This window comes from Magnolia sinica, chromosome 2, assembly GCF_029962835.1.
Source record: "Magnolia sinica isolate HGM2019 chromosome 2, MsV1, whole genome shotgun sequence".
NCBI classification, from domain to species: domain Eukaryota; kingdom Viridiplantae; phylum Streptophyta; class Magnoliopsida; order Magnoliales; family Magnoliaceae; genus Magnolia; species Magnolia sinica.
The window spans coordinates 73,183,480-73,327,658 of NC_080574.1; the positions used below are offsets into that span (position 1 = coordinate 73,183,480).

At 39.5% G+C, this 144,179-nt stretch overlaps 1 protein-coding gene and 1 non-coding gene across 2 annotated transcripts; both read right to left on the reverse strand.

Annotated features, from left to right (window-relative positions):
* Positions 1 to 28,576: 28,576 nt before the first annotated feature.
* Positions 28,577 to 111,570, reverse strand: LOC131237194 (uncharacterized). Its single transcript, XM_058234863.1, has 8 exons — positions 111,380 to 111,570; positions 97,250 to 97,279; positions 92,351 to 92,449; positions 91,826 to 91,940; positions 71,641 to 71,944; positions 71,404 to 71,458; positions 56,075 to 56,357; positions 28,577 to 28,884 (listed from the first exon to the last, which is right to left on the reverse strand). Exons 1-7 carry the CDS (start codon positions 111,500 to 111,502, stop codon positions 56,211 to 56,213), a joined length of 873 nt encoding a protein of 290 aa, XP_058090846.1. The 5' UTR covers positions 111,503 to 111,570; the 3' UTR covers positions 28,577 to 28,884; positions 56,075 to 56,210.
* Positions 111,571 to 140,700: 29,130 nt separating this feature from the next.
* LOC131238413 (small nucleolar RNA R71) lies at positions 140,701 to 140,806 on the reverse strand. The gene has a single exon (XR_009167823.1). It is a non-coding gene; the product is annotated as a small nucleolar RNA R71 (small nucleolar RNA).
* Positions 140,807 to 144,179: the final 3,373 nt, after the last annotated feature.

The window sequence follows — 144,179 nt, forward strand, 5'->3', positions numbered from 1 at the left end:
AAATTTACAAATCATAGATGTGAAATTTCAAATGAGAAGAGAAGTGTGATATTAAATGGTCGTAGGACTTCTGAGAATTGCTCCATTATTAATGACTCATGCTCTTCCAACTTTTCATGTTACATGGTCCACACAGACGAAATAGAATTATGGCATAAACATCTTGGACATGTTAACTTTAGAGATCTTTAAAGATTAAGCAAGAGAGATCATATTTGTGGCTTACCCAAATTAAAAAAGGTAGAAAAATTTTGTGGCGCATGACAGATTAGCAAGAAAATTAGTAGTCACAAGAAAGTGAACTCCTTAGCCACAACCAAACCTCTTGAACTACTACATATGGACTTAGTAGGACCAACGAGAGCTGAGAGTAGAGGTGGAAAGAAGTATTTTCTGGATATTGTTGATGATTTTACCGGATATACTTGGGTAGCCTTCTTGAGAGAGAAATCAGAGACTCTTGATGAAGTCAGAAAGATTCTAAAATGAATTTAGATTGAAAAGGAAATACATGTGATCAAAATCAGAAGTGATCATGGTACTGAGTTTGAAAATAGCAATTTTGAGAAGTATTGTATAGACCATGGTATATCACATGAGTTCTCTGCTCCTAAAACACCTCAACAGAATGAGGTTGTTGAAAGAAAGAACAGAGTGTTACAGGAAATGGCCAATGTAATGCTAAATAGCATGAACTTACCAAAAAAATTATGGGATTAAGTTGTTAATACTACTTGCTACATTAGAAATCATGTGTATGTTAGAAAAACCAAAGATAAAATGGCTTGTGAGTTATGGTTCAATAAGAAGCCAACAGTCAAATACTTTCAAACTGTTGAAAGTAAATGTTACATTTTACGTGATTGGAAAATTTTGGGAAAGTTTAAAGCCAAGAGTGATGAGGGAATATTCTTGGGTTATGCTCTGAATAGTCAAGCATATCATGTTCTTAACAAAAGAACAGGAGTGATTCAGGAATCTATTAATGTTATAATTGACGATCACATGATCACACCCATACCAAGTCAAGATGATGATGAAGTCAAGATTATCGATAAACCTGACTCTTCATCTAAATCAGATAATACTAGATTAAAATCAGTCAAAGACTATCCGACTGATCAGATATTGGGTGATCCTCGTACTAGTGTTCAGACAAGAAAACAGTTAGAAAATATCTGTAATTACGTCTGCTTCACTTCTCAAATTGAACTGGCTAATGTAAAAGAAGCACTTGCCGATGAAAGTTGGATATTGGCTATGTAAGAAGAGTTAAATCAATTCATCATAAATGATGTTTGGAATTTGGTTCCTAGACCTTCTAATAAACATATGCACCCACCACACACCCACGCATGCCGTAGTGGGATTTCACCACCTATGGGTTTCGAACCCAAGACCTCCTGTTAAAACTCCTCAGAGTCTACCACTCGGGCAAGGACTGGAACCCCATTTGGATGATGATGATGGCTCACTATTCATCACAGCAGTTGGTTGTTCATCGCTGGCGGAAACAAGGGAAGGAGAGAGAAACTCTCCCTTTTCAATTTTTTCTTTGGGTCAATGCCACTTTGATCGACTTCTGGTTCTGGTGAGCTGCAAGAGTGTACACATTCTGTGTACACTCACCACATGTGTGGGGCCCATGATGATGGTTAATGAAATCCATACCATATATTATATTTTATGGGTCCCACTAGGTTATGTGACCAAGGATGGTGTAAATTCAAAACTCAGGTGGGCCATGTTAACGGAGTTCACTTTAGTTTGAATTACGGGTAGTTGAATGGTAGATTTGACTAATTGGGTCCTAAGTTTAAGACCATGGCCTACCATGGTCCACATGGGATGATTTCGATGGTTGACTCAACGGTCAAATGTTCTATATTTCCATTTAAGAATCAAAACTTCATTTGCTCGATGATCGTCCTAGTAATCCACGATAGATTGTTTCTAAAGCACACTTTAGATGCCTCACGGGATTTTCTCAGAAAATGAGAGTGTAGATGTATGGATGATCCAAAAAGGTATGAGGCTTATGATCTAAGGATCAGATTAATTGATGATCGGTCCTGAAGGCCTAGATTGCATCTAAAGTTGATTTATTGTGAATGTTGTGGGTGATCTTGGAAGTCAATGGTTGGATGGCTTGATCTATGACTAGACATTATTCCCGATGGTCATATTCGTGTTGGAGATTAGATGTAAAGTTAGGATAGTTAGATTGGTATCGTTCACATGTACATAATAAGTTAAATTTTATAGTAACACTTGAGAACTTTCAATACTTGGGTATTGAAAAGTTTGGGTTATTACAATTGTAGAGTCCATTCTGCAGCAGGGTTAGTTTCGAACAAACCCTAAGTTGATCCACATAAAGATGAACTCACATGAGGGCACAAACCCAGTCTCCGTTGGACTGAACGTGGAAGAAAAATATGGAAATGGAAGCCCTTTCGGTTTGCCTCGATGATAGTCTACATCAGCCATTGGATAAAAACCATCCCAGCCATTTGACCTATGCCAGAGGGAGATCCGGCCGCAGCCAAGATTGTCAGAAAACTCAGGGAGACCATGATTCCAGAAATAGAAACTCCTTCCACAACATGTTTCTAGTGGGAAACCAGTTACGTCACGAGGCTTCCCATGACCGAAACTAGGATCTGGCTCAAATCTGAGCCGGCCAAAATGAAGAGGAGGGATTTCCAATTCTCTCCACGATACCTAAAAGAGAGGAAAGGAAATGAAAGTTTTGACGTTCGCCGATTTCTCGCGCGGGATAGCCGCATCTCGCGGAAGGAACATCTTGCAGACTCCACTTTCGGATGACCAAATCACCAATTTGGTGGGCTAGGGAACTTTGGAAGATGATCCCAAGATGTCCGGAAGAACCCCTTCGAACCCAAGATTGCTAAAAAATGATCTACCATTAAAGCATGCTTCTCCATCCCAACCAATCGCTAGATATTGGCGATCATCCTAACGCCCGAAAGACAATCACGACCATCCATCTATTAGCCCTCCCAAGCCATCTCAACTTCCTAAATAGGGTGGAGAAAATATTCCACACAGAGCAAGCTAAATAGAACTGAAACCACCCACCTTATGCATTACCTTAACATTACGTAAGAAACGTTGTCACCTTGCGCACCCCTCTAAACCTTATGCAAGAACATTTTGGCGACTCCAGGATTGTAAAAAGATCTCATGGCCAACGCTAGAGAGCACACTAGCTAGAAAGAGAGAAAGAAAGATAGGAAGAGAGAGAGAGAGAGAGAGAAGGGAGAGAGAGCAGCCATTCCGAGAGAGAAGGAGAGAAACTGCCTGCCAGCTAGTATTGTGAAGGGTCACGCATGGGTCTAGATCCTATAATTGTTAAGTAAGATCATCTAAATCCCTAACTACTCATGAAGATCAAAGGTATTGATCTTAAAATTTTATATTAACTTAGAGAAGGATTGATTAAAATAAAGCTTGATTGGTTGTGAATAGTGTGAATCGAAATATATCCACGCCTATCCTGATTTAATCAAATATCCACTCCGATCCTAGCCTAAACCACAACCTAACCATATATTTCTAAACAGTACAATAACCTAATTAGATGAATCATATTAACTCTACAAGATATGGAGCATGAGGACACAAATCTAACAACATTAGGGAGAGACTGAGATCAAAAGGTGAGGGATTTCTTTAAGCTTACAGTAATTTAAGTTGTTATGTCCTATCTTGCCTTTTACATGTTTTCATTATGATTATCTCATTGCAGTTGTTAATTTACCACCAATAATTATTTATCCTTTGGGAATTATGGTATGATGCTAATTACGAGTGATGTTCATTATGTTATATGGGGCAGTGGATACAAGCCTTGCCCTTGCCTTTACCAATTTTGTTGAGTTAGCCCTTGCTACTCTCCTCTTTGTTGAGTTGGCTATGCCACTCTCCTCCTTATTGAGTTAGCTATTCTTACTCTCCTCTTTGTTGAGTTAGCCATTGCCTCTCTACTCTTTGTTGAGTTAGCCATTGTTACTCTTCTCCTTTATTATATTAGCCTTGTGCTACCTCCCTTTAAGGCTTGGGCATGTGTCTAGGAATTTCCAAACTTCCATGATTTAATTTATTTTCCTCTTTATTACAATTGATGTGTTAAAGGTATCACAACTAGTGATTCAAATATTTTATCATGGACGTAATGCACTCTGGGTAGAGGCCTTCTTGGTCAACACGTAATTCCATGGGTTTTGGGCAGTGGTGCATAAATCGATATAAGTAATTCGCAATGCATGTTACATCACTTCCAAGATTGGATGTCACAAATAGTTACTCCATGAACAAATCGTGTTACATAATTCATCTGACTCATGTGTTGTGTCACCTCGAGGTGTTCACGTAAATCCATGGTAGCATTAGACATGCTGACAAATCTCCATAGTGTGAGAATGCGGTGCTAACTGGGGTTTTCTATGAACTGTATTCCACATTGTGATGATCACTACGTATGATGAGCCACACACACTTTGCTAGGCATGCATTCATATATATTGATTGCGCATACTGATATCCCTTGTAGTAGTTAAGTACGAGACGTAACAGAACCATTACATTACTTTTATGAATCACTTAAATTATTGTTAATCTTAAAGGATAACCATCACTATGAGCAGGGCATTGACCCTCTCCAACTGTACAAATGATGCAAGTGATGTATAGATCGAAGACTTAAAGGACCATCTCCCTATGAAAGATTTTACTGAATAAATAAGAAGATAGTTTCATGATTTAGTTTTATATTTCCGTTGTGAACTCGATAATGTAATAAACTCTCATTGAGAGGGCATTTGATAATTTGTTGAATTCTTTTACTCTGATGAAATAATAAATATAGTTAATTTTTTTATTGTGAATGGTTACCTTCATAAATGTAACTGGATGTGATCTAAATAAAAAAAAGGTGTGATTTTTAAAGCATCCAATTTATACATTATTAACATCCAGTTTTGCTTAGACACGATTATAAACTCTAGCCATGAAAATTCATGATGTTACATGGTGGGCCATTAGCAGAGATGTTCATTAGTCGTAATCAGTCCAGACCATCCCTTGAGGCCCCTAGACCTTGGACCGGTTTTCTTTATCGGAGGAACTTTAGCGATCCCAAGCTAGACCTTTAGTGAGCCACAAAGATCTCCACATCAGCTATGAAAAGAAGATCCAAGGAGTCAGTGAGTCCGTAGTTCTTTCTTTCCATGGCAAATCATGCTTTTCTAAGGTGGAGATGCATGTCCATGAAACCCACATCAAGAATCCCGAAGGATCCAGAAGCCTAGCAAGGGACTTTTATCACCTCGTGAAAACTATAAAAGGAGCATCCGAAGAAGAGCTCGAGGCCCCATGCCAAACACACACACATATATGTTTACTTTACTTTCATGTCTATTTCACTTTCCTAACTTAGTTGGCTACTGCCTAGTGGCTCCCACTGCAATATGCTTTTCTTAGGAGTTGTAACGCCCTGAAATTCGGGGGTCGAGCATAACTCAGCTCCCGAGTTCCAAAACATCACTTATGCAACATATTTAATGATGGATGTATGTTGTCTATATTAGTGCATAAAACATGGAATAGATTAAGCCAAATAGCAAATATAATTCAGGGATAAGTGAAGAAAGCAAGTGGAAGACTTAAAGAAATATATGTGTACATGTGCAAATCCCTGAAATACATATACATACCAGGTCGTACTGACAAGTGTTACTATCAAAATTACAAGTATCAAATTACATCATTTAATTCCCAAGAGAAATCCCAGCATCCCGCGCATCAGAACAAGGCTCACTAGAACCCGTCTGAAAACTGCATAAAAGAGAAAGCAGCCTCATCATCATCGATCTCCCGCTCTGCCTCAGAAGTCTCATCAACATCTGCAGCTAAGACAGAGTCTGGTGGGTGTTTAACACCGCCCCAGAACGTGGGAGTGAGTGATCAACTCAATGGAACAATAAAGCAAAGGCTAACATGTTATCAGTTCAAACAATGATAAAGCAGAACAATCAAACATGTCCTAAGTACTCTTGTTAATGCAAGGATGTATGAAGAATGATGCGTGCCCTCACGCGTACACCCTCAGCGTCTTTATCTTACGTTATGCATGACATCGCCTCAAAGTGCGCCACATCTACAAAGCACATGCAAATGCGATGTATGAACATGATTACCAAGTTGTTATTAGTCCTTTTCATACAGCAAGATTGGGAAGCTAAGGTACCTTCCTCATATCACCATCCAAACAGTAATCCATTCTAGGGTCGTCAGTCCTAAACAATCTCATACGATCATATGTTTTCAGGTCATTGCAAAGGGCTCGTCACCAATCAATGCACGCCTATCACACCTTCGTTACTACACTAAGGCTCGTCACCTCAATGCGGTATCCAGGTATGCTCGAGGTCACTACAAAGGGCTCGTCACCAATCAATGTAGGCCGACAGCACGAATATAGTGTCCCAAACCACCATAATCGGCTCACGAGTTTGGTTGCTCACTGGTCACTACGGGGAGGCTCGTCACCCCAGCGTAGGCCGATAGCTCGACCACGGTGTCCCATACCACCATGTCCGGCTCATGAGTCTTAGCGGATCAAGGTACCATGGTTAATAGAATTTCATCGGTAAGTTTGGTACCTTAGATTCAAACAGTAGCGTCCATACATGGTGAACATACATCGGACAATCGGGTTACTTGACGAACTCGACTAGCACGAGCGCACGTTGGGTTGAACGACATAGAGTGCACAAACACTCCGCGTGGCCAAACCACTGCTGACAACTCTAATACGACTCGGGTTCGTCTAATCACGTCCTACGTGGCGAAAGCAACCTCAGCCACGAACTTAAGGCCGATTACCAATTTCTTGGACTAATGCATAGTCCCACACACATTCCACTACAACAGATATTCATATCTACAATTTAGAATAGTAATGGAACAACAACTCAAATCATGTAGTACGTAAGCATTTGAAGAATATCAACTTAACATGGATTTAAGCATAAGTAAGACTTGAAATTAAACAACAAGGAATGTAACTTGCATGAAGGAAATCATACACACTAGTGGGAGAGTTGAGAATCGATTCTCAACGCCCATACTAGGTTGATATATCACACTTTAGATCATTCAGACATTTCTACAAACACTTAGAATACATGTTCAACATACATGACGTATGTTGAAATACACACATTCAGACAATTACTTTTACCAAGGAGTTGTCGCACATCCAATTAGCATAAGTACACGATGAATAATCATGGCAAACACATGTTCATATTTTATACGCATACGGTACTTTATACATACACATAGAATACATAAATCTCAATGTAACACATGCATATCAGGAACGCAAAATAAACATAACATTTGGCATGTGAAAACTCATCCATAGCAAGAATAAACCATTCACTGGCATTGAAAGCCTTGAAAACCATAACCTATACGTTTAAAGTCCGCACCTTAAACCAGAAAAGAACACCGAACTGATTTCAGACGATATGTCTTCGTTAATGGCGACAGGATAACCTATAGCAAGAATAGAAATGAGCTACAACACACATAAACTATTCTAAGCTCTAAAATAGATTGGGGTTAGGTTAACTTACCCAAGGATGAACTCAGAATTGCCGGAATAATGATTCAAAAGTGAAGGTTTAAGGATGAAGAAGAACAGGAAAGAATCTAAGATGATTCACCAACTTCTCTCTCACTTTCTCTCTCTTTTCCTCTCTCTTTCTTAAATAGGGTTAGGAAATTCGTATGGCAAAGAGAGCTAGGATTTTAAGGTCTATAAATAGGCCTAACATTGATGAAAATAACCCCAGGGCCAAGGTATACTTAGGGTATAACCAAAACAAGCCTCTCTCGATCCAACGGAGCACTTTCGGTGGGCTTATTACCACGAAAGGTCGGACTTAAGCTCACTGACCATAGATCTAGGTCAAGCTGAGTTTTCGTACCGACCGGATCTTCAGATCAGCCGTGGCGGACCACACTTAATACAACGGTCACCGAATCTCGATCAGGTCCACAAGCACAAGGACATGCCTGGGCCACCTTCCCTGATCAGAGGGTGAAATTGGGTCAAAATCCAACGGTTAGATTGCTTAAAATCGTCGCGCAAGCGACATGACTCAGATTTCATAAAATCTTAATTAATTTCCAACCGTTCTCACACTCTTCAATCCGGACTCAATCAAATCGACCCAGAACATCACATGGACTTGATTTTTGAGGTGATGGCCAAGTCCAACATGGTGACCGCAACAGCCTAAGATCATCACTATCGGACTTTCGACGCGCGGTCCAGGTCCGATCCAGAACTTCCAAAAATTCCCAAGAGCAACTGGCTTTAGCGATGAATCCCAGATTTCAGAGTAACATAGCGCTAACTATTCTACAGATTTGGAGTCATGCAGATCAAATTTAAAGTGATTGATGTAAATTTCACAAGCAATCGAGTTAAGCGCTAATTACCCCTAAAAGCTTCTAAGGAAAACAGAGGTAGTACTCGGGTCTTGGCACAAAATTTTTCGGGTCATTACAGGAGTAGATTAAATATCTACAACCTTAAGTTGTCAAATCCCTATGTCCATCTGAGTTTTGATTTAGTTGTTCATACCTTTATTATATCTTGCTGACCAATCGCCTCGATCGCATATTTCAATAGGTGCATAAGGTATTTATCTTTCTTTTTACTTTCGTTGTAATATTAAGAGTGCGAAGTACAATGATTATAATAGGGTTAGTATATTAATAAAGATCAAACATGTTTATGCTAGTCTTTATTCAATTATGTGTGAATCTTTTACTTTTATTCAGAATTCCACATTAAAGCACTGGTAAGATAAAAAGTCCTTAAACCGGCCGATTTCGTAATCGCCAGTATAAGGAAAAAAGAACCCATTCGATAGGGTTAACCCCTTCCCTTGCTCAAATCTGCTGAGTATATCGTGCACTTCTAAATCAGTCGGTGATCGAGAGGACTCTGGGTTCCGATACAGTCTACAATCTGTCCTTCTCAATGCAAGGGCACTAACCAATTCAGTCAATACCTTTGAGTCGAGTAGACTCTAGCACGCCTATGAAATCATACATGCACACATACTTCCGATCCAGGCCCTCAGCCACACAAGTCACCTTGACTGGCTAAATTTGGGGTAACAAGTCCTTTTCGACACACCTTGTGGACCCAACGACATGAGTATTTCTCAATCAAGATAAGATGCCGCCAAAATCTAAAAAGCCTAGCTTTATGGCCGATGCTGCAGAGGAATAACAAGACGCGACTCAGCATTATGAGTCTGTAGTCAATGTTGATGCAGGAACATCCTCCTAGCACATCCCATGTGACATTCCTCGAACAAATGACAGAGTGCATGCAACAAATTGCTAGGGATACTGAGTTACAAGAAGAAAGAAGTAAAATAAACACCAAGAGTCACCTTCGGAGACTCGAAGCACTATAAACATGTTCTCCCTTTCTCCATCCTGGTGGACATGAGGTAAAACCACCAGCCGAGTTCTCAAATAGAGCCTACCAAAATGAGCCACAAGGCCAACCTCTACCACCCTCATTGGCGATAGAGGAAGAGAAAAATGACCACGTCCTGAACCACCCAGAAAGCGTCGGTCAATGATTGATCCAAAAGGATGACAACCCCAAGTGTAGGGCTGTAATATAGTTTTACCTCGGTGAGACCGAGATCAATACATGGGAAATTGGGTTAAGAACACAATTAGAACTAAGGAAAAGGTTTTGGATTACTTTAGTGATGTAGAAGGATTAAACCAATAATAATAAAATTCTAAGAATACATGAATCCACTGATAGCAATTAAGATATCTAATTCCTTAATTCAACTTTTATAACTCAATTGGAATCGAAGTTCTATCTTATCCAATCGAAAAATAATTCTACCAAACCAATTCTAATCATAAATGCCAACAAAACATCAATTCGATTAAATGATCCTCTTATGAAGCACTCAGATCTCAATTGTAGGGAACTCGGCCATCTACTGTACCCAATGTCTACAATGGATTAAGGAATTGTATAGATTGATTCCTTCTCCAATCAAGCTAAGCAATAGCTCAATCAAAACATCCAATGTAATCAGAGTTCACATTGAATCAAAGAAATAAATAACTCAATGAATTTTATAAAGTATATTCAAACCAATTCAATTGAATATCATCAATCAAATCATTGTTGTTGAATCAAATAAAATAAATAATGAAATTAACTACAAGCTTCATCCCTTAGCCTTAGCTAAGAGATTAGGCTAGCATGGATAACATCCTGGAACAAAAGAAAAACATTAAAAAAAAAAAAACAAATTAGAATTGAAGGTTGAAGAAGAAGAATGGCTCCGTAGAATCTTTGCATAACTTGGTCTCTCACCCAAGCCCTAATTCGTCCTTAGAATGGCCTAAAACACCCCTTTAATATAAGAAAATCCCGCACCGAGTTTTAACCAACTTCAAAATTAAGCACTTTTGTTATGCTTCGGTCACACCGACGAGCACCTTCGGTTAGACTAAATCCAACCAAAGATCTCTTCGATTAGAGCTTGAAAAAGGTGAGCTAACAGTCCTAGAGGGGGGTAAATAGGACTATGTCAAATAAAAACTTAAAGTATTAAAATAATAAATAAATCAGAAATCTCAATAACATTAGTATTGAAAAATTGATTCAAACTTAGTTCGTAGGACAACCTTACACTAAGAACAAAGTTTTAGGTAGGACAACCTGATTTCACGAACGTTTATAATGATCAAGATCTCAAACTAAGGAAGATATAAGAGAGCTATCTATTATAAGCATTCCTCACATTTGCATAAATAAATTACAATCATTCACCACATATGCAAAACTAAACATCCACCACAAACACTAGGAGTTATAGTGGTTAGGTGTGTCCACCAACTGTTCTCAAATAGCCACACCTACTCCACTCCCAATAATCACAACCCACGTGATATTGGTGTTCACTAAAAACAAGGTTTTCATAGGTTCACCTTAAAACCTTACACATTTGTGATTTTAGAAGGGCTATCACAAACAGAAACCCCACGCTGAGATTTTCTGGCTATCTCAGTCAAAACCAATACATGAGATTTTCTGCCTATCTCAAAGAAATAAAAAAATATAGAATATAGAAATGTACTTATCTTCTTCTTGAATACGAATCTCTTAAAGTAGCTTGTAGAACTACATTTCTTGAAGTAGAACGTTCAATGTCCAGTAACACAAACAAAGGTTGTAGATTCTAGATTGATTTTAAATTAATTCAAACCAAGGCTACTTATTTGAATTCCTTAAGATCTCAAAGAAGAGTGATTACTCTCTTTTAAAAAATAAGATTCATGAAAAGAGATCAAGGAATAAAAATAAAAGCTATATAAACAAAATATTAAAATACTGTGAAATAGCTTGAAGATAGTGGGGACTTCTCTCTTTCAAAATGAAGGCTTTTCTTAGCTTGGATGAGTAATTTCAGATTAAGAGAAGGCCTCTATTTATAGGCTAAAAAGTGTTACTTCGACTCATCTAAGGTCTCCTTTCACTCGTCTAAGATCTAACCAAATTTCAAATTTTGGGTACGATCGAATAAAACTGTTCTTCGACTGGTCGAAGGCCCTGCTCGACTGGTCTAGGGTGCCAAATTTAAGTTGCTGGACTTCGAGTCAAGCAATGTCAACTGGTCGAAGGTCCCTCTTCGACTGGTCAAGCAGTCTGCTCGACTGGTCGAGAAACCACCAAAAATATCCGTTTTTAGATTTCAAACTCGGACTGGTCGAAGACTATCTTAGACTGGTTGAGCCACAGCTTCGACTATTCGAACCAAGGCTCAAACTGGTCGAACTAAAGCTTAACCAAAGTATAAAAACTCATATAAGTTTATCATTTGAAATCACCTAAGTCTAAGGTCTTTCTAGGGTCAATTATACCTGAGAAAACTAGACATTGAAGATTAACGCTTGTTCTTCTTCTTAAATCTTCAATAGAGCATAGTAGAACTTCAACTTGAAGTATATTGAAGGTGGAGCTTGATTTTCTACTTGAAGTGTAGTAGAACATGAACTCATTCTATCTTAAACTTCATCTTGAACTTTCTAACTTCATAACTTATACTTAAGCTTGGTCTCCATAATAGATGCTGAACTTGAATGACAGAAGACTTGAACTTTCCATCTTGATCCACATTAGATGGACTATAACTCAAGCTACTTTGTCTAAACGAAATTTGACAAACCACAATGTGCTTTATACAATATAGCACTTATAGAACTAAATTTCTTCAAAAAGTCTCTAAACTATGTCTCCTTTCAATTGGGCCGAACCACCTTCGATCACACCGAACACAACTTCGGTCGAACCGAATAGCCCTCCAGTCGAGGGGAATTAGTCTTAAAATCGACTGTTTATTACTCAACTATTTTTAGCACTTTCAGTCGGACCGAACCTGAATTCAGTCGGACTAAACAATTTGTTATTTGACTACTTGATTTTTTAAACTTTTCTCCATCTTTGGTACTTGGTTTTGTTAGATCTTTGCCATTTGAAATCTTCATCCTAGAGTCCTCAATTCTTCAATTCTTCACACTTCATAAGTTTGGGCTTTAAATTGTAAGTTTAAGCATGTCATGCCCCAAACTCAGAAACCAGGCTCACAGAATTTCTGATAGCCGAATCCAGCGCCGACAACCTCCGTAGTGCCCCATTCTCGGCTCCTGGCACCCATATGCCAGATTCTGATCTTGGGACCCTACAAGGAGGATTTTCAATATGTTTTTTTTTGTAATGAAGCATAACCACAAGCATAACCAAGTCACAAAACAACATCACCACATATCCACTATATCAAAAACTTTGAGTACAATACGGAAAGAAAAATACAAGATGATCAAAAAGCTCTAAAATAATCTGCCACATGCTCCTGCCTTAGCGTTGTTACAATCTGACGCCACCTACATGCAATGGTCGTGCATAAGCATACGAAAAGCTTAAAGGGTGGTGTAAGTGTGTGTGCAAGGCAAGTGCCAAGTATGCAATATCAGAGTAATGCAAAAATATGCTGGTAAGTCCATGAATACTATACGTCGTACCAAGGCTATGCGATGCAAGGCATGAATGTTATCGGCTATACCAAGGCCATGCGATGCGAGGCCTACATAGCCAAATATCATATGCGAGACGCAACGCAAGCATACTAGTCCTCATCAAGTACATATATCAGTACAGTTCCCCTCTGGGATATCATCGGGGTCTAGTATACTCCACAATGACTGCCACCTCCCTAGTCGCACAGCCCTGTGAGTGAAAGAGAGCACACTATCCGCCTGACCAGTAGTCTGCCAATACCTACCCGACTCGTCGATAGCGGACCCATTTGCGAGCTGATCAAACTCAGCCTACCTTACAACCCCCTCACTTGGGTGGATAAGGCCACACCCCCTTCCAACTGACCATGACACAGTGGGAGACACGGCCTATTGGTATTCGGCACTCGCGCACTCATGTATCCACTCGTTCTAAATGTTGGAGTGTCTCCTGGTACCAAAAGGTTCTGAGACTTTCACCCAAGGACATCTTATGTGCCCACAGTGCTAGAACCAAGTATTTTCGGTATCCAATCCGGCCATCCATGATGTGCCTGTGGAGGCCATGGCCCTGATGTTGCTAGGGCATTTAGTGATCTTGTCACACAAATGTGAGATGCATGAGTCATACCATCCAGTCATGCATCAGTCCTGCATGTACCACGCGATCATGTGAGGCACTCCATCTCATAAGGAGTCCCATAAATGTGTTAGCCCAACCGCGTAGGCTATGATCAAACACTCCTCATAACAGGCATACAAATGATGCGTATGGGCATGTAGCGTGATGTTATACTAAGCATATTCTCAATGTGTCCTACTAGACTAAGTACACTAGCATGATTATCAGATATAGTAGGCGATGATCGGCCTTAACTGGTATGTTACTTACAAGAGTAAGGGCTGAACAATGCGCCCCGCTAGACGTATAGAAGTCTATATGGAATGGTCCATGTTAGACTATCGTAACTTATTCAAGGTACTGGCATATCATATATCCTAAGGTAAAAGTATCATCATCAATGGGGGCCCAACGGTTTGGGTTAGCCCAATGGGTATTACTGATATAAGTGGGGACCTAACGGTTTGGGTGTTGAGGCATAAAAAATGAATGAAGAAAAGATAGAGGAATGAAGATATAAAAGATCAAAAGACAAGGAAATACAAAAAGAAGAAAAAGAGATAGCGCAGAGTTGTAGTGGTTGCGCAGGATTGCGCAAACCATATTGGTTACGCGGGACCGCGAAATCCATATTGGTTATGCAGGACCGTGTAAACGATGATATTTGTTGTGCGGGTTCGCGCCATGAATTTCAAAAGGGTTGTTCATGAGTTATGGAATCTTATGAAAAGTGGGGCCCATGGCACATAGATCGAGGGTTCGCACTATGAAGGCCTATATATACCCCCTCTCCCTCTCATTTGGGGGTAATTGAAGAGCAGAGCACAAGAGAAGACTAAAGGTAGGAGTGGAAGGAAGATAGGGTTTGCCCGAGTTTGCACAATCCATATTGGTTGCACAGGTCCGCACAACCAAACTGTCATATAAACAGTAATGATAAAGGGGCCGAGATGCTGTCCAATCATTCAAGTTCCAGTTTTCCTTCTGTACAAGCATAAAAAAGGGAAATCGAACGATTGAATCCGCACAATATTTCTCTTAAAGAGATGACCGAAACACAAGCAGAAATGCTGTTGGATTTGATATTCCGATCAATTATTTAAATTTTATCAATTTGTCGTACTTTAAATAATCTATCTCGGAATCAAGGGATATCAGAGGATGTAAATGAACTCAATATTAATAATACGATGATTGTTCTTGATACACTCTCTCGGTTATGTTTGAATAAGATAATCTCCCAAATCGAAATGCATTTGTTTCTTGTTCGAAACAAAATGACGACTCTGCTGGGGAATTTATTATCTTATTTAATATTAACATTGAGAAGGTTACAAGACTTTTGTCGCAGTTTGGCGTCTTTCTGATGCCAAAATAGCGACTCTCAATGGGAAGATCCTCCCCTTCATCTCTCAGATAGAATATCAGATCATTTGAACACAAATTAAAGCTTCATATTTTATCTTGAAGGCAAGAAGGCGATAAGATTGCAATTCATAATCAATGGCAAGCTCAATGAAGAAAGTGAACTTTTACTTCACTGCAACTGGATTCGTAGTGGAATACGCAACAAGTACGTTGTTGGATCGCAAAGACCGATCTCCTACAAGAAAGAATGATAAACCTTCAGTAATGGCTGAAGTCATATCTGCTTCGCCTACGACATAGGGTGACGATCAAGATTGGACTGTTGTTATGTCTCAAAAGACAAGAGCTCGAAATGCAGTAGTAGCCAGAAAAAACTCACCTGTACGAAGAATCAGGGACCAGTAACGCAAAATGCAGCTAAGAAAAATCCTGAATTAGCTCCTCCCGCATTATACCCAGCGAAGTCCATCATTCCCTCACAGCATATGATTTTCTGGCTCTGTCTATTGTAGAGGCTCGACAGATAAGAGAGCAGAAGGGCAAGATGCTACTTATATGCTCACCGGCTTCGGTATCGCTCCGATCTCCCGATTACTATGGAAGGAGCGAGAAGTCTAATGAAACCCCTCTTTCCGTAAGTCCCATCAACTCAATATATTCATACTCTACCCTAACTATAGCTTCATCCAGAAGTGGAGAAGTAGCCCTACATATGGCTGGGATAAGTCAGGGACCTCCCTCGACTGCTGAGGATCGCATGACTGAGATGGCGCAAGCGCAAAGAACACTAATGGAAGAATGCAGAAATCTTCGAGAAGCTTTAGCAACCCTCACGCATAATGTGGCCCAGATAATAACACCTCCAATGATGGGCAATGTGAATGGACAAGAACCACGTCCCGAAGGCTCGCAACCCCCAGGACCAGGATCACTCAGGTCTGCTCCTGTAGCAAGGGTGATAATGCAAGAAGAGATGCGGCAAGTCGTGGAAGAAGCTATCAGAACAGAGAGAGAATGTGAGAATGTCAGTAAGTTCAGATTTCGGACGCCTTACCTGAGAGAGGTAGAAGTCGTTCCTTTCCCCGTGAATTTCAAACAGCCAAATTTTCAGAAATTTAACGGAGATGGATTGCCAGAAGAGCATTTGATGCACTTCATCACCAGTATGGGGAATTTCTCCACATTACCCCAATATTACCTCCGATTGTTCGGCTCATCCTTGACGCACAAAGCATTCTGTTAGTATTCTAATTTGGCTCCAAGATTGATGCACACTTGGGAGCAAATGCAGGATGCTTTTATGTCAAAATTCTTTCCGTCTGACCGCGACGTCAATATTACAGAATTTTCTTCAGTACGGCAGAGAGAAGGAGAGCTTGTAGAAAAATTCATAGACAAGTGGAAGACATTGGGGGCCTCTTGTAGACAGTTGCCGAAAGAAAAAGAACAGGTCAAGATGTGCCTGAACTCCATAAAAACAAGAATCACGTTTGTTTTCACCAATGCAGATATTAAAACTTTTCGCGACTTAGCAACTAAAGCCCATGCTTTAGAATTGATGACTCAGAAAATGCCAACATTCAATCAGGAGGCCACAAGGAGAGGACCCAGTAGAATGATCGTGAATACAGTGGAGCAAGAGAAAAGAAGCCAAAGTACAAGAGAAAGAGAGAGGGAGAGAGAGAGAGAGAGAGAGGTAGGGGAGAAAAGGAAGGGGCGAAAAGAAGAATCGAACCATCCTAGAAACTGATTTGAATCAAGGTTTGATGTGAAAAAGTTCAGATCACTTAGCTCCCATGACAGATTCGCGTTCGATAAAGAAGATGTGGTTCCCATGATGAACTAGCTACTAAAGGCCAGTACGATAGAGCTGCCTCCATCCAAATGCCCTGAAGATGCAGCAAGGACTAAAGAAAGGGATTTTTGCTAATATGATCGTCTGGTGGGGCACCCAACGGAAAATTGTTACACAATAAAGAAATAATACAAAGGATGATAAATAAAGGTGAAATAGTGATTGGGAAAGAAAAGGAAAGAAATACAAAGGCTACAGTAAATGTATTGGCAACCTAAGAAAATACTTATGAAAGAACAAGGAAAGAAAAGTATGAAATGACAAGCAAGGCTGCAATGATCACACTACGATCAGGGAGAAGAATGGCAAGTCCCCCAAAGCAGAAAGTTGATGCCATAAGAAAAGAAGTCATTAAAGATAAGCGCGATGATGACAAAAGGGAAGAGAAGAATGAGGCAATGAAAGTGACTTACGATGTAATAAGTCATTTAAAAGGTATACCGGCCCGGTTAAGTGTTTATGACGCACTAAAGCTGTCCGAAGATTTTCGGCAAAGGCTGATTCAAGCACTATCCGTCACGATGTCAGAGAAATGTTGATCATTGAGATGGAAAATGAAGAGCGCAGAAAACGGCAGGATTGTATGCTAGTGGTTTCCTTCTCTAATGATGATCTGACCTGCAATAGAGGGCATAATAAGCCACTGATGATAGTAGGCCATATTTGTGACAAATAAGCAAAACGGATTATACTCGACAACGGGTCTGCGGTAAATCTGCTATCGCTGACAATGTTGAAAAAATTGGGGTATCGTTGTTCTGATCTGCGCCCTAGTGGAATGATGATATAGGGCTTCAATCAAGATGGGCAACGCGCACTCGACAAAATTATAGTAACCTTGGAAATAAGAGAATTGGTTACTGATGTTGTCTGTCATGTCATTAATGCAATGACGACCTATAATCTTCTCTTAGGAAGGCCATGGATGCATCAATATGGAATTATCTCCTCTACCTTACACCAGTGTTTTATATACTATAAGGACGGAGTACAGCACAAGGTAATCGCCGATGTAAGACCGTATACAGAGGCCAAAGCTTTCTTCACAGACGCCAGTTATTACGTGGATTTGCCAGAGGAAAAGAGAAAACAAATGATGAGAACAAAGCCCTGAAAAATACTCATGCGAAAGTGATAAAAGGGGAATCCAAAAAGGTAGGGTCGTCTGGAATTTCATAAACAAAGAAGAAATTCTATTTTGTGCCGAAACATCTAAGACAGCCAGGACGGCCGCGATTAACATTACTATCGCCTGAACAGTTGAAAATCTTATAGTCAAATTATACAGTACCATTGCCATATGCTAAAAGAAACAAATCGTTCCCGGCTGTTCTGAAAAGTTTCATGTTGAAGCCAGTGCAAAATATCCGGAGCCGATTCCATTGACGCCTCTTTGGAAGTAAAGATAGAAGAAAGAGCTGAGAATAATGTATATCACGAAAAGCTGACGTCACGTGATCTCAAGAAACACAGTCCAAAAAGTAGAAGAATGATGAAAAGGATGTGTTTTGATGATGAAGAACCAACCAGTTTAAATCATGGAAAAGGAATTTAGATCCCTATCGGAGTCAGAAGAGACGGGGAAAATTTCAAGGATTGGGGGCAGAAGAGTCTTCAGTGAATATGGTCACAATCGATCAGCTATCAGAGACAGATCTTGAAATAGACAAACATCCTCAGACAGCTCCAAAGTAGATGGAGGATGGAGGGCAACCGACAATCGATAGTTTGTGAGAAGTAAATTTGGGCACAAAAAAAGAACTAAGAAATACATTCATAAGCGATTGTCTTCTTGAGCAAAAGCTAAAGAATATGTCCGACTGCTGAAATAAAATAAAGATGTCTTCGCCTGAACATATGCGGAAATGCCGGGTTTGGAACCCTCAGTGGCCATGCATTGATTAAATATTTCTAAGGACAAAAGGCCGATTAAACAAGCACAAAGGCTATTTCACCCGAACTTGGTTCCTTTAATAGAAGAAGAACTGAGCAAGCTGATAAAAGTCGGGTTTATCAGAGAGGTCAAGTATGCTAAGTGGATATCGAACATTGTCCCCTTAAAGAAGAAAAATGGACAAATTAGGGTGTGCGTAGATTTCAGGGACCTGAATGAGGCTTGCCCAAGGGACAACTTTCCTCTCCCGATAACGGAACTGCTGATTAACAGTACGACACAACATGCTGTCATGTCTTTCATGGATGGCTATGCTGGTTATAATCAAATTAGGATGGCTCTTGAAGATGAAGAAGTAACAATGTTCAGAACCTCGTTAGGGATTTACTGCTACAAGGTCATGACGTTCGGTCTCAAGAAGGCTGGGGCAACATACCAAAGGGTAATGCAAAATATCTTTCAAGATATGATGCACAAACATGTTGAATGTTATGTAGATGACCTGATGGTTAGGTTAGGTAATCATCAGGAACATCGTGAGCATTTGGCGTCAGTCTTTCGACAGCTCAGAAAGAAACAACTAAAGATGAATCCAGCTAAATGTGCTTTTGGAGTGTTGTCGGGAAAATTTCTCAGCTTTGTCATCAGGCACAGGGGTATTGAGATTGACCCAGGGAAAGTCAAGGCCATCCAAGATATGCCGCCTCTAAAAGCATTGAAGGAATTAAAGAGCTTGCAAGGAAAACTGGCATAAATTCGTCATTTTATTTCAAATCTAGCAAGGAGATGTCAGCCATTTTCTCATTTGATGAAGAAAGGAACAGAGTTCGTATGGGATAAGGCCCGTCAGAACGCGTTTGATTCAATAAAGGAACTACTGAGACAGCCTCCAGTATTGACAACTCCTATAAAGGGTAAGCCACTTATCTTGTACATATTTGCAGCCGAAAATTCGCTGGGAGCCTTGTTAGCACAGGTGAATGAAGATGGAAAAGAAACAACTCTTTACTATCTGAGTCAAACTCTGATAGGTGCATAATGCAATTACTCCCTAATCGAGAAAGAATGTATGGCGCTGATATTTACAGTAGAGAAATTGAGACATTATTGCCTTTCTCATGATATAATTTTGATCATAAGGGCAGATCCGTTAAAGTTTCTAAAGACGAGGCCGATGTTATATGGAAGGTTGGCCAAATGGATGTTGTTACTTTCGAAATATACAATTACTTATGAGCCGGCAAAAGCAGTGAAGGGACAAGCAGTGGTAGATTTCTTATTAGCGCATCCCGTAACGAAAAGTGAGACCATTAGCAATAATTTTCCCGATGAGCAGGTAATGATGATCAAGTCACAAGATCTATGGCGGATGTATTTCAATGGCGCTTCTCGAGCATCAGGAGCGGAGGCAGGAGTTATATTCATCACTCCTCAGGGTGATTTATTGCCCTATTCTTTCACATTGGGTACCGCGTGCACGAACAATGAAGCTGAATATCGAGCCCTCATCATCAGAATGGAAATTGCCTAAGAAATGAAGATAAAAACGCTGTAGATTTACGGAGATTCCAAGTTGATTATAAATTAACTAACGACTGAGTTTGAAATAAGAAAGCAAGAACTCTTACTGTACTATTGAAAAGCACAACAGTTACTAGAGCAATTCTGCTACGTCGAAATCAAGCATGTGCCACAATCTGAAAATGCAAAGGCGGACGCTCTGGCTAGTCTAGCAGCAGCCCTGTCCTGCCCAAACTGAAGTCCACTCCAAGTAACTATAGAAGAAAGGAGATTCTTACCCTTTTAAGAAGTTATCGATGAAGTTATAGAGGCGCTCCCTATATCATGCTTGGAAGTGACAGCAAATGATTTACGCTAATCTTTCGTAGATTATCTCAAATATGATATCTTGCCAGAAAATTCAGCATAAAGACAGCAAATCAAGCAGAGAGCAATCAGATTTATCATATGTAGCAAGGTGTTATATAGGAAATCTTACAATGGGATGCTGTTGCATTGTCTTGATGAACAAGAAGCAGGTCGAAATTTATTCCATCGAATACATCGAATGGGGTATCAATGGCCAACAATGTTCAAAGATGCAATAGGTCATGCGAAGCGATGCCCTGAGTGTCAGATTTACGGAGATGTAATGCATGTACCTCCTGAAGAGCTCCATCAAACAGTCATGTCTTGGCCTTTTTCCGCCTGGGGACTCGATGTTATTGGGCCTATAAATCCGCTTTCGTCCAAAGGAAAACAATACATTCTGGCAGTAACAGATTATTTTTCGAAATGGGTAGAAGCAATCGCATTACGCAATGTAAAGGAAAAGGATGTAGTCAATTTTATCCAACATGCGATAATATATCGACATGGCATCCGGAAGAAGATCATTACAGACAATGACACTCCTTTTAAGAATAAAAGCATGGAAAAGCTGTGTCAAAAGTTTGGTATTCACCATTCATTTTCGACACCTTACTATCCACCGGTTAATGGATTAGCAGAGACATTCAACAAGACGATTGTGAAAATACTGAAAAATAAGGTGACAAGAAATAAGCGTGATTGGGATGAAAGGTTGCAAGAAGCATTATGGGCATATACGACTACCCATCAAACAGCAACAAGAGCAACACTGTATTCATTGGTTTACGACGTAGAAGCAGTCATCCTGATTGAAACACAGGTTGCATCGCTCAGAGTGGTAGTGCACCAGTCAATGACAGATGATGAAAATGCAAAAATAAGGCTGAAAGAACTAGACCTACTTGATGAAAAACGCCTGATAGCTTAGCAGCGCTTATAACTATATCAGGCAAGAATATCAGCTGCCTTTGATAAATGAGTCAAATACCACTCTTTCAAGAAAGGAGATATGGTGTTAATGCTGAAAAGACTGGTAGTGGTCACCCGCAAGACAAGGGGCAAGTTTGAGCCTAAATGGGATGGGTCATACACCATAAAAGAAGTATATGCCAATGGAGCATACAGGGTCGTGGACCAAGATGGACAAGGTATCAATATACCCGTCAATGACCGTTTTATTGAGAAATATCATCCCTGATGATAGTCACAATTTTGATCTAGAAGATTATCAAGAATAATGCTTCTATATCAAAAGGGGGCAAGAGCAAGTCATGTTTTCTTCTTCAGACAATTGAATAAGAGAAAGAATTCCAAGCATGCATACCAAGATTACAATGTCAGTGATTATAAAAAGAGTAGCCATCGCTGTCATCATCACCAAGCTGATATATTATTATGAAATAGTGTAAATATCGTTAAAGACATTATCAGCATTATCATGATATATCAATCAATGCATATATCAAGACAGTGATGGCCACTTATCATCATCAAATAAGGCAGCCTAGCCAAGCCATAAAAAATGGCCAACTACGCATAAGACCTATCAAAATCGCTATTCGGGCAGCAGTGAAAAGACAGTGGCCCTAAAAAGCCCATGAAGGCTATCATATGCATATCCATGCGGGCAACGGACGGACCCAATGACTAAAAGCCCTAAAAAGCCAAACAGTCCTAAGAAAATGATCAGTCACGCGTAACACCAATGCCGTCTGTATAGCTTTCCGACAACGTCATGGGGAATGGATGAAACTGCCCTCTTGTGAATGGGTCTGACCTTACAGACGAAGAAAACATGGGCCGCAGTGTGAGCTCTTTAGCCATGTCCATAGATAGGCCAACCATACATAAGACCCCTAAGATCTCTGGTTTGATTTCAGTACTAACTCATGAGGAAGGGCTTAAACGTACTCATTGATAAATTGGCGGCCTTAGATTTGGTACCCTAAAGGTAGACTTGTGAGCCCTGTGAATTCTAGAGAGTTACTGCAGCCAACCTCGTACGTAAATCCAACCAAGTTCACGACCCCGGTAGCTTCACTGGACCTCTCTGATGGATCGCGGTTTTTGGACTCAATAGATGCTGTGAGAAGTCCAGCGAACTCTAGAGAATTACAAAGACCATCACGTGAGACCCGACTCCAATAAGCTTATGAGTCTAAAAAAACGGTGCCACTCTAATAAACTCAAGAGCTTAAACTATGTCGCTCCACTACTCAAGAGCTTAAACTGTGTGTGGCCATCTAACTAAATTGAAATTTAGCTCCGACAATCAAAACAGAATCATATAGAAACCCCATACTAACAAGCATAATGAACTGTTATTTTATTTTATTTTATGTTTATTTTATTTTTAACTCTATTTCAAAAGTATAATGGACGATTGCATCAATAAGTATGCTTAGAATAAACTATGATTCTAAAAGTTGTAGACAATGAGATCTCTCAACATATCATGATATCTTCATTAAACATATGTTGAAAATCACAAGAAATATGATACATCCATATATTTTGCAATTTAAAAGAGTACATACGATAAAAGGAAAATAAAACAAAGTCTTTGCAACTCTTCGGTCATGCCTAGTGCTGCTAAATATCTTTGTAGATTTTCCTTGAGATAAGTTTGAGTTGCAACATGTTCTGATTTAGCTTCAAAAATAACTTTGGTATGATTCGGGAAATCAGCCAACTTTCTCTCCAAAGAGGCAACTAATTCTTCACTCCTAGCTAACTCAGATCACTCGACATTGACAAAATGCAGACTAGACCCTATCTTCTCTTGAATATTCTTCATATGCAGCTTTGCTTCCAAGTCTTGCACTTCCAACCGAGAAATTTCTTATTTCAGAAGAGCAATACGATTCTAAATAGTTATCCTATTATCAGTAGTGATCGACAATTGCTTCCGAAGAAATAATTGTTCCTGTTCATATTGGGAAATAGTAGATGCTATAAGGTATGCTTTCTCCTTGGAAGATGTCAACTGTCTTCCATACTCTAAGATTTTCGGCAAAATAAGCATGGTCTCAACTGACTTCAGAGCAATTATGGAATTATGAAATCTTAGGAGAGCATCGCGTATAGGAGAAATATTGATCTTGGAATTCTCGCAGCTCCATCCAAGACGTCTACAGCAGCATTTAAATTCAACCATTGTTTGGGATCTTTAAACATTTCAACCGTTGTAGACATGGAATTCCTCATCAATGATAGCTTGTATGCGGGGATCTTCTCGAAAGATAGTATGTCTGATACTGTAGCCACAGAGCTAGAACTAGTTGTGCCACTTTGAGGAAGATTTCCTGTTATGTAATAAAAGAAAGCAGTCATAACAAGAAACACGAAAGCAGTCAACGTGAGGATATAAATGAAGAAAAGGGAGACTATACCTTCCACCGGAATTAAACATTAGGAAATTGCATCTCCGTGACAGAAGAAGGGATAGACCTTATCATTTCAGTGAAAGAAGGGGCTTTAGCTTCAGTACTCGAATTTATGGTTGTTGGTGTAGGTAAATCAGCTGGTTCCTCAGAAAAAATCATTTCATGAGCCACCACTGTTGGTGCCACTAAAGGAGTGAAAGAAACCCTTAGCGAGACCATTGGTGCAGTAGAGGGAAGATCGGCAGGAGAAATATTATTTGTTCTAGTAGCAGCAATGCAAGCTACCTGAAATAAGACCGCATATATCATAATAACAATGAGATAATTACTGCAAAGTATATGTGTACATATATATGAGACCGTAAAAGCTCCTTACTTGGCGAATATCCATATTCTCCATAATCTAGAGGCTCCTCCTCTTCATCCTCTCTGACAACCGAAGTCCTCGTAGGGATGATAATCTTCTCTTGAGCTTCAGAAGCTGGTAAAGGATGTTCTTCACCAGTAGAAATGCCTTCTGCATTAACATCTTCCTCACCATCGATGTCAACATTTCCATCTTCATAATCATCATCTTCATCTTCACTCGCAGTATCATATTCAGCAGAAGCAGTACCTTCAGATGAAGAAGTCTAGGAACTCTCTTTTTCTAATTCCCATTCTTCTACTTCTTCAATCATAATTTCTTTCCCCTTCGAAGAAGGAATTCTGCTACTTTCAGGTTGAGAATCTTTATTAACCGGGGGTGAAGGAACAGTGACAGTGACCCCTTCCTGAGGTGAAGGGGGGGAAGCTTGAGAGCGCGACCGAGATCTTGTCATTAGCGAGGATGGAATAGGATGAAAGGTTTTAGGGACAGGAGAAGGGGCCGGTTGATCTTGAGCTTCACGGAATAGGCGGGAATGACCGTGATATGCATGGAAATCACAGTCATTCCCGCCTATTCCGTGTTGATTCACAGTCATTTCGGCGCATTTCACGATCATGCCCCTTCACTTCACGATCATTTTCGCGCATTTCACGGTCCAATCACCTCACTTCAAGGTCATTTCCATGCATATCACGATCATTCCCGCTTATTCCGTGTTGATTCATGATCATTTCGGTGCATTTCAAGGTCATGCCCCTTCACTTCACGGTCATTTCCGCGCATTTCACGATCCAATCACTACACTTCACCGTGAAATGCGTCGAAATGACCATGAATCAACACGAAATAGGTGGGAATGACCATGAAATGCATGGAAATGACCGCAAAGTGAAGTGAATTGACCGTGAAATGCATGGAAATGACCGTGAAGTGAAGGGAATTGACCATGATATGCATGGAAATGACCGTGAATCAAAACGGAATCGCCGAGATTGACCGTGAAATGCATGAAAATGACTGTGAAGTAAATGAAATGAGTGAAATTGACCGTGAACCGATTGAAATTAACAGCAAAGTGAATGAAATGGATTTTCGACCATCGACCTGATGGAATCTTGGAAAATAACTAGGTTAGTTGGCTAAGTAGCTTCTCCTACCCCAAAATCATATAGGGTACATCAAGTAACTAATTTTGGTTTAGAAGATATTCTTGTTAAATGAATAAAGAAAGAAATGAAAAAAAAAAAGAGAAATTTTTTTTTTTATGCTTATATATAAATATGTATTAGAGAAAATTGTAGGTAGAATAAAGTTCTCCATGTAAAAAATTAAAAATTTAAAATTTAAAAAAAAAAAAATTTAAAAATTGCATAGACTTTTACGGACTGCAATTATGGATACGGCTATAATCCGTAGCTATATCGTCGATAATATCAAATACACTTCGATATGTATCGAAAATTGCAGGATTTTTTATGCAAAGTCGCTAGACAGTTCTGGACCTTTTTCGATTAATAGAAAGACCTTCGATACATAGCAAGGGCATATCGAAAAAGCATGGGCAGCGATTATGGCTATGGTTATAATCCGTGGCCATAGATTTCAGGCTTCTTCTTTTTGTCCCTGTTGTAATCCCCACCGCCTTTGTGGGTCCTTTTATGAGGTATGTGACATATCCAAACCGTCCATCTATTTGGCGAACTCGTAATAAGTCTTGAAAAGAAAAATAAGACATATTTAGCAATCAAGTGGACCACACTGTAAAAGGGGAGGATTGAACGTCTACCGTTGAAACCCTTTTAGGGGTCACGGAAGTGTTGGATCATTACGAAATTTGTTTTTCCTCTTCATCCAGGTCTTTGTGACCTTATGAATAGATTGGATGGAAAATAAATGTTATGGTGGGCCCTACAAAAGTTTCAACGGTGAAAATCAGTTTTCTGCTGCTCTTTGTGGTGTGGTCCAGTTGATCTTTGGATATGACTTTTTTTTTTTTTTGGATAATGCTCCGAAATTATCTCAAAATATGGATGAACGTTGTGGATATAATAAATACATAACTGCGGGGCCCATGTAACGTTGATCTCTTTTGAACCGTTCGTAAACTCGGAGTTCGAGGAGCGTCAGCGCTCGTCTTCGAGCAGCGGCCGATCTGCTTGAAGGAAAAAAGCAGGGGCATTTTCGACCTTTGGGAAGGCGTCCGAACAGATGGGGCTTACTCTTGCAAGGAAAAATGAGGTGGGCTTGGTCTCGTAAATGGGCCATAAATGGGTCGTACAGTCGTAAATTTCTCTATTTTTAAATGAGGCCTAATCTCATGCTGGAGGGTGCATGGAATTGTCCAACTTGCACATATGAGCATGTTGATCAGGACCGTCCATCTCTGTTGGGCCCTCATTGGGATGGGAAGCTAAATGAACATAATATTAATTGGATAATTTTATCGAAACTATTTGACAGCATCAAGGAGATGGGCAGTTCCACGCTAGAAAAGTGAGCTAGGATCACGCCATTGGTGTAACAAAAAAAATCGCTTGCATGACCACCAGTAGTTGGGGTGTATGACTTTTGACTTCACGTGGATGAGATCCACCCCGTCTGTCACGTGTGCCACCACTCCATGGTGGACTTTCATCTCGAACACCACACTTATCCAATACTTTAGTAGGCCCCACCATAAGAACAATATTGTCCAATGGCATAATTAATCCAGCGCTGACCCAAGAGGGCTGTACGCTTATGTGATGGCATAATCATATTATATTATATGCCATCTCACAACCTCCCAAACATTAATTTTTTGAAAAGAATAAAATGAAATATTATACAAAAATACTATTAAGTGTAGCACAATTGTTATATATATATATATATATATATATATATATATATAAAGAAATTTTATTCATGTCGTTTTCAAAGAAAATAAAGAGTAATGGAGTGAGAGAGTAAAAGAGCTAAGAAACTAAAGAGATCCAGAGATGGGATAATTAGAGTGAGAGAGAGAGAGAGAGAGAGAGAGAGTAATAGCGTTGTGAAAATAGGTGGATGGGATTGCCTATATATTGACAGAAAGTAAAATGAAGCAAAAAAGCAGAAAATAAAAATCCCAATGACTAGATATCTAATCATTAGGAGCTTATGATATCTCATACTGTGGATGCAATGGTACAACCATATAACTATTGCATACTTCTCTATGCGACTGCAAAAACCCCAACGGCGAAATAACTATATAAGCCACCATCACATGTGATTCACTGGTTCAAAATGGTACATGCAACCATATAATTGCTTATGCAGTTGCATATGACAACACTACATGAGAAACAAGAGTGTAAAATCTGCCTAAAACTTCTATATACATAATAACTTGATTTTGAAGAGAGCCTTCAGGCCCATTTGGCACCTGTTATTGTGTTATGTGCGCTTTTATCAGCACATGGAAATATTCCTCGTTTGATTGATTAAAGAGAGAAAAAAAAAATAGTGGCATCATAAAGGTAGTCGCTAGTTATGGGATTTAGGAAACCATCAAACTAGCTAGAATAGAAATCAATGCACTGAAAAATATAAACTGTGTGGGATCTTAGAAGGTAGTCACAGACGTTAATATCAACTATCTCCTTTCCATAAATCTTGTGTTTTTTAAAAGATAAAGAGGGCACCTGAAAGCAATTTTAATAAGAGGGACTTCAAAACATTCAATAAAGGAAGTTGATTATTGCAATTATACTGTACATGGCTCAATCTTTTGATGAACCAAATCCTCTGATATGCCCCGTCTTTTTCCATCAAAATGGGGGCAATTAGCTGCAGTGGTTCATTTGCAAACCATCAATCAGACAGCTAGGATCACTGACAGGCTAGATATCGGGACATGCCATCCAAGATGGGGCTCATCAGAAGAATGGATAGGATCACAAAAGCCGGGCCCAACTGTGCCATCACTTGATCACAAGGAAAATGACAGTCTTTCAGAAACAAAGGGAGATACACTGACAGTCCATGCCAATATCTAATAATACCAAGGGGGGAAAAATGAAAAAGATAACTTGAACTCAGAATACATTACATTGTGCATTGTTAAAATTTAACAATGAAAATGAAAACCCCAATTTCCATAAATAGATGCTAGCTCCACATATAATTCAACGAGCTTGAGCTTATATTGACGAAGAAATAGGGGAAACAAACAAAATTAAGAGATTAAATAAGAAATTGAATGATACCCCACTCTATGAATAAGCTCCACTGGAGAGGAAGAATGCCAAATTACACTGATGTGAGAGCATTGCATAAAGACTTGTATGCATTGACACAAAGTTTGAATTTCTCCTCTGCCATCACCTGTTTTTCAAATCATGTACAGCACATTCTTATCATGTATTTACTGAAATGAGAAACCAATAGGCAAAAACCAATCAAGAATTTCATTGGCTCAAGCAAAACCCCACCGAAACTCAAAACAAGTCCATTTTATACTAAACACTATTAACTAAGCTTAACTACTACTCTTACTAATACAACTTAAATGGGTGTCCTAAATGATCGCTCGACATGCCATGTGGAAAGTAAAAGCTTTTGGGACATCATTATAACATGCCCATGAGGGTGGACCATCCAGATTGATGGCTAGACATGCCATGTGGAATGTAAAAACTTTGGGACATTAGCACTTGTACATGTGTTTGTACACATAGAGATAATGTTCTGAGAATCGGTGATATTATTGATAATATCGCCAATATTGTGTCACTAGCTCGACAAGACCAATAACACTGATACTATCAGAAATTCCTGGTTTCGGCGATATATCATCAAGTATCGTCAAATTATCAATATCACTAATGTATTGCCGATGTTTTCGATTATGTAAATTTCAGGTGTCACTTGTATTGCCAATGTATCGGTGATATTTCAGTAATATTGCTAACATATTGGTATCACCACAATCTATTTATTCAAAAAATAAATCCATTTTAAAATATTTTTATGGGTGCATGGTTGTATGACGAAATGCGTGTTTGTATGTGTGTATATGTTTGCATGCACGGAGGGATGGATTGATGGATGGATGGACCAATGGTTGGATGGATTGATGGATGGTTGGATGGGCAGATGTATTTATGTGTGTGTGCGCGCGCGCGCAAGCATGGACGGATGGATTATGCATGTGTATATGTGTATGTGTCATTGCATGTATGCATGTGTGTATATGTGTGTGTCATTGCATGTATTGCATGTATGCATGCATGCATAGAAGGATGTATAATGCATGTGTGTTTGTACATATGGATGTGCATGCATGGATGGATGTGACAAAATAAGAATTGTAAAATGATTTCTTCTATATGTTTTTCTCTGTTTCAAAGGGTGTATAAATACAATGAAGATATAGGTTGTACAATGAATTTGGACATGGTCCAAAGATGGAATTTCATTATCCAGTATTACATTTTATCATAGTTGGAGATTCTCGTGCTATGAGCCGGCCATTCCTTCTTTTGGAGATGGTCTAATACCCTCCGGCAAATGGATGGAACGATCAGCTTGGTTCACAAGACTTGAAATTATGATGAAGATGATCCTTTGGGAAGATATCAACAATTTGATCTTGAGACTATATAATGAATGTCCAGATCTTTTCGTATGACTTTCTTATGAGTGAAATGGTAATCAACCACAATATGTTTTGTGTGGGAGTAAAAAATAGGGTTGGAGGCTAGTGAGATTGCACTAATATTGTCACGCCAGATGGTTGGGGGAGATGAAAGATAGACATGAAGATCTATAAGCAGTGTTCGAATCCAAAAAAGCTCAGAAGCTATATGAGCAAGGGACAATACTCAGATTCCGTCCTAGAGCATGCAACATTTGGTTGTTTCTTGGAACTCCAAGAAATGATGTTGGGTCCTAAATAAACATAGAAACCACTTGTTGATTTGCGGTCATTAGGGCTTCCAGCCTAGTCTACATTTGAGTAAACTTGCAATTTAAGATCAACGGAAGAAATTTAAAGACCATAAGTGAGAGTAGAGTGCATTTGATATATCGAAGAATACGCTTTATTACTGTCATATGGTCCTCGGTTGGTTGATGCATAAATTGGCAAACTTGGTTGACAACAAAATAGAGATGTGGTCGAGTTTAGGTGAGTTACCGGAGTGCTTCGACTATATGTTGATATTCAGTAACATCATGAAGAGGGATACATTTCCTTGCACAAGTTTCTGTATAGTGATGGGTGGAGAGGAGTATGGTTTTGATCCAAGCATCGATGTGTAAGTGAGGAGGTCTAGATCATACTTGCTTTATGAAAGGAGAATGCCATTCAAGTCCAAGAAAGTAATGGAGAGGGCCAACATCCTTCATAGAAAATAAATTGCCCAATGCGGAGATTAGGGATGTCATAGAAGATGAGTCACTGACTGTTATGATGATGTCATCAACATAGATCAATAAAACTATGATGTGTGATGTGTGAATTAGCCTGACAAATAAAGAGCGATGGATTAGCTTGGGACCCATGGAAGCCCAACTCCAGTAGGTAGGGTGAAGCTTTTAAACTAGGCTCTTGAGGCATGTTTGAGTTCATAGATGGATTTATGTAGTTGACACACATGGTTTGGAAATTAAGGATCCATGAAGCTAGGAAGTTGTTGCATGTAAACTTCTTCTTGGGGAATATACGTGTAAGACATATTTTGTACATTTAGTTGTTGGGTGGGCCATCCAAACCTAACAACAACTGTGAGAACAACCCTAATTGTTGGCCGGAAAGAATGGTGGTGTTGGGTTGATGGTGGATTTGGTGGTGCAAGAGATGGGTTTTGAGGCAGTGGCAGAGGGGTGGGCTACGATGGCAGTGGATCAGTGATTACAGTGCTAGAGAAGATGATTCCAGTGCTGGTTGTGGACGATTACAATGCTGGCTTAGAGAGTTGTGGTAATGGCAAACAGCGGCTGCGAGATGGTGGGTTTTGGTTAGACAGATGTTGCTGTTTTGGGTTTTGGATGGTGCAGCTGCAAGATGGTTTTCTTCCAGTGGTTTGACAGTCTGACAATTGGTGGTCATGGAGAAGGTGCCGCAGTGTCAGGTGGCGGTCATGGAAGAAGAGGTAGGTTTTGGGGCTGTGGGTTGCGGTTTGGGTGAGTTTTAGGTCGAGCTGAAAATCAGTTTCGAGTGCCAATGGGATTTGGTGTTGGGGTTGATAGGTGGTGAGGTGAGTTGGGGTTGGGGCTAATGATTGGTGGACGATAGTTGATGGTCATCTGCTAACAACGATGGACAGTTCAAATCAAGGAATTCGGAATCGGTTACATATCGGCCGATATGTAACGGTAACGGACTGTTACGCGATACGGGGTCGAAACGGGAACCCCCCCCTCAATTATGTCTGCGTAACGGTAGTTGTGGATGAGATTGGAGAGGAGAATGTAGTGCAGATTGTGACAGATAATGAAGCATCATATAAACTTGTAGGACATAAGTTGATGAATAAGAGACCACATCTTTTTTGGTCACCATGTGCTGCCCATTATATTGATCTTATATTGGAAGATATTGGGAAGAAGAAGAATGTTAAGGAAATGGTCGAAAGAGCGAGAGAAGTGACGACGTTTATTTACAACCATAATTAAGTAGCTACAATAATGAGGAAGTTCACGGAAGGACGAGAGTTACTGAGGCCTGAGACGACTAGATTCGCAACAAACTTTACAGCATTAGAGAGTTTATACCAACATAGCGGAAAGTTGAGTGAGATGTTCGTTTCCCGAGATTGGTTCAACACAAAATATGGGCAAAAGACATCAGGGACACCAGTTGAAGTTGCGAACACAATACGGGACAATAAATATTAGAAGAGGGTCAAGTCAATCCTAAAGGTGATGGAGCCACTAATGAAGGTACTCCGTCTTGTTGAAACCGACAAAGCACCTATCATGGGCTTCTTCTACGATGCCATGGATAAGGCAAAGTTGGCAATTCAATATGATTGTAGAAGCTGAGAGTCTTATTGGAGGATGATTGAGATGGACAAGACAACTCCATCACGATCTTCATGCAATAGGTTACTACTTAAATCGTAGGTACAGATATGCTCAATCATTTGTTGCAGATAATGAAGTTTGTGTCAGGCTAAAGAATGTGATAAAGATATTAGAGTCTGATTTAGATATGCAAATAAAAGCATTAAATGAATTAGATACATTTGGAAATCGCCTGGGTGGCTTTGGAGATACTCTTGCACAGCATGTAGTATCTAGGTTGCAACCAGCCGAGTGGTGGATGAATTTTGGAGAGAGTATGAAGGCTCTCCAAAAAATTGCAATAAAAGTTTTGAGCCAGACAACATCTTCTTCTAGCTGCGAAAAGAATTGTTGTTTTGCACTTATTCATTCAAAGAATAGAAACAAATTGCAGACTAGGATATTGGATAGACTTGTCTTCATGCACTACAATATGAAGCTAAGAATGCGATGACATTATACAAGTATTACAACCGCCGATGACACGGACTACTGTCCAGTAAACTTGGACAATATTTATGATGAGGATGACCTACTTCTACCTTGGCTGGAAACAGGGAAAAAGCAAATTGAAGTGGATAGTGAAGAAATAGAAATTGATGACCCACTAATACACACAGCGCAACAAGAGAGTTGTGCAGATGTGTTGGACCCAGTAAGAGGGGCAGCTTTTATGCCAAGTACGGCTCAAGATCAACAAAAGAGTACGAGCAGTGGTAGCGTGACCGTGTCGGATGATGGTGATGATGACGCCCCTGCCCCCTAGTGCTGGCACTCTGGTGTTGCTCAGCACACCATACAGCCGTCTACAAATCGTGATGCCAATGAACATCAACAAGGTAGTATATGAGGTCGGACTTATGAGTGTACTGAGTCACAATACAGCCAACAGTAGGAGGGTAGGTCTAGTGGTGCACCGGGTCCGGGAGGTCCGGAACATCAGCAGGCTCATGGTCCTGGTTATTAGATGGATATTCTTATGGCTAATTGGATTATGATTATAGTTATACTGAGCCTGTTCCATCACATTCATGTTGGAGTAGTCCTCCCGATCCATATCCATATGATTATAGATATCCAGATCCAAATCCAAGTTACTCATCACAGACACACTCTCAATCTCAAAATTCTCAACAGTCTGAGTACGGGCACCAATATGGCTATTCGATGGGCACTGGTGGAAATCCTTACTCGGGGTCAGAGTCGTTGCCTAGTCAGGATCAGTCATCCTCTGGTTTCGTTGATTTAGTATTTCCTTCTGGCACTGGATATTATGGATATGCAGCACCTCCACCTATTGGACAGCCTCAACCTGATGATGACGATGACGATAACGATAATGTGGAGGTCGAGCAACCACAAAAAGGCAAATTTTCATTTTGGTGGTTACTTGTGATTGTAAGTATATATTTGTATTAAGGTAAGTATTTGCAGCAGACAGCTCACAGCAGTATTATTGTAAGCAGTCAGGCACACACTTGACACTGCCGAACTTGTATTTAAAATAGCTCCCCTAACAACCAATCAAGTAATCCTTAATTAAGTTGCAGGAGAGTATATCAGACACTACTAATTATTTATTATTATTATTATTTTTTAATGGTAGCATATGATGTGTTAATCATAGTAGAACATGCTAATGTTCATTTTACAGATCGTTATTGTCATTTTATATTTATTTTTTTATGAATTATGAAAAAATAATTGCAAACACCTACACATGTAAGATATTTTCATATTACATTCATTCTAATATATCTATCATTGATAGTAGATAGTTAGAAAATTAAATATATGAGTTTTGCGGGCAAATCCAGGTTGTCTGGTTCATAAATTCATCAGATAGTCCGATACATCTTCTCACTAAAGAGTGGACCGTTACACCACCATAAACATGTTCCTGTCTGATACAACTTCTCACCAAAGAGTGGACTGTTACATCACCATAAACATATTCCAATTTATAAATGAATGCATATTTGGAATGCTTAGAATATTCTATATTTAATCCATATTTTTGCACTGTTATGGGCCGTTACGCTCCTGTATCGCCATTACACCCTCGTATCCTTATCGGTATCGGTGGTTACCGTAACGCCCACCGATACTGATACGGAATACCTTGGTTCAAATATCCCTGATCAGTGGCTCTGATACAATGACAAAATATGAATTGTAAAACGATTTCTTCTACATGTTTTTTTGTTGTATCAAAGGGTGCATAAATATAATGGAGGTATAGATTGTACAATGAATCTGGACATAGTCCCAAGATGGAGTTACATTATCTCTAGTATTACATTTTACCATAGCTGGAGATTCTCTTGTGCTATGAGCTGGACATTCATTCTTTAAGAGATGGTCTAATAGGATGGATGGATCCATCATTTTACCCAATGGTTCCCTGTGTCAACGATATATGCTTCTAGGCCCCTATTAAAAGGAAACTTATTATTTGATTCCTAAATATGCAAATATGCATCTTTTTCTCTATTATTTGATTCTTAAATTTGCAAATATGTCTATTTTATTATCTCCTAAAGTATCATTGAAAAATTCCACCATTTTCCCATGTTTCTCTAATGTTTCCCTAGGTCAGCGCTACATGCTTTTAGACCCCTCATTAAAGAGAAACTTATTATGTTTGCATCTTTTTTGCAATTATTTGATTCCTAAATATGGAAATATGTGTATTTTACCATCTCTTGAAGTTTTATTGAAAAATTCCACCATTTTCCCCATGTTTCCCCCAATGTTACCTTTTTTTCTTTTTTTTTCCTTTACACGCACACACTCATGCCGTAGTGGGATTTCACCACCTATGGATACTTGAACCCTTACCAGGTGTTGAAACTCCTGAGAGTCTACCACCCGAGCAAGAGTAAGGATCCAATGTTACCCTCAGTCAGCAATATATTTTTGGGTATTGGTGATAATAGTACCAATATCATTGCATGTTTTTGTATCCCTAGATACATGTAATGAAATCAATACTACGAACACTACATATACATAAATACAGTGTTCGAAATATCGGTATCGCGCTATGTATCGCACCCTTGGGATACAGATACGTATCGGTCATCGCACGGGATATATCGTTTGTATCACATAATGTATCGCACTTTTTGGGAAACATGGGGAAACATTGGGAAAATGGTTGAATTTTTCAATGAAACTTCATGGATTGTTAAAAAGGACCTTAATACACACTTTTAAATCATAACATCTCAAAAAAAAAGGTGCACATAATAAATTTTCTTTGTATAGGGTCCTAAGTTATGCGATGTTTAATTGAACTAATGCGGCTATATTTAAATTGAATGCATGACATTTATAAATGTATGGAAGACATGTATGAAAACACAACCAATTTATTGTAAAGCAAAAGAAATAAAAATGGATAAATATACATATAAATAATAAGGACTTTGTGGCCTATACCGTTTCATGCGCTAGAAACTTAGGTAGGGCCCACCATGATGTTTGTGAGAAATCCATCCTACCCATTCATTTTGTGAGCTCATTTTAGGACAAGGTACCAAAAATGAGCCGATCAAATACTCAAGTGGGCTAAAAACATGAAGATTGAACGTACACAATTGAAATATTCGTGGGGCCATAGAAGTTTTGAATCAAGTAATATTTGTCTTCTCAGTTCATCTCAGTAAGAATGACATTATAAACGGTATGGATGGCATTTAAACAACACCGTCGACCCAAGGAGGTTTTAACAGTAGAAATTTCCCTACCCACCTTTTCCTTTAGTGCAGCCCACTCGAGTCCTGGAACTTGCTCACTTTTGGTCCCAAGTCCTGAAATGAGCTCACAAAAAGGATGGACAGGGTAGATTTCTTACAAACATTATGGTGGGCCCACCTAGGTTTCCAGCGTGAATTTCCTGCCAAAGGCTTTCCCAGGAAATCCGCGGAAGTGGATCGGCTTGTGTACCACACATCACCTTGGTGTGTTGATGTCAACAAGTTTTGTGGGTCCCATCATGAGGTATATTTTATATCCAAACTGCCAATCCATTTGGCAAGCTAGTCGTAACACTTGAGCCGAAAAATAAGTTAGATCCAATTATCCAGTGGACCACACTGCAAAACATAGTGGAGGATTGAACGTCTACCATTGAAACCATTTTGGGGTAAGAAAAGTTTTGGATCAATATGATATTTTTTTTTCCTCTTCATCCAGGTATGTGTGGCCTTCTGAACAGATTGAATGGAAAATAAATGTTATGGTGGGTCCTACAAACATTTTAATGGTGAGAATCATTGTTCCCACAGCTATTTGTGGTGTGGTCCACTTGAGCTTTGGATATGACTTATTTTTAGGCTCATGATCTAAAATGATCTCGCCAAATAGATGAACGGAGTGGATATAATAATACATCATTATGTGCCCATGTAACTTTGATCTCATTTGAATCATTTGTATAACTCGGAGCGTCAGCACTCGTCTTCGCACCACACAACCTGTGTGGTATATCAGCCAGTCTCGTGGGGTCCACCTTGCTGTATATATATTTTATCCAGGCCGTCCATATATATTTTTCATATAATTTAAGAATATTATTCCAAAAATTAAGCAGATTTAAATCTTGGGTAGACCACACCAGAAAAATTAAGCAAATCCATATCATTTAATGGTAAGTGTTCATTAATCACTGTTTGATGTGGTGCGGTCCACCTGATATTTTAATGTGTTTGATTTTTGGGATGACATCATAAAATGGGTTATAAAAACGAACGGATGGAGTGGATCTACAACATATCATCAACGTGGTCCCTACAGTAAGCGTAACACCCAATAAGTTAGTTTCTCAGGTAGCACCAATCCACCAAGTGCATTTACGGGTGCATTTTATTTTATGCACTTAGTAAAAACCGTGGGATCCACCGTGATTTATATATTTTATCCACTCCTTCAATCCATTTTAGCAAATAATTTTTGGGCTTGATCCCAAAATTGAAGCACATTTAAAGCTCAAATGGACCGCACCACGGGAAACAGTGTCAATTGAACATATACCATTGAAAAATTCCCGAGGGTACTGAAGTTTTGGATCAAGCTTATATTTATGTTTTCCCTTCATCCTTATTTCTGTGATCTAATGAACAGGTTGGATGACAAATAAACATCACTGTGGGGCCTGGAAAGCTTTCAACGGTTGAAATCATTATTCCCACCGTTTCATATGGTGTGGTCCCCTTCAGCTTTGGATATGCTTCAAATTTGGGATCAACCCCTTAAATGAGCTGTAAAAACGGTTGGACGGCGTGGATAAACCACATACATTCACAGTGGGCCCCACGGATTTTCATTAGTATGTTAAAGCGTACGAGTAACTCAGTATGCAATCAGATTTCTAAAGGGATTTCAGCAGAGGAAGCCGCATTTCGAAATAGGGAAGAGGGTTCCGGAGATTTCGAACCCTAAAAATCTCATTTCTTGTCTTCAATACGCCCGATTTCTCGCCGAAATCTCAGTTGCAGAAATCCCTTTGCCGAAATCTCCGTTGCAATGCGAAATCTCCGTTGGATTCAAAGAAAAAATAAAGAGGGAAATCGAAATTACCACTGTTGATGGAGTGGCCCATCAAATTCAACCTCCGATCATGCAATCTGAGTCTACAGGTACTAAAATCCTCCCTCCAGCTTTTCCTCTCTTTAAAAAAAAAATAATAAATTCTTTTTATGATTTTTTGGTAATTACGAACCCCACAGATCCAATGATGAGTGATGGTATCGATGATATCCATGATATCGATCATAATGGGGTGATATCCTACGATATATCGCGCTATAAAATCATTTTTTCTCTTTTTTTAAACTTCCGGGTGGTTTCGTGCGGGTTTCGTGTAGCTGGACAGCGATAACGATAATACCGCCCGATAGTATCGAGATTGCGAACACTGCATATATATACCGCCCACTTCACTGAACCTTTGAAGTGGGTAACCCATCATTGTTCTAAATCGTTCATCCATTCCTATAACTAGGAGCAAGCCATGTGTAAAAATCATCCCAATTGGATGATCCTATGCATTTGATCAAAATCATGGAAAACAGACGGCCAAGATTGAGCAAAAACAAAATAGCTCAAATCATTATCTTGAAACATCTAGTAGATAGATCCCACTCCGTATTGCTCGTAAATAATGGACAGTTGTAACAAATTGGTCCCATTCAAAGGGTTAGGATCATCCGATTGGTGTGATTTTTGCACCAAGGCTTTCACCAATTGGAACTATTGAATGAACCATCCCGATAGATGATTATACGTTTCTTGTGTCATTCAAAAGGTTCGAGGACATTGCTAACATCCCCATAATGGTAGGGATAGTAAAACGCATGTGTGTGCGTATGTGGAGAGAGAGAGAGAGAGAGAGAGAGAGAGGACTTACGTGCAAGCTGGGCCCCATTGTGATGTGTATGTGAAATCCACTCCAACTGTCAGATGCATTAGCTCACGTTATGTTGCCCAAAAATCAGCCACATAAGTGGAAACGATGTGCAAGGGGGCGCCTGCCATCCAAATTGCTTCACTTGGCGTGGCCCACATAAATCACGGATGGGCTAAATTTTTGGGTCCCATGCGTAACTCTTCACGAGGCAGCTGATGGTTAGAGTGTATTTCACATAATCATCACAATGAACTTTGTAAACAATCAATGGTCAACATCCCTTTCCCAATTGCTTGCTTCCATGTCGCCCACATGGATCACACTGGGCTCGAGTGGGGTGGCATGTGGGATGTAGGGGGCACACTCGGGGTGGGCAGCCCACGGAACCCATGGATATGGGGCCCATGAAGAGGGTTCGACCGAGGATTTAACCCATGGATTTGGGGCACGGGCTATGAGATAAAGGGATTAATCGTCCTGTATCAAATTGATGTCAGAGCGGGAGGTCTTGTGTTCAAGACTCCTCGCCGGAGGTGATTAATGTGGGGGCATTTTCACACCGGGCTCGAGTGGGGTGGCTTGTGGGATTCAGGGGCGCACTTAGGGTGGGTGGCCCGCGGAACCCATGGATTTGAGGCCCGTGTGAGGCGGAACCCATGGATTTGGGGCCTACGAGGGGACAGAACCCATGGATTTGGGGCCCACGAACAAGGTTTGATTGAGGACCTAACCCATGCAGTTCGAGCTTTTAGAGCAAGTGGTTAATTGTCCTGCATCACCCACCTGAATCATGCCTAGGCTTTTAACCCTAAGGCTAGATTTCCATCATGCACTTGATGGTCAAAGTGGATTTTGGAAGCACATCACAGTGGAGCCCACCCAAGCTACCCCATGTTTATTCGCACGTCTCTTGCGATTTGTTCCCACAGGTTCACATACACAACACGATGGGCCTTGTACATGCTCAATGGTGGGAGTTCTCCTTCCAATTGTATCTTGGTGTGCCCACTTGAATCAAGGATCATCTGATTTTTGGGCCTTGGGCCTAAAATGGGGTGATACACCTTATGGTCAGAGTGGGTGAAGCACCAAGGTGGGTCATGCTGCTTGCACGTAAGGTCTCCTGCAAGCGCACACGCGCGCGCACTCTCTCTCTCTCTCTCTCTCTCTCTCTCTCTCTCTCTACACGCACACACGCTTTTCTATCCCTCGAAGAGTTAGACAAACATCAAGACGCAGTGAAAATGGCACTACTCGTGTGTCGAAAATTGAAAACCTCATAGGATCAGAGACAAACAGGTTGCAATGAAGTCTTCGAAGAGTTAGTAAATTCTTAAGAATTTAATAGGTATCGTTAGGGATTATGGGATACAATCTTATGAAAGAAGGGGGTTTCTCTGCAATAAAGGATGTGTGTCCTCGAACTTACAAACATAGATGGATGCTCCTTTGCCCTATAGATTTGTAATCTTGTCTTATTTGACATTCGTCGTGTTTCTATTATAATATTCCATGTTTGTCATGAGTTATGCGTAATGCATCTTACTTCAAACATACATAGCCACTTGAGTGAATAAACACTCTATCAGGTAGTGTTGGCCAGGCCTAGAGAAGAGAGCTCCTCGAATACCACATATCCTCAACTAGAGTATCCTCAAAGTTGCAGGGCATCACTAGCTAGTGTTTACCGTATTGGTAACCCTTGGGATACAAATATGTGTCGGTTATCACATGGGATATATCAGTCGTATCAGGGAATTTATCGCACATTTTGGGAAACATAAGGAAACATTGGGATATTGTTCGAATTTTTCAATCAAGCTTCAATGATTGTTAAAAAGGACATCAATACACTCTTTTAAATCATAACATCACAAAAAACAAGTGCACATAATAGATTTCCTTTGTATAAGGTCCTAAGCTATGTGTTGTCTGATTGGACCGATGCAAGTATATTTAAGATCTATTCATATAAGTTATAAATATAAGAAGACATGCATAAAAACACAAGCAATATATTCAAAAGCAAAAGAATAAATATAAAACTATAAATATACCTATGAGTCATGTGTGTGGTTTGCCCACATGGAGCTACACGGTGGCTCAAAATCATTATCTCCATCTCGACGGGGCTGGGAATAGTATTGTTGTTTTTTGCTCCACAAATTGACAATATTGTGCCCCGGTCATAGTAGAATGGTACTAGTGAAGATACTCTCTGACATGACGTTGGTATTCTTCTCTCCAAATTGAACCAGTATGCCCATCTGTGGGTCATGCATAATCGTTAATTTATGGCTGATATGGATCTAGGGTGGGCACAGATGTAACTCCTAAGTATCTATATTGCTGCCCATATCCCTGCTTGTATGCGAAAGTGAACTTCTGATTGTAACCAAAAAATGATGTGTCGTAACTGATAAAGTCATTTGCCACATATCCACCAGGTCTGTATCCATATCCATATTGTGGCACAGAATTCGAGCTACCCTCCTATGTCTGTGATTCATATCCATATTGTGGAATAGAACTCGAGCTACCCTCCCTCGTCCGTTATTCAGATCTGGAGCCACCCCGCCTCTCACCAACGTGCGTCCCTCATGGATATTGCCAATAACTCCTCTAAATTTGTTGGCTTCTGGGTCTGCTTCTTCAGTAGCTTCTTATGCATGTATGCTTTATTAATAACAAAGCAGGTCTGTGGTTCTTCTGGATGAGAACCATGGTTAGTGTTCTGAATGTCATGATCAAAATCCCTCCCCTGTGAACGGGCTAAGAGGCTTCTGAGACTAACTCTCAGGATTTGTCTTGTTATCGCCACCATCATCACCATCGTCACTACCATCACTAGTGTCACCATCATTAGCGTCATCGCCATCACCAGACCCATCACTTTGTCTTGCTCTTAGTGTCGGATAAATTATCGCCGTCGTGTCCTACGTGGTGATGATTGTCGCAAGCTGTCCTCTGAACTTCTCGTCAATGGGTCAAAAGCTTTGTCAGGAGATCTAGCCTGCTACACATAAGCGTCAAGTACATCAATCCCCTATGATGTTGCCTCCTTCGCCATATGCGGCTTTGGTCGCCTATCGAAAGTATCCAAGTCATTTGACCTAACCCTTTCGTAAAGTGGATCCTCCATATCCTCATTAGTTCTAGCATATGCATGCCGACCAATCATCATCAAGTCCAATGGATCTTGTATTTTTATTCTTTCTTCCTTGCGAAGCAGCCTCTCTCGTAGCTTCATGTTGTAGTGGCAGTACACTATCTTCTGAAGCCTTTCGTACCACAAGCACACAGACAACCAACTGCTGCAAAGTCTCGTAATCGCTCCCATACATGACCCACTATTCGCTTGCACAATAGGTAAATTTTTCCTTAGTTTCACATTTACTACTAAAATATGAAAACTAACTTTTAAGTTGTAAAGGTAACTAATGTAGCAACTCATGTGCCATCATCTGACACCTCGCCCTCACCATGGCCTCGCACCCGAACCTTCCAACAACATTGCGGAATCTAATGATGTGTTGATGGCAGTTAGCATGAAGGGTGACTATGAAGGCCTTGATGAAGTTCGAGAGAAGGTAAGTGCGGAACATATTTACCTCATTACCAAAGTTGCCTTTCCTCGGATTGTGGAGGAATAGCTTATCATACACCTCATGCACAACCCTCTTCAAGGTATTGTCTTCATAGAGTCTCCTATTGTAGTGGTACTTGGGATTCAGATACGCTGAAACACAACATGGTGCAAGTATTCACACATCAGCACAATAAAATAGCCATATATGTTATGCAAAGAACTAGTAAAGTACTAAAGCATATAGATGAAAAAAAATAAATGTTACTTACCAGCCTGATGAAGTGGGTGCGAAATGGTCTTTTCCCAACGGTCATCGATTATTGCATGCACGCATTTATATGCTTTTTGGGGGCTTTAGCCTGGATGACATCTTTCACTACGGATGTCTTATTATCGTTCATCCTCAACACTACATAAATGGGCTTTAGAAGACCTGCCACACTGCGCACGCGCTCTCAAAATGTGTTAGCTTAATATAAGGTCCTTGATTCTCTAAGCTACTCTCTTCCCACTCTAATTTCAATCAGCGTACTCCCTAGAGTTGAAAAGCTCTTGTAGCTCCAACTTGTGTTTTAGGAGGCTATTTAGGGCGATAGAATTTCTGGCAAACCACGTCACCTTGGGCTGCACTACATCCCCACCACACTTCACACGCATCTCAGATAATAACCAGATGTGGTCATAGATAAATGTCATGATGAACTGTGCATCGGCAATAACGACCTTCATTGAAGGCCTATTTCCTCTAGCCTCCATGAGATCCATGCAATGGGTTGCGCAGGAGGTCGAGTACGGATGGTACTTCTTCATTAATGCACTCCCATTTTCTGTAACAAACTGCATAATGTTCTTCCTCCCAACGTCTTTTATGGAATCATGCATCAACCCATAGATATAATTTGCATTTTTTAAAAATCTTATTTCTAGCATCTGTAGACTTTAAGAACACCGCTTGTCCCATGCAGTAGACCATAAAACTCGACATCCTTTTTGGTCCAATCCACCCATCACACATCATGGTTCAGCCATACATCTCCCACAACTGATGATACCCATCCACATAACGTTGCATCTCTACGTACTCATCATCAAAGTATTTCCCCATTATCTCACATGGTGTGGGTGGCACCACACCCTTACCCCCGTTGCATTCCGTGATCATATTTGTGAAGTGCTGGCTCGTTGCTTTCGCGGGGATGTGATAATAAATAAAAACTTTTCTATGAACTTCCCCACCTTCCTCACATCTCCTCCACTAAACATTTCCTTCAATTTCTTCTGTGTCCCACCCGCCTCTCTATACATCAACGGATCTAAAGGTAGATCTCGTACCCGCATGCTACTGTTGCAGTTCATACCCCATATCCTTCCCCCCATATTTGATAATATCTTAATATGCACACAATATTTTACCTTGGCATATTCTATTTTTGTAGGGTGTTAAGAGTGGCAACGCTCACCACAATATACTCTCGTCGAAAACACTCATCAAGCACATAGCTATCAGATCAAAAGTCGTGGAGATGGGAAAGTATGGGAAGGAGATGGGGAAAAAGGGTGAGGAGAAGAGGGATACAGTAGAAGGAGATGGGGTAAGAACTCCCATTAACTGCGTTATGAAAAGACAAGGACCTCCAGCAATGAAATAGAGTTATTACACTTGATTTAGAAGTTTGGTGATAGGCTCATTGCTCATATTGGAAAGTTGAGACAATAGCCACAGGCTTAACAAGGCGTGTGATGAAATGGAGTTGAGGGATACACTCAATAAATTAAAATTTGAGATTCCTTTATAGTGTCTTTACCTTAGAAAAAGAGCTTCTCATAATGAAACTCTAACAATTGATCTATCTATTAGGGAAGGAGGCTAGAATTCGAACAACTCATGTGGAGGAGGCGGGGGCCCAACTGAGTCCCATGGATAAGGTGGGGACCCAACCGACACATGTGGAGGTGGGGTCCCAACCGATTTATGTGGATGAGGTGAGGACGCAACCTACTCACATGGACAAGACAGGGGCCCAATCCACTGACACAAATGAGATGGCCCACCCCACCGACATGGACAAGACGGGGGCCTAGCCCTCTCCCATGGATGAGGTGGGGCCCAACAACTCCCATAACCGAAGCCTCATGGGCCTTGACTACTCCTGGAGTTGTTCTTAAGAGAGAGAAGGCCTCATCAGTCATGTCACCTCCTGAAGTTGTTCATGGGATAAAGCAGCATGTACATCCATCTAAATACCTCCTCTCCCTTCACTGCCCCTCACACTGCAAGTGATGAGGTTGTTGCTCCTACTACGGGATTTATGGACCAACATAGAAAGCTAACACTTGAGGAGCATCATGAAGTGAAAATGGCCTATAAAGGTGAGAAGAACAGGCCGAAGGAAGTGACTAAAAAAAAGCGATCGTGCCAAAAAGGAATTGGATTGTTCTTTTCTAGGAAAAAGGTAGTTGGGTGGATAGGGATGTCAATAAACTTAGTTTGGATTCCCTTAGATGAGCATTTCTGTTGTCTCAGTTTTATAGAGACAACTTGTTTTATTATGCAAGGGGTTAATTTGTAGATGAATTTTTTTAACCGAACGTTATCTTCGACATCTCGAAGCCTACCCGTAAGACTACCTATTTTAAACAACTTGGCAAGGACCAATTTAATCATTGAAATTCACCTTATCCTTGAATGTATATCGTGATTATGGTTCTTACTAGATTTAATTCTTCTGTGAAAAGAATTCATCGGTAGCGATCTTTATTTTATCTATGAATATCACGCTAGAGATCACCAAAAGCGATTTGATTTGCAAATTGGCATACTCAATAAAAGTCTTCTGAATATGGTTGCTAGGGAATATGGGCATAAGCCTATGTGGAAATATAATAAAGTAAGCCAACTCTAGGTGAATTCTAGGTGAATTACTAATGCTCAACTTCGTAACTGAATGGCTCAACTTATAACTTTATTCTTAATGAATAGCTCAACTTATAATTTTGTTATTGGATGTCCTTGATAGGCTAACATATCAATTAATGCGAATAAGAGTCATTGGATTTTGGCCATCCCCTTCCCGCAAAGAAATTGTGTTGGTGGACAATTTGTATACATGTTTGAAGGAGAGGTACCAAGATTACGTCAAAGCTATTGTTGATGAAGTCCCATAGTTTTTTCATATCGCTGACGACAAGAATGCATTGGAGGGGCATGAATGGAAAGTTATTGAGTGGAGAGATAATGGGGACATCAAAGGACCTACTCGGGTGTACCAGAGACGAAGGCGACCACCCACATCAGTGCAACTCTCTGTAGAAGGGAGACGAGTTCCAGATGGAGCCCGCCAGGCCACTTTAAAGACCCCACATGCATTGAATGTGCATCAGGAAGACCCTACTTAGGGATGATACATGTTGGCTGCTTAGGACAATTTTAGTTATAGGATTTTTCCCATCTTCATGCAATTTGAAGATACTTCCATGTCCTCTTTTTTTCTTTTTTTTTTAGATATCCAAAAAGTTTCAAAAATTACAAAAAATCCCCCTCTTGTGAACTTTAACGAAAATATCCCTAGTCTAAATAAAATCAATTAAAACACTCATAATGTGTCCAAATATAAAATAATCAAAAACTAAATCCTAGAATATGATAAAGTCTAAAATTGATGTGTACGATCAACGATCAATGGCCCGATCATGTAATCCAATGGCCCGATAGTCGCGTCCCTCCGATCTAACGGTCTGGATCACTACATAAGTAGCCCATGTGAATCTTCCTAGTGTGGGGTCTTCTAGATGCTCGCACATGCACATGGGGTCTTCAGCATGATCATGGGTACTTGCCTAGCCATGGGGAAATCGGCGCGGCTTGCTTCCTCCTATGATACGTACGTAAGGGTGTACGTGACGTGATGTCCTCATCAATATAGATCACATATAACTTGCTGAATTTTTTGCTTGGGTATTTTATAAGTCCCATATTGCTGGAACTTTCAAACTTAGTGATTTTACGACACATAGTTGCTGAATTTTCAGTTTTGGCCTTATTAGAATCATTTTAGGATTGTACATAACATTTAAGGTACTTAGGGTCATCATACATAAAGTACAGGTACATTATATAGTATCACATCGAGCATCATCAAATCTGAATTTTGCATCGCATTCATCATATAGTACACATACAGCTAGGTTGCATTTCATTAGGGTCATTTAGTGTATGCAAACGCATATAGGTCGTGGTTTTGGTTTATTCCCGACCGTAAACCCGGATCAGATTGTTGAGGCTCTCGAAAAGATTATCCGCCGTCTAACAGCCATTGAGACACAATAAGACCATTGTCTCACAATTGACTGCCAGCAACTAGCATATCACGTGGCAAGAGGCTACCTCTCACGGTACCCTCGTCACTGGGGAAGACCACCGGTCTCAAGTAAGAGAGCCAGCAGATGAGGACCTAGTTGAATAAGGTCCAGTCCCAGTAGAACCCATTAGGGGTCGTAATGGGAACTGTGGTTCGGGAGTAGGTCATGTAGGACCGTGCACCCACGTGCCCCGTAGAGCATTGCGAGATCGTGAACAGGTTATGAAGAGCGTCAAAGTCGATGCTCCCAATTTTGATGGTTGCTTGAACCCAAAGCATTTTCTTAACTGGCTAGCTGACATGGACTACTTCGAGTGGCATGACAAGTCAAATCGTCGTCGAGCGAGGTTCGCTACGATGAAGTTGACAGGTCAAGCCAAACTATTCTGGACTAATACGGAGCAGCAGGAAGATGAACCCATTACAACATGGGTTGAGATGAAAGAACTTAGAGAAAAATGTCTTGCTTTCCTACCGTGATTGCCTTTTGAATTAGTGACAGTCCTTGAGGCAAGGGTCAATGCCTATATTCGATTACATCGATAGATTCGAGGAGTACATGATGCAATGTGGTGTTGGCAAGTCCACTGTTGTGACCTTATATAGTTTTAAGACGGGCCTACGCCCTGAGACTAGGCGCGAGCTCATCCCTCATGATGTTGGTACACTGGAGGAAGCTTATCTTAGGGTAGAGGAGCTTGAACGATACCTAGTGCAACAGACCATGAAGTAGTTTGGGTCTCGTGATTCCAGTGGCAGGGTTACTCATCAAGGAGCCAAACTAAAGCCTCAACTGGTGCTCCCACCTATAACAACGATGTTAAAGGTAAGGGTCTAGTCATCACTAGTTCGAAAGGAAGTGAGCACATGCAATGTTTTTGTTGCAATGGTAATGATCACCTCACAAAGGAATGCCCAAACAAAGAAAGATGTAAAGCTTTCATAATAGATAAGCATATAAGGATGCCAAGGGCAATTGCAATGTATAGGAACATGAGCCCAATATTGGTGTTAGTGATGAGGAGTTTGATGAGCAGGAGACCCACACTCTCGCAATAGTCAGATGTGCACTTGCCCAAGCTAAAGAAAATGATGATTGGCGAAGGAACACGATCTTTTACACTTAAACCAAGTGTGAAGAAAAGAATTGTAAAGTGATTGTGGACGGTGACAGTTATACCAATGTGGTCTCCACCAGCATCGTGAGTCGACTGGGCTTGAAAGCCGAGTCCTACCCTCAGCCCTATAGAGTGTCGTGGATTGATGAGTCCTCCATTCCGGTTTCACAGTGATGTTGTATCCCCATCCGGTTTTGGTCGTATAAGGATTCGATGTGGTGCAATGTGGTTCCCATGGATATCAGTCACATCATCTTGGGTAGGCCCTGGTTATTTGACTTGGGCGTTATAATATTCGGTCGCTCAAATATTTGTACATTCATATTTGAGGGCAAGAAAATTAGATTGAATCCTCTTCCACCCAAGAGTATACCAAAAAAGGAGACCACCAAGAAGGGTGATCCTGGAACTTCGAGGAAGTCCAGGCGTAAGTCTCTTCAAATCATTAATACAAAATAATTTGAAAGAGAGACTAGGAAGGATTCGGTGTATGCCATCGTGACTAGAGAAGCTACCCTCTAGGTTGGTGTAGAGTTGCCTAGTGAGGTGATTTCGATAATGGAGGAGTTCAGTGATGTCTTTCCTGACAACCTCCCGGATGAGCTTCCACCTATAAGGGACATCCAACATGCCATTGATCTTGTCCCCGGGTTGACTCTCCCAAACCTTACTCATTACAGAATGAACTCCACGGAACATGCAAAACTCAAGAAGCAGGTTGATGAGCTTCTTAAAAAAGAGTTCATTCAGGAGAGCATGAGTCCATGTGTCGTGCCCGCACTTTTGACGCCCAAGGATGGCATGTGGCGTATGTGTGTGGATAGCAGAGACATCAACAAGATTACCGTTAAGTATCGGTTTCCTATATTGCGTCATAAAGATATGTTGGACATGATGGCCAATGCTACAATTTTCTCCAAAATAGACCTCAAGAGTCACCAGATCCGTATTCACCCAAGTGATAAATGGAAAAGCGTCTTTAAGACGAAGGATGGGTTGTACGAGTAGCTAGTCATGCCTTCTGGGTTGATCAATGCCCCGAGTACATTTATGTCGGTGATGACCTAGGTGTTGAGACCCTTCATGGGGAAGTTCCTAATCATGTACTTTAACGACATCCTTATTTATAGCATGACTAATGAACAACATCTCCACCATATGAGGTAAGTGTGTGGGATCCTTAGGATAGAGAAGTATGCCAACCTCAAGAAGTGTTCGTTTTTGTCTGTTAGTGTCATCTTCTTAGGTTTTATCGTGTCATTTGAGGACATGTCTAGCAAGGTATTCCATATCAGTAACGGTGACCGTAACAGTCACCACCATTACCGATACGGGTATCAACCATAACGGCCGATACGGGGGCGTAATGACCGTTACAACCCCCGTAACGGTTGAAAATTTTCTTTCACCCGAAAAATTTTGAAAAAATATCTAGAAAATCGAGAATAATATAAATATTTCAAATATGTATTCATTTTTTGTTTTGAACATGTTTATGGTAGTGTAACAATCCGCTCTTTGGTGAGAGTGTTGTATCGGGTTGTTTAGTGAATTGTTTAATATGATTATGTCTCTAATGTTTACACATCACAATCAAGCATTAGAACTACAAATCAAAAAAAGGCATAAATACTTCTTTTTCAATTTTTTGAAAAAAAAAAAAGGCCCTCGGAGATTCTATTTGTTCAAATCACTTCAATCCATAGTTTTAATCTTAAAAGCTATAGTAAGAGTGGTCGAAATTTGTTGTAAAATGATATAAGAGAGTTTTTGGAATGAGAAAAGTGAAAAAGAGGAGAAAATTCAATTTAAATAGAAGAAAAAAAAAAGTGACCGTTTTTCGACCGTTAAAATAGTAATGGTCGTTATGCCCAGTAACGGCCTTTACGGCCACCGTAACAGCTGATACGGTCTCAAAAAACTAACTGCCCCGTTTCACCCCTGTATCGTGTAACGGTCATGGCCGTTACGTATACGTATCGGCCTTTACGGGCGTATTGTAACAGATACGAAACACCTTGATGTCTACGGATCTCGAGAAGGTCAAGGCCATAGTCAGTTGGCATGAGCCGCGTAACATTTATGAGGTGCGTAGCTTTCATGGATTAGCTACCTTTTATAGGTGATTCCTTAGAGGATTTAGTTCTATCATGGCTCCCATTACCAAGTGCATAAAAAGGGGGTGTTCCAATGGACTAAAGTAGCCTTTAGGGCGTTCAAGGAGATTAAAGTCAAGATTATTAAAGCTCCTGTCATGCGACTTCTGGATTTTTCCAAGGCTTTTGAGGTTGCTTATGATGTGTCTAATGTAAGTATAGGTGGAGTGCTTAGTCAGGAAGGGCACCATGTCGCTTTCTTTAGCGAGAAGTTGAATGAAGCAAAATAAAAGTATTATACCTATAATAAGGAATTCTATGCAGTAATGCAATCTTTGCGCCAATGGCAACATTATTTATTAACGCAAGAGTTTGTCTTATTTTGACCATGAGGCTTTGCATTATCTAAACTTGCAAAAGAAGTTGAACCCGAGGCATGCCAAGTCGGTCCGATTTCTTCAAGAGTACACTTTTGTGTTAAAGCACTAGGGCATGGTTGAGAATAAACCTGCTGATGCGTTGAGTAGTAGGGTTACGTTACTCCAATCCATGAATGTCGAAGTCACTGGATTTGAACAATTAAAGAAAGATTATTTTAGTTGCCCAGATTTTGGAGAGGTGTACATATTGTTGTTAAATGGTCAGTGTAGGGGTAGTAGTGAACTTGTCTTGGTCAGTGAGTTTTTATTTAGAAGCGATAGTTTATGTATACCCCCTACGTCACTCGATGACTTTCTTATCTAGGAGCTTCATGTTAGAGGGATAACTAATCATTTTGGGTGTGACAAGACTATTGCCCTTGTAGAGGAGCATTTTTATTGGTCAAGTCTCAGGCGAGACATGGTTAACATTATAGAGCAACGTAGGACTTGTCATTTGGCAAAGCAGAGGAAGTAGAACACCGGTTTATATACTTCTTTGTTAGTCCCCCACGCCCCATGGGATGATATTAGCATGGATTTCGTGCTTGGGCTCCCCAAGACAATTAAAAAGCACGATTCCATTTTTGCAGTTGTGGATCATTTTTTAAAAATGGCACATTTCCTCCCATGTTCTAAAACATCTGATGCCACTAACGTAGCTAAGATATTCTTTGGGGAGGTATTTCGTCTGCATGTTTTGCCGAAGACTATTGTGTCAGATCGATATGTGCAGTTTATAAGTTTTTTGTGGAAAACTCTATGGCACATGATGGAACTAAGTTACAGTTCTCATCGATATACCATCCTCAGACTAAAGGTCCAACGGAAGTTATCAATCAAAGCTTAGGGAATCTGCTACGATGTCGGGAGGGAGACCATATTAGGACCTGGGATGCGGTTTTGCCCATAGCCGAGTTTACATATAACAATTTGATCAATAGGTCTACGGGAATGATTCCATTCAAGATAGGACTTCGGTACAAGCGCCTAGAACGCTTATAGATCTCATACCCATGTCTGTTTCACATAGGCCATCTGAGTCTATAGAAGCATTTGCACGACACATTCATGACTTGCATAGCGAGATCAAGAGGCGCATTAATGCTAGTAATCAACATTATAACATCTCTGTCAATTCACATCGTGGGTTCAAGGAGTTTCAAGTGGGTGACTCCGTCGTGGCCTGCATTAAACCCGAACAATTGCCACAGGAAACCGTGAGGAAATTGAATGCTCGCAGTGTAGGTCCCTATAAAATTTTGACAAAAGTGGGCCCTAATGCTTATGTGGCGAATCTTCCATCTGACATGGGAATTAACACAACATTCAACATGGAGGACCTTGTGCCTTCCGATAGATCCACTCCTCCATCTTCTAGTCTTCCTGCAGACCTTTCTCCTACCTTGGATGGTGTCCTTGATCTTGGGGACTTCCAACCCTATTGGAAAAAGCCTGAGGAGAAAAAAGTCTTCCTTTTGAAAAGGTGTTCTTCCTCTTCCTTTAGGGTTTGTGAGAAAACCCTTCATTCCAATTGAATTGTTGAAGGGTAGAAGCTTATTTGGTGTTAGATTCCTCCAGGGTGTCTTTCTTCCTCTTTCTCTTCTCCAACAAGGTACGCTCTTTCTTCACTTTTCTTCTTCTCCTTCCTTTACAAATCCTCAAAACCCAACCCATCCATCTCCTTTCTCTTTCCCCCTACCCATCCACACATGAACACGTACCCATCCACACATGAACACGTACGCACGCACTTGCGTCTGTACGGGCTGCCACATGCCCCCCACCCCCCCCACCCCCCGTACTTTTCCTTCCTAGAGTCCCCTCCAAACCCTGCCTATAACGAAGCCCTAATCCCTAATTCCCAAAATCCTCAAAGCTCAATCTCTAAACCCCAAAACCCCTAACGAAAACGCAATTTTTTTAAAAGGTAAACCCATTCCCCAAATCTGATTTTATTGGTGTCATTGTCTTCTAACGTAGATGTTGCACTACCCACGCTAGATTGGAAGTCCCTACTTCCAAGTGGGGACACTCTTGTAATACTTTATATCTTCGTGCACCGCGTATGTGATGGCCTAGGCCTTTTGCATTGCTAATTTAAATTTTCTGAATTTATTATGTGGATGTGTTTGATTTTATATGTTGAATGCTAAAATTGATGCGTATTATGTGGATGTGTTTGATTTTATCCTAGGTTAGTTTCACTCATCCTACATCAAAAGACCCCCTAAGCAAACAAATATGTTCATGTTACTCACAAACACATTACTCCTAAAACAACCTTTTTTTTAAAAATTTCTTATAAGCCTTGATTCATTCTCATCAATGTGCAGCGAGATTGTGGGCTATTCATGATGAAGTACGTTGACTTCTTACGTAGCGATCTAAGTTTGGATTTTCAACTGGTAAGTTTCAAATATACATGTGGATATGCTTATCATGTATGTGCCTATTTATGCATCTAACTATGTTAATTTGTAAGTTAACCTACTGGAAGAAATTCCAAATTTTAAATAGACCCTCACCTTCGATTGTCTCCAACAATGTGAGGAGGAGGAATGAAAAATGAAGTGGAGAGGAAATGAGAAAGAAGTAAGAGAAGAAACAAAGTAAGAAGAGGGGGAGGAAAAATAAATGGGCATCAGATTCTATGTTTATAGATTCATTCGATTATGGTATTTTAAAAGTTTGTTATGAATGTGTGTATATTTGAATGGGCATTCTTTATGTACGGATATTGTGTGGTGAATGGTCATTCTTTATAATAATAATAATAATAATAATAATAAAGTAAAATGAATGGGCTTTTGAATGTATTATAGGGATGTAATTAAATAGGCAAAAGAAGCAAATGACAACGATTCCTATTTTGTGTTGAAAGTGATCATGGTTTTGTACAGATCGCGATCGCAGCTTTGTATAGACAGCGTGGTTTTATCCGATAGTGATCACGACTTCGTACAGAGCGCAGACAACGGTTGTAGCTTTGTATAGACCGTGATCGCGGTTTCGATGGACAACTCCTGCAATCTAAAGATGTTTTGAAGTTTTCATTTATTAGTCCCTTTTTTTTTGTGTTTTGTAAATCTTACCTTTCCTATGACATTAATTCTCTTGGTAACTAGGGAATGTTTTAAATTTCCCAAGTCCTTGAGTTAATGTACGAAAGTTCTATTGTGTTTGTCAAATGAGAAAGGCAATAGGAATGTAAAGCATTCTAGATTTGAGAATGAATGAAAACATTTGTTAACGGTGTGCCACAACAGTGGTGCTGCTCGTGCCTGACCATGGCCATTGGCATGGTCCTTGCCCCAAACACTGATTGCGCTGCCCACACATTCAGATAGGGCAATCCCTACTGCCTGTTTGAACCTGGTAAGAGTGGTCTTTAAGGGTAATAAAGCTGATGCGAGAGAGGGTCCTTGTTGCCCTTCACACCGATTGTGCGCTCAATCAGTTAGGGCAATCCCTTCATGCTAAGAGAGGAACTTTGCTGCCCTTCACGCTGATTGTGCAGCTAGCTTAGTCAGATAGACAATCCCTTCTGCTGGCCATAGGTAACATCTCCCTTGATGACGGGAGCAACCCCCCCATTCCAACCTGCAAAAAGTGGTCTTTGAGGGAAATAAAGCTTACACGAGATATATCTGGGTTTAATGTGCAGAACCCAATAGCTTGCTTAGAGTGCTTCTCAGATTGGTAAAGTACCCTCCTAGCAAATTTGTTTTTTTCCATTGGAATGTAATTAAGGGCTTCTGGTATGTCATGGCCTAGGATGTAACAAAAATCTAGATATCAATAAATCTCCTTATTTGCTTCAAGTATTCCTTCATACATGCATCAAGGAATGCCCGGTGAATGATCTGTGAACACCTTATGCCTTATCCCCAAACTCGCAATCGTGGTCTGTATGAAGCTGCGATCGCGGTCTGTAAACTGAAAATGGATGGCTGAAAAGGAATTGGCAAAGTATTTCCAAGGGCCTCTAAAATTATGGCCTATCTGAACGGTAGACCAGCACGATGTAAGGGTCAGATCATCCATATGGTCAAACCCATCTGATAGACATACAGGTCTTACACCAGCATTAGACGCTGTGATATACATGTGGGCTATCAAACCTCAAACGAAATCACCGATCTTAAAGATTCAGTGTGCTACGCTTAAAATTCAACAATGGTGAATCAATCTATCATCGATTCATCAGGCGTACCCCAGAATCTAACCAATGGTTGATTAGATCATCTTTAACCGCCCAACCAGTGACCTACAAAATAGAATGATAAAGTAGAATCATATCATCCAAACTTGCGAACCATGGTCCGTCAATGGTGGGACCCACCTAAATCAAAGGTTCAGATTGGGGTCCAAAGTGGCACATGTCTCCACACAGAAATGCCTAGTGAATGATTTTCGAATGTCTTATGCCTTATCCCCAAACTCGCGACCACGAGCAGGACAAAATTGTGATCACGGTCTGTACGAAGCCGCAATCAGGGTCTGTATCGGATGCATTCTTTTGGGAAATGTATATATAGCATGTGATGAAGGCATAAGGCTTTCACAGATCATTCACTGAGTAATTCTAGATGTGTACATGAAAGGAATACTTAAAGCAAATGAGGAGTATTATTGATATCTGACCTCTTGTTACATCCCAGGCCATGACATACCACAAGCCCTTAATTACATTCCAATTTAAATTGCAAATTTGTTGGGATGGTCCTTTACCAATTTGAGATGCACTGTAAGCAAGCTATCAGGTTCCACACATTAAACCCAAATATCACAGTTAACACTCTCTCACATCAGCTTTATTACCCTCAAAGACCACTCTCAGCATGTTTGACCCAAAGAGAACTAATAAATAATCTTAGGAATTAATATTTTGCAACGTCTAGTGGGACACACCAAGGGATCAATTGGAATGGGGACGCCCGCCCATTGAATCCTTACTGGTCTTTGTTGCAATGGTTAAATGCCAACCAACCTGTTCATAAGTTTAGAACTCGAATTTATCATGATTAAATGCAATGGTTATCAACCAACCAATCCACAACGATTAAATGCCAAACAACCTATTCATAAGGTTTTGAACTGACGACAATAACAACTACGTATAGACTGCGATCATGCTTTCCTAGGAACCGGGATCATGGTTTTGTACAGACCACAATCACGGCTTTGTTGAATGGTCACTCACCAAGCATTACTGGATGCATTCTTTTGGGAAATGTACATTTGAATGGGCTTGCTAGATTTGTATGTATAGTGTGTGATGAATGGTCACTTTTTGAGTGATAAGGCATAGGGCTTTCAGTGATCATTGATCGAGCATTACTGGATGCTTAAAGCAATTGAGGAGTTTTATGGATATCTAAATTCTTGTTACGTCCTAGGCCATGACATCCAACACCCTTAAGTGCATTCCAAGGCCCAAGACGTAAGAGAGATGTGCAAATATTAAACTCCAACGGAAGAGGCTTAGGATGGAGCAGTAAGGTAGAAGACCTTCACAAAATGCTTGTTGCAGGTGAGAGAGGCACAAGTTGCTTTGTCTGAAGGTAAAAAAAAACCTCCACAAAATGGAGCAGCGTGTAGGCACGAGTTTGAATCCTACTTTGAGCGTCACTCCTGAGGTTGAATCCTACATTGAGTTAAATTGTAATTCTTCTTCGAATTTCGGGACTTCTGCCACAACATCAACCTCAGCCAGATTGCACCCCATTGCAGAAGGAACTTGCACCAAAAGCTTTTGTAAACTGGAATGCTTTATATCGCCATGGCTTTTCTCCTTTTATAAACTCATAATGAGAGTAAATGGGAGGAATAGAAGTAGATAGAAGAAAATGGGGTTACTGGTGGGTTTGGTAGCTTGTAAACGCGAGTAAATGGAGGAGAATTTCAAAGTAAATGCACTAATAATGACAAACACTTTCATAATCCAACAAAATCTTATAATGAATGGTACAAAGAGGACTAACAAATGGTACAAATTTCTAATGAATGGTTCAAATTTCTAACGAATTGCAGTCTTAAAGAGGACTTTCCTAATAAATGTTCCCAATCCAACAAAATTTCTAATAATTGGAACAAAATTGTTAGTGACTAAACAATATTCGTTTTCCTATAGGATGGAGAACTTGCACCTTTGTTGATTATGTCCTGTTTCCTTGCATCTTCCGCATCTAACGGTTGGCGTATCTTCTCCCTATGAAAAAATTCTAGTATTCTCCAGTCTTCCGGTGGACATTCTTTGTTGCAAGGGTTTAATTTTGGCACAGGTCTCTCTTAATTCGTCCGATTTCCCATTGGCTCTTATCAAGCACTAGGTAAACCGATTTATGGTAGATGCTTCATTAATTTTTCATCTTCCAGTAAGGAGAACAGAAGGCATAAGGGTTAATATCTTACCTACAAGCTGCATGTACATTCATACAAGCAAGGGCATCAAATTGAACTCACGACATGTACATGTCATTTCACTTAGCCTATCTGTGTTATTAAACTCCCCTTGTAGACGTAGTACTCATCTAGGGTAATTGTATTACATTGTGTTGCATGATTCGGGTAAAAGCTCGTTCAGTTTATCCTCCCCGCTCATGGAGCCAATTGTCCTTGGAAAGTTGAAGCACATTCTCTTCTTGTGTGGAGTATTTGGTGAATGTTAAATCTCACTATTTCCACTAGCCCGATGACTGGGAATTCTCTTGCTTGTTTCAACAATGCGTTAACACTCTGTAGACACCCCACCCCAGATTGATAAGCTGATTGAGTTTGAACGAATGGATGGACAACCGAACCCTAACCCTAGAAGCCTAAACCATAGGAACCCCAATCCTAAACCCTAAACTCAGCCCATTCAACCCAGTCAACCCGGTCAACCTAACCCTAAACCCTAGGAACCCAAAAAACCCAGAGCCTTGAGTCAACTCACCCGGTCAGCCTACCCAACCCCGTAACCTAGTCAACTCACCTAGTTAAGCCCAAAATTAAGCCCGAACCCAAGCCCAATTGGAGAAATGGTCGAAACTTCAAAGCAACAACCCTCATAACAAAGCCTCTGCACGCTTGAAGGATGTTGCCTACCAAAGCAAGGAATCCATGTGAGGACAACTGCCACTGGCCATGTGTTACTCTCCCTCTTAGGGCCAGCGTCCTTCAAGCATGTGGAACTCACCTTTTTCGAACCTCAAGTGTGCGATCGAAGTGCATTTACTCTGATACCCATCTCCTTACCCAAAATTACCTTTTTCCCACCTCATCCAACCCATGAGATGATGCCGTGTGGCAATCTCCAATCTCAGCCCTTCTGCCACTTTTTGCCATTACTATCACCAGGGTTACCAAAAAACCGGGTTGTGAGACTATAAATAGCCCCATTCCCCTTCTCATTTAAGACACCAAGCATCAGGGAGCATCCCTTCTCATTTTAGATAGCACACCCATCAAGAAACCATCCTTCCACTAAGGAGAGTGACAGTGAGAGAGCCCAACCCTAGTCTAGCCTAGCCTAGCCAGAGTCCAAGCATCCATAGCTACCTAAGTTCAAATCTAAGCCACTCAATCTAGCCTTGCGACACTACCGTTCAGGCCTATATCAGTTTCATCAAATTAGTGCATCAGCATCATGCAACATTCATTCCCCTCACAACCCCCTTGCTCCTCACATACATTAGCAACATAGTGCATTTTTCATTGTTTTCTCACACCTGACTGGCGGGCATTTGCTTTGCGGCTTACCGATATAATCGGATCATGCCCATCAGAAATCTTACTAGTTAGCCATCATTTTAGCAAACACGTTCCATTCCATCGTTTTCTCATATTTGACTGGCGGGCGTATGCTCTGAGACTTGCCGATATAATCGCAATAGGTCCACTAGAAACCTTAGCCAGTTGGCCATCATTTTATCATAAGCATACATATAGCATCAAGCATCCCATACACATATACTTTGTGCCTCACACTTGATCGTTTCGAACATATGCTTTGCGGCTTGCCGTGTAGTCAGATCCTGCCCATCAGAAATTCGGGTCGATCAATCACTAGTATCATTACATCGCATTACATTTTTTGTAGGCGAGAACTACCCTTTTTCTTCATAAATTAGTCAGATCTTGTGAAGTAAAGACCGTACATCCGTATGGACAGAGTGGGTGCCTAACACCTTCCCTCTCTATAACAGCAGTCCCTTTCTTGAAATCTCTAGAACGTAAACTCACAAGTCGAGGGTTAACGATCTTTGGGTCCTCAATCTTAAGCGTTTCTACGGGGTCTAACTGACTGTAGAATCGTAACAATTGGTTAGTGGCAACTCTAGTCAAATATAACACCCTTTTACTCCATCATAAAAGCCATTGATCGAGGCAACCAAGTGGAAAGAAGAGAGTAGATCTCTTGTATCCTCGGGGAATCCACCCTCCAGTGTCCACACTCTCGACTATATTCATTTTAATCATATTGTACCTTCTACTTGGGAAAAAGGAAGATGTTCATCTTTTGTCACCTATTCTAGTAAGCCATTCATGTGCAAGGGGATTAGCCAATTTCGAAGATTGTATGTGCTCCACAAATCTAGCTCACCTACATGACTTACCAGCAGGCCAATAATACTTCTCCAACATCTTGTCCTTTATTGCCGCAATCATGTTCTAGTAAATCGTGTTTTAGCAGTAGTCATGGGTTACACATGGGAAGGCGACTAGAACTTTGTTCATCAATCCTTTTTTACAATCTGATATATAACAAGATCTTGCATGACTCCTAATGCAACTTGTAAACTGCTAAGGAACCAGTAACAACTATTATTGTTCTCAAATTCCCCAATCCCATATGTTGTGATTATCTGGGAAGATGTGATTATCTCCATACGATGTTGTAGCCACGAAGAAAGCACCCTTGCACTTGCCCTTTAAGTGTGTCCTGTCAATAGCTAGAACCCTTAACGATGAATTCTGAAAGCTTCTGACACACTATCCGAGAGCTACAAATATCTCTCAAACTTGTTCGTCTAGTCACTTACAAGCATGACTAGCTCATGAAAATAGGCTAGGGGCTCGGCATATGAGTCTTTCATTAGATCACATTACTTGTTTTATTGCAATCTCCTCACCTATCCATGTTTTCTCATAGCTGACATCAACTGCATATTTTGTAAACATTTCATGCATAATCTCAGCTGACCTACATACTAGATGCGACTTGAGATGGCTAACAGCATACTCACTGCTTATCTTATTGGTTGCTTAGTGATGAGCTCTCCCTCTCCTTAGAAGTTGCTTGGCGATGAGCATTGTTTGAAGTATCCCCGATATTATCCATGTCTCTAGCTTGACGATATTGATAACACTAGTAGTGATACCGATAACACTGGTAGCATAAGAAATTCCTAGTATCACTAAGTATCACCAATGTATCGCTAATATTTTCGACTATGTAAATTCCAAGTGTTGCTTGTATTGACAATGTATTGATATCACCAATGTATCACTAATATTTTCAACTGTGTAAATTCCAGGTGTCGCTTGCTTCGCCAATGTATTGCCATTATTTGGATAATATTGGCAATGTATTGATATCACAAAAATTGTTTATTAAAAAAATTTCATTTCAATTTTTTATTTTTTTTATGGATGGACGGTTGTTTGCAGTATTCAATTTGTCATCAATAATATTGATAATATGGCGATATTATCGTTATTGCAACATGGGCAATTTTGAGACTATAATCTTTCATTTCCTTTCCAGTTGTCGACAATTTCTTGGCGAAATATCATGCGTTGTCGATCTTTTCAAGTATTGATGGATGTTTGGATGGAAGGTTGGATGGTTGGATGGTTGGATGGATAGATGAGATAGATGAGATGGTTGGACTAATTTCTTATGACAGCACATTATGTACACAATTGTTTTTTTTGCAATTTTTTTATTCCTAAATATGTAAATATGTGTATTTTAGCATCTCCTAAAGTTTCACTTAAAAATTCCATTGTTTTCCCCACGTTTCCCCAATGTTTCCCTTAATTTCCGGTTATCAGCGATATTATCAGCAATATCAATATTGTTTTCGTACCCTTGGCCATCGAAACTTGTAGCAATACCGATATTTTGAACACTAGAGATGAGTTGTCCCCTCATAAGATGCTCGGTGATAATGAGCTCTCCTTAGAAGAGAAGCTACATGTGTGTTCAGACTTGCATGTCTTTATTTTGAAAACTATAGTGTCGTCCACTCTCGCAACGTGGACCCTCCAACCACAATTTTCAACATGAAACTTGATCATGTATCTGTAGTAGCATGAATACAAGACCTTGTATTGGAAATGGTTTCGCATTGCATACTTGCTTAGAATATTCTTTAGCCGGCTCTTGTCCTTGAACATTTGTGCGACGACTATTTCATTAGTGTCGTTACCACATCTAGATATCCTAAAAGATCCACATTGATGTATGCAACATCATTTAAACTTGCACATTGTTCACTAGTCAGCAAGTTAGAAAGCAAGCTAAATGATGGCAGAGAGATCCTGACCACGAGATCTAGTGGAGTATGTCCCAATGGAGACATTGATGAGTCAGATATCCGCACAATCTTGACAAGTCGGGAAGCTAGAAAAAAGTTACATGATGGCGCACGGATCTCAACCAATGGAGCATGTCTCAGTGGAGAGGTTAATGAGGCCGAGGATATTTGCACAATCTTGACTGATCGATAAGAAAGCACGCTAGATGATGGCACACATATCTCGACCGATGAAGCATGTCTCGATGGAGAGGTTGATGAACCAAAGATATCTACACATTGTTGATTGGTTGAGAGGCTAAAAAGTAAGAAAAAAGATGGGGCAAAGATCACAACTGGCGAGACAGCGTAGACAAATCCCAACCCCAGATCAATATCCACTGTTGGGGCCTACTCATTCAACCCTAAGAATATGGGTTTCAGGGAAGTGATAGGTTCAAGGGCACTGTTGAACAAGCTCAATATGGCGATGCATTCTGTTAGGACTATGCAGCTAGTAGGAGGGTGTGCTCCTCTCTTGGACAACATCTATCCCCCTCACTTTCTCTATGTAGAATGTTATAGGAAGTTGTGGACGCTCTTCACTGACTTAGAAGTAACACATCTTCATCGTCTATGATATCGGTTGGAGGGAGTGACCTGCGATTCATGCAAGTGTAATTTATCTTGATTCTAATATCATATTCCTCCAGTATTGTCTTTTTAATCTTGTGCATTTTTTATACAAGCTCTTAGTATGAAATTACATTGCTCACAACCAGTGTTTAAATTATCGGCGATATTATCGAATTATCGCCGATAATTTCGATATCGCTAGAGTTGCGACACCGAAACTCCCTTTTTTCGTTTCTCTTCTAATATCACCGATTTTTCGGCGATTTTATCGATTTTTTGCGAAAAGTCCAGTTATCACTCAGTGTTCACAATATCGGCCGATATATTGGCCGATAATGTCGGTATCGCAGTCCAACGATACGAAACACGTCGGAAGAAATATTCCGAAAAAATTGGAAAGAGAGAGAGAGAGAGAGAGAGAGAGAGGGAAACTTTCAATAGGGTGGATTTCCGCACCTGTAGAATAGATTACCCTAATTGGAAGCTGTATTTGGTGGGCCATTTGAATCGAAGCTCACCATTCGTAGGTTACCGTAAAGAAAATCTTGATTCCCTTTTCTTCTTTCTTCTATTAGATTGTTAACGGAATTGATTTAGGAAGAAAATGAGAAAAAAAATAAAAAAAATCCAGAGAAATCCGGAGATTTGGGAAAGAATCCAGGGTTTCAGGGTCTCTCGGATGAAAAATGGGTTTGGAGCCCCTTTTTATCGAGCGCGGATGTGCTATTGACGGGTTGAGTAGCGAACTCGCTACTGAAGTGACGTCACCAAGTTCTGTGGGTCCCACCATGATGTATGTTCTGTATCCACACCGTCCATCCATTTTGAGAGACCATTTTAGGTCATGAGCCAAAGAATGATTCAGATCCAAATCTCTAGTGGACCCCACCACAGAAAAAGTGGAGAGAGTGACGCTCACCATTAAAATTTTCTAATGGCCATAAAAGTTTTCAATGAAGCTGATATTTGTGTTTTATCTTATTTAATGTTTGTATTAACTTATGAACAGATTAGATCTCAAATAAACATTACGGTGGACCTTAGGAAGGTTTCAATGGTGGGTGTAACTCACGCCACTGTTTTCCGTGGTGGGGTCCATTATAGTTTTGGATCGGCCTAATTCTTTTGATCATGCCTTAAAATGTTCTCTCCAAATGGATGGACGGTGTGGATACAACACATACATCATGATAGGATCCACATAACTTGGTGACATCACTTTAGTAGCGAGTCTCGCTACTCAACCTGTCATATAGCTAATCCGCGTCCTTTTTCATCGGGCACGGCTACATGAGGCACATATGGATCTTTTCACACGTGTAGTGAGCCTCCAATCTAAACTGTTCATGTGATGTGGCATCCCATGAAACTCCCAGGAACCAAATTTTACCCTGATCTAAAACTCTGGTGGGCCATAACAAAGAATGATGCAAATCAAGGGAGAAAATTGTTTTCTTTTATAATGGCCCACTGAAGTCTTAGATGAAAGCAAAAGTTGAACCATAGAAGTTTCATGGAGTGCTACATCACTTAGACCGTTCAGATTTTGGACTCACATCACATTTGATGAGTTCTCAGAAAGTTCTCAGGTAACTCTACTGCTGGGAAAATCTGCGTTGGCGCGGATCAGGAGCCTAGAGATGGATGGTCTGTCAGGGCTCTGTAAGGCCCACCATGATATATTTGTTTTATCTACACCGTCCATCCATTTTGATATGTTATTCTAGGGAATGAGCCCAAAATGTAGCCAGATATGAGGCTCAAGTGGTCCACACCACAGGAAGTTGTGGTGAGAATGATATCCACCGTTGAAGCTTTCCTGGGGCCCATCATGATGTTTATTTTCCATCCAATTAGATCATAAGGTCTAATAGACCTGGATGAAGGGAAAACATAAATATTTGCTTGCTCCAAAACTTATGTAGCCCCTGTAATTTTTTAAATGGTTGTCATTCAATGATCACTTTTTCATGTGGTGTGGTCCACCTAAGATTTGGATTCATTTCATTTTTTGGCCCATACCATAAAATGATTTCTCAAAATGAGTTAACGGTGTAGATACCAAATCATTTTAGCTTATTATCCAAAAAATAAGTACATCCAATTATCAAGTGGACCATACCAAAGGAAAAAGTGGTGATTGACAATTAATGGGCCACGAAAGTTCTGGATCAATCATATATTTGTTTTTTTCTTTGAGTTCATTTACTTTTACGTGTCTTAATTAATGTATGCAAGCTGCATTTGTAATATATAAACTCATTTTTGTTGCTATTAAAGTGATTTTTTATGGCATCGCATGCTTTTTGGGTCCCATTAAATGAAAACTTATTATGTAATGTATTCTTTTCGCAATTTTTTATTCCTAAATATGTAAATATGTGTATTTAGCCATGTCTTGAAGTTTCACTAAAAAATTCCATCATTTTCCCCAAGTTTCCCCCCTTTTCCCTGCATTTCCGGTTATCAGCGATATTATCGGCGATAACGATATTATATCTTTATCTCTAGCCAGCGAAACTTGTAGCGATACCGACAACTCAAACAATGCTCACAACGACACATTTTAAGGCCCATCCTTGTATGAGAATCTCTCTTTTCAAATACCCACTACCCATCATAAAATGATAAGATAGATTTTAGAGCTATAAATTGCAAATATGGACATACCTGCAAAAAAAAAAAAAAAAAGGGTGTATTTATGCATTAAAAAAATCAGGTTCTATTATTGTACTACATGGCACCGAAATTTATAAAATAAAATTAAAAACAAAAAAAAAATAAAAAAAAATAGAGTAGCAAAAAGGAAAAAATTTACTAATCCCGATCGCGGTTTCATACAAACCGCGATTGCAACTTCATACGGACCACAATCGCGGATTTTTACTTTGCCCTTTCATACTAACCTAAAGCTTAAACCCTCAACCCCTTAAAACTCATAGGAGACGCTGCTTCTCAGTTGATATGAATGTGTCCTGATTAGTGTTTATTCTCGATTGAAGGTTTAGGGTTTACGTTGTTTTTTTTTTTTTTTCAATATTCATCTAAATCTTCAAATCTACAACATCGTATCAAAAGAAATCTTTCTTACTTGAGAGTTTGCTGAGAGTAGTCATAAAAGAAGGAAGGGTATCATGGAGAGTATGAGCCAGAGAGTAGCGATAAAACAAGGAGAGTTTGCTGAAGAGTGGGTGCCTGGGTGGTCATAAAAGAAGAAGAGTATCATTGATAGTAGCTGGAGAGTATTTTCCAAGAGAGCTTGCAGTAGTTTGGTGGAGAGAGTAGAAAGAAGAGGAGCGAGAGAGTAGAAGGAAGGAGAGCGTTGGGGCAGATGTGTTTTTCTACACTTGCAGACGCTTTTTCCCTCCCTAAAAGCAAGGTAATGTCTTGATGTAGGGGTATTTTTATATATATGTACACCAAGGTATTCCGTATCGGTATCGGTGGGCGTAACGGTGCCCACCGTTACTTATATGAATACAGGGGTGTAACGGCGATACAGGGGCATAACGGCCCATAACAGTGCAATTTGTGTTTTTTGCCAAAAAAAAAAAAGAAAAAATATGGATTAAATCCGGAATATTCTAAGCATTCCAAATATGCATTCATTCATAAATTGTAACATGTTTATGGTGGTGTAACGGTCCACTCTTTGGTGAGAAGTTGTATCGGACTGTCATATGAATTTATGAACCAGACAACTTGGATTTGACTGCAAAACTCATGCATTTAATTTTCTAACTATCTACTGTCAATGATAGATATATTAGAATGAATGTAATATAAAAATATCTTACATGTGTAGGTGTTTGCAAATATTTTTCAGAATTTATTCTATATTAAGTTATTAACAATTTAACATACATGTGGGTGTGACTGTGATTCCTGTCCTGTGACCTGTCATCCTCAAGTCAAGAATATTAAAAAAATAATAATAATAAAATAAAAATTAGTAGTGTTTGATATACTCCCCTGCAACTTGATTAAGGATTACTTGATTGGTTGTCAGGGGAGCTATTTTAAATACAAGTTCGCCAGTGTCAAGTGTGTACTTGGCTGCTTGCAATAATACTAGTTTGTCTGCTGCAAATCCTTACCTTAATACAAATATATACTTACAATTACCGTAATAAAATTCACAAGTCACCACCAAAATGAAAATCTGTTTTTTTGTGGTTGCTCGACCTCCACATCATCATCATCGTCATCATCATGCTCAGGCTGTCCAATAGGTGGAGGTGCTGCATATCCATAATATCTAGTGCTAGAAGGAAATACTAGATCAACGAAACCAGAGGATGACTGATTCTGACTAGGCAATGACTCCGACCCCGAGTAAGGATACCACCAGTGCCCGTCGAATAGCCATACTGGTGCCCGTACTCAGGCTGTTGAGAATCTTGAGATTGAGAGTGTCTGTGATGAGTAACTTGGATTTGGATCTGGATATCTATAATCATATGGATATGGATCGGGAGGACTACTCCAACATGAATGTGATGGAACAGGCTCAGTATAATTATAATCATAATCCAATTGGCCATAAGAATATCCATCATAATAACCAGGACCATGAGCCTACTAATGTTCCGGACCCGGTGCACCACTAGGACCTACCCTCTTCCTACTGGTTGTATCGGGACTCAACACACTCATAAGTCTGACCTCGTGTACAACCTTGTCGATATTCACCGGCATCGCGATCTATAGACGGTTGTATGGTGTGCTGAGCAACACCAGAAGTACCGGCACCGGGGGCAGGGGCGTCATCATCACCATCATCCGACACGGTCACACTACCACTACTCGTACTCTTTTGTTGATCTTGAGTCGTACTTGGCATAAAAGTTGCCCTTCTTTCTGGGTTCAACACAGCTACATGACTCTCTTGTTGCGCTGTGCGTATTAGTGGGTCATCAATTTCCAATTCTTCACTATCCTCTTCAATTTGCTTTTCTCTTGTTTCCAACCAAGGTAGAAGCGGGTCATCCTCATCATAAATATTGTCCAAGTTTATTAGACAGTAGTCTGTCATCGGCGGCTGTAATGCTCCTATGATGTCGTCGCATTCTTAGCTTCACATTGTAGTGCATGAAGACAAGTCTATCCAATGTCCTAGTCTACAATTTATTCATATTCTTTGAATGAATAAGCACAAAACAACTCCAATTCCTTTTACAGCTAGAAGAAGATGTCGTCCAGCTCAAAACTTTTATTGCAATTTTTTTGAGAGTCTTCATACTCTCTCCGAAATTCATCCACCATTCAGTCGGTTGCAACCTAGATACTGCATGCTGTGCAAAAGCATCCCCAAAGCTACCTAAGCCATTTCCAAATGTATCTAATTCATTCAACGCTTTTATTTGCATATCCAAGTCAGGCTCAAATCTCTTTATCACATTCTTTAGCCCGACATGAACTTCATTATCCGCAACAAATGATTGGGCATATCTGTACCTAGGATTTAGGTAGTAACCTGTTGCATGAAGCTCGTGGAGTTGTCTTGTCCATCTCTTGTCGATCATCCTCCAATAAGACTCCCAGCTTCTACAATCACGTTGAATTGCCAACTTTGCATTATCCATGGCATCGTATAGGAAGCCCATGGTAGGTGCTTCATTGTTTTCAACAAGACGGAGTACCCTCAGTAGTGGCTCTATCACCTTTAGGATCGAATTTGCCATCTTCCATATTTATTGTCCCGTATGGTGTTCGCAACTTCAACCGACGTCCCTTTTATCTTCTGCCCATGTTTTGTGTTGAGCCAATCTCGGGAAGTGAACATCTCACTCAACTCTCCCCTATGCTAGTATAAACTCTCTAATGCTATAAAGTTGGTTGCGAATCTAGTCGCTGCAGGCCTCAACAACTCTCGTCCTTTCGTGAACTTCCTCATTATTGCGACTACTTGATTATTGTTGTAAATAAACGTCGTCACTTCTCTCGCCCTTTTGACTATTACTTGATTATTGTTGTAAATAAACGTCGTCACTTCTCTCGCCCTTTTGACTATTTCCTTAACATTCTTCTTCTTCCAAATATCTTCCAATATAATATCAATACAATGGGCAGCACATGGTGACCAAAAAAGATGTGGTCTCTTTTTCATCAACTTATGTCCTGCAAGCTTATATGATGCATCATTATCTGTCACAATCTGCACTACATTCTCCTCACCAATCTCATCAACAACTTTATCCATTAGTCCAGTAATATAATTAGAATCTTTTGTTACGTCTGAGGCATCAATTGACTTGTGGTATATAGTTCCTAAGTGGTAGTACACCATGAAGTTGATCATGTTGCGTCTAGTTGGGCCAGTCCAACCGTCACACATGATCATGCATCATCTGGCCTTCCATACAGGCTTAAAGGTAGCCACGTATGCTTTCACATCCGCATACTCTGCATCTGTCCATTTCCCCCTAATATCCATTGTCGTGGGAGCTTTACTTCCTTCACCTGCTTCTGCTGCTGCATCAATTACCACCTTCCAATATAGAGAACTGGCTACGTTAGGAGGTATGTTGGCATGTATAAATAACTTTGCTGCTGCCCGACCTAGCTTCTCAACGGAAGTTCTATTCCACATTTGTTTTATCTTCTTTTGTTTAATTGGTTTTTTCCTAAACAGGATTAGATCAATAGAGGGTCTCTTAGGCTCATTTACTTCATTGAGGGTCTCCTAGGCTCATTTACTTCTTCATCCAAATGTATAGGGGCATCACGTGAAGATGTCTCTCGTCGGCTCCCAAACATACGTCATAACCCACCAAACCTAACCCCACCCCCCTCCTGTATCACATATTGATCCACTCGCGCCAAACATGCGGCGACGTTCTTCCTCTTCACAAGCTAAACGCAAGCTCTCTCTCCTATTTATAGTTAATTCCTGATCTGAATCTTCGTCAGAATCAATAATATCTTCATCATGAACGCCCATATATTCATGACCAAACACCTCATGTCGAGCCATATCCAAAATCTCATTTTTCTTCTTTTGTCGAGTAGCACGTTTACCCTTCGACTCATCCAAACTGGCTTGCATTAAAATCATTATCTCTTTCGGTACTCTAATACATCCCGCAACTTGACCATTTCAATGTGCCAAATGTTATTTGAGGCATGTAATTCCACCAATTACTAGTCTATCACAAAAGTTGCAATTCATTTGGTGCCTACTACCACCAATCCTCTGACAATGTTGTCATCCAATATCCTCACTTGTTGGCCAGACCTATACATTTTCTTGGGTAGATACTAGATATAGATTAGATATGACCTATGTCTATGTCTACTCGCTATTCTAAATTATATATAGTTTTCAGAATCTAATCAATAAAGATGATTTTATGTTCTAAACCCTAAGAAGCTCCAAAACCAGTCTAATATGAGAAAATATAAACATAAAGTCACTAATTCAAAAATATGAAAAAAAATATAAAATCACAACAATAATATGTAAAATGGAGACTAATATGCTCTACTAGGATTAACACATCATATTCTACAATTAAAACAATAACACATTAAATAAAAAATGATTTTTCGAATTTTAAAAAAAAAAAAAGGCCAAAAATAGTACATAAATAGAAAAAATTATAAAAAAATATAAAATCACAACAACAATCTATAAAAATGGCATTAATATGTTCAACTATGATTAACACATCATATGCTACCATAAAAACAGAAACACATTAAAAAAAAAAAATGATTTTTCGAATTTAAAAAAAAAAGCCGAAAATAGTGCGTAAATAGAAAAAAATTATAAAAAAAATATAAAATCACAATAATAATCTGTAAAATGGACATTAATATGTTCTACTATGATTAACACATCATATTCTACCATTAAAACAGCAACACATTAAATAAAAAATGATTTTTCAAATTTAAAAAAAAAGGGACGAAAATAGTGCGTAAATAGAAAAAAATATATAAAATCACAATAATAATCTTTAAAATGGACATTAATATGTTCTACTATGAGTAACACATCATATTCTACCATTAAAACAGCAACACATTAAATTAAAAAATGATTTTTTGAATTAAAAAAATTTTAAAAAAAGGCCGAAAAAAGTGAGTAAATAGAAAAAATTTATAAAAAAAATATAAAATCACAATAATAATCTATAAAATAGACATTAATATGTTCTACTATGATTAACATATCATATTCTACCATTAAAACAGCAACACATTAAATAAAAAATGAATTTTCGAATTTTAAAAAAAGGGGCCGAAAATAGTGCGTAAATAGAAAAAAATATAAAATCACAACAATAATCTGTAAAATGGACATTAATATGTTCTACTATGATTAACACATCATATTCTACCATTAAAATAGCAACACATTGAATAAAAATTGATTTTTCGAATTTAAAAACAAAAAAGGGCTGAAAATAATGCGTAAATAGAAAAAAATTTAAAAACATATATATATAATCACAACAACAATCTGTAAAATGGACATTAATATGTTCAACTATAATTAACAAGTCATATTCTACCATTAAAACAGCAACACATTGAATAAAAATTGATTTTTCGAATTTTTAAGAAAAGGGCCGAAAATAGTGCGTAAATAGAAAGAAATTATAAAAAAAATATAAAATCACAACAACAATCTGTTAAATGGACATTAGTATCTTCTATTATGATTAACATATCATATTCTACCATTAAAACAGCAACACATTGAATAAAAAGTATAAATACTTATTTTTGAGGAATTTCTGAAAAATGGCCCACGAAGCTTCGAATCAAGAATATCCTTAATATAAGTTGTTTTTATCTATAATTTCAAGCTAACAGTGGTCGAAAATTGCAAAATCAGGGCCGTTGTATGACCGTTACGCCTTGACCGTTACTGGGCAGTAACAGCCGTTACGGGGCCGTTACGCCTACAAAATCAAGGGGTGCCCCGTTACGGGGCCGTTACGACCTCGTATCATGTTACAGGGCCGTTACCGTTACATATCGGCCGATACGTAACCGATATTGAATTCCTTGACGTACACACACACGTGGCACACACACATGGCATACATACATATGCCATGTGGCATGTCAAATCATCGATTTGAACTGTTCATTTGTTTATACTATTAGTGATAAGTTATGGTGTAAAAATCATGTCGATCAGATTATACTAACATCCGGCCAATAGCAAGAAAAATGGACACATAATATTGAATGGAGAAAGAAAATAGTTCCTATCATAATCTTGAAATGTTTATTCAATAGATTTAACCTTGAACTGCTTATGATTCCAAAGAAGAACTTTGATTTGATGATGCTAACCATCCCATCTATGGTCATGTAAAAAGTGAATGGCTGTTAAAGATGGCCCACATTGAATGGGTTCGTCTAATCCATCGGCATGGTTTTTTTTTTTTTCACCATGGCTTGGCCCTATTGGTATGAATTAATGGACCAGAAAGATGAATGGCCACGTCCCTCAATGACCAGCTCCCCCTTTCGCAATCAGGGCTAGTTGGGCTAGCGAGAAAATGATTCACCCAGCTCTTCCTTCTCAAATGTTTGCTTCTCCTATCAAAACCCAATGGCTTTTCGAGTGAATTCAGCATGGTTTTGTTACAAGATGATCAACACTGGTACTGTTAGATGAACTTCTTTCTAAGCCTTATACAAAACAACCATGATCAAATTGAGGGTTTAGAACCTGACCTGAGAAGGGCCTTGATGCTTATCTGGATGCCACTTCAATGCAGATGCATGGAAACTGCATGGAGTAAAACAAATTCATGAAATCAAAATGAAGCAAGTTACTATGCACAAAACATCAATATAGATGGAAAGTAAGCTGTGCTAGAGTTGAACAAAACAGGAGGAATGACTGTGATTTAGGGTATGAATTCATAATACACAAAGGTCGTGGAATATCAGTAGTCAAGAATAACATACGCGCTTTTGACATCTTCCGTCTTTAAAGGACCAGTGGGAGGCAACCCAAGCATAGTTCTATCAGAATACGACCCAATAACACCTTGATCATCATCATTTGTTTCGCTTGTTTCCCACACTCTTCTCCTATCACTTGTCCAGTTTGAATCATATCTCCACTCAAATCCAGGTATAGAATTCTGGAAATGAGAATCTTCCCATGACTTAAATGACCATGTACAGCATCTGCCTCCAAATGTTGCTTGAAAGATCGTCTCAGGGTGTCCATCATAGTCATCGGAGAAGTTCTCATATCTATGTCGACCTGAAGATGCAAGAGACATTGCTAAATTCATTTGAGATCACTATGGCTCACTAATATATGAAGAAATGATCATTTGAGAATTTTAGGGACGTTGCCATGGTATTTTCAGTAACTAGCATAATATCATAGGGAAAGCCTCGGAGGTCATTGTAACATCTATGTAACTTGGACATGAACATGTGTTGATGTTGGACATAGTGGATTTTAGTCAGATTTGCCTACATCCGTACAAGTATCTTTACCATTATATTGTAATCATTTATATGTTTTTAAAAAAAAAATATCCCATATAAAATAATAGTGATAACAACAACAATAATAACAATAAACCTGAAATGAAAATCCCAAAATGAGAAGATAATAATAAATTAAACATAAGAAAAAATTAGACTTTTATATGAGCTGTGTATAGGAGTGTCATACATGTGGACATTGGCACATGCAGACAAGTTCCAGTTTCAACGAAGTGTGTCCATGTTACAGTCTGATGTTTGATAACAACATTATGTAGATGGCGATCTTCAGTTTCCTATTGAAAGCTGAGAACTAACAAGGATGAAACAGGGAATTCATATATGAACTTTGTAGTACTGCAAAAATCACAAAAGCAGGTAAAGGCTACCAATCAGCTGAGATTGAGCCGAGCCAAGGTCAGTCCGAGCCTGGCCTATAAAAATTTTCAGCCCAAAATTTTGGCACGGCCCTGACCCTTTGGCCTGAAGTTTAAGCCAAAGATCGAGTCATGGTAAATGTAAACAGGCAAGATTTAGGCTCAGGCCAGGTCTCAAATAGAAAGTGTTGTAAAATTGAGCCTGGGCATGGGCCATTTAATTTTCAGACACAAAACTCAAGCCCAAGATGGGAGAGCCTCCTAAAAAATTGAACCCAAGTCCAGCCTGTGGTGGGCATTTCAAGACAGACTGATTGGCCTGCCCGACCCATTGACAGCCCAAAAATGAGGTTTGGAGGAGAGCTGTATATATAGCATACCAACTTGTATTTTGCAAAAGGGGAATGGTGGCAAGGACCCAGGAGTATGATATCTGGTCATAATGCTAAAAAACCAAATTCCAACATCACTGTTAATATGTAAATGCTCCTCCATGGTGCATACAATTTACATATAATATGAAAACCTTGTAACTGGTTTTGAGGCTATATTTAAGTATGCATGGCTGTTGAACACGGGCAACCATTCAAGCTCAATTTTGGCAAACATCATGTTGTTTTCTAGAACCATAAACAGTTAACAAAAAAAAAAAAACACCTTGAACCAACAGAAAGCCTCAAATATCTTGAGGTCCAGGCAGTGTTCGAGTTGTCGGTATCGCTACAAGTTCAGCTGGCAGGAGATAAATATATAACATCGTTATCGCTGATAATATCGCCGATAACCGGAAATGCAGGGAAAAAGGGAGAAACATGGAAAAAAAAATGGTGGAATTTTTCAGTAAAACTTCAAGACATGCCTAAATACACATATATACATATTCAGGAATGAAAAAATTGCAAAAAGAATGCATTAAATAATAAGTTTCCATTTAATGGGGGCCAAAAGGAATGCGTTGTCGTAAGAAATCACTCAAATAGTAACCAAAATGAGTTTATATAATACAAATGCAAACTTACAATAATTAAGACATGCAAAAGTAAATGAATTCGAAAAAATACACATTTCTGGCCATACATCATCCCCACATAGAATGACGAGGTAGCTCGTAATCATTGTCCAGATCATGTGGCAGTTGAGAGTGGTACTGTTGCCCAACATGTTGGCAGTAATGTTCTCAGGTCATCCTCTGCTCGTACCAATTGAGGAACTCTCTTATGTACCTCTGATAGTCGTCCTCCCTGAATTATATGAGTACACCTAGACGTGGGTATTGCGTGACATACATCGTCGACATTTGCTGAGTAGGGTGTTGAGGGAACAGATCAAGTCCAACCCCGACTCCTTGATAGTATTGTTATCAATCATACAGGCACCCCGAATATCCTCCTGTCAAATGGTCATGACTCGAAGAACTTTCGGTTGACTGTACCCACGGGTAGATGAGTGTGACTGAATGTCAGAGCTGTCATGGTCATAAGGTGAGACGGAGGTAGAGCTCCCCTGATCTGAATTTATGTCTATAGATGACAAGCTGTGTGTGAGAGCATCGGCCGCGGCATGTCCGTCTTTCTTCTTCCAACGACGCTGGAACATATATGTGGGCTCTGATGCTCTCACCCTGAATAGTGGATGAGATCCATGGTCCTCGTCCTGAGTAGCATGGTCAAAGCTCTGCTCCTCAGTGAACTGGCCAACGGATTGTTGGCTCTGACCCGTCATGTACCCCACACCACTGCCACCCCTACTAGTACCACCTATACTAGTGTCGATGCCTCTATCCCCTCCCTCATTACTGTCGTCGTCGTCATCGTCGTCCCCACGACCAGTGTCGAGTGGGGGTTGAGTCTCATCATCATCACTTACTACGACTTGATGATAGGGTGGAGGCTGTGAAGATGCTTCCTCACCCTCATCGGAAAGTGTCGAACTCATCACAAAAGGATCAAAGGAGTCTGTATCTGCCTTCTGTTGGCATACTACCTGATCGACATCGATACCAAGAGACATTGCTCCCTCGACTACCTGTGGAGCAGGGCCTCCCCCCACATCATCTAAATCAGCTAATTTAAGCCACTCATAAAGTAGGTCCTCATCATCGTCACTTATCTGTGCCATGGTACCTATAAACAATAGGTCGAGCGAGTCTAGATTTTCCTCCACGTCTTGGTCTACCCGCAACTGCCTCTCTCAATTTCATATTGTAGTGGCAATAAACGAGCTTCTGCAACTTCTCATATACTAGCATGTTCCTCTTGCTAGTGTGTATGAGTGACCATGTGCTCCAATTCCTCTCGCAAGGTGAAGAGGATACAATCTGTGCAAGAACACAGACTGTCAATAATTGCAATGCGGGCGTGTCAACTCCGTACATCGCCCACCACTCACCTGTATATCCATGAGGAGCTTGTTTCAGTTTGAAGTTTAAACGAAAAATGCAATTTCCAAATTATGTTACCATACTCACACGGCAACATCGTTTATGTTGATGCTTTTGCTAGTACGGATGAGAACGTACCCCTAGCATCTCTAAACCGCAACAACTGTAAACACAGATTCACAGGTCATTATTCTTAACCACCCATGTTTCTAGAGGCTATAAGGAAGAAATTTTATTTTATCAATTACCATTGGCAAGATATGCTTAAATTGCATTACCTGGTTACCGAATTTTGCTTGCGAGGTCGATTCTGGGAACAATCGTTCGAACACCTCGTGGACGGCCATCGTCAAATCATTATTCTCATGGAGCCGGCGTTTATGAAGGAATTTGGGATTCAGGGAGTATGCTGAAACCCAAATATTAGTTACTCAGTTGCATTAACATGCAAACAGAAGTGATGCTTAAAGTGCAAGTGCAAGTGATAAAAAAATATAGGTAAACGTAACAAACTTACCAGCTTGGTGGAGTGAATGCTCAAGAGTCCTGGTCCATCGTTCATTGATGATATTAATCACCCATTGATACGAACTGAGGATTGCAGTCATTATCCACTCTCTCATAATTCTCACAAGCTCATACATAGACCCCATCGAAAGCCACATCTCATTATCTACGGCTCGTAGGACCTTGTAGATCGGATGCAAGATAGAAACGACGGTGTGAACACTATCCCAGAAGGAATCGGAAAGTACCATCTTCGAAACGTTCGTTGCACCATCAATTTTCTTCTGATTCCACTACAAGTCTCTCTTAGATCTGAATAAATTCTTGAGACCGACGCGGTGCCTGTATAAGCTATCGAGTGCAATGAAGTTCGTGGCAAACCGTGTCGCGCTTAGTGTAACGATGTCCCCTCCATAACACTTACGCATTGCAACCAACAACCATGAGTGATTGTATATAAAGTTTGTCACTCTCCTTGCATCCTAGATGGTCCTCCTGATAGAATCCCTCTGCCCTATCCCCTTGAGCATTAAATCAATGCAATGTGCCGCACATGGAGTCCAACAGAGATTGTACCTCATCAATTTCTTTCTCGCCTTAACAAATGCACTGTCATTGTCCGTCACAACTTGGACAACATTCTGGGACCCAACATCTTTAATCACTCCTTTTAGGAGGTCATATATGTATTTGTGATCTTTTATGTTGGCTGATGCATTAATGGATTTGAGGAAAACGGGCTACCCTCTATAGTACACCATGAAATTGATAATGGACAATTTCGTAGGTCCTGTCCACCCATCACACATGATCGCCACCCCGTACTGCTTCCAGTTCAGCTTGAGTCCACGTACCCTAGCCTGTATCTCCTCGTACTCCCAATCGAGGTAGACACCAAGAATCTCCTGTTGTGTCAGAGGCTTCACGCCAGGCCCAGCACACTGCACCTCCTCAATCATATTTTTGAAGTGAGGACTGGCTACTGCATTTGCTGGTACATGGCTCGTTGTGAACCACTTAGATATAGTGCCCTCCACTTTCTCCCAAAGCCCCCTGTTCTAAATATTTTTTAATCTCTTTTGATTTACACCTGCAATGGTGCATCTGTGACACGAGCACTTTGCATGCACTGTATGCCATGCCCACCAGAACCACTACTACCCATGTTGCCTCCCTTAAACCGTCTGCTACTCCCACCAGCCTCATGTCGGGACGTCCCAAACGACGACTTACTCTCATCAAACCGTCTTTTTTGCTCCCCCTCCCACTCTGATGCCCGAGACTCACGAATCACTTGTCTGAACTCTCTTATCTCGAGTCGTAACACAGTCACCGAGATATGCGATCCCCTCCTTGTCGTCGTCATCTTGCTCGTCGATAACACCTAGGCCCCGGCCAGTGCCTCGTAGCTCCTCCCTCAGATCTTTCTTCCAATCCTTGTGCTGCAACTTGTGTGACTTCGCTTTAGCCAACACTCTTCTCATCTCCTCTCTCACCGGCTTTGTCACACTTTGACAGTCTTTCACATTCTTGTATCCCCCTGCCAAATGTTCTTTTAGCCTAGACACTCTCCCCCACTCCGTATCACTTGGCCACAGTAGTTGCATATGGCTCCATATTAATTCCCCTCCACTGGACGTCCATGTTTCCACCCAATGTCCCTTGCTCCTCCTTTTCCCGATCCAGATGACATTTTGCTCCCTAGTAGCATACAAATTTGCAATAATCGACAAAAAAAGAGCATCGGCTCGTATTTAGTGTAATAAGCCCAAATCAGTTGAAGGGCTAATATGTTAGATCAAATCAAATTTTCATATAAGTTACAATCGAGGAAAGAGTCCGCAGATTGCGTACTGAGTAAACTCTATGGGGCTTATTGTGATTTATGTACTTTATCTACTCCATCCATCATTTTAACATATAATTTAATGGCTTTTTGTAAAAAAAATGAAGCATATCCAAACCTTGAAGGCTAGTTTGATTTTCCAATCACCCAGTAAATGCACTGTAAATAGGTAATAACACTAAAATGAGGACATCTGTCAAATAAACGTGGGGTCAGTGCGATGTATGTTGCTTATCCATACCGTCCATCCACTGTGCGAACTGATTTTAGGGCAAGAGCCCAAAAATGAGGCAAATCCAAAGCTCAAGTGGACCACGCCATATGAAACTGTGTACCTGCCTCATTTGGTGTAGACCAGTAAAATCGCATGGGTGGGCCAATCTACTTCCTCATTTTTTGGCTCATTCCTCGAAATGTTTTAGTAAAATGGATGGATGGTGTGGATATGTCACATATATCATGGTGGGACCCATGTAATTTTGATCTCCCTTGAACCATTCGTACAACTCTGAGCTCGAGGAGCGTCAGCGTTCGTCTTCACACAACACGTGCGCACCCGCTTCCGTTGGGTCCCACCATGGTTTATGTTTCGTATCCACACCGTCCAACCATTTGAAGACATTATTTTAGTGCATGAGGTAAAGAATGAGTCAGATCCAAATCTCCAGTGGACCACACCACATGAAAACAATAGTGATTGGATATCCACCATTAAAATCCTCTTAAGGCCCATTGTACTGTTTATTTGACATCCAATCTGTTGAATAGGTCATACAAACCTAGATGACGGGAAAAGGTAAAGATCAACTTGATCCAAAATTTTTATGGGTCCCAAAAGGTTTTTAATGGTCGACGTTCATTCAACACTGTTACCTGTAATGTGGTGCACTTGAGATTGGGATATACCTCATTTTTTGTCTCATACCCTAAAATGGTCTAGAAAAATAGATGGACAGTGAGGATACAACACATACATCATGGTGGGGCCTACAGAACTTGGTGACATCACCTCGGTAATGAGTCTTGCTACTCAACCTGTCAATAGCTAATCCGTGTTCGGACGCGGATTTCTTTCCTGCACTGGGATGCTACGTGGGGCCCACCATGATGTTTCTAAAAAATCCCCCATCCATCCGTTTTTTTAGATCATTTTAGGACATCAAACAAAAAATCATGTGGATCCAAAACTCAGGGCAACCACACGAGAGGAAATAGTGGAGATTCAGTGACCACTGTTTAAACATTTGTCTGGCCACATAAGTTTAGTATAAAGCTACAATTGTGTTTTCACTTCATCCCAGTCAAAATGAACTTTTAAACAGTTTGGATGGCATATAAACATCAAGATGGTGCCCAAGGAGGTTTCAACGGTGGAAAAATCGCTCCAGTTTTCATTCTCGTATGGCCACATTGAGTTTTGGATCTACTTGATTTTTAGTCTCATCCCCTAAAATGATCTGAAAAAATGGATGAACGAGGTGGATTTTTCATCAACATCATGGTGGGCCCAACGTAGCAGGAACTTCCTGTGAAAGGCTTACGAAGGAAATCCGTGTCCTCAGACGAAATCAGATTGCATACTAAGTTACTCAGTACGCTCTTATCGTACTGGTAAACTCGGGCCCACCTTGAATGTATGTGGTCTATCCACACCGTTCATCCGTTTTTCCATCTAATTTAAGGGGTTGAGCCCAAAATTGATGCATATCCAAAGATTAAGTGGATCATACCACTGGAAACAATCGGGATAATGATTTCCACCGTTGAAACTTTTCTAGGCCCCACAATGATGTTTATTTTTCATCCAACCTATTCATAAGATCAAACAGACATGGATGAAGGTAAAACACAAATATAAGCTTGATCCAAAACTTCGGTGGCCCTACAAGTATTTTTCAATGGTAGTCATTCAATTCAACTGTTTCCTGTGGTGTGGTCCATTTGAACATTGGATATGCCTCTTTTTTGGCTCAAGGCCTAAAATTATCTGTTAAAATGTATGGACGTAGTGGATAAAATAAATAAATCATGGTGGACCTCACAGAGTTTACTGAGTACACTAAGCATAGGAGTTACTCACTACGCAATCAGCTTCCTCAAACGGATTGGATACTCCCTGCGACTAGCCAATGGCTAGTGGTCAATGCTCCGTGGACCTCAATATGATGTATGTGTATTATCCATGCCGTCTAATCCATTTTACAGATAACTTTATTGTATGAACCCAAAACTGAAGTGGATCAAAATCTGGAGTGGACCACACAGTGTTGATTGAACTCTCACCATTAAAAACTTCCTGGGGCTACAACAGTTTTGGATCAAGCTGATATTTGTTTTTTGCCTTCATCCAGGTCCGTATGACCTAATCTACAGGCCGTATGACCTAATCTACAAGTTGGATGCCAAATAAACGTTACAGTGGGCCCTAGGAGGTTTTTAATGGCAGACGTTTGATCATTACTATTTTCACATGGTGTGGTCCAACTGAGATTCTGATCAGTCTCATTTATGGGACAAACGATTAAAATGATGTGTAAAAATGAATGGACAGTGTTGATAAAACACAAAGATCATGGTGGCGCCCACATAGCACCAACCACTAGCCACCAGGCAGCATCACTAGCCAAACCGCATCATGTGCAGTATAAATCTTCCGGGCCTAGAAGGTTTAAAAAAAAAAAAAAAATTCGTTGAAGAGAGATTGCTGCCGAAGAAAGGGGGATTTTCTTACCTACAAATAGGAACGGAATGTTTGCAATGTTCGAAGACCGACGTTGTTGATCGCGGCGTTCTTCCGAGCTCCGAGTTCTGATCAACAAGTTGGAGATCTTCCCAGTTCCGACGATATTTTTTCGATTTTTTGAAAGAGGGGTTTTCTTACCTATTTATTGGATTTACGGGTTGTTGGCTACAGTCAATGTTCGAGTTGACGGTATCGCTACAAGTTTCCCTGGCCGGAGATAAAGATATAATATCATTATCGCCAATAATGTCGCCGATAACCGGAAATGCAGGGAAAAAGGGGGAAACATGGAGAAAATGGTGGAATTTTTCAGTGAAACTTCAGGACATGCTTAAATACACATTTACATATTCAGGAATGAAAATTTTGCAAAAAGAATGCATTAAATTATAAGTTTCCATTTAATGGGGGCCAAAAAGCATGCGGTGTCATAAGAAATCACTCAAATAGTAACCAAAATGAGTTTATATAATACAAATGCAAGCTTACAACAATTAAGACATGCAAAAGTAAATGAATTGAAAAAAATACACATTTATGTCCATATTTTATCCCCACATAGAGTGACGAGGTGGCTCATAATCATTGTCCGGATCCCGTGGCAGTTGAGAGTAGTACTGTTGCCCAACATGTTGGCAGTACTGTTCCCAGGTCATCCTCTGCTCGTACCAATTGAGGAACTCTCTTATGTACCTCTAATAGTCATCCTCCCCAAACTGTATAAGTACGCCTAGACGTGGGACTTGCGTGACATACATCAACGGCATTTCCTAAGCAGGGTACTGAGGAAACAAATCAAGTCCAACCCCGACTCCTCGATAGTATTGCTGCCAGTCATACGGGTACCGCGAATATCCTCCTGTCAAAGGATCATGACTCAAAGAACTATCTTTCGACTGCCTGTACCCATGGGTAGATAAGCGTGACTGAATGCCAGAGCTGTCATGGCCATACCCGTGATATCCCCCATGAGCATAAGGTGGGACAGAAGTGGAGCTCCCCTAATCTGAACTTATATCCAAAGATGACAAGCTGCGTGTGAGAGCATTAGCTGCGACGCGTCCGGCTTTCTTCTTCGAACAACGCTAAAACATATATGTGGGCTCCGATGCTCTCGCCCTGGATGGTGGAAGAGATCCATGGTCCATGTCCGGAGTGGCATGGTCAAAGCTCTGCTCCTCAGTGAACTGGCCAACAGATCGTTGGCTCTAAGTTGTCGTGTACCCCCCACCACTACCACCCTCACCCCGACTAGTACCACCAATACTAGTGTCGGTGCCTCCGTCCCCTCCCTCATCACCGTCATCATCGTCGTCGTCCCCAGGACCAGTGTCCAGTGGGGGTTGAGTCTCATCATCATCATCACTCACTACGACTTGATGATGGGGAGGGGGCCGTGAAGATGCTTCCTCACCCTCATTGGAACGTGCCGAACTCACCAAATGATCAACGGAGTCTGTATCTGCCTTCTGTTCTGATCGACATCGATACCCAGAGCCGCTGCTCCCTCAACTACCTGTGGAGTAGGGCCTCCCTCCGCATCATCTAAATCAGCTGATTTGACCCACTCATAAAGTGGGTCCTCATCATCATCACCTATCTGTGCCATGTTACCTATAGACAACAGGTCCAGCGGGTCCTGATTTTCCTCTGTCTCGGTCTACCCGCAACTGCCTCTCTCTTAACTTCACATTGTAGTGGCAGTAAACGAGCTTTTGCAGCTTCTCATATGTCAGCTTGTTCCTCTTGCTGGTGTGTATGAGTGACCATGTACTCCAATTCCTCTCACTCGGTGAGAATACAGTCTGTGCGAGAACACGGACTGCCAATAACTGCAGTGTAGGTGTGTCGACTCCGTACATCGCCCACCACTCATAAATCCATGAGGAGTTTGTTTTAGTTTAAAGTTTAAACGAAAAATGCAATTACCTAATTATGTTACCATACTCACATGACATCATCGTTTTAGTCGATGTTTTTGCTAGTGCGGATGAGAACATACCCCTCGCATCCCTAAACCGCAACAACTGTAAACACGGATTCACAGGTCATTATTTTTAATCACCCATATTTCTAGAGGCTATAAGGAAGAAAATTTATTGCATTACCTGGTTACCGAAATCTGCTTGCGCTGTCGATTCTGGGAACAATCGTTCGAACGCCTCGTGGACGGCCATCGTTAAATCTTGATTCTCATGGAGCCTACATTTATAATGAAATTTGGGATTCAGGTAGTATGCTGAAATCCAAATATTAGTTACTCAGTTGTATTAACATGCAAACAGAAGTGATGCTGAAAGTACTCAGTTGTATTAACAAACTTACCAACTTGGTAGAGTGGATGCTCGAGAGTCCTGGTCCATCGATGATCGATGATACTGATCACCCACTGATACGAACTGGGGATTGCAGTCATTATCCCCTCTCATAATTCTCATAAGCTCATACATTGACCCCATCGAAGGCCACATCTCATTATCTACGACTCGTAGGACCTTGTACATCGGATGCAAGAAGGAAACGACGTTGTGAACTTTATCCCAGAAGGAATCGGAAAGCACTATCTTCGAATAGGTCTTTGCACCCTCGGTCTTCCTCTGATTCCACTCCATGTATTTCTCGGATCTGAACAAATTTTCAGACCCACGCGATGCCTGTATAAGCCGTCGAGTGCAATGAAGTTCGTGGCGAACCGTGTCACGCCTGGTCTAACGATGTCCCCTCCACAACACTCACGTATTGCAGCCAACAACCATGAGTGATTGTATATAAAGTTTGTCACTCTCCTCGCATCCTGGATAGTCTTCTTGACAGAATCCCTCATCCTTATCTCCTCGAGCATTAAATCAATGCAGTGTGCCGCACATGGAGTCCAATAGAGAATGAACTTCTTCATCAATTTCTTCCCCGCCTTAACGAACGCACTGCCATTGTCCGTCACAACTTGGACAACATTCTGAGACACAACATCTCTAATCACTCCTTTTAGGAGAGCATATATGTATTCGTGATCTTTTATTCTGGCCGATGATCAATGGATTTGAGGAAAACCGGATATCCTCTACAATACACCATGAAATTGATAATGGACAATTTCGTGGGTCCTATCCACCCATCACACATGATTGTCACCCCGTACTACTTCCAGTTCGGCTTGAGTCCACATACCCAAGCCTGCATCTCCTCGTGCTCACAATCGAGGTAGACGCCAAGAATCTCCTATGGCGTGGGAGGCTTCACGCCAGGCCTGACACGATGCACCTCCTCAATCATATTTTTGAAGTGAGGACTGGCTGCTGCATTTGCTGGTACATGGCTCGAGATGAACCACCTAGATATAGCGCCCACTTTATCCCTGAGCCCCTTGCTCCACATATTTTTTAATCTTTTTTTATTGACGCCTGCGATGGGTGCATCTGGGACACGAGCGCTTTGCGTGCGTTGTAGGCCATGCCCGCTGCCTCCCTCAAATCGTCTGTTGCTCCCACCAGCCTTATGTTGGGATGTCCCAAATGACGGCCTACTCTCATCAACCCATCTTCTTTGCTCCCCTTCCCACTCTAAAGCCCGAGACTCACGAATCACTGGTCTAAAATACTCCTTTCTCGAGCCGTAACACAGTCATCGGGGTACGCGATCCCCTCATCGTGCTCGTCGATAGCACCTAGGCCCCGGCCAGTGCCTCGTAGCTCCTCCCTCATATCCCTGTCCCAATCCTTTTGCTGCAGCTTGCGTGACTTCGCTTCAGTCAACACTCTTCTCATCTCCTCTCTCACTGGCCTTGTTACACTTGGACAGTCTTTCACATTCTTGTATCCCCCTGCCAAATGTTCCTTTAGCCTAGACACTCCCTCACTCCGTATCACTTGGCCACAATAGTTGCATATGGCCCCATATTTATTCCCCTCCACTGGCTGTCCATGTTTCCACCCAATGTCCCTTGCTCCTCTTTTTCCCGATCCAGACGACATTTTGCTCCCTAGTAGTATACAAATTTGCAATAATCGACAAAAAAAAGGTGCATCGGCTCATATTCAGTGTAATAAGCCCAAATCATTTCAAGGGCTAAGATGTTAGATCAAATCAAAATTTCATATAAATTACAATTGAGGAAAGAGTTTGCAGAATACATACTAAGTAAACTTTATGGGGCCTATTGTGATTTATATATACAACATGATGGGTCCATGTAAATAAAGGGTGGGCGTTATCTCCCAACTTGTTCCCTCTAGTGTAGCCCATTTATTTAACTGATCATCCTGATTTTTGGGAATTTGATGTATTTATTCTATATCCACGCGGTTCATCTGTTTTTGTATTTAATTATAGAGTACTTCAAAAAAAATGAAACAAATATAGTCTCAGGTGGACAATGCAAAAGGAAACAGTTGTGATTGTACAGTCCACCGTTACACTTATTAGGACCCACCATAATGTGTCCATAATGTTTATTTTACATCCAACCCATTGAAAAGGTTACATAAATATGGATGAAGTGAAAAAACAAATATCAACTTTATACAAAACTTTTGTGGCCCATAATAAAGTTCAAGTGGACCCCACCATAGAAAATAGTGGGGACAGTGACATCCACCATTCAAAACTTCTTAGGGGCCATAGTAGTTTCCGAAGAAGCTGATATTTTTGTTTTCACTTCATCTATCTCTATGTTAACTTATGAATAGGATGGATCTCAAAAATACATCACTGTGGGCCCTATAAATGTTTCAACGGTGGGTGTGACGGCTCCCATGGTTTTCTGTGGTGGGTCCACTTGAAATTTAGATCCATCTCATTCTCTTTGTAATGCCATAAAACGATGTCTACAAATGGTTGGACGGTACGGATACAACACACGCATCATGGTGGGGTCCACAGAGCTTGGCGACGACACTTTAGTAGCCATTTGGCCACTAACCTTGTTAGTATCTAATCCGCGCCTGACTCAGAGTTTAGGCCGTCTGGTGGTCGGTGCTCTGTGGGACCCACCATGATGTATATGTTTCATCCATTCCGTTCATCCATTTTTACAGACCATTTTAGGGCTTTATACCAAAAATGATAGGAATATAAATCTCAAGTGGACCACACCACAGGAAAATAATAGTGATTGGATATCCACCATTAAAATCCTCCCAAGGACGGCTGTACTGTTTATTTGACATCCAATCTGTTGATTAGGTTATACAGATCCAAATGAAGGGAAAAAACAAAGACAAGCTTGATCCAAAACTTTTATGGCCCTCAAAATGTTTTTAATGGTTGAAGTTTATTCAACACTGTTTCCGATAATGTGGTCCACTTGAGACTGTTATATACCTCAGTTCTAGTATGATTTTATAAAATGATGTAGGAAAATAGATGGACGGCATGGATGAAACACATTCATCATGGTGGGGGCCACAGAGCAACGACCAGCAGCCATTGGCGGCTGGCAGGGGTCGTAGCCAGTCCGTTTCTTTTGGCTACGGCTCTTGTCCATAGCCAATCCACCCCAAATCGAATTGCGTACTGCGTACGCTCTTATTATACTGAGTAAACTCAGTTGGGCCCACTGTGAATTTATGTGGTTTATCCACACCTTCCAAACGTTTTTCCATCTCATTTTAGGCGTTGAGCCCAAAATTGAAGCTTATACAAATCTCACTACCACAGGAAACATTGGAAATAATGATTTCCACCGTTGAAACCTTTCTATGCCCCAAAGTGATGTTTATTTTTCATCCAAACTGTTCATAAGATCAAACAAACATGGATGAAAGGAAAAAACAAATATAATCTTGATCCAAAACTTCTGTGGCCCCCAAGAATTTTTCAACGGTATAACTTCAATTCACACTGTTTTCTGTGGTGTGGTCCATTTTAGCCTTGTATATCCTTCGGTTTGATCTAAGGCCCGAAAATTATCTTGTAAAATGGATGGACAGACTGGATAAAATACATAAATCACGGTGGACCCCACAGAGTTTACACAGTACGCTTAGAGTGCTGCCTGTACTCAGTACGCAATCCGCTTCCATCCACCCCCCTTTCAACAGCAGCGCGGGACTCTTCCTTCCTACGCTACAAGCTCAGGTGGGGCCCACTGGGATGTTTGTGAAAATCCTCCCCGTCCATCTGTTTTGTGAGTTCATTTTAGGACCCAATGCAAAAAACGAACTGTATCTAAAGCTCAAGTGATCCTAAAACGTGATAATTAAACGTCCACAGTTGAAATATTCGCGGGGCCATAGAAGTTTTGATTCATGCCAATATTTTTGTTTTCAGTTCATCCCAATAGTAATGACGTTATTCGCGGTACGGATGGCATCTAAACATCACTGTTGAACCTAGGAAGGTTTCAACGGTAGGAATTTCCCTAACCACATTTTCCTTTAGTACGGCTCACTTGAGCTTTGGAAACGGATTGGCTACTCCCCTGCCGTGCTCTGTGGGCCCCACCATGAGGTATGTGTTTCATCCATGCCGTCCATCTATTTTTATAGATAATTTTATGCTATGGAAAAAAAAAAACGAGGTATATCCCAATCTCAATTGGACCACATTACAAGAAAGTGTTGAATGAACTTTGACCATTAAAAACTTTTTGGGGGCCATAAAGGTTTTGGAACAACCTGATCTTTGTTTTTCCCTCTGGGTCTGTATGACCTAATTAACAGATTGGATGTCAAATAAACTATACAGTGGGCCTTAGGAGGATTTAAATGATGGATATCCAATTACTATTATTTTCCTATGGTGTGGTCCACCTGAGATTTTTATCCATCTCAATTTTGGGATAAAGCCCTACAATGATCTGTAAAAATGGATGAATGGAGTGGATAATATACATACATCATGGTGGGGCCCACATACATCATGGCTGGACCACACCGCAGGAAACAGTTGAATTGCATGTCTACCATTGAAAAATTGTTGGGGGCCACAGAAGTTTTGGATATGCATCAATTTTGGGCTCATCCCCTTGAATTAGATGGAAAAACGGATGGACGACTTAGATAGACCACATACATTCAAAGTGGGCCCAACTGAGTTTAGTCAGTACGATAGGAGCGTACTCTTCAGTTCGCACCAACGCATCCATCCCCTTTTCCTCCCAGGGCGAGAGAAGCTTTCGCATTCGCAGGGTTTTCGCGAGAGGGATTTTCGCTCAGCGAAATCCAATTTCCCAGTGCGAGAGCAATTTTCGTTTGATACGAAATCTGATTTCCCAGTGCGAGAGGGATTTTCACTTAAAGGAAGAAATTAAAAAAACCCTAAAGAGGGGAGATGGCGAGATAAGAGGGGTTTTGCGTACACATACCGGCTCTGTCGATCGAGAAGCTCCTGTTCCAGCTCCGATTCTGACTTCCGATTAACCAGGTACGAAAATGACTCTAAAATTTGTTTTCCCTAATTTTTACAACAATTTCAGCCCGATATTCCCCATATTTATCAAAGAAAAGAGGTAGGTAGCTACAGTTTTCTCGTGGGGTGGGGTTGGTGGCTACAGTCGATATTCCGAAAATATCGCCCATACGCCGATAGTATCTCCCAATATTTCGTCGATAATGGAGTACAGAATGGAATATTCCGATAATATCACCCATCCTAAAAAAATCGCTGATTTTTCGCCGACAACTGGCAGAGAAACGAATTTAGGGGGTTTTGGTGTCGCAAGGCTGGCGACACTGATATTATCGTCGATATTATTGACATTTCGTCGATAACTCGAACACTGGCTACAGTTTTCCCGTATTAGGTATCGTGGTTGGTAGCTACAATCGATATTGTCGGCGATAATCCAAGATTTTCGCCGATATCTCCAATATTTCGCCGATAATCCAATGAGAAACAAAAAAAATGGGGTTTCGGTGTTGCCAGACTAGCGACACCGATATTATCGGCGATAATATCAACATTTTGTCGACAATGGGAACAATGGGTCCAGGTAACATCTTTCGTACCATACCTTCTTAAATTTGAATTCTAAGAAATCTCAATGGTCTAGAATCAAATGTTTTTTTCCAGTGACAAGATGTAATTAACAGTTGTTATTTTCACAGTTGGAGGTATTTCTCACTTAATCATAAAATCGTCATCATCATCTAAGCCTTATTCCCATTCCTGACTAAATGGGGTTGCCTACATGCAATGTTTTAAATATCGTTATCGGGTAATGTATCGCACCCTTGGGAAACGAATACATATCTGTTATCGCATGGGATATATCGGTTGCATCGCATAATGTATCGTTGTTGTTGGGAAACATGGGAACATTGGGAAATTGGTTGAATTTTTCGATGAAACTTTAGGGATTGTTGAAAAAGACATCAATACACACTTTGAAATCAAAACATTACAAACAAAAAAATTTATTGCACATAATGGGGGTTTCTTTATATGGGGTCCTAATATATGTGCTTTCCAATTAAACTGATGCAAGTATATTCAAAGTTTATTCATATAATTTATAAACGTAAGAAATGTGTGGAAACACAAGCAATACATTCAAAAGCAAAAGAAGAATCACTAGATCAGGTTACATACAAGCTTAATTTTGTGTTTGGATACAAAGATTGCAATTGATTTGCGAGAAATTGAGAAATTTTGATTTTTCTCAATTTTCCGCAACTTGACCATTTCCCCTAAATCTTGAAATCAAAGTTCAAAATCCATGATTCTTCATGTAAAATATGAAGAATCATAAATTTGTAACCATTTGACACTGGTTTAACGTGATTTACAACAAAAACATGGATTGAAAATCGAAAATGATCACTGGGTCGAATAGGTTGGATATATCGGCACTACCTGTGCGTTTCGTATCGCACAGGTGGGATACAAGATATATCGTGGGATATATCGGCTGATATCGTCGATATTTAAAACACTACCTACATGAATACTTTTCGGCCATTCCACTCAATCAGGGCCATAATTTCAGTTAGACCATAGGTCATTAAGTCTTTTCTTACTAGCTCCATCCATGTCCTTTTGGGCCTTCTGCGTGCCCTTTTAGAGCCTTCAACTTGCACCATATCAATCCTAACTGGTTAAGTACTTGGTCTCTATTGCACATAACCAAGACATCTAAGTCTACTTTCCCTCAATTAAAAAATAAATAAATAAATAAATTTAAAAAATTTAAAAAAAAAAAAAAAGAGAGGTTATTAATTGATAAAGAGTAAACATACCTGTATTTAGCTTTAAATCAACCAAAAAATGCTAATCTTCAACTCCACCGTTGAATGGACTTCAAATGGGGGACTCTCAAACTTATCCTTTGTTTGGGCTCCAATGCCCATGAAACTTCAGCTGTAGGATTTTCTCACAAAGCCGATCAATACCCTAAATTTTGGTGTCCAACATTTCTATTGATTGAGAGAATAAAAGATGTACATTGGGGGTTGGAGGGGTGCTTGCAGTCAAGTATTAGGGTTTCGAGAGAAAGGCTTTTGAAACCTCTATCAAAACCCATTAGTTTTAAACTTTTGTATCATGTGATGTGAGTTTTCACCATTTAAAATACTTAGGAAGTCTTCAACAGTACACATGGACACCCTTGTATAGATGGCTAAGATTATCTAATAGGGGTACATGTAGAGATATTCTCCATCGACAATAGGACCCACTATTTGGATGGTCTAGATAGCTCTACATCATTGCCATGTGTGAGGAGGATGAGCCACCACCATTTTAAAATCCGTAGCTGAACTAACATAAAAGTCCAGCCTTATAAAACTTTTTTTAAAATGTAAAACAGGAGTATGGTGTAGCGTATGCTACATAAGGTACACACAATATAGCGTGTAGTGCATGCTACAGTGAAAATAAGGTATTGATGTACATTACGTAGTGTGTAGGTTACGCTATGCTACACAGTGACACTATATAAAACACTGTCCTGAACATCATCATCATCAATGCATTATCCCAACTGAATGGGCTACATGCATCACGTTCCGCCATCCCACTCTATCAAGGGCATCTCCCCAGTTAAACCATAGGTCATCAAATCTTTTCTTTACAACCTCCACCCACATCCTTTTTGGTCTTCCCCTTGACCTTTTAGAGCCTTCAAACTTGAACCAACTCACTCCCAATCAGAGCATTTTTTGATTCCATTGCACATGGCCAAACCATCTGTCTACTTCCCCTTAGCTTGTTATTGGTGTTACTCCTAAGTTCCTATGAATGCATTCATTTCTAATTTTATCCTTCCCCGTCTTGCCACTCATCCAATGATCCTTGATTGCCACATTTGTCCCATACAACATGGCTCCAAACATAATTTACTTCATATTCACTAAGGCTCTTGGAAGAATCCCAGTACACAATATTCATGCACCAACTTCAAAGGGAGTATTGTTGAAGTGTTTAGTTGTTGAATGTAATAATACGGCTTTCCTTCTTTTCTTAGTGAATAACGATAATTATTATCAGGACCACCCTATATTTGTCACCTTGGTCACTAAGGACTTGTCCAATAAGTTAACTTTTTTTAATTTATGTTAGTAAGTTACTTTCTTAACTTAGTTTGGTAAGTTGCATTGTAAAAGTAACTTATCCCCACAAGTTTCATTTATTTTGTTTTATTTTACTTTTTACTTTTCTATTTTTCCCTCCCCCTCTCATCTCTCCATGTGATGGATGATCCATATCAAAGGAGGCACCACATGATGGACGGTCCACATTGAAGGTGGGACCCACACAATGGACGGTCCACAACAAAGGTAGGTAGTACATGATGGATGAGTCATAATAACGTGGGCCCACATAATAGATGGTCCACATCAAAGGTCGACGCCTAATGATGAATGGCCCCCATCCAAGCCGAGCCCCACTCAATGGACAATCCACATCAAAGGTGGGTTCCATGTGATGGGTAGTGGATATTGAAGGTCGGCCTTACATGATGGATGATCCATATTAAAATGGGCCCCACAAGAGGACAGTTCACATTGAAGGTCGGCTCCTAATGACGAATGACCCACTCCAAGGCGGGCCCCGCGTAATGGACAACCCACTTCGAAGTTGGGCCCCGCATGCTGGAGGATCCAAATAAAAGGTGGGCCCCACATGATGGATGGCCCGCATCAAAGATGGGCCTCGCAAGGTGGATGGTCCACATTGAAGGTTGGCCCCACGCGATGGACGGTTCACATTGAAGACAGGGCCAAGGTGAGCCCAACATAATGAACGGTCCACATCAAAGGATGGCCCACATGATTGATGGTGGATATTAAGGGTGGACCAAACAAAATTGAGGGTTAAGTACTTATGTGACATTGGAAACCAAACATACTTTTCTACTTTTTGGCAGATAAGTATGTTGTTTACCAAACATATTTATTTGCTGAATTAGAAGAAACCAAGATAAGCTACTTGAGGTATAAGTAGCCTATGTACAGTAACTTACAATCCAAACACCCCCTAAGTAACCAGAAAGATGTAGTGGATGACCACAATGGAAATTCTCAAGTTCTATTTCTGCAAGTTATCAATATCAACTTGAAAAATATAAAATAAAATAAAATAAACTTCACTTTCATATATTTAGCTTGAACACAACATCTACAAGATAGGTAATAGAACCTCACACAATACTTCAATCCACTCACTAAAATGGGAAAAGATATAACACAAGATATGGTTCTGGTTAATAGTCAAGACCAGTAAAACTATCTTTCAGTCTCTAACATCTTATTTGTTCAGGAACCATGTAGTCCAATTCAAAGCACCCTGGTAGAGAAAATAGTATAGTTAATTTTCTCAGGGTGATACTTGCAAAATTTTGATGTAAAGAAACTCACGTTTGTTTCCGTTGTTGCGAGACTTGGAGTTCCTGGCTGATTTTTTTGCCCGTGGCTGCTTTCCTTCTGCATTTCTGCTGATTGGTTCATCAGCAGTCCATGTCATATCTTCATCCTAGATAGCATATGCAATATGTCACAAATGGCACAATACTCAGATGTAAGGACAGTAGATTGACAAATACGCTCTTAGTGAACTAGGAAAATCTTTGTATAGTTAGTAACCCTCAAGTCACTAGCTATTTATGTAAATTCCCGATGTACCAGATAAAGATATCATCTACGACGGGGCCAGAAAAGGATAATAAAATAGAGAAGAAATGCACGAACATGTGATACCAACAACCAGCAATCTGATGTAGTATCAGGATTTTTCAATAGCCTACTGAAGAAAGTTAGGGTTGGCAACGGATCTGGGCCCGGCAAAATCAGTATTTTGAATAGACCTGGCCTGGTAAGCCCAGCCCAACCAGTTCAAAATCCAGGCCCAAGGCCTTCCCATTGCCAGGCCTACAGAAGATATACCTGAAATGACAGCTTGGAGGAGGTGCTGTTGAAGAGGAGATCTTTCAGAGCTTTTCTTGAATCTGCCCGCTTCTGGCGCGTTGCATATCTGATGTGATTCTGATTTCAATGTTTTGATGTGTTAGACTCGCTTGAAAAACTGAAGTAATAATTGCTCTATATGAGAGTACAATATGCTATTGCGTAACTATCCTAAGATCAGATTCATACTGTATCTACCTAACTAATAGATTTTATACATCACACAAATCACATATGGTATAGAATAGCTCTTTTCAGTTGTGGGCAGAGTAGTATCAGCCAATGATACCCAGATAATTCAAAATAGGGGACAAGTCCATAATGTCTCATTTTGATACTTCAATTTTTTACGTGTATACTGATGCTGTGTCTGGGTGTATCATGGTACTCAGTTACAACCAACACAAATCAAAACTGTAGAGAAAAGAAAGAAGAGAAAACCAGCATAAAATCCAAACCAGCGTCAACTGGGCAGGTAGAATAAATCAATTCAGTGTTACATCATTCCAATTGAAGTTCAAGCAGCTTTCTGATCAGCAATTTTCAAGACTGTTCCCAGTTATAATACTATAGAGGTTCCGTTCCTAGCATGAATAGCACAACACAACAAAGAGGTAGCACATACACATTCTCTGATTATCTGGTCACTATCTTGGAATATGCACGATTTTGGTAACTATTTCGATCATTTATCACTCTTTTAAGCTTTAACGCATGATTCTGTGTTCATATGTTACAATAAAAATAAAAAATAAAAAATAAAAGTCAGATATTTGTAGTGATGATGTTTGTGGTAGTTTTCTTTTCAGTTGCATTTGTACAAATATGCTATGTTCTAGTTTACAAGCGCACATCCTTTGGCCACATGCATTGATTGAGTTACAAAGAGTAGGATTAATTTAACTTTAAATGCAACTGCTGAGGATTTTCCATATGTCAACATAGTACAAAGATATATTAATGCAAGGGCATTTTCACACCGGGCTCGAGTGGGATAGCCTGCGGGATGCAGGGACACACTTGGGGTGGGCGGCTCGTGTGAGGCGGCCCATGTGAAGTGGGGCCCACAAGGAGGGTTCAGTCGACATCCAAACCCATGGGATGTGGGGCCTAGGCTATGAGATAAAGAGATTGATTTGCCACTCTCTATCAGTTAGAGCTTTTAGAGCAAGTGGTTAATTGTCATGCATGGCTGCATCAAATTAGAATCAGAGCGGGAGGTCTCGTGTTCGAGACTCCTCACCGGGCGTGATTAATGCAGGGGCATTTTCACATTAGGGTCGTTAAAAAAAAGTGCACATTATAGGTTTCCTTTGTATAGGGTCCTAAGCCATGCGTTGTCTGATTGAACCAAATCAACTATATTAAAATAAAATGCATTATATTTATAAACGTATCAAGACATGTATGAAAACACAATTATTATTAATAGGGCAAAAAATTTCTAACATCTGATTAGTGGACACTTAATTGTTAAAATAAGACCATTAGACAAAATTATTATTAAGTGGGCCACACCTCAATGTGTACATGGTACATCTACACTATCCATCCTTCTTGCCAACTCATTTTAGGACATGGGGCCAAAAATGAAGTAAATCCAATACTCAGGTGGGCCACAGCACAAGAAACAGTGGGCCTTAGGAAGTTTTTAATGGTGGAGCACACCATAGGAAATTGAAAACCTTTTATGGGTCACAAAAGTTTTAAATCAAGCTGATATTTCTTTTCCTTTCCATCCAGATCTGTATGACCTTATCAATAGGTTGGATGTTCAATAAACATTATTGTGGACGCTAGGAAGCTTTTAATGGTGGAAGTTCATTTATCACTTTTTCCAGTGGTGTGGTCTACTTGAAACTTTTATCGGCTTCATTTTTTGGATTATATCCTAAAATAATATGGAAAAATATATGGACAACATGGATGTATAATACACCTATCGAGGTGGGCCCTACAGTCAGGGCCTCACCCATATCGTTGGTTCCAGGGTCTTACCCAAGTTGCGTTGTTCTGGTGGACTTGGATTTCCTACGAAAGCAAGAAGTTCTTGCGCTGGGATGCTAGATGGGGTTCGCCGTGATGTTTGTGAGAAATCCAAACTGTCCATCCATTTTGTGAGCTCATTTTAGGACATGCAACAAAAAATGAAGTGGATCCAACACTCAAGTGGGTCGGACAAGAGGAAAAATCAAGGAAAGAGTTTCCTACCGTTGAAACCTACCTGGGATCTACCTTGATGTTTATATGCCATCCAAACCGTTTATAAGGCCATTCCTACTCTAATGAAGTGAAAACACCAAAAACTTAGCCTGATATGAAACTTTGTGGCCATATTAATGTTTCAAACGGTGGTCACTGAATCCCCATTGTTTCCTCTCATGAGGCCCACTTGAGTTTTGGATCCACTTCATTTTTAGTCGCATGTCCTAAAATGAACTCCCAAAACAGATGGATTGTGGATTTATCACAAACATTACTGTGGGCCCCACCTAGCATCCCAGTGCAGGAACTTCCTACTAAAGGCTTTTCACAAGAAATCTGCATCCCGTGCCCAACCAACGTTGAACAACAATGTGGGTGGGACCCTAACTGTGGGCCCCACTACAATGTATGTGTTGTATCCACACTGTCCATCCATTTGGAGAGATCATTCTAAGTTATGAGGCAAAGAATGACGCCCATCCAAAGCTCAAGTGGATCTCACCACAGAAAACGGTGGGGATAGTGACGACTACCGTTGAAACCTTCCTAGGGCCCATCATGATGTTTATTTGAGATCCAACCTATTCATAAGGTCACACAGACCTGGATGAAGGGAAAAAAAACAACTATAAGCTTGATTGAAAACTTCAATGGCCCCTAAGAATTTTTCGACGGTAAACGGTCAATTCACACTGTTAACTGTATTATGGTCCATCTAAGATTTGGATCTGCTTCATTTTTAGGATTATGCCCTAAAATGAGCTTTGAAAATGGATGGATGATATGGATATAAGGCAAATACATTACAATGGGCCCTATGGTTAGGGATACACTGAGTGAAAACGAGGATCCCCAATAAGGAGCATAGACTCTTACAGATTTCTGTCCTTAATAGGAAGCCCTTACAAGATCCTCCCCAAGATCCTTGCTTCTGGATTCAGATTAGTGCTTCCTTCGATCGTTTCGGAAAATCAAGGAGCATTTCCAGCTAACAGACAGATATTGGATAGCGCTTTATTAGCACATGAATGTATAGACTCGAGAATGAAATTCATGTCTTCCAACACTCTAACGCCTGCACTTCCCTTTGAATATGGTTTATAAACCTCTTCCCACTTGAGTAAATGGAATTTGTGCTTCTCCTCCACCCCTTGCCAAAGAAAGTCAAGCCTCAATTTCTCTAGTCTAGCCAGGGCTGACTTCGGACATTTATAGAGAGACATGAAATAAATGGGAAGATTGGAGAGTGCCGCCTTAATGAGTGTGATCTTGCCTACTAGCGACAAATGTTAACCCTTCCACTTAGAAAGCACCCATTCAAATCTTTCTATCACCGTGCTCCACAAATGATTTGCTGGTTTTCCAATGCACAACGGCAACCCCAAATGGGATGATGGAAAAGCCCCAACCATACAACCAAATATCTCCATAAATTTGTACCTCCTCTTTGCGCATACTTGTGCCTAGCATCTCACTTTTCTTCACATCAAATTTTAAACCTAATACCTCTTTATAGCATCCCAATATTTAGATTATTAGTCATTGTTGAATCCGCCTCGCAAAAGAGAATTGTGTCATCTGCAAATTGTAAATGGGAAATTCTTTCGCCAGCTTGTGAGCCTTTAAACCCTGCTATAAGACCCAACTCTTGTCCCTTTGCTAGTATTTTACTCAATGCTTCTGCTACCACTACGGCATCCTCTGGAAGCCTTAAAGAATCCTTTTGGAGATCCATTGACTAGAACTGAGAAACATGCTGAGGAATAACAATGACGCATCCACAGGATCTACATGTTATGACATCCCAATCTCTCAACATATACTCAAGACATGCCGAGGAATAACAATGACTCATCCACAGGATCCTCATGTTACCACATCCCAATCTTCTCATCATATACTCAGGAGGACATGCTAAGGAATAACAATGACGCATCCACAAGATCCACATGTTACCACAACCCAATCTTCTCAACATATACTCGAGAAATGCCCAATCAACGTTATCATAAACCTTCTCTATGGTTGGAAGTCCACCCCTAGTATGCTTTCTTCTCTCTCAAATTGCTGTCTACCCTGACAACAACCAAATAAAGTATAACATTAGAAAATAAGGTAAGAAGTTTAAAACTTCCTCCCAAGCTAAACATCCTTCATCAACATCATGCTTTATAGAAGAATGGATTATTCTACGTAACACCTCAATATGATTTCAGCTTATCAGTAACCTGATTCAAGCATGTGAGTACAGCATCTTGTGTGTGTGTGTGTGTGTGTGTATGTATGTATGTATGTATGTATGTATGTATATATATATATATATATATATATATATATATATATATATATATATATATATATATATATATATATCTTGTAATAGTTATCTCATTATATGTTTTCTACCATACATTACTGACCAGATAGAAGCAGCTTTATTTTGATAAACGACTTACTGGAACAAGCTTTCTCATGCCATCAGACATAGTGGCCATGATCCATTTTATATGGATCCACCCAAACAGATTTTACAAATTTACATACATCCGCATGAAAATGTGCAGGCATGTATACATGTGTTTTACTCTAAAAATAAGTTCCAAGTTGCATCTAACTAGTGATTTGTCTAGCTACATCAATCTGGAGTAATCAAGAGGTGCAAGTTTGTCATACCTTAGATGGTTGCTGACCTCTTTCTACATACTGCAAATGCATTCACATTACGTTAGTCTTCACGCAATTAAGTATGACCATGTAATGGCAAAGAAAAGACATGATTTAACGGGGAAACTGGGCCTTGAATAGGCCGCAACCATATAAAAGCTAAATGATAGTGACTGCCCAAATGACAAAACAGTAAATCATTGGATATAAGCATATGGAAGAATTGATACAAATCTCTTAATCACAACCTTATAAAAGTAGGAACCGTAAGTATCAGGTGCAATAACTGGTGGCTGGATGACCGAGTATCAGGCATCATGATATATCTCGAGGAATAGACATCAGACATGAAAGAAAAAATGGATACAAAAAAAAAAAAGATTAATCATCAATAAATTTGGAGGGGGTGACAGAATAAGACAAGAAAAAGAATGGAAATTGTAGAGTGATGATATGTAGTCATGCGACTTATCAAGTATGTTACAGTGAAGGCATCTCTAGACCCAAAAGATTTTGATTTTTTCATCAAAAAGTAGATTTCATTCATCCATTCAAGTGATTTTCAAAACAACATCCAAAAGGACCAAAAAACATGGCCCATAAGGATCTTTACATCACCACTGTCAGATCCAAAAATCCAAAACAGATTTCACACACAAACGGAACAGATCAGCTGCTAAGCCGTAGTAGAGGGTATGGCCCTGGCACTTGAGCACATAGACAACATCCATGGCAGTGACGGTCTTGCGGCAAGCACGACAGTCTCTCGGCTACCCTATTTTGTTGGGGAATACTTGAACGGGTTGTTTGTGATTTAATATCTCCATCCAGCATGTAGGTTTGAAATTTGATTTGATGAAACATACTGCCTGCCATTCTCAGAGAGCAATACTTTAATTTTTGCATCAAATTGGGTGGACACCATTTTATTAAAATATTTTAATGATATAGAAAACTTCAGCTTTAGAATTCATAAGATATATAAGACCCGTAACCCTGTGAGACCGACCGTACACTTCGTTTCCAGTGCCGGCATGTTCCACGCAGACCAAATCAACGAGTTTCAATCATAACCCTATTTCAGTACCGCAATGACCCGAGACTTGTACCTTCGCGACCGCACGGGCACTGCGATTCCAATGTCGCGCGGCATGCCCCATTGCAACACCCAGATTAGAAGTTGCGGTTTTTGGCACAATCCGAGGTGGGCCACACAATGCACGCATGGCACAAGCCTTACTTGCACAAATCCCGAGGTAGTCCAATCAATACATCAATCAATCAATCAACTCATCAATCACATCCATCTCTCTCCCCATTAGTCAAATAAGCTCATGCCTCCCATCACTCACCCATACCCTTGGCCTTGCCCATGTTAAGCCACTCCCCTCTCTCTCTTTCCCTCTCCCTATTCTACCCCTCCATCTTTTCATACTTCCCTCTTTATCCAAAAAGTTCTACCACAAAGCTCCCAAATCCCTCTCATTGCCAAAAAACTTTCCTAGCAAGTGAGAGTGATAAGCAAAAGAGAGAAAAGAGATTAGAGAGGAAGAAAGAAAAAGATTAGAGAAAATTGAGAGAAATTAGAGACAAAAGAGAAGAAATTAGAGAGATTTGATGGAGATTAAAGAGAAAAGAGAGGGTGTTTACAAGGGAGATTAGAGAGAGCATTTAAGAGAGAGCTTAAAGGGAATTTTGAGGGTTAGAGGAGTCTAGGAGGAGCTAGGTCAATCCAAGCCATCCGATCGATGATCCGGCCCGATCCGGCCCTTTAACATCATTGTGAGGGTAAGGGAGGACAAACTCTCCCTTTTTCCTTGCTTGCTTTCATTTCCATGGGCCCACGAGGGTGGGATCCACCTTGTTTATGTGTTAATTGTGCATGGAGGACCCCATAGTGGCGGGGGCCCATCCAATGGCCGATCTCTTCCTTCCTTCCCTCCTTCCCTTTTCCCTTCTCTTTTTTTCCTTTAATGTTGTGGACCATTGTGGGGCCCACAAGTGGGGTACGTTGTCTCTATCACAGCGTGGACCACCTTGTGTGGCCCACTATGATATTTATTTGCCATTCAACATGTTGATTAGATCACTTAGATTTGGATGAAGAAAAAATGATGGATGGACTGGATTGTCCAAAGCAGACCCCACCTAGGCAAGATTTTAAAATAATAATAATAAATAATAATAAATAAATAAAAAATTGCACGTCTAGCATCTGGAATGCTGGAAGTCACCAACATCCAAGGACACTAGACTTGGTGGGTGCACGGGGGCCCAACTCTAGGGGCCTACCATGATGTATATGTGTCATCCACACCTCCTATCTATTTTGCCATATCATTTTAGGGCTAGGGCCCAAATATCAGCTAGATCCAAATCTCGGGTGGGCCATACCATAGAAAATAGTCGTGATGATGGCACCCACTTTTGAAACTTTCTAAGGCCCACTATGAGTGTGTGTATGTGTGTAGTGGAACCTGTCCAAGGCTAGACTCTTTGGGTCCACGACAAGCTGGCCCACAAGATGCATGGAGCGAATCACCCCAGTGTGCGCCTCATTCAATAGAAAACAAAAAACAAAAAGAGAGAGAAGAAAAACTTCTAAAAAAAAAAAATCTTACGTGCATGGCCGTTACTGCCCAGTGACTTGAGGGTCGCAGGAGCCCTCTTTGGGCAAGGAGAGGGGTCCCACCACCATGATGTATGGGTTTAATCCACACCGTCCATCTGCTTCACCATATCATTTTAGGCCATGGCCCCAAAAATCAACCAGATTCAGATCTCAGGTGGACCGCACCATAGGAAAAAGTGGGCCAAGGGCATTGCCCCCTTTATGCAGCCAAGAGGTGGGCCACTCGTGGGGCCCACCTTGGTGCATTTGTTTCATCCACATTGTCCATCGTCTTCACCAAATTGTTTTAGGGAAAGGCCCCAAAAATGAGGGAGATCCAGATCTCAGGTGGACCGCACCATTAGGAACGGTGGAGGCAGGCATCCTCCATTAGGCCTCCCAGGGGCGTTGCTTGAACAACACACCATCCATCTACTCTCCGGCTTATTTTAGGGCCTGGGCCCAAAAAAAATGAGACAAATCCAAATCTTACGTGGGCCACACCACTTGAGACAGTGGGGACAATGATACCCACTGTTGCAACCTTTTTATGGCCCACCATGTTGTTTGTATGCCATGTAACGATGGCACAGGCCACACGTGACTTATACCCTCGCTAGTTGTGGCTAAGATGAAAGGAAAACACAACTATGAACTTGATCCAAAGCTTTTAGGGGCCACACAAGTGGACCCATTGTAGGCAGCATGCTTGCGCATGCCGTCCAGCAGGGCCCACCTTGATGTATCTGTTTCATCCATGTCGTCCATCTGTTTCTCCAGCTCATTTTAGGGCTAGGACCCAAAAATGAGGGCGATCCAGATCTCAGGTGGGCCATACCTCAGGAAAATGATGGGGCAATGGTATCCACCATTGAAACCTTCCCATGGCCCATCCATAATGTTTATTTCCCATCTAAACTGTTCATAAGGTCACACAAAACCTATAAAAGGGAATACCCAGATATCAACTTGGTCCCGAATGGTCACAGGGACTCCCACCGTAACGTCTGTATTTTATCCACGCTGCCAATCTGACAGCAGGACCCACCATGATGTATCTATTTTATCCATATTGTCCATATGTTTTTCCATATCAATTTAGGTCATGAGCCCATAGATGAGGCCGATCAGACCCTCAAGTTGGCCGCACCAAAAGAAATAGTGGGAATTGAGTGCCTACCATTGAAAACTTCCACAAGCCCATTACATTTGTTGCCACCCAACTTGTCTGTGGGTCCTAATGTGGACCCCACCATGGTGCATGTGAATGTTTAATCCATCCCAAGTAGGTTCCACCTTGATGTCTATATTATATCCTCATCGATCATCTATTTTACAAGTTCATGTTATGTGCATAGGCCCAAGTGTGTGGCCGATTTTAGTATCAAGTGGACCAGGCCACGTAGACCCTTACATTGCTAGAGGGGCGGGGCCCACTAATCAGGTCCCACTCTCTATATGTTAGGCTATTAAGGCCAATTATCATATGTTATGTTTGATAACATGATATGTACTTAGCCCAATAAGTCGCATTGACAATATGCTTAGTGTAATGGATATTCCTCATTCATATGCTCATACACATCATCTATATGCCTGTCTTAGAATGACGATTGATCATAGCATACGCCTTTTTTCAGCTTCAAGTACTTGGGGGGCCTATACGAGATAGAGACGCCCTACATGATCACCCTCATTAAATTTTTGAATTCTACGAAGTAAGTCAGCTGAAATTTTGTATTGTTCATTACTAGCATTTATCTCCTAATTTCCGCATGCAACTCATGAATATGATGGGAAAATGCATCGGCTGACTCTGAGGGCCTATGGGTGACTGACACAGGTAATAAATCTATGGGCAGTCTAGGTTTGTAACTGCTAACAATCTCGAATGGACTCATACCCGTAGACCTATTAGTTGAACTGTTATATGCAAACTCGACAACAGGCAAGATTAAGTCCCAAGTTTTAATGTGTTCACCCACTAAATATCGTAGTAAAATTTCGAGACTGATTCACAACCTCAATTTGCCATCAATTTGAGGATGGTAGGCAAACGAGAACCGGAGTCTCGTGCCCATCATATGCCATAATGTCTTCTAAAAATAACTAGCAAACCGGACATCCCTGTCAGACACTATGGTCTTAGGCAAACCATGTAATTAAACCACCCCTCAAAGAAAATCTTGACTATGTTAGACGCCTCTTAAGTTTTTGAACACAGGAGAAAGTGGGCCATTTTGGAAAAACGGTCCACAACCACAAAAATGGAATCGGACTTTTTAATTGTCTTGGGAAGCCCAAGCACAAAATCCATACTAATGTCTTGTCACGGTGCATGTGGCATTAGCAATGGCGTGTACAATCTAGTATTTTACTTCTTCTATTTTGCCAGTTGACATGTTCGACATTGCCCTAAAATTTTGGTTGTCTCGCTTGAGACTTGTACAATAAAATTTATCATCTACTAGGGTGATGGTCTTATCTCAACCAAAATGGTCAGCTATACCTCTAGCATGAAGCACCCAAACAGGGAAATCCCAGAGGCATGTGCGGGGAATACAAAATCAGTCTCCTTTAAAAAGGAAGCCATCTATGAGCACAAACTCACCCGAACTATACTGGTCACCTAAGAGTGACGTATGTTCCCCCAAAATCTGGACACATGGGATACTCATCTTTCAATTGCTCAAACCCGACAACTTCTACACTCAAGGAGTTGAGCAATGTCACTCTCCTACTAAGGGCATTGGCTAGTTTGTTCTCAATCCCAGCTTTATGTTTCAGGAAAAATGAATATTCCTGAAGAAGCGCTACCCACTTGGCATGCCTTGGGTTGAGCTTCTTTTGAGAATTTAAATACCTCAAAGCATCGTGATCAAAAAACAAGAAAAATTCTTGTGGTAGAAGATACTGACGCCAATGATGTAACGACTGCACTACCGAAGAAATTTCTTTGTCATAGGTGGAATACCTTTGTTTTGCCTAATTCAGTTTCTCACTAAAATAGGCAACGGGATGACCCACTTTGCTTAATACTCTTACACCTACACCTGAAGCATCACGCGCTACTTCAAAGACTTTAGAAAAATCTAGAAGACGCATAACGGGAGCCTCTACTGTCTTGCCCTTAATATCTTTAAACGCCATAACTACAGCCTTAGACCATATGAACTCCGCCTTTTTTAATGAAATCAGTAATAAGAGCCATAATAGTGCCAAATCGTCAAATGAACCGACGATAAATGTGACTAAGCCATGAAAGCTTCTCACATCATGTATGTTCTGCAGTTCAGACCAGTCAACTATGGCCTAGACTTTTTCTAGATCTACTCGCATCCCTACAGACGACACTATAAACCCTAAGAAGACAACCCTATTAGACACGAATGAACATTTCTTAAGATTCGCATATAACCTCTCCACCCTAAGTACACTACAGACTTGCCTCAAATGGTCGAGATGTAGCTCTTTAGCGGTACTATATATGAGCATATCATCAAAATAAACCACTAAGAACTTCCCCATGAAGGGTCTCAAAACATGAGTCATCACACATAAAAGTACTGGGTGCATTAGTCAAGCCAGAGGCATGACCAACCACTTGTACAACCCATCCTTCGTTTTAAAAGTTGTCTTCCACTAATCTCCTAGGCATATGCGTATATGGTGATACCTACTCTTGAGGTCTATCTTGGAAAAAATGGTGGACCTGGCCATCATGTCTAACATATCATCGAGCCTCGGTATCGAAAATCGATATTTGACCGTGATCTTATTAATGGCCCTACCGTCCGCACACATCCACGTACCATCTTTCTTAGGCATTAATAGTGCTGGAACGGTGCACGGACTCATGCTCTCCTGGATGAAACCCTTTCGCAGGAGCTCATCTACCTGCCTCTTCAACTATGCATGCTCTGCAAGGTTCATCCTGTAATGAGAAAGGTTCAGTAAAATAGACCCTGGGACGAGATCAACGGCATGTTGGATGTCCTGCATAAGTGGAAGCTCATCCGGTAAATCCTTAAGGAATACATCACTGTACTCCTATAGAACCGAGGTCACCTCAGGGGGTAGCTCTACATGAACCTCGGGTGTAACTTCTCTAGCCATTAGGGCGTACACCGTCAAATCCTCATCAGTCTCTTTCTCAAACTCTTTTGCATTTATGATATGCAGAGACATCGGATTGGATTTCCTCTCTTCTTTCCTTGACTCACTCATTTTCACATCCCTATCCTTGTTCGTGGGGCTCTTGGGTGGCAACAAATTAATCTTGATTTTCTTGCCCTCATGCATGAATGTGCACACATTCGAGCGACCAAAAATCGTGACATCTCTATTGAATAATCACGGCCTCCCTAGAATGATGTGGCCTACATTCATAGGCAAAACATCATGCCACAACATGTCTTTATATGAATCGATCTAGACGGGGGACTAAACACTGCTAAGACACGAGCATAGAAAACATGTCAACCCAAGAAACCTCGTAGGGTTGAGGGTGTGGGACGGGCTTCAAACCCAAATGAGTGACTATGCTAGTTGAGACCACGTTAGTGCAACTACCACTATACACGATGACTTTGCAATTTTTATCGCCACTCGATAAACGTGTAGAAAATTGTGCTTTTGCGCCAATCATCACTCTCCTTGGCCTGCACTAAAGCACATCTAACTACGGTTAGTGGTGCAACCGCTGGTTCTTCTTCTTCATAATTACTAGCACCTATCTTTGGGTGATATTCCTCAGCTTCATAATCACCCGCATCATCCGCGTTTTCATTTGACTTGCCTATTACTAAGGCTTTCCCGCGATTCTTTTCTGTGCACTAGTATGTGAAATAAATCGTACCTCCGCACTCATAACATCTTAAGTGACTACCACTGCCAGTCTGCCAAGATTGGCACTAAGGACACATTTGCCCTAATCATGCTTAGGCTTAGGTGGTGCACTAGCCTACGCCCTAGGCTGACCTCCAACGTTAGGTTTGGTTCCCTAAAAACCAGATCTAATATCAGAGTCTCGAAACTCAAAGCGTCTCGTGACAGGAGACTTTAGGTAATGCTCCAACTCCTGTACAACTTGGTATGTCTAATCCACGTCACCCACTGCACGGGTCATAAGCTCAAGTTGCAGATCCATGCAAAGACCCACCTTGAAACGCGCCAGCGTCACTAAGGGATCCTCCTGAATATCATGCCGCATCATGTACTCCTTAAATTTTGCGATATAATTTGCAACCAACATAGATCATTGGCGTAATGCTTGCCACTGATCTAGGAGCTTTTGACGGTAAGAGAGAAGAAGATATTTTTCCATTATTACCTCATTTATCTCTACCCAATGCATAACAGGAACACCTCCTGATCTCTCGATCCTACACTCAGCATTTGTCCAAAACAATTTAGTTTGACCCACATGCTTCATCTTCGCAAACCGCACTTGTCAGTTCTCAGACATCTCATACCATTCAAAATAATGATTCATGTTCGCTAACCAATCAAGGAATACCTAAGGGTCAAGGCGCTCATTAAAACTAGGAGCCTCTACTTTGACACTCTTTAAAATCCTCTCATCGACATCATAACGGTCTTAATACTCGATTGCGGGCTGTAGATTTCGCGCCCCTCCACGGCCTATCCCTTAGCCCCATGCTTCACGACCTCTACCACGATTTCCTACCCATTCAGCAACTACTCCCCCTACTTGAGACAGATCATCCACTCCAATGTCGGAGATTTCTCTTAGGGACGCTTCTATTTGATCCATACGGGTATTCGTGTTCCTAGAATGCGCCTCAATGGCAGCCAAACGTTGGTTGATCGAGTTCATCATCTCAGTCAATTGCTCCATGTTCAAGATCCGGTGTACACCAAACCCTTTACCAGTCCGAGTGGGCATACACTATAAGACTCAACTTAGGTTTCCTAAAACACGACTCTAGGGGACTGTTTTGACACAAGACTATGGATACCGATGATCCTAACCTCTAGAATGATGCAAATGTGGAAATTTTCAGATCTAGACTCGTAGTATCATGCCAATCTGAAATTTTCAGATCTAGACTCTAAATATGATGCAAATCTAAAAATTTCAGATCTTGATCTATATGCTATGCATGAAATCCTAGAAAAATAAAAATCTAGACCCTTGATAACTCGATCTAAGACAACCCAATGCAAGATCCTAGGCTTTAATACCAAAAATTGGCGTAGAACGGCCTAATCCAACCCTAAATAAATGTGGAATTTAAAAAGGACGGATTTATGTAATCATTAACAATAAAAAATTCAGCATTATACATCATAAAACAAGAAGGAACTAAGGAAAATTCAACAAAAATCACGGCCATCCATCACAAACATGTTGTATTGAATCTTAAAATCTGAATTTAGTCGGATCCGGCGAAAGATAGGACTTTCGTCTCACAATGGATCCGTCTAATGATCCAAGTGGTTTTTCTAATCAAGGAAATAGGAATTTTCTGGATTGGAAAATCTGGAAATTTAATAAAAAAGGATGGTTCTTTGATTATAGTTCAAATCTATGGCATTGGGTGATAGGATTTGAAGAAGATCAATATGTGTGTGTGGGGGGGGGGGGGGGATCAAGATCTTCGAAGATCTAAAGATTTGGGTTGAAAAGAAAAGGGATCGGCTTCTAAATGTAGAGAATTTAGAAGAAAAGAAAGAAAAAAGGTTTAAAGAAGAAAATACCTTGAGAAAAGAAAGAAGTAGAAAGAAGGAGAAGATAGGAAATTACTTCCCTGGGCCTCACGCCATCTTCCAATCACTAGAAGTCGAAGACAGAATCGTCCGGCCTTGAAGAAGCAAAAGCTCTCTTTTTCATAAACATAACATAACATTACCTTTGAAGTTTATGACAAAACACCCTTATAAATTCGGAATTACATTAAATGACCAAAATAGACCTACTAAAAAAAGTTTCAAAACAAAAAAGAAATTCGCACAAAAATTTGTGCGCACACTGTCTCAAAACTCAAATAATCATAAAATAAACTCAAATCCAAGATGCCCAATGGGCCCCGATGATAGCACAATGAAAGTGGGCACGACGATCCAACCATCCGATCACACCATCCTCGCAATCTAATAGTCCAAATATCTTTTCCAAGCAACTTACACACGTCACGAACACGTGTAAGGTCTTCAACCTCTAAAGACCTGACCCGTACCGTCTTCTAACCACACTGACATGGGTAACACACACCTCATGCATTGATATACTTTGAATGGTCCGATATCCACATCAGAGAGTGAGCTACAAAATTTAACCAGTTTTTTTTTTCTTTTTTTTTTTAAGACACTAGGTGTCCCCACCTCTTTTTTGAAGTAAGACTAATCCCTGTGGATACATGCAATCACCCACAACCACGTGTATCGGGTAAAGCGAATGAGGGGAATCAAACTCACACCTATAGGGAGCAAACCTACGGTGAAGACCATTTTAATTCAAGTTTAATTATGCCACAAGTAAAAATTCTCAGTATCTACATTTCAAGTGCCATACATTGGCGAAGCATTTAATAACTCCCAAAAATAAAGCAGGCTACATGAACTGAAGGTGCACACTACTCACATCAACATTTTAAAATGGTGAAAATGCTCCTACAGAGCACTTCGCCCTTAGGTTTGGTCCAAATCCCTTCCTATATCTTCTAGAAATGAAAGTGTGAGGGGAGAAAAAAGCTACTTGTGCTATGCATATACAGTAGAAGTCAGGCTGAGCTAGACTAAAATAATCAAAAGCCCCAGCCTGGGCTAGCTCGAAAGATTGGACCTTACATGTTAGGCACAAGCCCCACCCACAGGTCCAACAAAAAGGTCCAAGCTTGGCCCAAAGGCAGGCTAGGCAAGCCGCCCAGCCCATTGCCACCCTTACTTTGGATTGACCATCATGTGCACCGCCTTGGATGGTCCATATCTTCAAAAGAATCACCATACGAACAACCCTAACCGTTTGATCAATGACCACCAAAAATTAATTGCATGGTCGATTAGAAAGGCATGTATTTGCACCAACCATTCCATCCTACAAACCCCATATTTGATTGCTTGTGGGTTACATTATTGCCTTTAAAGCTCAACACCTCTTTCCTAATGCATATAGCAAATTCATTAATTTAAGGAATTTTATCTTCTTCTTTTCTAGTCTCTCACTCCATGATTTGGGTTATTCTGCTAAGCTTTCAACAACTAATCTAAAAAGATGTAATCAAATAATTCCGCATACAAATACAAATGTCTCCCCTTTCAACCCCTACTAGCCTCTTATGGGACACCAATCAAATTTTCAAGGCACTCGAAAGATGATTTTCGTCGATGTTTCAACTCGTGGCCTTAGAAACCTAAAGAAGTAGCTCCCAAAAAATCTCAATAAAAAATTTAAAAAATTTAAAATAAAAAAAAAATCATGATAGATGAGATGAAAGCAGTATGAGGCTACCCGAAATTGATATTCAAAACCTTGCCAAATAGCAATGGCACCACAAGTTGCAGTTCATACCATCTCTCTTGCCAACATGACCACTTATGTCCATACCATGAAAATGATAGGATCAACCTTGCAGATCACCTAACACAAAAATTAAGACTGTCTAATCATTACATTGGCCACAGTTTTGGAATTAATGGATAACTAATGATCCATATCAGCATACAGGTGTGACCAACTAGTAAGAAGATGGCCTCACTTCCAAGAATGACAATCTTCAAAGGGGGGGCCTACCATCTTCATGGTACAAATGTCCTACACTAGTCGTATCACATATGTTAGTGGAAAAGATAGTACATCACGATGAGTTTTGGTGTCGTTGATTGCTAGTGATCAATCCTTAAAGTTTTGAATGGCAACATCAACAAGGCCCAAAAATAATATGATGCAAGCCATATCGGACCCGTAGTAGGTGAATTTTTCTAGGCCTAAAAATTTTTGAACAAATATCAAGAAACTAGGAAAAAAATGTAAAATGCCAAAATCTATCTCTTTTATGATTTTAACATGTAATCAATGGTATATCATACCATTCTTTGATAAGAATGGTGTCTTCGACTTGAACTGCCAGAAGTCAACAAAATAGGCCCTAATCAAACACAACCATGCATTATTTAATATATTATCACAACAAAACGATGATGAAATTTTCAAAAAAAGTTTTTTTTTAACGATAATTTCCCTTTTTTCAAATTTCCCTTTTTTCAAAATGGTTCATTGCACTTCAATTCGTCAAAAATATCACTCAAATCTTGTGTTCTAAACTCCAAAATAAGCCTAGATCTGGTATAAATTGAGTTTTAAAGCTTCCTCATGGTTGAAATGAAGGAAGAAGTAAAAACAAAGGGAAAAGTTGGAAATTTTTTTTTGAAGTGGACCCCTTATGACCTGTATTAGCTATATCAACCAATATTGCCTGTTTTTTTCCTTTTGAAAATGGACACTTCACCCGCATATAGTGCAATGGGGGGTGGCAGATATGGTTAAAATACGGCCCTATCATAAATGATTTTCTCTACAATAAAATACATCTAAGGAACTATTTAATAAAACATGGTTTCATGAAATCATATCTAATTTCAACTTTCAATTGCTAGATAGATGGTTGTGTTTATATATATATATATATATATATATATATATATATATATATATATATATATATATATATATGTTCAGACATCAGAAGTATTTTAATGCAATCAAGTTATTGAATTAAGACGAAGAACACGACACAAAAGAGTACTTGAGTAGAGAAGATAAACAACTTACTAAAACTAAAACCTTCATTAGTTAAAAGTAAAAAACTCCACAAAACTCGGAAAATATGCAGCACCTTCTACATCCTAGAAAAGCCCTTTTGTAGACACCAAAAGACCCATTCTTGAATCCCTAAGCACTTTTAATAAGGATTGTCCACCTTTTAATTGATTTCAAATCAATTTAATGAATTTAAGATAAGATGCCTAATATCAACAGCTCTATCTACAAATATTTGGCCAAATTGTTATGTCCTAAAAAAACTAAAAGTAGATCTAGAAAATTATCCCCAAAATCTTTAGAAAATCTTCAAATTAGCAACCACAATCTTCAAATCAGCAACTATAACCTTCAAAGAATCATAAATGTAGTGTTTGAAATTTATCCCCCAAAACTAGATTTGTCAGCAGGTTAGCCCAGAATCAACTTTGGCCTGTATTTTGAACTATTCAGGAGGACCCCAAAAATTCAGAATGCATTTGGCCCCACTGTAGGCCCGGGGCCTAAACCTTTTGTAAAATTGGAGTGACACGATGGTCACTTGTCATTTTGTCAGCGCTCCTCTCTCTCGTATTTTTTGTTTCTCATTATATTTTACTTTTTTTTCTCAATTTCTAAGAACTGTTATTTATTAGAAAAATAAAGGCAACAAACAAGGGATTCTTAAGGTTTTGTTTTGATGCATTGGGGAATTGATTTGCTACACTTAGTTTAATGCATGAGGCAGCATGTGCAAGATGCGGATATTTCATCTATTGTGCCAGATCATGGATAGGCCGTATGCTAAAAACCACACCAGCCAGATGATCCTATCCATTGACTGGGAGAAACTTGCTCATCACAAGCCAACCATTGGTTGCACTTTTCCCTAGCCGCACATTTATAACTTTCAAGGGCCTTCCACTTAGTGGCTAGGATCACTGGACATTTGTGATATTTGGGGTACAACCCATACACAAGTAGGACCCAACAAATGAAAGGTCCAAATCTCATACATCTGTACAATGTGTGAAGAAGACCTCGAATACTTCATAACTAAGGATTGGTCAGTGTGACAAAAATCGCCAAGATTTTGAAAATATCACGAGAAATACATCAGACGATATTATTGCGAGATTTTGAAAATCTCAGCTGATTTAGAACATAGGGTTTGTATCATGATAACATGGCAATATTAACTCTAAAAATAGTACTAAAAAAAAAATTTAAGTTATGTAAATATATTTATATTTTAATTTAATTAATAATTTAAAATAAATATTTTTATTTTTGGCAAGATTTTCCCAATAGTATCCTGAGAAATTGCTGAGAACAAGATTTTGTCACTACGGGGTATATTTCGTTGCACAAGATTTCATGGAATAGCATGAAACTTTGCACCAAATTAAGTCTGATTAATCATTAAATACAATGAAATTTCATGATATTTGGTGCAACCAAATGCTACCCTAACTGAGTATTTATAGGTCCCATCCCTCTTTCTTCTCCTCATATTCATAAGGAAGAAGTACCCCTCCAATTGCAGTTACATTCAAATTGCTAATTGAAGCCCAGTTCCTCAATGTGAATGCTAAGCTATGTGATCCCATCGATGCATCCAAACGAACCTTGAAACAAACGCTAAGAACATAACATACAACACATCCATTCAACAATTTGGGGCTGAAATATGAGAAACCATCATATTAGAGAGGGAAAAGAACGAGAAGGAAACAAGAATAGAGAGAGAAAGAAAGAATAAACTGACCGAGGTCCATTTGTTCTTCCATTTTGCGAGTGAAACGGACGTGGAATGAAACAAAGAAAAATGGGAAGATTGGGTGACAGAATTTCTCAGTATTAACAGGCTCTTCCATTCCGCTGCTTGCATCTCCCTCCCTCCTCAAATCCAAGTACCTTTTTCTTTTCTTTTCTTTTCTTTTCGTTTTTCTTTTATTTATTTTTTTTATTTGGCTCCTGCGTTACGCTGATGTGGGGCGCGGATCGGGCAAACAACCCCACCAGGACCTAGCAAAACACGAGTCCTGTTATGGGCTCTGGGGGGGACCACCACGATGTATGTGTTTTATCCACGCCGACCATCCATTTTGACGTATCATTTTAGGTGACGAGCCTGAAAGGGAGGCAGATTGAAGCTCAAATGGACCACACGACAGGAAGCAGGGATTGAATGCCTACCGTTGAAAACTTCACAGGGTTGCAGAAGTTTTGGTTCAAGCTGATAATTAGTCTTCTCTTCATAAAGGTGGGTCTATGCGACCTTATGAACAGGTTTGATGGCTAATAAACGTTATAGTGGCCCGGAAATTTTTCAACAGTAGGATTTCAATCCTCACTCCTTGTATGGTGTGGTCCACTTGAGCCATCAATCTCTCTTTTTGAGCTTAGCTCTAAAATTATTTGTCAAAATGAATAGACGCTGTGGATAAAACATATATATCATAGTTCCCCCAAAGTCCCTGATGAGAGTGTCCATCTCAAGCTAGGTCGGGCGTGTATTTGGTGTGAACTAGAATCCAAATCACCCTACACCAAAAGCCATTTGTTTTGAAAACAAACCAATTTGGTAAGTGGGCTTAAATGGGATTAGGTGGGATGGAGTTGCATTTGCTTAGTATAAATTTCATTCTGCATTTGGAGAGAAGGCAAGAGGTTGGGATTAACGTGGGATTTCAAGTGGATTTTGAAATCCACTACACATGTGGGCTTTGTACTGATGTATGTATTTTAATGCCATCCATCCATATACTTGTACGAGTAACCGACATTTGTTGTGAATTTAGTTAGTTGATTACAATTCCATGGTTCACCATAGGAGGTTCTACTTAATCCAATACTTTTCCAACAGCAAAAAATTTATTCCAAAAATAGGAATTGGATGGCCAAAACACCTGAAGCGGATTGGCCGATGTATCACTCACAACCAACCTAGTTGGTCTGGGTATGTGTCGGTCCGAAAATGAGCACTGACGCTCCTTGATATCTGAGTTGTACGAACGGTTCAAAGGAAATTAAAGTTACATGGGCCCCACAATAATGTATTTATCATATCCACACCATTCAATCAGTTGGTGAGATTATTTTAGATCTTGATACTAAAAATTAGTCATATCAAAAGCTCAACTGGACCACACCACAAATAGCAGTGGGACCATGATTCTCACCATTAAAACATTCGTAGGGCACACTACAACATTTATTTTATATCCAATATGTTCATAAGGTCATAAAAACCTGGATGAAGAGGAAAAACAAATATGATATTGATCCAAAATTGAGTAGTTGTTAACATTTTTCCAAGAAATATGTTGAAGAAACTAGGGAAAACGTATGCCGATATGATCGCCACGGAAGTGATGGTCACTGATTTCATTGGTGGCATAACAAACGCGGAAGGAATTTTGCCAGTCGAATTAATGAGTGGAAGTAAAAAAAGCTTTGACAAATTTTTTGATAGTACCTTTGACTTCAACATGTAATGCTCTCTTTTTGGAAGAGATTGGATTCACTCAAACTATTGCATCTCATCATCTTTACATCAAGTTCTTATCTTCTAGAATAAAGGAAAGGTCGAATTAGTGTATGCTGACAATAAGCCATTCCAAGCAAATCCAATGCAACCGAAGCATATTTTTACAAGGAGGGTGGGGCAATGGTTTTCACAAGTTAAGATCAATTTGACTGACTAATGGAAATTTCATCATAAAAGAATTTGTTAGTTGAAATGAAATACCTAAGCCTTGCTGCCAGCAAGGAATTGGCCACACTGAAAATGCTTGTCATATATTGACTAGGACAATCTTACACTGTTGAAGAGTTATTATGATGATGATTCGTACAAAAGAAAAAGAAATAGCTAAAATCTCATCATAGTTTGCAAAGCTTAAACAAGATTGGAAAGATCGTAAGTTGGAAAATAGTTGCTTTATTAATATTGTCGAATGTTTATTAAAGCATGATGAGATTGCTGAAAATGACATATCTTTTGATGATTTGGAAGCTGTGCTGGCAAAGCTAGCTGATTAGAAAGCGGATGTACAAGATCTATTGGTTAAGGTCAATTTGGGAACCAACCAATGTCCATAGCCAACTTACTTCAGTGGATGCTTTTTGCTTGAAAATATATGAGGTAATGGTCAAATTATTGCGAGAGTATAAAGATTGTTTTGTGTGGGATTATCATGATATACCTGGTCTAGACCGAAAGCTGGTTGAGTATCGATTGCTAATAAAAGGCGGTTTTCAACTGATCAAGCAGGCTCCAAGAAGGATGACTATGAAAGTCATGACCAAAGTAAAAGAAGAAATTGAGAGGTTGTTGAAGGCTAGCTTCATCCAGCCAATTAGGTATGTTGAATGGATATCTAATGTAGTTTTAGTGGTTAAAAAATGGGAAATAAGGGTTTACATTAACTTTGGAAATCATAATCATGTAACTCTAAAAAATAAATATTGTATGTCAATTGCCAATCAGTTGATCGATTGAGCAACAGGTCATAGAATAATATCATTTATGGATCGTCATTCCAGCTAGAATCAAATTTACATCGTAGAAAAAGGATATTGTAAAATTGGCTTTTAGATGTCCATGGGCTATCAACACGTATTGTTGGAAAATAATGTCATTCAAACAAAAGAATGTCGAAGCAACCTACCAAAGGGCAATGACCATTTTTCCATTATATGATTGGTTAGATGTTAGAAGTATACATCGATGGCATGGTTATTAAATTATTTGACTTGCCTAATCATCTTTCTCACTAATGTCGAACCTTTGACCATACGGGGCTACATAAATTAAAAATGATTCCCTTAAAATGTGCATTCGGTGTGTTAGTAGGGGATTTTCTGGGTTTCCTAGTGCATCAAAGGGGCATTGAAGTAGACTAAAATAAAACATAGGCAATCATCGAAGCCCAACCTCCAAAGAATAATTAGTATATATAAGTTCGCCGCATGCATAACATTAATTAACGTACGATGATACAAATGAATCATGAGACAAAAGCTGAGGCTGAAATATGGAAACGCATTCTCCGAATGATACGTGGATATGCACAGCGAAAAGAATGAAACGATAGATAAGCCATTTGAAAGATTGACGAATGAGGAGCGTGACACGTGATTGTTCAATTAATGTTTGATAAGGTGATACCCGTTTCATGCCATCTCTCGCCTCATGATAAGAAACGTGAGGGTACAGTGTTTGTACCAAAATCTAGCAGAATCATATCAATGGTATAGATTGAGCCATGTGGTATGTTTGATATCTTTAGGGCATGCACGAAATATACGGAGGACATATCATATCTTCTAGAAGCTTTGTTGTGTAAGATATTCTCGGATAAGGACGAGTAACTGTTAAGGTCATGTCAACACTGGAGCACATTCTAGGTGTTTGACGAAGGCAAATCCACGATTAAGAAGAAGTAATCATTTTTTTCCAGCTGGTTACATGTGAAGGCGTCATGTGGGCAAGTAGTATCCTCACACCTATCCCAGGGAAGCCTATAAATAACAGAGGTAGATACGAAAGGAACACACACAATCAAACTAAAATTAATTAATTAACTATAGTGCAACTTTATTTATTTTAGTTTAGCTTACCATCTTCACTACTTTTCAGTTGTGGCATGCTTAATCTCTGGGAGTAGTCTAGTTCAAGTCTGTCCCTGCGCTCATGCCGAATCGAATTTTAGTTGTAGCCAATAACTGTAATTTCCTTCCATCTATGCCTATATGCCAGAACTGAAGGAAGACCATAGAGTTACAAAACATCCACATATGGTCTTATGCTGGGTTGATTGTAGTTGTAATTTCTGGCATTACTTCAACCTTGCTCATTAGCATGTGCTCCATGAAGCACCCTGTTGCTCTCAGTTAGGTTGGTGATCCCATTGTAGTGGTAAGTATCGCCCATTTCCACATCCATCATCTATCTATTTTGTTTGACCATACAATTATTGCATCTTCGAATTAATTTTCAAGGAAAAAAAAAAGAACTCATTGGAGGAAAAGCCCCAACCTTCTCAAGTCGCCTAATATTGTGTGTACTCGACAATTAGTTGAATAGATATATGATCGAACCATGACCGAACACCACTCTATCTCGATGCCAGGGGCTAGTGGGCACAGATTGAACCAGACCTAATCGGCTTTGGCATGCCCGCAAACCTCACACATGTACCGTGTGGCCGAATTCGAGCCAACCCAACTACTTTTATCAGTATTCCATCAAGAAGCATTGTTAAGTGTAGGGATGTTAATAGGCCAAGCTCCGCCCTTGTCAAATTTTGATAGAGTTGGACGGAACAGTTCAAAATTCCGACCGAAGACAACCTCATGCCTGACCTGTTGATAGCCTTACACGTGTATACAAGTTAGCTAATGAACATGCCTCCACATTTGCCAACATGGTGGATAGGTGCAATATCCAAGCCATCCCTTGGGGTGCAGCTCACGGTGTAGAAGTTTCATCCCTAAGATAAATGTGGTCCATTTGGTAAGTGCTGCGTGATATTAGAAATCAAATAAATGTTGTTCATATATATTTTTTTCAGTTCATTGTTGCCACCTGATAATTAGAACAATTTGATTATTGGAAAATGGAATCTACATAATGTTAGCTTTTAGATGGATAGCTTGGATATTGCAAATGTTCACTAAACTAGCATATATGGTGGCACGTGCATTAGCTAACTTTAGTAGACATGTGTGGGCTTAGCAAAGCTCTTTCAATAAAGTTGCTTGCTTTATTTCTAGCTTTAAATAAAATTTAGGTTTCTTATTTTTATTTTTTTACAATTTTCATTGCGATGTTAGTTATCTTATTGTTTATGGTCTTGGTTGAGAAATGGGCTACAACAGCTGTGACATTTGTTTTTACATGTTTTGTGGAAATCTGAAGCACCTTCAAAGAGTTGAACATCAACTGTGGTTAGTTTTCTCACAATGAAATTTATGAAATTTATCAATTAGGCTATGAACGCGATGAAGACTTATGAGTTTGGTTATCCATTAGGAATCCCTTGGGTCTTTACATCTAGTTTTTTGAGTTGGGTTCAAGGAAAATAGAGCATTTATATGGTTTAGCCCACCCAATGGATGGACATGAAACTAGTAGATGGTAATTTGAGAAAGTGCCCTTACAAATACAAGGTATGGACCATATTGTAATGTGTTAATTGTTAGGAATAGTGCAAAAGAAAGAGATTCGATAAATTAAAAAAATGTGCTAAGGAACCCCACACCTGGAATTTAAATCTCAATTTGTAGTATGATCAGATGAACAATGGGTCGATGCGCGTATGTGGAGCCATCTTTGAGATAGTTCACACCCCTCGGTGTAGAGTACCGGTGCAAAAGGTCGTCGATGCTTCTATCTCCCAGGATACAACTCCCCAACCCTTTTCCCACTAAGTGTGCACTCTTTGGCAAAGAAACAACACCAGTAGGACACCACCCAACACCTTACCGATTTTTCCTTATGCCCTCAAAAAATATGATTTCGATTTATGATGAAAATGGAGAAAAAACTTTTAGTGAGGGAGGAGGGTTTTCTATTTTCTTTTTTGATCTCTAAAACCCTAATCCAAATCCCTCTTTTTAAAACCTCGAAACCATATCTCAAAAAATACTCGATATGGAGAAATGGTTACGTCGTTTTACATGCCCGAATGACGGAGGCACGTTTCGCACTATGGAAACGACCTTATTCAGATGGGCACATTCAACAGACATGATCAATACAACAAATCAACAAATATTTTATTTTTTATTTTTTTTAAATACGCATAATAATCCCCTACTTATTTCAATCAAAACAAATGTGGGCAAAAGGAAAAAAAAAACAAAAAGAGGAACTTCTATGCATAAAGACGGTGACAAAAGTCTTGAACCTCTCTTAGTGAATCATGCTTAGACAACAAGAAAATAGTCAACAAGGTCTTAAACTAAATTTCTTTTAAAATATACCATACACGAAACACGCACATAAATTTAAGAATTATTCCAAGGTGTTAAAGAGTTGCACTTTACGGTCATATGCATTATCCCGGTTTTCATTAGTGCTATAGAGAATTGCCCGATTCTCATAGGAAGCGGCCTCACTTCCACACTCATATAGGTGAGTTTATCAAGAGTATCTCTATAACAACTATCACCTTACCTTAAACAATGTTATAAATGTTCACAACCCCAAGTGTAGGGTTGCGATGTAGTAATAACTCGTGAGAACGAGGTCGAATCCACAGGAACTAAACTTGTACGTATTCTAAAAAGAACTGGAACTAAAAGAATATCTAAATCTGAATTCTGAAATAAATGAGTGTAATTGTAAATAATGTTTAAACTATCAATTACAGGTGGGAACTAGGGTGCCAAGGATCCACTTGTAGTTATTAAGATGCTACCTTGCTTGATTCAATAAACACAATTGGAATTGTAGTCCTATCCTATCCAATTGGAAGATAAAACAATTTAAATCAAATCTGAACTTTTCATTGACCTATTTCTTAATGGAGGAGAATTGTGAAGACTGGAAGAGATTCCATCACCCTATCATGCCCAGGAGACGATGGTGAACAATGTGATTTACTAATCTCACTATCTCAAAACAGGCAAAAAAAGATATCCAAAGCTATCACAATATCTATTGTAATTTGAGTTACAATAAATCATAGAAAACTAAAAATATTCCTTTAATATTAAACTAGAAATTAATGAAGTTCAATAAGAACAAGAATCAAAGAAAAATAGACATCCCACTACGCTACAAGCTTCACCTCTTAGCCTTAGCTAAGAGGTTTAGCCAACCATAGAGATGATTGAAACCAAATCTCTTATAAACAAAGCATGAAAAATAAATTAAGGAAAAAGAAAAAAAAATTGTGGCTACTCTACCCCTTTGTTATGCTTCCTGAGACCTTTCCAAACCCTAAAAGATGCTTTGGAGCATCCTAGTGAGTCCTATTTATAGTTATGGAACTCTAATTTTCACACCTAGTTGGAAAATTTTAAAAACCACCTCAAATTTATGCACTCTATGCATTTTGCTAAATTAAACTTCACTTTGCACAGTTTTTTAAAATATACTTCACTTTACATAGCTAAAATAGACTTCGAGTTTCAGAATATGCTTTTTTAGGACAATTTTAGGAATATGTTTGTTTTTAGAATAATTTCAGGATTCCTTTTGTTCACTTCAAATCTTTGATTCTTCATTCCTCACTTGATTTTCTTGGATCTTTAACATGTAAATTCTTCATTAATGACTTCCAAATCTTCATTTAGTAGTCTTTTGAGTATAAATCTTCATTTCAGCATCAATTTCACCTTAAGTTCTCAAAATCACCTTGCACATGAAAACATGCATAATTAAATCGATCAAGCACTATCATGTTTATAAAACCAAGGTATAAATAGGGAGAAATATACAATATTTCACACTCAATACACCCCCCACTAACATTTTCCTAGTCCTGAGCAAACATGCATGAAGTAATCTTCAATTCTCAATGTTCAAAGTTTTTCAAGAAAACAATCATTTGTGTAAACAAGTATGAATGAGTATAATGCAAAGAAGCGAGAGTGAAATTTTGTTAACCTAAAGCCAAATCAAACGAGCAATCAATCAAATAGATTCTTCATCAATCAATCTAGAACATAAGTTCATATATCAAGTTTTTCCAATGTGCTTAGTGAATTTCAATTTACTTTTCCTAAAAGTATACTATCATTACATAATATTAGCCATGATCATCACCTCAAGATTAATTGAATAATCAAGTACTGATTCTGAACTTATCCCATTTTCCTTCTTTTTCCTGTTTTTGATCTTATAATGACGGTTTTTTTTATTTATTCATTCTTTTCAGACTTTTCGTTCCTTTTCATTCTTTTACAATCTTTTCATCACATATGACCTTTTTGTCGATCTCACTATTTTTTTAACTGATTCTTTTCATCTTTTAAGATGGATAAAATTCTCCAGACTTAATTCACAATCATCTTTCAATGCTTCACATACTAACAATTAGAAATTATAGCAAAATTCACAGAAAGCAACTTGAACGAGTCTTGTGACTTAGATTAACATGATATTCAAACTTCCTCTTAATCAATTGAGTGCAAGAACTGTAGGTGATAGACTACTTAGTTGATCAAACACCAATAATTCAAAATTCAATTTCAATCTTATCATCATACTCAAAACATTCTTTACATATATAATTTATCATTTTCCAAACAGATTTCAACTTGAAACATTGAAAAATTCAAAAAATATTTTGCTCAGAACTAAGAAAACACTTATTAGTTTACCTAATCCACAACACTAACCTAAAATCTACATTGTCCTTAATGTAAAAAATATATATATATAAGCATGCAATGCATATGAGACAATGAAAAGAAATGAGAAGTGATGGAAAGGTAGTGCCTGAAGAAAGGGGATTGGAGTCTTTCCAAGGTTCTCAATGTGAAGATGGGTTAGCACAAAGACTCAAACAAACTGAAAGCAAATTATCCTAATCCTAAGTCCTACTAAAACAATAAAAGCTAACTACACTTCCATCAGACTAGGAGATCAATCCTGGTACACGGGAACAGTTAGAGGCATGGACATGTCCTCTGAATCAAATTTCTCAATAAATGGCTTTAAATGATGTCTGTTCACTTTAAAAACATGGTCATTCATTGGATTCTTTATCTCAACAGCCCTATGTGGATAGACATTAGTAACAGTGAAAGGGTTGGTTCATCGAGAGCGGAGTTTACCCCGAAAAAAGTGTAACCAAGAATTATATAGAAGGACTTTTTGATCGGTTATGAATGATTTTTGAAGGATGTTCCAGCCATGGAACACCTTCATCCTGTCCTTGTAAATTCTCGAGTTCTCATATGCGTCGCTCTGGATTTCCTCAAGTTCATTCAATTATAGTTTACGTAGTGAACCAACGTTGTCCAAATTGAAGTTCAGATTTTTTATAGCCCAGTAGGCTCTATGTTTCAACTCTACAAGCAACTGGCGAGCTTTCTCATAGATGAGTCTAAAGGGAGACATTCCAATAGGGGTCTTAAAAGCTGTACGGTATGCCCATAAAGCATCGGTCAAACGGATTGACCAATCCTTACAGTTAGGGTTAACCGTTTTCTCTATAATGTGTTTAATTTTTCTGTTGAAAATCTCAGCTTGCCCACTTGTCTGCAGGTGGTATGAAGTGCTCACCTTATGAGATATGCCATATTTCTTCTTTAAGTTTTCAAATGGTATATTATAGAAGTGTGAACCTCCATCGCTAATGATGGCCCGAGGCATTCTGAATCAGGAAAGGATATTTTCTTTTAAAAATTGAATGACCGTACGATGGTCATTGTTCTAGCACGAGATCGCTTCGACCCACTTGGTGATATAGTCTACTGCTAATAAAATGTACAAATTCCCAAAGGATTAGGGTAATGGCCCTATGAAATCAATGCCCCAACAATTAAATGCTTCAATGATAAGAATGGGGGTTTAGAAGCATCATATTTCGATGTGACAATGCACCCAATTTCTGACAACGCTCACAAGTTTTGCAAAACTCATGAGTGTCTTTGAACATAGTAGGCCAGTAAAAGCCGCACTACAGAATTTTGGCCATGGTCTTTTTAGTAGAAAAGTGACCATCATAGGCCTGCGAATGACAAAAAGAGATGACACTTTGGTGTTTATTGTCTGGCACACATCTCCTTTGAATTTGGTTTGAGCAATATTTGAATAAATATGAGTCATCCTAAAAGAACTTACGAACCTCGGCAAAGAATTTTTTCTTATCTTGCACATTCCAATGAGTCGGCGTGAAACTTGTGGTAGGATAATTATCTATGTCAGCAAACAAAGGTAATTGAGAGAGTTTAAAAAATTGTTCGTCAGGGAACATATCATTTATAGGTTGCGTTTCAAGGGAATCGGGGAGATCAAGTCTCGAAAGATGGTCGGCCACTATGTTCTCTGCCACATTTTTGTCCCGTATTTCCAAATCAAATTCCTGGAGTAGGGGGATCCATCTTATCAAGCGGGGCTTAGCATCATTCTTAGAGAGAAAGTACTTCAATGCCACATGATCAGTGTAGATGATGATCTTAGATCCGATCAAGTAGGACCTAAATTTGTACAAAGCTACGACTAAGAGTTCCTTCTCTTTAGTAGAGTAGTTCACTTGGGCTAGATTTAGAGTTTTACTTGCATAGTGAATAACGTAAGGCTTTTTTTTTTCTCTGACCTAACACCGCCCCAATAGCATAGTCAGACGCATCATACATAATCTCAAAAGGAATTCTCCAATCGGGTGGCTACATGATGGGTGAGGTAGTCAACATACCCTTAAGCTTAGTGAAAGCTTCCTGAAATTGCTCAGTCCACTCATATGGTACACCCTTTTGAAGTACATTGCATAAAGGACGAGAGTGTTGACTAAATTCCTTTATGAATCATCTGTAAAATTCATCATGTCTTAAGAAGGATTGCACGTCTCATATGCTCTTAGGTTGAGGTAGTTTAGAGATAAAATCAATTTTATCCTTATCTACCTCAATTCCCTTGGACGATATATGTCCAGGAACAATTCTCTTACGAACCATGAAATGACACTTCTCCCAATTTAGTACCAAATTCTTTTCCTCACATCGCTTCAACACATTTTTCAGATTTTTCAAAGACTCGCTGAATGATGGACCAAAGATAGAGAATTCGTCCATGAAGAGCTCTAAATATTGCCCCACCATGTCAGAAAATATACTCAACATGCTTCGCTGAAAAGTAGCGAGGATATTAGATAGTCCGAATGGCATCCTTCGGTAAGCAAAGGTGCCAAAGGGATATGTGAATGTGGTCTTTTCTTGATCTTCAAGGACTATCTCTATCTGATTGTAGCCTGAATATCTGTCAAGGAAGCAATATTAAGAGTGACTAACTAGCCTTTCCAAGATTTGATCAATGAAGAGTAAAGAAAAGTGATCCTTCCTCGTGATAGTATTTAATTTTTTGTAGTCAATGCACATTCTCCAACCAGTAGTAACTCTACTTGGCACGAGTTTATTGTCGGCATTAACTACGATGGTGATTTCGAACTTCTTAAGAACCACCTAAGTTGGACTCACCCATTAGCTATCGAATGTGGGATATATGATACCCACATCCAACAACTTAAGTACCTCGGCCTTAACCACTTCCTCCATGTTTGGATTTAATCGGCGTTGTGGTTATCAAGAAGTCTTCGCATTATCCTCAAGATGAATGCGGTGAGTACAAATCAAATGGTCAATTCCCTTGAGGTTCACAATCGACCATCCAAGGGCTCCTTTATAATCAATGAGAGTAGAGATAAGCATACTCTCCTGTTCTTGCTCAAGGTGGAAAGAAATCCCCACTAGATATGTCTCATCTTAACCTAAATATATATATTTAAGATCGAAGGGCAAATGTTTTAGGTCAAGCTTCGGTGCTTTGAGGCGAGACGGTAGATGTACTACATTAGTTTGAGGTAGTTCTTCAAATTGTGGCCTCCACCAGTTAACTTCAAGTACCTGCATAGCATCAAGCATAGCATCCATCTCCTTAATCGTGTCATCATTCAAATCAGGGGAGTGAGCCAAGCACGTCTCTAGAGTGTTAGAGTATAGAGTCAAAAGTGCTCTATCTTTCATGAAAGAATCGATCATGTTAATGTTGTGGGTATCATCATCATCATCCTCTGACTGTTTGCTCATATTGAAAAAGATGTTGAGCTCCAATGTCATATTTCAAAAAGATAGATTCATAATCCCATTCCTACAATTAATGATAACATTTGATGTAGCAAGGAATGGGCAACCAAGAATGACGGGTATCTGAGTGCTCACATCCACGATAGGTTGAGTATCCAGAACAATAAAATCTACTGGGTAATTGAATTTATCAACCTAGACCAACACATCCTCGATCATCCCTCTCGGTACACGAACTGATCGATCAGTAAGTTGTAACGTGGTCCGGGTGAGTTTTAATTCACCAAGACCCAGTTGTTTATAGACCGAGTAAGGAATCAAATTTACACTCGCCCCCAAGTCAAGAAGTGCATGCTCAATCCAGTAATTCCCAATTACACAAGTGATGGTTAGGCTACCGGGATCTTTATATTTTTGTGGCACATCTTACTTGATGATGACACTCACTTTTTCTTTAAAAAAGATTTTCTTTTATATGTTTTGCCATCTTTTAGTAGTGCATAGATCTTTTAGAAATTTGGCATATGAAGGGATTTGTTTAACGACATCCAGTAAAGGGATGTTGACCTTCACTTGTTTAAGTACCTTTAAAATATCCTGAGAATTAGATAGAGGTTTTGGTGCAATCAACCGTTGAGGGAATGATGCAATCGGCTTACTTTGAGATTCCGGTTCTAACCCATGTGGACTAGGTCTATCATTCTTATCTTCTTCAGGGTCCTTAGGCTTTTCAGCCCTTACCGGAATAGATTTGTCAATTGTCTTTCCACTCCTAAGAGTGGTGATAGACTTGGCTTGCTCTATTTGATTTGAAGAATTTAGGTCACTAATTTCACATTATGGCTTTGGATTGAGGAGAGGTTGGGTTGGAAGCATCCCTTTCTCCCCACTCACTAAGTGTGAGTCAATCCTTTGAATGGACGATGCAAACATTCCCACTGTTGTTTTGATATCCTGGAATGCTTGTACCATATTCTGGTTGAATAGCTCTTGGTTTTACATGAATTTTTGAACCGTATCCTCTTGAGGACTCTTCAGATTTAAAAATTGAGTAAGGGCCTCTTGTGGGTTAGCCATTTGTCCATTCCTCCAACTGAAATTTGGATGGTTTCTCCAACTGGAATTGTATGTAATTGAGGTGGGTCCTTTGAAAGGTCTTTGGTAGTTGTTTACGACATTCGATTGCTCATTCAATATCTCTTGAAAAGTAGGAATTGTTGGGCAATTCTCAGTTGTATGTATGTTACAAGCACAAATACCACAAACAACTTCCACAGCCTTGTTAGATTTGATAGGTTCTGCCTTTTCTTGTGAGATTGGTCACTCTTACACTGATATCATCTTCCTCTTTTAGAACATAAATTCCTTCCATTTCCTTTGATTGAGTAGGCTTAAAAGTGGTGAGTCTTGGAGAGGTGTCCCATGATTACTTGTTTTCTGCCAATTAATCAAGGTAATCCCACGCATCATCAGCCTCTTTGTTCATTAATTCACCATTACACATCATCTCTACGAACTAGCGCATTGGTGAAGTTAATCTGTTATAGAAAAAGCTTATTGTTCGCCATACTTCGTAGCCATAATGTGGACCGAAATTCGTGAGATCTTTGAACATTTCCCAGCATTGGAAGAAGGCCTCTTCATCTTTTTGGATAAAGTTCATGATTGCCTTCCTTAAAGTGTTAGTTTTATAAAACAAGAAAAACTTTTTGAGAAATTCACGAGTCATCTCGGCCCATGTGCTAATGGATTTTGACTTTAAGGAGTGCATCCACGTCTTAGCATTCTCTTTCAATGAAAAAGGAAACAATTTAAGTTGCTCTGTGTCCTCAGACACGTTTGGAAAGTGTAATGTACTAACTATCTCATCAAACTCCTTGATGTGCAAATATGGACTTTCAGAATCTAGTCCATGAAACTTATGAAGGAGTTGTATTACTCCAAGTTTGATATCTATGTTTCCTGCATTAAGTGAAAAGACCATGTAGGAAGGTGTACTTGCCCTCGCCAGTTGTAAATAATTGCGTAGAGTACAAGGCGGGGGTGGATTATGCACCTCGTTTTCATCTTGAACTTCCTCAACTGGTGGTTGAGGTTGAGGTTGATTTGCATCCATCACTTTAATTAACTGAGAGGATCTCACATGGTGTCTAATCATTTAATAGATAGAGAACCCTTCGACTAATCCTCTTGCACTCAAGAGATGTTGAGTGTTCTTACGAACCCACTTGGGCATGAAACATGCACAACCTTCAAGTAACTAAACAATTAAACCTAAAAAGGAAACTAAAAAAATTAAAACAAATAAGAGATCTAAAAAAATAAGAGAAAGAGTAGGAACAAAATTACTAAATAAGAGTTGTTATGTTAGGAATCCTACAAAACAAAAAACAATGTTAGTTTCTAAAAATAATTTTAGAAAAAATCCTAACCTAAAAACTTAGAAGAAAAATAAATCCTAATCTTAACCTAATTCTAATACCAATTAATTTCAGAAAAACATAGCCATGGTCCCCGACAATGGCGCCAAAAACTTGTTCACAACCCCAAGTGTAGGGTTGCGATGTAGTAATTACTTGTGAGAACGAGGTCGAATCCACAGGGACTAAACTTGTACGTATTCTGAAAAAAACTAGAACTAGAACTAGAACTAGAAGAAGATCTAAATCTTAATTCTGCAATAAAAGAGAGTAATTGTGAATAATATTTAGACTATCAATTAAAGGTGGGAACTAAGGTGCCAAGGATCCACTTATAACTATTAAGATGCTACCTTATTTGATTCAATAAACACAATTGGAATTGGAGTCCTATCCTATCCAATTGAAGATAAAACAATTTAAATCAAATTTGAACTTTTCATTGACCTAATTCTCAATGGAGGAGAATTGTGAAGATTGGAAGGGATTCCATCACCCTACCATGTCCCGGAGACGATGGTGAACAATGAGATTTACTAATATCACTATCTCAAAACAGGAAAAGAAGATATCCAAAGCTATCACAACATTTATTGTAATTTAAGTCACAATAAATCATAAAAAACTGAAAATATTCCTTTAATATCAAACTAGAAATCAATGAAGTTTAATAAGAACAAGAATCAAAGCAAAATAAACATCCTAACATGCTACAATCTTCACCTCTTAAACGTATCTAATAGGTTTAGCTAACCATAGAGATGATTGAAACCAAATCTCTTATAAACAAAGTATGAAAAATAAACTAGGGAATAAGAAAAACTCTTTGGCGGTTGCTCTACCCCTTTGTTATGCTCCTTAAGATCTTTCCAAACCCTAGAAGATCCTTTGGAGCATCCTAGGGAGTCCTATTTATAGTTATGAAATTCCATCTTTTGCACCTATTTGGAAAAATGTAGAAAGCACTTCAAATTTACGCACTCTCCGCAGTTTGCTAAATTAAACTTCACTCTATGCAGTTTTTCAAAATATACTTCACTCTGCACAGCTAAAATAGACTCCAAATTTCAAAATATGTTTTTTAAGGACAATTTCAAGAATATGTTTATTTTCAGGACAATTTCAGGATTCCTTTGGTTTACTTTAAATCTTTGATTCTCTTCATTCCTCACTTAGTTTTCTTAGATCTTTGGAATGTGAATTTTTCATTAATGACTTCTAAATCTTCAAATCTTCGTTTAGTAATCTTTTAAACATAAATCTTCCTTTCGGCATCAATTTCACCTTAAGCTCTCAACATCACCTTGCACATGAAAACATGTATAATTAAATCGATTAAGCACTATCATGTTTATGAAACCAAGGTATAAATAGGGAGAAATATGTAATATTTCACACTCAACAATAAACTCATTAAAGGAGTTATCCAACCTCAATTTGTTATGGAGATTCGCATTACTAATATCGTAGAGAGGGATGAAAAGATAATTTCTCTTAAAATGTAATGCAATTTATCTAAAGAATCACATGGAAACTTGTTTGTACCATTGAACCTAATTCTTAGGATCTCCAGTTCTTAGGTTGGGTTTCTATTTCCTGTGATCAGTCTTTTATGGGCTTAAGTCCCACCTCCTTTGATGTTTTCTAAACATTTTCTCTAGTTAGAGCTTTTGTCAAAGTATCCACAATATTTACATTGGATCTTATGAAGTCTAAAGTGAATATACCATTTTTTAATAATTGTCTCACGCAAACATGTTTCAGATGAACTTGTCTGGATTTTCCATTATAAGACTTGTTATTAGCTCTTCATATAGTAGTCAGGCTGTTAAATGGAAATAGGTGGTACTGGTTTTACCTAAAAAGGTATATCTATTAATAGAGTTTTTATCCATTCTGCCTCTTCACCAGTTGTTGCTAAAGAAAGTAGTTCAAATTCTACCGTGGATAAGCTATACAAGTTTATTTTTTAGATTTCCATGAAACAGCTCCAGCTACCATGGTGAAAATATAACCACTGGTAGATTTACAATCATCTGATCCTGAATTCCAATTTGTGTCACTATATCCTGGTAGATTTATACTAAATTTCTTTTAAAGTATACCATTCACATGTCCCTTTAGCACATTTTCTTACCGAAGTATGTCATTCGGACTATGTAATGCCCCCACCACCTTTCAGCCATGCATGTTGAGCATATTTTCTGACATGGTTGGGCAATATTTAGATGTCTTCACAGACAACTTCTTGGTCTTTGGTCCATCCTTCAACGAGTGTCAGTAAATCTTAAAAATATGCTGAAGCGATGTGAGGAGAAGAATTTGGTTTTGAATTGAGAGAAATGCCATTTCATGATTCCCAAGGGAATAGTGCTTGGACATATAATTTCGTCCAAGGGAATTGAGCTGGACAAGGCTAAAATTGATCTTATCTATAACCTACCTCCACCCAAGAGCATCCATGATGTGCGATCCTTCTTAGGACACGCTAGATTTTTTAGACGATTCATTAAGGACTTTAACCATCTCTCTCGTCCTTTATGTAATCTTCTTCAAAAGGATATACCATTCAAGTGGAGTGAAGAATGCTATGAAGCTTTCACTAAGCTCAAGGGCATGTTGACTACCACTCCTATCATATGTTGAGTATCAAATATTACATATTTTCCCTTGTTTATATCTTAGTTTTATGAACATGATAATGCTTAATAGGTATATTTTATACATGTTTGTATTGTAAGGTGAATCTGGGAGCTTGGATTGAAAAAAATGTTAAAAGCATGGATTTGATGCTCAAGAATCACCAAGGAAAAAGATGGATCTTAGGAGACCAAGAGTGAAGAAGTCACATGCCAAAGATCCAAGGAAACTAAATACAAAGGATAAAGAAAAGAACAAAGAAGATTGTTTAATCCATAGCAGAAAACAGATAGGTTCGGTCCGACCGAAATCGCACAAAACAATCCAACAACCAAAGATGAAATAGAGAGCTAATTCAGTTTGAACGAAGGATAATTCAGTCTGATCGAAGAAGGAAGGATTCGGTGTGACCTAAAGTGCACAAAAAGCTCTAGCGACGAAAGATGAATTTAAGAGTTAATTCGGTTTGACCGAGGATTAATTCGATCCGACCGAAACTTAAGTTCCGTATGACCGAACCCAAGCTCAGTGTGACCAAAATCGGGCAATTGCTGAAACAAAATTCTGTCATGATTCGAACTCAACTTTGGTCTGACCGATGTGTAACATGACTGCGTAAATTTGAGGCAGTTTTAAAGTCAGTCTAAATAAAGGCTATAAATATAGGTTATTTGAGGAGTTCAAGAGACGAATTAGGGTTCAAGGAGCAGAGCCAAAGGGTGGAGCAGCCTCCCAAGAGTTTTTCTTCCTCTTCCTTAGTTTATTTTCATATTTTGTTTAAGAGTTTTTAGTTCAATCATGTCTATGGTTAACTAAACCTCTTAGCTAGAGCTAAGAGGTGAAGTTTGTAGTGTGTTGGGATGTTTATTTTGATTTGATTCTTTTTTATGTTGAACTTCATTGATTTGTAGTTTGAATTTAAAGAATATTTTTAGTTTTCTATGGTTTATTGTGACTCAAATTACAATAAACGCCGCGATAGCTTTGAATATCTTCTTTTTCATTATGAGATTGTGAGATCGGTAAATCCTATTGTTGACCATCGTCTCCTGGGGACGGTAGGATGATGGAATCCCTTCCAATCATCACAATACACCTTCATGTGTGAACTAATTCAATGCAAAGTTTAGATTGTGTTTCAATTATTTTCTCTTCCAATTGGATAGGATAGGACTCCAATTCCAATTGCGTTTCTTGAATCAAGCAAGGTAACATCTGGATAGTAGCATCTTGATAGCTGCATGTGGATCCTTGTTGCTCAAGTTCCCATTTGATATTTGATAAATCCTTCACAATTACTTACTTTTATTATAGATTTAGGTTTAAATCTTATTCTAGTTGTATGTCTAGTTATTTTCAGAATACGTACAAGTTTAGTCCCTGTGAATTCGACCTCAGTCTCACCGAGTTATTAATACATCGTGACCCTACACTTGGGGTTGTGAACAAGTTTTTGACGACGTTACCGGGGACTATGGCTATGTTTTTTTGGAATTAATTGGTATTAGAATTAGGTTAAGATTAATGTTAACTTTTTGCTTTGTTTTTAGGTTTGAATTTTTTCTGAAATTGTTTTTAGAAACTAATATTATTTTATGTTTGGTAGGATCTTAACATAGAAACTCCAATCCGGTAACCTCTTTCCAATTCTCTCTTTCTTTTCTAGATTTCTTATTTACTTTAGTTTTCTTTCTTCTTAGGTTTAGTTTAATTTAGTTACTTGAGGGCTAAGAGTGTTGAATGCCCAAGTGGGTCTATGATAACACTACGTCTTTTGAGTGAAGGAGGATTGGTCGAAGGGTTGCCTATCCATCATAGGATTAGACACCACTTGTGACCCTCTGAGTCAATAGAAGTGATGGTTGTAAGTTAACTTCAACCTCCAATTGAGGAAGTTCAAGATGAAAATGAGGTGCATAATGCACCCCCGCCTCGTACTCTATGAGATTATTTACAACTGGAGGGGATGAGTACAACTTCCTGCATGATATTTCCAATGAATGCATGAACTGTAGATATTAAACCAGGGGTAATTCAACTCCTCCCTAAGTTTTAAGACTAGAATATAAAAGTCCATACTTGCATATGAAAGAATTTAATGAGATAATATCTACATTACACTTCCCAAACATGTCCGAGGACATAGTTAGACTAGAATTATTTCCTTTCTCTTTGAAAGAAAAGGCTAAGTCGTGGTTACATTCCTTCTATTCACACATGGGCTGAGGTGACAAGGGAGTTCCTTAAAAAGTTCTTCCTATATCATAAAACGAATACCTTAAGGAAAACAATCATGAATTTTGTAAAAAAAGAGGAAACCTTTTTTCAATGTTGGGAGCGATTTAATGATCTCATAAATTCATGTCCACGACATGGCTACGAAACATGACGTATTATAAGTTTTTTCTATGAGGGATTGACCTCACCCATGCACCAATTTCTAGAGATGATGTGTAATGGGGAATTCATGAACAATGAAGCTGATGATGCGTGGGATTATTTTGATAAACTTGCTGAAAACACGCAATCATGGGATACCTCCTCAAAAACCACCACTTCTAAGCCTACTCAATCAAAGGAAAGGGGAGGAATTTATGTTTTAAAAGAGGAAAATGATATAAATGCAAGAGTGGCCAAACTCATAAGAAAATTCGAGGCCATGGAACTTAAGAAGGCAGAACCCGACAAGGCTGTGGAAGTTGTTTGTGGCATTTGTGCTTGTAACATACATACAACTGAGAATTGCCCAACAATTCCTGCTTTTCAAGAGATATTGAATGAGCAATCAAATACCGTAAACAACTATTAAAGACCTTTTAGTGGACCCACCTCAAATACATATAACTAAAGTTGGAGGAGCCATCCAAATTTCAGTTGGAAGAACGGACAAACGGCTACTCTTCAAGGGATCCTTAACCAATTTTTGAATCAAAGGAAACCTCAAGAGGATCTGGTCTTAAAACATATGCAAAACCAAGAGCTTTTTAATCAGGCTATATTGCAAGCTTTCAAGACCTTACAGAGGCCATACAAGGGCTTGAGACAAAAAATTTGATTGGGGAGAAATGGATCCTTCCGGCCAGCCTTCCTTAACCCAAAACCACAATATGAAATAAGTGACCCAAGCTCTTCAAATCAGATAGAGCAGGCTAAGTCTATCACTACTCTTAAGAGCGGGATGAACATTAACAAATCTTTTCTAGTGAGGGCTGAAAAGCCTAAGGACCCAGAAGAAGATGCGAATGATAAACCTAGCATTGCTCTACATGGATTAGAAACAGAACCTCAAAGTAAGCTGATTACGCCATTCCCTCAACAATTGATTACACTAAAATCTCTAGCTAACTCGTAGGATATTCTAGAGGTGTTGAAACAAGTGAAAGTCAACATCCCTTTTCTAAATGCTGTGAAACAAATCTCCTCTTACACCAAATTTCTGAAAGATTTATGTATAACTAAGAGACGACAAAGCATTTAAAAGAAAATTTTTCTGACAGAAAAGGTAAGTGCCATCTTAAGCAAGATGTGCCACCAAAATATGAAGATCCTGGTAGCCCAACTATTACCTGTATAATTGGGAATCACCAGATTCAGCATGCACTTCTTGACTTGGGAGCGAGCGTTAATTTAATCCGCTTCTCGGTATATGAACAATTGGGTCTAGGTGAATTAAAACCCACCTGAACCACATTACAACTTGCCGATCGCTTAGTTCATGTACCGAGAGGGATGATTGAAGATGTGTTGGTCTAAGTTGATAAATTCTACTATCCAGTAGATTTTATTATCTTGGATACTTAGCCTATCATGGATATGAGCACTCAAATTCTCGTCATTCTTAGTCGTCTATTCCTTGATACATCAAATGCAATCATTAATTGTAAGAATGGAATTATGAATTTATCTTTCGAAAATATGGCATTAGAGCTCAATATCTTTTTCAATATGAGCAAACAGGCAAAGGATGATGACGATACCCACGATATTAAAATGATCGATTCTTTCATTGAAGATAGAGCACTCTTGACTCTATATTCTGACCCTCTAGAGACATGCTTGGCCCACTCCCCTAATTTAGATGGTGACATGATTAGGGAGATGGATGTCTTGCTTGATGCTATATTGGTACTTGAAGTTCACTGACGGAGGCCATAATTTGAAAATTTGCCTTAAACCGATGTAGTACCGATACCGTCTAGCCTCAAAGTATCGAAGCTTGACCTGAAACCATTGCTAGCCGATCTTAAATATGTCTACTTAGGTTAAAATGAGACATACCCAGTGGTGATTTCTTCCCACCTTAAGCAAGAATAAGAGAGTACGCTTATTTCTAGTCTCATTGAGCATAAAGGAGCCCTTGGATGGTCGATTGCGGACCTTAAGTGAATTGACCATTTGATTTGTACTCACTGCATTCATCTTGAGGATAATGTGAAAACCTCTCGATAACCACACCGTCAATTAAATCCAAATATGAAGGAAGTGGTTAAAGGTGAGGTACTTAAGTTATTGGAGGTGGGTATCATTTACCCTATATTCGACAGTCAATGGGTGAGTCCAACTCAGGTGGTTCCTAAGAAGTTCGGAATCACCATCGTAGCCAATGCCGACAATGAACTCATGTGAACTAGAGTCACTACTGGTTGGAGAATGTGTATTAACTAAAGAAAATTGAATACCTTCACAAGGAAGGACCACTTTCTTTTACCCTTCATTGATCAAAATTTGGAAAGGTTAGCTGGTCATTCTTACTAATGCTCCCTTGACGGATATTCGGGCTACAATCAGATAGAGATAGCCCTTGAAGATCAAGAAAAGACGACATTCACATGCCCCTTTGGCACCTTTTCTTACCAAAGGATGCCATTCAGGTTGTGTAATGCCCCTGCCACATTTCAACGATGTAGTTGAGCATATTTTCTGACATGGTGTGACAATATTTAGAGGTCTTCATGGACGACTTCTCTGTCTTTGGTCCATCCTTCAACGAGTGTTTGGAAAATCTTACTGAAGAATGAGAAGAAAAGAATTTAGTACTGGATTGGGAGAAGTGTCATTTCATAGTTCCTAAGGGAATAATTCTTTGACACATAATTTCATCCAAGGGAATTGAGGTAGACAAGGAAAAAATTGATCTTATCTCTAACCTAGCTCCACCCAAGAGCATACGTGATGTGCGATCCTTCTTAGGACACGCTGGATTCTATAGGAGATTCATAAAGGACTTTAATCATCTCTCTCGTCCTTTATGCAATCTACTTCAAAATGATGTACCAAACGAGTGGACTGAACGATGCCAAGAAGCTTTCACTAAGCTCAAGGGCATGTTGACTACTACACCTATTATGCAGCCACCTGACTGGAGCATACCCTTTGAGATTATGTGCGATGCATCAAACTATGCTATTGGGTCGGTGTTAGGCCAGAGAAAAGAGAAGAAGTCCCATGTGATTCACTATGCAAGTAGAACTCTAAATTCTGCCCAAGTGAACTACTTTACTACGAAGAAGGAACTCTTTGTCGTAGTGTTCGTTTTGGACAAATATAGGTCTTATTTAATATGATCTAAGATCATCATCTACACTGATTATGCAGCGCTGAAGTACCTTCTTTTTAAGAATGATGCATAGCTTCATCTGATAAGATAGATCCTTCTACTCTAAGAATTTGACATACAAATACGAAATAAAAAGGGAGTAGAGAACGTAGTGGCTGATTATCTTTCGAGACTTGATCTCCCCGATTCCCTTGAGCTGACACCAATAAACGACATGTTGCCTGATGAACAACTGTTTAAACTCTTTCAATTACCTTGATTTGTTGATATTGCAAATTATCTTACCACAGGTTTCATGTCGACATATTGGACTGCACAAGATAAAAAAAATCTTCGCTAGTGTGTGAGAAACGCGAATATCTTCAGAAAATGAACTCAAACTTAAGTGAATTAGGTCGTTCACTTGCAGGCCAAATTTAAGGTTTCAGACAGTCAGATTCTGACCCAACTAAACCCTTGGATTAGGGAAATTTTCCTGCACCCATTGGTATACTTGTGGCCCTGATCGAGTGCCGATGATCGTTGAACTAAAACAGGTCCTCCACGATCGATCCACTAATCTGATTGGACCGAAATCTTAACTTGGCGTAGATCCATTGTCAGGGAACTTTCTTCAAACCGTATGTGAGCAATGGACCTCCAGATGAGCTCCGTTGGCCTGAAACATACGCCTTTTGGCTATAGCTTAAGTATACCGTGGCCCTGGGGCCATTGACATCAGTTTTGGGCCTATATAATGCCCTAAACCCACCCCTCTCTCATTCCATAAGAATTTTCCTAACCCTAGGAGAGAGAAGAGAGAAAAGAGGAGAAAAGAGTAAGGAGAAGAGAGAGAGTTCAAGAGATCGCTATTGGGATTCATTCCCACTGCTCCTTGTTGAATCACCACCCCACCGTCACTACACCGTCGATTCTAGCTTCGATTTGGGTAAGAAATCCTAACCCTAATCTTATTTTAGGAATCCAAATAGAGGAATCAGTGAAATAGTTAACCTATTTCATGATTTACGTAGCTGTTGTGCTGTAGACGGAGGCGTAGTGTACGAACCGAGTTCGTAACAAGTATACCGATGGAAGGTGCGGACTATAAACATTTAGGTTATGGTTTTCAAGGCTTTCAATGTCAGTTAATGATTTATGACTGACTTGATTGCTGCCACATGTACTTAGATACGACGTTTCCCATGTATCACACATGTATGAACTACGTTGAATATATAAGCATTCCATGTGTTTGTTGAAATGTTTAAATGCAAATGCTATTATGATTTGTGCTTGCCATGACTATAAATCTTGGTTATATGTTTGTTGTATGTAGAACAACTCTTTTACGAAAGGATTTGCTATAACATATGCTATAACTAAGTTAGGTCATATATGTATTAATGTGTAGGCTAAGTGTTTGATAAAATGTCTGAATAAGTAAATGTTTGATGGATTGAAATTATTAAGGGTGTTGAGATAGGATTCTCAACTACCTTACCTATATGTATAAATTCCTTCAAGTAACCTAAATTTTAAATACATGATTTATATATGAAATGCATATGTATGATAACATGTTCAATATGTTTGTTAAAATGCTCAAATGAGAATCATATATGGATTGGTTGTTAAATGCCGTTATGACTATCACATGTGATTACCTGTTGCATTTAAGTGTGATTGGGATTACTACGTAATCCAGGTAATCGGTAACGATTTTTGATCGAGTGACCGAACTAATCTCGCCACAAGGGATACGTTTAGTGAATTCGAGCCGTACAGTGATTGTCAACAGTGGTTAGGCCATGAGGAATGCTTATGCGCTCCATGTCGATTAATTTAGCGTGCACTCGTACCAATCAAACTTGTCAAATAACCCGATTGGCTTAATGTTACCATGTATGGACGCTACTGCTTGAATCTTAGGTACCACTTACCAATGCAAACCCATTTCAACCATGGTACCACGATCCGCTAAGACTCATGAGCCGGGCATAGTGGTGTATGGGACACCGTGGTCGAGCTGTCAGCCTACGCTGGGGTGACGAGCCTCCCCGTAGTGACCAGTGAGCAACCCAAACTCGTGAGCCGAATATGGTGGTGTATGGGGACACCGTATTCGAGCTGTCGGCCTATGATCAGGTGACGAGCCTTTCCGTAGTGACCTCGATTATAAACTAGGCCTACATGGAGGTAACGAGCCTCCCGTAGCGACTTGAACTTGACTATCCATTGCTTTTCAAATCAGGGGTGATGTTGCCCTATAACTTGCCTATCGTTTGTGATTAACTAGGATTGACGACCCTAGATGGATCATTGTTTGGGTAAATGATATAAAGGGAGGTACCTTAGCTTCTCGAATCTGCTGTATGAATAAGCCTAATCAAGAACTCAGCTAACACGTGCATGCACCGCATTGCATGTGCTTTGGCGATGAAGGCACAGTGGGAGTAGCATGTGCGATCGTGAGATGGTGTCGCTGAGGAATTGCAGGCGAGGGCATGCATCATTATAGCATATCATTTCTGCATTAACAAGAGTACTAGGGACATGATTGTTATACTACTTTATCATTACCGTTTGATTGAATTGACAACATGTTAACCTTTGCCTTATAACTCCACTAAGTTGATCACTCACTCCTACTCTGGGATGGTGTTTTAAAACACCAAACAGACTCTGTATTAGCTGCAGATGATGGCGATGGTTACAAGGCGGAGCCAGACTTTTATGACGATGAGGAGGAGTTCTCCTTTGTATAACTATCAGGCGGGTCTATGTAGACTATGTACTGATCGATGGAATTACAGGGAATATATGATTTAGTTGGACTTTCACATTTTGTATTTTTATAAATTTTGGATCAACACATGTATATATTCAGCCTGGTAACGTACTCATACTCTAGGGATTGAGAAACACTTCTATACATCTTATAATCTCAGTGTTCCGCTTGCTTAACTTAATTATCTCTGGAGTATGATATGTTGTTTTAGTATAATCCCACTCATGTTTAATGCACTAATATGGACAACATTTAATCATCATTATCTATGTTGCAAAAGTGATGCGTTGGAATTCGGGAGTTGAGCTTCTGCTCAACCCCTAATTTTCTGGACGTTACAAAGATTGAAGAATGCACATGCCAAAGATCCAAGAAAACTAAGTGATAAATGAAGAAAATCAAAGATTTGAAGTGAAGAATCCTGAAATCGTCCTGAAAAAGTTTATTCTGAATCTCTGAGGTCTATTTTGGAAAACTGAGCAACAGGAAATCTATTTTAAACAAATTGTGCAGCGATAAGTCTATTTTGGAAAACTGCGTATATTTGAGGCAGTTTCTAGGATTTTTCAACTTTGTATAAAAATTGGAGTTCCCTACTTATAAATAGGGCTTCCTGGGGCATTCCTAAGCATTATTCAAGGCATCTCAAAGCAAGAATTAGGTTTTTTAAAGAGTTTTTAATTTTATTAAAGTTTTATAAGTTATTTTTTTTAGATCTTTTCTATTTGCATTTATTTTTTTCTTCTTATTTTTTTCCTTCTTATTTTAATTATTTTTTTCTAAGTTCCTTCTAGCCCAAGCTAGAAGGGAAGCACATGGGTTTAATAATTCTTTAAGATTATGATGATTGATTGTTTTAATAATGAGAAGAATGGTGTATGCATGTTATCTATTATTTAGGTTTTGTTTTTTTATCCTCTTTTGAGATCCATATGTTTCTATCACATGAGATCCATATTGATGGATAGGCTTACCCTAGATCAATCAGATTTCCTAGATAGGAGAGGTTCTTAACCTGTTATATTTCTTTGATTTTCATTATCTCATTGATATTGAATTCTTAAAATCACTGACGCTTGAGAATATATATCAATGGTGCAAATCCATGATTTTCTAATATTTTATATCATTTATTAAAATATTTAAACTATTTTATTTTCTGATTAGGCTGACCATAGTGCTCAGATCCTAGTTGTGTTATCCAAGTCATCATGATTTTGGAACATTAACCTATGTGTGGAACTTTGAAGCTTGGGTGTTATTCTATTCGGTTGAATTACATCCATTCAAAAATTTCAAAAATCAAATCATCAGTTTTGTTTTTATTACTTAGTTTATTTTGCATTTGATTTTCTCTTTCTCGCAATTCATCTCCCTGTGGGATCGACCTTGTATTCACAGGATATTACTTGCGAACCTCTGCACTTGGAGGCAAGCCATCATCGGTAAAAACATTATTACCGATGAAAAAAAATTCGTTGGTGAAAGTAGTGTTTTACCGACGAAATTTTTTTCGTTGGGAAAAACATTATTCTCGACGGTTTTAGTTCGTCAGTTAAACTCTTATCGCGTTAGTTTTCAAAATAGCGCGACAATTTTTTATCTTAAAATTTTTAACAGTTTTACCAATGGAAAATTTCATCGGTGAAAACATTATTACCGACCAAAAAAAAAATTCGTCAGTAAAAGTAGTGTTTTACCAACGAAATTTTTTTTCGTTGGGAAAAACATTATTCCCGACAATTTTACTTCGTCGATAAAAACTCTTACCGCGTAAGTTTTCAAAATAGCGCAAAATTTTGTTTTACCGACGAAAATTTTCATCGGTAAAAACATTATTACCGATGGAAAAAAGAAAATCGTCGGTAAAAGTAGTGTTTTACCGACAAAATTTTTTTCTTTGGGAAAAAACATTATTCTCGTCGGTTTTAGTTCGTCGGTAAAACTCTTACCACGAAAGTTTTTAAAATACTGTGAAATTTTTCTATCTTAAAACTTATAATAATTTTACCGATGAAAATTTTCGTTGGTAAAAATGTTATTACTGGCGAAAAAAAATTTCGTCGTTTTACCAACGGAATTTTTTTTCGTCGGTAAAAGTGCTGTTTTGTCGACGAAAAAAATTTCGTCGGTAAAAGCGCTATTTCTTATAGTGATATCTTCTTTTCCTGAATTGAGATTGTGAAATTAGCAAGTCCTGTTGTTCACCATCATCCCTTGGGCATGATAGGATGACGGAATCCTTCCTATCCTTCACAATTCTCTTAAGATTGTTGTGGGATTGGTAAATCCTGTTGTTTGCCTTGTCTCTTGGGCATGGTTAGGTGGTGGAATCACTTCCAAATCCTCATAACTCTCATCCATTGATGATTAGATCCATGAGAACTTCAGAGGTCAGAAAAATCTCTTCTTACCAATTGGATAAGATAAGACTCTGATTCCAATTGTCCTTGAATCAAGCAAGGTAGCATCCTGAGAACCTACAAGTGGATCAATGGAAACCCTAGTTCCCACCTTTAAATTTACAAGTTTGAGTTAAATCCCTCATAATTACTCCCTTTATTCCTAGATTTAGATTTACCTCTTCTTCTAGTTCTACTTCTAGTTGCTTTTAGAACTCACACGAGATTAGTCCATGTGGATTCGACCTCGGTCTCACCGAGATTATTACTGCATCGCGACCCTACACTTGGGGTTGTGAACAAGTTTTTGGCACCATTGCCGGAGAGTAACGTATGCGTTTTTCTGAGATTAACTAGTTTTGGAATTTTGTTAAGATTAGGGTTTTTCTACTTTTTATTTTTAGGTTAGGGTTTTTTCTGAATTATTTTAGAAACTAACTTAGCTTTCTAATTCTAGGATAGAAACTTTCCTAATTTGATTTTAGAAACTAACTTTTTCTCTTTTTAGAAACTTTCTATTTTCTGTTTTTTAGGAACTTTCCTTTCTCGCTTTTAAAAACTGGCTTGCTTTCTTATTTCTTTTTTAGAAACTAATTCACTTTCTTTTTTCTTTTGCAAGATCTTAATATAAAAACTTCTAATTTGGTAACCTCTTTCTAATTCTCTTCCTTTTTTTCTTAGATTTCTTATTTGACTTAGGTTTCTTTCTTTTTTGGATTAGGTTAGATTTTTTTTTCTTATTTTCTGAATTTTTCTAATCTAGGGGTTTTAGAACTTTCTAATGTTATAATTTTGTTTTTAGGATCCTTTTTCTGGATTTTTTTTTCTAGAAACTAACATTGTTTTCTGTTTTGTAGGGTCCTAACATAGAACTTCGATCCAGCAACATTTTTCTAACTTCATCTAACTGCTTTCCATATTTGTTATAGGAATTAGAAAAGAGAATTAAAATTTGGTGTGGTTCATGCCCTCGCGGGTAGGGAATCATACTCTGAGATCTTTGAGAAAAGGAGCTTTGGTCGGAAAAATTGATTGACAAGTTAGAAATCCTCAAATATTTCTGAAATATCATCTGAGAGCATGACTTAAGAACATCGGATTGATGAAGGCTTTATGCATCACACACTACCTATTAGGACGGTGTGCAATGAGAATGAAGTGCATCAAGTTCCCTCGGTTCGAACCTTATGAGATTATTTATAACCGGTAGGAACAAGTTCACCCTCCTGCATAATTCTTTCAATCAATACAAGAAACGTGAACTTCAAACCTAAGATAATCCAATTACTTCCTAAGTTCGATGGACTTGATTCAGAAAATCTATATATGCATGTTAAAGAATTTGAAGAGGTTGTTACAACCATACATTTAAATGATGTTCCTCCTGATACAATTAGCCTTAAATTATTTCCATTCTCTCTAAAAGAAAAGGCCAAAATATGGTTTCATTCATTAAGTCCTAGATCCATTGGTACATGGGTAAAGATGAGCCAGGAGTTCCTTATAAAGCTCTTCCCAGCTCATAAAACCAACACTCTTAGACGGGAAATAATGAACTTCTCCCAGAAAAATAATGAGACCTTCTTTGAATGTTGGGAATAGTTCAAGGACTTACTTCTCGCCTGCCACACCATGGTTACGAAACTTGGCAGACAATTGATCTTTTTTATGAAGGACTCAGTCTAAACATGCGCCAATTCATACAGATGATGTGTAATGGCGAGTTCATGGATAAGAAACCAAAAGAGGCATGTGATTACTTTGATATGCTAGCTGAAAACGGTCAATCATGGGACATATCGAACCAAGCTAGTACTCCTAAGGAAATACCAAGAGAGATAGGAATAATGTAATCAGGAAGGAGGATGATATTTGTCACACCCCAAACTCGGAAAATGGACTCACAAAATTTTCAATCACTAAATCCGGTGCCGACAGCCTTCGTAGTGCTCCATTCTCGGCTCTTGGCACTCATATGCCAGATTCCGATCCAGGAATCCTACAAGGAGAATTTTCAGTATGAATTTTTTTTTGTAATGAAGCATAACCACAAGCATAACCAAGTCACAAAATAACATCATCACATATCCACTATATTAAAAACTTTAAGTACAATGCGGAAAGAGAAATACAAGGTGATCAAAAGGCTCCAAAATAATCTGATGCATGCTCCTGCCTCAGCGCTCTTGCGATCCAATGTCACCTACACGCAACGGTTGTGCATAAGCTTACAAAAGCTTAGAGGGTGGTGCAAGGGTGTGCGCAAGACAAGTGTCAGGTATGCAGTATCAGAGTAATACGAAAATATGTTGGTAAGTCCATAAATACTATCAGCCATACCAAGGCTATGCATGCAAGGCATGAATGTTATCGGCCATATCAAGGCTATGCAATGCAAGGCCTACGTAGCCAAATGTCATATGCGAGATGCAATGTAAGATGTTAATCCTCACAAAGTACATATATCAGTACAGTTCCCTTCTGGGATATCACCGGGGTCTAGTACTCTCCACACTGACTGCCGCCTCCCTAGCTGCACAGCCCAGCGAGTGGAAGAGACCACACTATCCACCTGACTAGTAGTCTGCCAATGCCTACCCGGCTCGTTGATAGTGGACTCATTTGCGAGTTGGTCAAACTCAGCCTAGCTTATAGCCCCCTCACTTGGGCGGATAAGGCCACACCCCCTTCCAACCAAGCACGACATAGTGGGAGACGTGGCCTACTGGTATTCGGCACTTGGGCGCTCATGTATCCACTCGGTCTAAACGTTGGAGCATCTCCTAGTACCAAAAAGGTTCTGAGATTTTCACCCAAGGACATTCTATGTGCCCACAGTGCTAGAGCCAATATTTCTGGTATCCAATCCAGCCATCCACGATGTGCCTATGGAGGCCACGACCCTGATATGGGTAGGGCGTACAATGATCATGTCACACATATGCGAGATGCATGAGTCACACCGTCCAGTCATGCAGCAGTCTTGCGCGTACCACGCGATCATGTGGGTAACTCCTATCAGTGAGTCCCATAAATAATCTGCCCAATGGCATATGCTATGATCAGTCACTACTCATATCAGCCATACATATGATGCATATGGGCATGAGTCATGGAGTTATACTAAGCATGTTATATGGTTATGAACTATCCTTACAACGAGGATGGGCCTAGACGGCCTACACACGATAAGTATAGGCCCATCAATGGGCCCTAGGGAGAGTTACAATGTAGACATTTAACCAACATAATTCTACAATGTGGACGTCAAACCATCATTACTCCCAAGGCATCGCCTGCTATAAACATTATTACATAACCATGGTGGAATCACACATTACAATGGACCTTATGTACATCCCATTGGGCCTCGACCCATGGGCCTCAAATACATCAAATGAGCCGCATCACATGGGCCTCATATATATCAAGGTGAGCCTCAATAACGGGCCTCATATATCACATCGGGCCTCATCAAATGGGCCAAATCAAATGGGCTAAGTCAAATGGGCCAATTCAAATAGGCCGAACCCAACTCATCTATTTTTAAAGATAAATATAGAGTATTATATAAAAATGAATCATATCAAAAGTTCAACTGGACCATACCATATCTAACAGTGGTGATAATGATTTCCACGGTTAAATTCCAGTGGGCCACATGATAGGGTTTATTTCCCATCTAGCATATTCACAAGGTCACAAAGACCTGGATTTAAAGGGAAAAATAAATATCATATAGGTCCAAACTTGGTAGCCCAAGGGATTTAATGGTGGATGTTCAAACCCACTATTTTCAGTAATGTGGTCCACCTGATAACTAGATCTGCCTCATTTTTCTTTTAATCTCAAGCCTTAAAACAACCTCCCAAAATGGTTGGGCGGTATGGATACAACACATGAATCATGGTGGGTCCCATAGATGGACGTCGTGGATGAAATAGGTGGGACCCACAGAACTTGGTGATGCCACTACAGCAGCTATGTAGCTGGAATGAGGTACACCAGCCATCCCACTCCCATCACAAGTGCGTCTCACGTGGGGCCCACCATAATGTTTATTTTCCATCCAACAGTTGATAGGGTCACACAGACCTAATAAAAAACTAAATAAATAAATTTTATATTCACACAAAACCTCTGGGACCAGAGGGTTTCAATGGTAGACGTTCAATCCACCACTGCTTCCTATGACGTGGACCACCTGAGCTCTGTGCAACAGGAGGGTTTCAATGATAGACATTCAATCGGCCACTGCTCTTTATAGTGTGGTCCACCTGAGTCCCTTGCACGGCTAATTTTTGGGTGGCCCACAGCTAGAAAGGGCCCTATCAAATGCACGGTATTGATGTTCGTCACACATAATGGTGGGGCCTACGGCTGGGACCCACGGTCCCTGCCTCTATGTCTAATGGCACAGCAAAACGCTGTTGTAGCGTCCTTTGGACGTCCAGCAGCAGCAGCGTCTGTTGCTTGTTATTATTATTATTTTTTAAAAAAAATACTTTTTCTGAGGTTTTTCCTAGGTGGGGCCCACATCAGGTGGATCCACTCCACCCATTGAATTCTATGGCTCAAGCCAGTCCAAACGAGCCCAATATTCGGCACATTTTAGCGTGTAGAAACATCAAGGTGGGCCCTAACAAATTTTAATGGTAAAAATCACTATTTTCTATGCTATGACTCGTCAGATAATTGGATTAGCTTTATTTTTCGGCTCAACACCTAAAATGTACTGAGAAATAGGATGGACGGCGTGGATTAAATTTATACATCAAGGTGGGGCCTGCATGAGCGGCCCACCCAAAACTTGTGAATCAAGCTAATATTTCTGTTTTCATATAGCAACGTCTAGACCTTAATGGACGGTCTGGATATGTAACGCCCTGAAATTCGGGGGTCGAGCATAACTCAGCTCCCGAGTTTCAAAACATCACTTATGCAACATATTTAATGAAGGATGTATGTTGTCTATATTAGTGCATAAAACATGGAATAGATTAAGCCAAATA

Bases quoted from the DNA above. Each gene is read 5' to 3' on its own strand.
- LOC131237194 (XM_058234863.1), bottom strand. From the start codon at position 111,502: ATGCAAGCAGCGGAATGGAAGAGCCTGTTAATACTGAGAAATTCTGTC. The intron at 92,450-97,249 runs GTATGACAAACT...CATTGAAATCAG, and splicing joins GAGGTCAGCAACCATCTAAG to AATCACATCAGATATGCAAC. The intron at 56,358-71,403 runs GTCAGGTTCTAA...AGTTTATAAAAG, and splicing joins AGCATCAAGGCCCTTCTCAG to GAGAAAAGCCATGGCGATAT.